Source organism: Hyperolius riggenbachi, chromosome 4 (assembly GCF_040937935.1).
Source record: "Hyperolius riggenbachi isolate aHypRig1 chromosome 4, aHypRig1.pri, whole genome shotgun sequence".
Lineage (NCBI taxonomy): Eukaryota > Metazoa > Chordata > Amphibia > Anura > Hyperoliidae > Hyperolius > Hyperolius riggenbachi.
In genome coordinates this window covers 94,574,109-94,718,287 of record NC_090649.1, presented here as the reverse complement: position 1 = coordinate 94,718,287, position 144,179 = coordinate 94,574,109, and the positions used below count along the sequence as shown (strand labels likewise).

At 44.7% G+C, this 144,179-nt stretch overlaps 3 protein-coding genes across 6 annotated transcripts in view; 2 read left to right on the top strand and 1 right to left on the bottom strand.

Moving 5' to 3' along the window:
• ASAP2 (ArfGAP with SH3 domain, ankyrin repeat and PH domain 2) overlaps nucleotides 1–42,637 on the top strand; it is a 297,947-nt gene extending 255,310 nt beyond the window's left edge. The window contains exons 15-28 of one of the 4 annotated variants that reach the window (XM_068280325.1): nucleotides 1,724–1,857; nucleotides 3,463–3,557; nucleotides 11,945–12,134; nucleotides 14,036–14,121; nucleotides 16,789–16,904; nucleotides 19,235–19,302; nucleotides 21,259–21,372; nucleotides 22,694–22,934; nucleotides 28,795–28,962; nucleotides 32,010–32,166; nucleotides 34,857–34,915; nucleotides 35,063–35,163; nucleotides 38,160–38,282; nucleotides 42,022–42,637. In XM_068280325.1, coding sequence (XP_068136426.1) covers nucleotides 1,724–1,857; nucleotides 3,463–3,557; nucleotides 11,945–12,134; nucleotides 14,036–14,121; nucleotides 16,789–16,904; nucleotides 19,235–19,302; nucleotides 21,259–21,372; nucleotides 22,694–22,934; nucleotides 28,795–28,962; nucleotides 32,010–32,166; nucleotides 34,857–34,915; nucleotides 35,063–35,163; nucleotides 38,160–38,282; nucleotides 42,022–42,096 — 1,727 coding nt within the window. In that variant the 3' untranslated portion in view covers nucleotides 42,097–42,637. Of the gene's footprint in view, nucleotides 1–1,723; nucleotides 1,858–3,462; nucleotides 3,558–11,944; nucleotides 12,135–14,035; nucleotides 14,122–16,788; nucleotides 16,905–19,234; nucleotides 19,303–21,258; nucleotides 21,373–22,690; nucleotides 22,935–28,794; nucleotides 28,963–32,009; nucleotides 32,167–34,856; nucleotides 34,916–35,062; nucleotides 35,164–38,159; nucleotides 38,283–42,021 lie in introns of all 4 variants that reach the window. The other 3 variants (XM_068280324.1, XM_068280327.1, XM_068280326.1) reach the window with 3 other exon arrangements.
• A 22,473-nt stretch (nucleotides 42,638–65,110) lies between these two features.
• Nucleotides 65,111–107,196, bottom strand: ITGB1BP1 (integrin subunit beta 1 binding protein 1). Its single transcript, XM_068280323.1, has 7 exons — nucleotides 107,092–107,196; nucleotides 101,886–101,985; nucleotides 98,722–98,800; nucleotides 80,557–80,693; nucleotides 78,262–78,354; nucleotides 74,234–74,383; nucleotides 65,111–68,670 (listed from the first exon to the last, which is right to left on the bottom strand). The coding sequence occupies exons 2-7, from the start codon at nucleotides 101,955–101,957 to the stop codon at nucleotides 68,587–68,589; spliced, it is 615 nt and encodes a 204-aa protein (XP_068136424.1). The 5' UTR covers nucleotides 101,958–101,985; nucleotides 107,092–107,196; the 3' UTR covers nucleotides 65,111–68,586.
• A 6-nt stretch (nucleotides 107,197–107,202) lies between these two features.
• CPSF3 (cleavage and polyadenylation specific factor 3) lies at nucleotides 107,203–143,277 on the top strand. The gene is made up of 18 exons (XM_068280322.1): nucleotides 107,203–107,321; nucleotides 109,714–109,777; nucleotides 109,979–110,076; nucleotides 112,097–112,225; nucleotides 113,289–113,466; nucleotides 116,888–116,977; nucleotides 118,611–118,761; nucleotides 120,930–121,105; nucleotides 123,052–123,210; nucleotides 124,602–124,748; nucleotides 124,905–125,057; nucleotides 129,019–129,127; nucleotides 131,445–131,543; nucleotides 132,312–132,406; nucleotides 132,501–132,588; nucleotides 134,805–134,871; nucleotides 136,722–136,815; nucleotides 142,026–143,277. The coding sequence occupies exons 1-18, from the start codon at nucleotides 107,251–107,253 to the stop codon at nucleotides 142,134–142,136; spliced, it is 2,079 nt and encodes a 692-aa protein (XP_068136423.1). The 5' UTR covers nucleotides 107,203–107,250; the 3' UTR covers nucleotides 142,137–143,277.
• The last annotated feature ends 902 nt before the right edge of the window (nucleotides 143,278–144,179 follow it).

Below are 144,179 nucleotides of genomic sequence, written 5' to 3'. Positions count from 1 at the left end.
CACTGTTAGACCCACTCCAATTTGCATACAGGGCCAACAGGTCCACAGAGGACGCCATAAACATCAGCCTGGCATACATCATGGAGCACCTTGACAAGCCTGACTCCTACGTCAGAATCCTGTTCCTGGATTTCAGCTCGGCCTTTAACACGATCTGCCCGGACACTCTGGTCGACAACCTGACACAGCTTGGTATCGACCCCATACTTTGTGCATGGGTCAAGAGCTTCCTCTCAGAAAGGACACAACGGGTCAAGCTAGGTAACTGCTCCTCCAGCGAGAGAACTACAAATACAGGGGCGCCTCAAGGGTGTGTACTGTCCCCGCTTCTGTTCTCCATGTACACCAATAACTGCACTTCCTCCTCAGAGTCCGTCAAGGTCATCAAGTTTGCTGACGATACAACTATCATCGGCCTCATCGGCAGCAACGGAGAGCAAGACTACCGCAGTGAGATAGAGAGAATCTGCAATTGGTGCAAGAACAACAACCTTGTCCTTAACGCAACAAAGACTGTAGAGCTGATTGTTGATTTCAGGAAAAACCCTCCCACTCCCCCACCAGTCCACATAGGTGGGACCGAGGTCTCCAGAGTACCATCAGTCAGGTTCCTTGGCACAACCTTATCCGCTGACCTAAGATGGGGGCAAAACACCATCAAAATTCAAAAGAAGGCACAGCAGAGGCTATTCTTCCTGCGTCAACTTAAAAAATTTGGCATGCCTCGGGAGCTGCTGACCAGCTTCTACACTGCTACCACGGAGTCCATACTTTGCTCATCAGTCATTGTCTGGTATGCCGGTGCAACGACCAGCGACAGACACAAACTGCAAAGAATCATTAGTGAGGCAGAAAAGATCATCGGTTCGCCCCTGCCACCTCTTGATCTCCTTCACACGGCTAGGATGAGGAAGAGGGCAACCAAGATCTCTAGTGACCCCTCCCACCCTGGCAGCCTCTTCTTTGAGCTCCTCCGATCTGGTCGGCGTTTCCGGACTATCCCTTCCAAGACCACCAGGTGCAGGAACTCCTTCTTCCCGCAGGCAGTTCTACTACTCAACAACACCGACCCCTGACTCTTTCCTCCTAGTCTGCTATCAGCACGGGTGCCATAGGAGCTGCTCCTCTGCCCTCCCTTCCGAATCTCGAACACACACCATTAGTTAGATGTAGATGTATCGTACCGTTAATGTTGTGTATGTGTAATCGTTGTAAATGCTCTGTTAATGTTGTCAACATATGTAATCTGGCTGTATATGTAGCATGTTTAACTGTTGTATTTTGTGTACTTTGCCTAATGCCATGTGTACCACAAGCAATTCTGAGTACGGCACCACCGTACTTGGCGAATAAATCCATCTTGTATCTCTATGTAGAGTCCTGATTAGATCTCCCTTCAGCCAGGGGCACCTCTAGCTACTTAATACTGAGGTTTCCACTAGCTACCTAATACTAGGGGGGTACCTCTAACTACTTAATACTGAGGGTACTTCTTGCTACCTAATACTATGGGGTACCTGTAGCTACCTATAATGGGCAAGGGAAGTAAGGGAGAGCTGGGACAGCCAGCACACTTGCAGTGGAGTTTGGTGGGGGATTGTAGGCTCATGGAGGGTGAAGTCTGTAGTGCCAGGACATCTGGGCCTATAAGGTCCTGTGAGGTAAATCAGGGCTTGGTGTAGCCTGAACTAACATAACCTATTCTATTTTTTTTTCTTCCTAGAACCTACCTGGCTTTCTACTAATCTTGGTATATTAACATGTATTGAGTGCTCAGGGATTCACAGAGAACTCGGTGTACATTACTCCAGAATACAGTCACTCACACTGGACGTGCTGGGAACTTCAGAGCTACTGGTATGTCAGCTGGCCATGTCAGTGTGGATTTCAGATAAGTGGAATACTTACTTTTAATGTGTGCACTGCATTTGGGTTTGAATGCATCTCATTTGTATTTACATACCATTTGGTTTCATCCACTCCCTGAATTTACAAAAGTCCAGGAAGACTTCAAATGCAGGGCAATAAGACATGCTGTGCTTATAAAATCAGAATGAAAAGCAAATGCAGCAAAAAGGAATTCAGGAGCAGGTGTTCTCTGCTCAAATAGATCTTATTCCATATTCATAGTCAACGTATTTCAGAAATGAAGATCCATTTAAAGGGAAGGTGCGAGCAAAAATTATATATACTTACCCGGGACTTCCTCCAGCCCCCGGCAGCCATCCTGTCCCCTCAATGCAGCTCCGCTTTAAACTGGTGGCCCAGGGTCCCTTCCGGTGCAGATGCCGACCACGCCAGGTCGGCATCTACTGCGCCTGCGCGAAAGCCGCTCTCGTTCACGTGGTCTGGAGTATACTGCGCAGTAGTTCTGTGCCTGCACAGAACACTCCAGACCACGTGAGCACAACTAAGAGCGGCTCTGGCGCAGGTGCAGTAGATGCCGACCTATGAAGGTCGGCATCTGTACCGGAGGGGACGCCGGGCCACCAGCTGAAAGTGGAGCTGTGGCGAGGGCACAGGACGGCTGCCAGGGGCTGGAGGAAGCCCCCAGGTAAGTACATTTTTTTTTTAAGCTTGTATCTTTCCTTTAAGACAACAGATATCTTCTTAGCTCAATTACACTTTTTTTATGGCCAGGGCTGTGGAGTTGGAGCAAATTTTAGACACCTAGAGCAATTTTTGGGTACCTGTGGAGTCCAAGTCGTAAAAAAAACGCACCGACTCCTAATAAATGTAACCTGTAATTAAAAGGAAAAAACCGACAATGTTCTTTTAATCAGATAAAAGTCATCACAAATTAATTGTATATGCAGTAATAGCAGTGCTCTTTCACATCTAAAACACATGCAGGAGCCGTTCTCCTGCACGCGTTATAGGCCTTGTGTCGTGTCATTGGGATGTAGCGGTGAGACACAATCAGCGGCGGTAGTAATTAATAACCCGACTGGAAAACACTGGTTTCCCACCATTAAAAGCTCCTGGATGCGTCGAACCGCAACTCAACGAAACGCAGCGTCGGGTGTGAGAGGTAAAATGAAAGTCTATGGACTTTCATTTTAACTTAGTTAACACAAAGTTTCGACTTTGCATTAAACCGCAGAAAACGGGCTCTGGTGTGGAAGAGCCTTAAAGGACAACTGACGTGAAAGGAAATAAAAATGTCAAGGAGGCTGACATTTTTATTTCCTTTTCAAAACTGCACATTGCCTGGCTATCCTTCTGATACTCTGCCTCCAATACTTTTAGCCATATACTCTGATCAAGCATGCAGATCCGATGTTTTGGACAAAAAGACCAGGACAAAAAGTGTTGGAAAAATGAATTGCAATCACTGATACAACTTGGGCGATATTTTAATGCTTCACAGAGTTCTTTCAAATTATTGATTATCATTTCCCTTTAATAGAAACATTAATCAGATGACCAAAATCTCATAAATCTGTTGACATGTCTTTTCAGCTTGCCAAAAACATTGGAAATACGTCATTTAATGAGATCATGGAGGCCTGTCTGCCTGCTGACGATACTGTGAAACCTGCACCCAGCAGTGATATGTAAGTTGCACTTACATCACCCTTACATCATTTCCCAGAATGCTAGTGCTTCTCAAGCCTGTGTGCCAAACACCTAGCTGTTATTTGTAGCCAACTATTACCTAACAATTACAGTACAGGAGGGCAGGCATACCCTAACCCCTGCCCAGGAATGTTACTGTGAAACTACGGCTTCACATTTGTAACTGATATTTTGGAAAGTTTTTTTGAGGGGTTTTTTAAACGCACATTTCAGTTACGGTTGTTAGTGGCACTTTGAGTTCTATAAAACAGTCACATCTATGCAAAATCGCCCTGAGAAGTTAATAATCAATTGGCTACAATCATTTACTAACACATTCAGTCGTTTTATTAAATGGAAACACTGGAAACATTTTTACTTTTTGTAGCACGCGTTTCCAGTATGTTTAAACGTATGGTAAAAATGTGGTGGGTGTTTTTAATAGAGTAATGTACTTTTTTTTACCAATAGAAAGGAAGTCGGAGTGGTTATGCTGTACCAAGCAATTTTTTACCCATATGGCCTTGTTTCAAGTACCCCTTTATTTTTAATGTACCTTTTAATGTTAATGTACCATTTTACATGTTAATGTGCCGAATGTTAATGTGAGACTGCTGGTATGCAAGTGGTTAATGTGCCACTAAAATGCCGCTTTGTTGGTATGTTTGAAGCCCTGCTCGAGCCCTGCTTTTAACAGGAAGTCTGCAAAAATGATGCTGAGGGGAGGAGCAGGAAGTTTAGACAATCTGCTTTGGCATACGATTGTGTGCAAAGTTCTGTGTGTGAACAGAAGGTCCGTTTTTGTATTGGCATTCATTGCCTCCGTGGTGATCCGCTCTCTGTAAAAAAGTGCCAAGTTCAGACTCTCTGCTCAGTTTTCACGAATGTATCCAATAGATCCATTTTTATTTGCAAGTCAAGATGGCCAATATCTTAAATTTAACATTACGATTCATTCCTCCTGTTTTCTCTGCTTCAAAAAGCATACGGAACAGGTACGTTTTTATTGCAAGAGTGAACCGGCCCTTATTTGAATTGAACAGATCATTTGAAAGCATTCTAGCAAGCATTTCTATAATCTTGTGGTTGCTTTATACTTAAGATTCCATTACAATCCATACATGTGTGGTCAACATGACAATCGGGAAGAGCCATTGCTTTCGTTATTACGTTTTGATGACCTTTGTCTGACAAATAAGAAGTACATTTTTTCCAGAGAAAAATGAGCCATAAATAACTTTTCTCCTATGTTACTGTCACTTACAGTAGGTAGTAGAAATCTTACAGAAGCGACAGGTTTTGGACTAGCCCATCTCTTCATGGGGGATTCCCAGGGATTTATTTATTTTCAAAAGTATTTAGTAAATGGCAGTTGCTTTGTCCAACTGCCAAAAAACTGTGTAGCGAGCAGGGAAGCTGACCAGCATCATTGTTTAAATCCTTCTTAGGGAATATCTTTATAAAGAATAAAAGCCTTGCTGAGAATCCCCTATGAAGAGATGGACTAGTCCAAAACCTGTCACTTCTGTCAAACTTCTACTACCTACTGTAAGTGACAGCAACATAGGAGAATAGTAATTAACCACTTTACCCCCACTGGTGCGGATATCTCCATCCCTTTTTCCATCCTTTCACCCCCAGGGACAGGGATATCTGCACTACCGCCGTTGTCCGCGCTCCCGCTCGCTCGTGCGCGTGCTCCCGCCGTTCGTGCACGCTGCCGCCCGCTCGCACGGAGATCAATGAACGGGAAAAAAACGTTCCCGTTCGTTGATCAAAGCCCCCGCTATGATCGGCTGCTTCTATGAGAAGCAGCGCGATCATTGTGATTTTCCTAGCCTCATGCTTCCTGTAAGCGTACTTCCGGACGCTTTTACAGGTCGCATGAACAAAAAAATCACTGTGGCCATCTTGTGGCCAAAAAGTAAAACTACACCCTAAAGCATTTTTCATATACACATGCATTAGTTTTACACAATAAATTAACTCCTTACCTCCCACACTCCCCAATTTATTTATTTTTTGTAATTAAATTACAATAAAAAAAATTACAATAAAAAAAAACCTGTTACCTTAGGGACTGAACTTTTTAAATATTTATGTCAAGAGGGTATAACACTGGTACTTTATAAACAATGGGCTTGTAATTAGGGATGGATGCAAAACTGAAAAAAATGCACCTTTATTTCCAAATAAAATATTGGCGCCAAACATTGTGATAGGGACATAATTTAAACGGTTTTATAACTGGGACAAATGGGCAAATTTCTTGGGTTTTAATTACAGTAGCATGCATTATTTAAAAACTATAATGGCCGAAAACTGAAAAGTAATAATTTTGTTCCCACATTTTTTCCTATTTTCCCATTAACCACCCTGGCGTTCTGATTAAATCGCCAGGGTGGCTGCGGGAGGGTTTTTTTTAAATAAAAAAAAAACTATTTCATGCAGCCAACTGAAAGTTGGCTGCATGAAAGCCCACTAGAGGGCGCTCCGGAGGCGATCTTCCGATCGCCTCCGGTGCCCAGAATAAACAAGGAAGGCCGCAATGAGCGGCCTTCCTTGTTTTGCTTATATCGTCGCCATAGCGACGAGCGGAGTGACGTCATCGACGTCAGCCGACGTCCTGACGTCAGCCGCCTCCGATCCAGCCCTTAGCGCTGGCCGGAACTTTTTGTTCCGGCTACGCTGGGCTAAGGCGGCTGGGGGGACCCTCTTTCGCCGCTGCTCGCGGCGGATCGCCGCAGAGCGGCGGCGATCAGGCAGCACACGCGGCTGGCAAAGTGCCGGCTGCGTGTGCTGCTTTTTATTTGATGTAAATCGGCCCAGCAGGGCCTGAGCGGCAGCCTCCGGCGGTGTTGGACGAGCTGAGCTCGTCCAGACCGCTCAGGTGGTTAAAACACATTTAGAATAAAATAATTCTTGGCATAATGTCCCACCTAAAGAAAGCCTAATTGGTGGCGAAAAAAACAAGATATAGTTCATTGCATTGCGATAAGTAATAACATTATAGACGAATAATTGGAAGGAGCGCTGAAAGGTGAAAATTGCTCTGGTGTTTCAGGGGTAAAACCCCTCAGTGGTGAAGTGGTTAAAGTGAACCAGAGACGAAGCACCCTCATGTATTTTACCTTATATATCAGTGAGAACTTTAGAGAGAACCCCTACCCTGATCTCTGTTTCATTATTCACTGTTCAGCTTGGTTGTTATCAGCCCTGATAAAATCCCTGACTGAGCATTCAGTCTGGCTTTGGTCAGGAATCATTATAGCTGAGTCTGTCTTCTCTGATGATTAGGATAAGGACCAGAGGCGCCAAAAAGAGTAAAACAATACTAAGTTTAAAAACTTGGGGGGAGACGTACTCACCACCCGTCCAACAGACCAAAAGCCAATAGAAACCACAATATTTGGTCAAAAAATTCAGCAATTTATTAGTACTCCCAGGTGCTACGCGTTTCACGGGATTATCCCGCTTCCTCAGGCAATCAGACAGGCGTACAAGCAATTGGGGGTCTGGAATGAGCTAAAGCGCCTCAGGCGGTTGGACGGGTGGTGAGTACGTCTCCCCCCAAGTTTTTAAACTTAGTATTGTTTTACTCTTTTTGGCGCCTCTGGTCCTTATCCTAATCATAATACAGTCCATCTGTGGTGGCAAGGATTTTTCCTAATTTCTTCTACAGAGAGCGACATCTTACACCTGAGTGGGGTCAGGTTCTAATTCTCCCCACCTGCATATGGAGTGGTTGCCTAGGGGCAACCCATGTTTGTGAGTATAAATCTTTTTTGATTAATTGTGTCTCTATTGCTCTGAAATACCACACCATTTGGGCTCTCGGTCTTTTGTTTTTTGTCTCTGAAGTGCTGTCTTCTCTGATGTCTTTTCAAGCCCAAGTCTGCCCCCTTCTGGCTCTGCTACAATGACTCAACTATAATGATTCCTGAGCAAATCCAGACTGAATGCTCATTTGGGGATTTTATCAGAGCTAATAAAAAGCAGGCTGAGCAGTGAAGAATGAAACAGAGGGCAGGGCAGGTGTTTTCTCTAATGTTCCCACTGATAGTTATGGTAAAATACATGAGGGTGCTTCGTCTCTGGTTCACTTTAATGGCTCATTTTACTCTGGAAAAAAACATACTTATTTGTCGTATGTTTGCACATATTTTAAATTTACAATTTTTTGCTATAGTGCCCCTTTAAGCTAAGTACACACTGGAATATGGATTGTGTGAAAAGGCCGATTATTGGTCTTTACACAATTCATCTTGCAAGATAACCATGTGATGCAAAAAACATGTTGCGTTTTTAAAAGACCAATGGCCGATACAGACCGTAGGCTGCACAGACAGGTTGTTTAATAATCGTTCATAACTCTACCTACACATTGCTGACTGTGAGCAATAATCTGCCGATGGGATCCATCATGACGGTCACTCAAAACGCCCGAAAATCATCGCAAATTATTTGAAAGCCATCCTTTACTACATTTTTCATGAAAGATATCTGAAGCATTTTGTGCATTTTTTTTCCATTCTGTGTGTATGGATCTTAGTAAAACAAAAAGCAGGTAAAATATCTTCAGTAGAGAGTAAAAACAAAAAAAGTTACTAGAAGGTAAAATGATTGTATCTCCTCTTAAACATTTCATTTTTAGGAGGCAAAGTACTATGCAAATACATACTGTATATATTAATACATCACCTTTATTATGGGTTATTTAGAAAGAATGTACAGTAATAACTATCTTTAATAAGGGAGTGCCTGTCTACATATAGTACATTTAGCATGTCATTATCTGGCTTTACAATCGCATAACTACAGTATGTACATAACCAGTTTATCGGTACTAAACAGCTATAAGACAAACACTGTCTGACACATTTTGCAATACATAGGACTGCTTTATAGAATGCCGTAGTTATTATTAGTTAGTATTTATATAGTGTCTACATCTTCCACAGCACCGGACAGAGTATATATAGTGTTGTCACTTAACAGTCCCTCAGACCTCAGAGGAGCTCACAATCTAATCCCTACCGTAGTCTAGGGCCAATTTAAGTGTTCATGTAATTAACCTCTTGAGGACCACAGGCTTACACCCCCTAGTGACCAGGCCATTTTTTACAAGTCAGGCCACTGCAGCTTTAACAGCTCGCTGCAGGGCCATACAACTTAGCACACAAATGAATCTTGCCACCCACAGAACATTCTGTTGGTGGCATCTAATTGCTGCTGCAATGTTTGTTTGTTTTATTAATTTATAAAATGTTTTCTTTTAATAAAAACCTCCTTTTTTAAGATCCAATCCCACTGATCACCTCTCATAGGCATCAGCCTATGAGAGGGATCAGCTTGCGAGCCTCTCCTGGGGACAGCTCAGTGACAGAGCAGTCCCCCGTACAGCGCTGCAATAGATCACAGCGCTGTACAAGACATTTCTGCCAAGTTTTTTTTCTATAACATCCTGCCGGGCTGCGATTGCGGCTGGCAGGTTGTTTACGGTCCCCGCTCCGTAACTGAGCAGAGATGTGCGCAATCCCCGCTAATCTCCGCCCCCAGGACTTGACGCTGATCGGCGGTCCTGGGGGATCCACCTTCCTGACGCCTATCGGCGTTAGGCGGTCCGGAAGGAGTTAATGTGCTAGGAAATTTGGGCGTAGGGTAAACCTGAAAAACTGCTCACCCTGCTTCTGCAAAAGTCCCAGTGGCGTAAATCTCTATTCCCCTCCAGGCCACCATTGACTCGGGGGCCAAATTACACCGTTTTTATTATAATTTGGGCTCCATCTTTTGACGGCATCCAAATTACTGTCTGAGCGCCGCTATAGCCGTAATTCATATCACAGCCCCTGGTGCGCCTAAATTTCCAGAGACATTTTTGCCTGACTCAAGCCAATGAAATTGAGCTCCAAGGATGTGTGCTTGGAGCTCTATACACTGCTGATGCCAATTGTGGATATGCACAACGCAAGGGAAATACAGAGTAAAGAAGACTGATGTGACACTGATATAATTGTGTTTTTTAAAGAAAGCTAAGTAGCCCTCCTTGTATTATTACCATTCATGCAATGCATAGTGCAGCTCCGTGTTCCATATTACAGTACTTGTATTGCATCTGTGTCCATTACTCTATAATAGACACTGCTTTTACCCTTCATGCAAGACTATCCTAATAATTGGCTTGGGGTCATTGAGTGTAGGTCTCATTTAGTCCTTATAAAGTATCCTTTTCTCCTAGACGGCAATTACAACCTAACAGTGGTTCTGAATCTCCTCTAGTACATTCAAAACTAAAGGAAAGTATACAATGCGTGAATATGAGGAGATACAGGGGATACAATCATGTACACATTCTTAATAGGAAAAGCCTTTTTAGTAATGATAAAATGTAACCTTTATTAAGTGTACATTAAAAGAGGCTGTTGCCTCAGATCATATTGGGAATAACAGTGAAAACACACACAGTGGAATAGTATGACCAGGTTAGGGAGAGGTTTTATATCCCATTACCTGGCTGATCGCAGATGGATTTACAGAGAGGGTGTGCCAATATTGAAGCACTGTACCATCCATGATCAGTCAAGAGTCCATCTCTAAAGTCCTCCGGCATCTTCCATTTGTTTAACCCGGATGGGACCCTTCTACTTATCCATATGGACAGTAACGAGGGGAATGTGACAATGTGCTCAAAAGAAAACCTATAAACCTAATGCTGGGCATACACGGATGGATTGTTTTTATCAATCGAGCCGCTGATGGCTCGATTGATAATTTCCGACAGGTCCGATACCCCGCCGGATCGATTCTGCGCTCGATCCGGGCGGACAATGGGAAGAAAATGAGCGGAAGATGAGGAGCGCCCGCGGGGACGAACGGGAATCGATCCGGGGACGCGTGGAGACGCGGCAGGAGTTGATCCGGCGGCTAATCGAGCCAGCGATGTCGACTCGTGTATTCTCAGCATAACATGTTTTGCCCATAATGGGCTTCATCAGATCGGCAAAAATGGGCAGGTGATGAAAATAAATAGAGCAACCCCCACCCAAGTCAAGAGTTCTGACCAGTTATGTGTATCTGCACAGCTTGTACTATTTTTTTTTTTTCTTTTAGCCTTGTAGACATAATGAGATATTTACCTTCCTGGCTCCTGCGCAGGCGCTCTGACGGCTGTCGGCTCCGAAGTAGGCGGAAATACCCGATCGCCGTCGGGTCTGCTCTACTGCGCAGGCGCAAGTTTCCGGCGCCTGCGCAGTAGAGTGGACCCGACTGAGATCGGGTATTTCCGTGTAGTTCAGAGCCGAGAGCAGCCACAGCGCCCCCGCTGGAGCCAGCAAAGGTAAATATTGAACTGACAGTCGGGTCTGTCGCCGGTTGTTCGGAGGGCTGCAGCGAGACCCCCGTGGGACAGAGGACGGCGTGGGAAGCCTCATTAGGATCCGGAGGCTTCCCCCCACCCGAGGTGAGTACCCCCCAGGGGATCTTTTTGATGTTACAGAGTCTCTTTAAGACAAAAGCAAAGGAAATTGGAGCCAACGTTTAGCAGTTGATCACAGCAACTGGGTTTCGTATGTGAATTGAAACAAGGATTTTAATTGGCTGCGGTGGACATCTGCTTCAGTTTTCTTTCCACCTGTTTTGGTAACTTGTCGCAGAGTGTATTCTTTAGTGGGGCTCAGTGGTCACTATCACTTCTATTCCCATAGACAGCCTCAAAGCACTTTATGTGGCCCTTGCCTGGATATGCTGAAATCTGTAAGGCAGGGAACACACTTGTCTTTCAGTTTTCTGCGCGCGTTTTTCTGCGTACGTTTTCTGCACACCAAGTGTGTTTCTATGCAGAAAACTGCACGTGTTTTTTCACAGCAGCTGATGTAATTGATAGTGAAAACTGACAAATGTGCAGAGTCACCACAGCAGAATGTCAGTTTTTTTCCTGCGTGCGAAAAAAAACCAGTAAGTGAACTAGCCCATTGATTAACATGAGTTCTCAGTTTTCCTGTGCAGAAAACGCGTACGAATACAGTAAAGTGTGTTCCCTGCCTAAACAATGTAAAATGCAAAGAATGTTCTTGTACCTGAAGAATGTTCTTTTTTGAAAGGCTGCATTTGTAATCCCAGTAATGACTAGAGTCCTGCAGGCTACAATGTGTAGGATGTTGTATATTATGGGAGCAGCTGAGTCGTTCAGGGTAGTCCACCACCCCTGCAACATACACCAATGAGAACAAGGGCTTCCTGCCCGAAACGTCATGCTGGCGCTCACTATACACTCCACTGAATAAAAGAAAGTTATCCTGCTTTTGTTGGTCGAGTGATTGTTCTTACTTGTTGGTACATTTGTTATCTCTACTTGATGCTAACTCTTCTTTTTATACATCTATTTAAGGAATGCCAGGAAAGATTACATTACCGCAAAATACATTGAAAAACGGTATGCAAGAAAGAAATACACTGACAACGCATTGAAACTGCACAACTTGTGTGATGCTGTCAAGACCAGAGACATATTTGCACTGGTGCAACTGCACGCCGATGTTGTGGACTTCACTGAAACCATTCCACTAGCCAATGGGCATGTGAGTACCATTACACTAGCCAATGGGCATGTGAGTACCATTACACTAGCCAATGGGCATGTGAGTACCATTACACTAGCCAATGGGCATGTGAGTACCATTACACTAGCCAATGGGCATGTGAGTACCATTCCACTAGCCAATGGGCATGTAAGTACCATTCCACTAGCCAATGGGCATGTAAGTACCATTCCACTAGCCAATGGGCATGTAAGTACCATTCCACTAGCCAATGGGCATGTAAGTACCATTCCACTAGCCAATGGGCATGTAAGTACCATTCCACTAGCCAATGGGCATGTAAGTACCATTCCACTAGCCAATGGGCATGTAAGTACCATTCCACTAGCCAATGGGCATGTGATACCATTATGTTATCCAATGGGCAAGGGAGTATCATTCCACTAGCCAAAGGGCATTTGAGTACCATTCCACTAGCCAAAGGGCATTTGAGTACCATTCCACTAGCCAAAGGGCATTTGAGTACCATTCCACTAGCCAAAGGGCATGTTAGTACCATTCCACTAGCCAAAGGGCATGTTAGTACCATTCCACTAGCCAAAGGGCATGTGAGCACCATTCCACTAGCCAAAGGGCATGTGAGCACCATTCCACTAGCCAAAGGGCATGTGAGCACCATTCCACTAGCCAAAGGGCATGTGAGTACCATTCCACTAGCCAACGTGCATGCGAGTGCCATTCTACTAGCCAACGGGCATGCGAGTACCATTCCACTAGCCAAAAGTCATGTGAGTACCATTCCACTAGCCAATGGTCATTTGAGTACCATTCCACTAGCCAATGGTCATGTGAGTACCATTCCACTAGCCAATGGTCATGTGAGTACCATTCCACTAGCCAATGGTCATGTGAGTACCATTCCACTAGCCAATGGTCATGTGAGTACCATTCCACTAGCCAATGGTCATGTGAGTACCATTCCACTAGCCAATGGTCATGTGAGTACCATTCCACTAGCCAATGGTCATGTGAGTACCATTCCACTAGCCAATGGTCATGTGAGTACCATTCCACTAGCCAATGGTCATGTGAGTACCATTCCACTAGCCAATGGTCATGTGAGTACCATTCCACTAGCCAATGGTCATGTGAGTACCATTCCACTAGCCAATGGTCATGTGAGTACCATTCCACTAGCCAATGGTCATGTGAGTACCATTCCACTAGCCAAAGGACATGTGACTGCTTACACATCTGATTAGCTTACTTGCTTTACATCATCAGTTCCTGCCCTAGCCTGCTCACAGCCCAACTTCCTTTCTACATGTAAGCACACATTTGTGTATTTACTATTCTCGTATGTAATGATGCATGCATTTTCCTGTTGAAAGTGCGTACAATAATACGCACAAAAATCACGTACTCATGTGCAAGGCATTTTTGCATATACTATGTTATCCTCCAATCTTCCAGCTCTGTACAGTGCCTAGACTAGCCAGAGTTTAGGCACCAAACTCCACACAACACTCTTTTCCTAATCATTTGACCATACAGGAAGTATGACCATTGTGTCACTATGCCACGCCATCCTTCCAATCTAGGAAGTTGTACAAATGCATCATCCTCCCAGCATGCACCAGCTAGAGATGTGGGTAGACAACTAGGGCCATAGCTGGTGCTCTACATTTTCTTTTTTGTAATAAAACTCTGTCCCTATAGTTCTTTATCCATATCTGCTGAGCTTTTATCACTTCTGAAATACCTGAGGGCACAGAGAGACTCCTAGCAATCTACTTAGAAGTGGGTTTTCCCCCCCCCTGCATACAGTGTCAGAAGTGCCGGTCCTGCATATCCTTTTGGCTGTGGCGTGTAACCTCATTTTCTTTGTGCAGCATTGTTGGCAAAAGATATCTGACGAATATTGCATTGTCTGCTTCCAGGAACAAGGAGAGACGGCCCTGCATTTGGCTGTCAGATCTGTGGATCGCACGTCACTGCACATAGTAGATTTTTTGGTGCAAAACTGGTAAGTGTAATGCTAATTATTGCTTTACAATATATTGCAGTGACACCTTTGCTGAATAGCATGAGCCTAATTACAATTATGGCATTTAAAGTAGGATTATACTCTCCAAAATTACATTAACTCTGTTACATCAAAGAACATTTAAAAGCATTTGTTGTGTGTAAAATTGTTTATTTTTACTGTAGAGATGCTGTCTTATGTCTGATCATCGGCAAATGTAATCATTGCTGGCTGGAGCGCTCTGCCTGCGTCTTCTTTTTGCCCCCCTCCCTCTGCTGAATAGACACATCGCCCTGACAACACCTGAGTCACTTCAGAAAGAAGGAGGGAGGGGGGCATAGTGAAGACACAGGCAGAGAGCTACACTCGGATAATAACCTTTATTGACATTGGATTTTGGAGGGCCACCAGTGTGTTTTGTGAATTACAGTTATGCGTAGTATTCCTATATCTGAGATGTGCAGCTGACATACATCGGGGTACATTTAACAGAGCTACTGCTTGTGTGCGGGCATACGGTACTGCTACTACTATCTTACAGAAGGGAGGAAAGAGGCGTCCAGATTATTATAAAACTTTGTTAAAAACGGTAAAATGAGAAAAACATGAGGTGGCTTACCCCAATTGAGACTAATTCATATAATCAATGAATTGTATTTTGCACTGGCAACGCATTTTGTGGATCGAGCCCCCTTCCTAAGTCCAAATCAAGTGCCAGAAAAATGCAATGAGCCGACTTAATGTGGCCTAGTCCACACTAGGTCCGGAAACGTATCTGTGGCTCTGTTTTTCAGCCCTGATGAAAAACTGAGTCCCGGATACTAATGTTAAAAATAGCAGCCGTCCTCAACCAAGAAAAAACGGATCCGTCTGCGTTTGTAGGGACCCGTTTTCAAAACCTGAACGGAAGGTCCGGAATTGCTGCATTTTTACGGACCACGGATACACGGATGGGTAGTGAAAAGCAATGGGAAAACGCAACTCCATCTCCACAGGCAAAATAGCACCCAAAACGGATGAAAAAACGGATAGCCTGAACTTCCTTCTCCTCCCAAAAATTCCTCCCACTACCTTCCTAATGGGCAATTTCCACTAGAGACGTTTTCTGTCCATTTTTTGGGGTAAAAAACGGAACGGAAACTGATGCACTTTTTTTTAAAACTGATCAGTTTGCGGTCTGGTGGTACTTCCCCTGATCCCGGACTGCAGCGTCCATCCTGCAACCGTGCCTAGTGTGGACCTAGCCTTAACCTCCTTGCCAGTCTAATTCTCCCGGCAAGGAGGCAGCGCATCACTTTTTTTTTTTTTTTTTTTCTTCTAATCATGTAGCGAGCCCAGGGCTCGCTACATGATAGCCGCTGAGCGGCGGCAGCTCTGCAGCCACTCCGATCGCTTCCGGTGATCGGAGTAAGCAGGAAATCCTGTTCAGAACGGGATTTCCTGCTGGGCTTCCCCGGTCGCCATGGCGACGGGGCGGGATGACGTCATCGACGTCGGGACGTCATAGGGAATCCCGATCCACCCCTCAGCGCTGCCTGGCCCTGATTGGCCAGGCTGCGCAGGGGTCTGGGGGGAAGGGGGAGGCGGCGCGGCGGGTAGCGGCGGCGATCGCGGACTACACGCAGCTAGCAAAGTGCTAGATGCGTGTAGGAAAAAAAATTATGCAAAACGGCCCAGCAGGGCCTGAGAAATCCTCCTCCGCAGGTTACTCCGAGCTGAGCTCGGGATAACCGGCAAGGAGGTTAATGCGCCAATACGTTTTTAACAAAGTTTTATCAAAATCTGGGTACCTCTTCCCTCCCTTGCACATTCACACCCTCCTTTGGAGGGGTGTTCTAGTCAGCCCCGTGTGGCATCGCCACCTACTGGACCATCCAGTCTCTTTTTACTAGAGTGCAACTTTCATCCAGTCCGCTGGGTACCTGAGTGAAGTCGGATTTGTTGGTCTCCATCTGCCTACAGTGGTTGGTTGCCAGTAGCAACCTTTCTTCATGAGTACCCTATACCACCACTCACATCTATTTCTCACTATTTTGTGACATACTGCTCCATCGGGGCTCCCTTTGTCTCTGTGTTTTTGTCTCCTCAGGGTGCTCTTCGAACACCCTCCACCCCCATACTTTCTGACAGTCATCAGTGCACAAATGGAGCCAGAAACAGGCAGAGCAATACGGAGCTCCTGAGCGACTGTGAGGAGGCGGAGATATGAACCGGGCGGTGCTGTGATGTAAATTACTATACAATATATCGCAGCTGAAACTGACTTACCAGTTGACTTCTCACAAGAAAAATAATTTGCCAATGAGCTGTAATCGCGCAGTGCAGAGTGGGGAACGAGCCTAAAACATTGTGTGAAACTACACCATCTGTGTGTGCATTTGGACTGTGACATATGATTCAGCTTTAGATATTACCCTGTGGCTGTGGTGAAGAATTCAGCAGCAAATTCCTGTTCTTCTTAAAATTACCAGGAGCAAGAGATGTTTAATGTGGATCGTGTATGAACTTGTACAACAGATTCAACAATCAACAAAATATAACATTATGCTTGTTTTTTTTATACCGGTTTATCATAGAAATGAAAAGTTCATGTATTGTTTTTTTTCTGTTTTTATATGTATTTGAATAAAGTAACCGTCTGTGTGTGTGACTGTGATCTCTCTACAGTGGTAATTTGGATAAACAGACTGTGAAAGGCAGCACTGCACTTCATTACTGCTGCTTAACGGACAATGCCGAATGCCTTAAACTACTGCTCAGGGGCAAAGCTTCAGTAGAGATCGGTAAGTGCCACTCGCCAACCGGAGATCCTTCCTACAATGGCACTTTCAAAATGTGATCAGGCTGTATGATCTAGAGCCTAAGTTCTCAACATGTGGTACGCGTACCCCAGGGGGTACTTCTGATGGGTCCAGGGGGTACTCGGGCTTGATATACTTAACCAAGAATAACAAATTTAGAGATTTAGAAAATTATAATTCTTATTTAAACAACACCAAATTAGTATTTTAGCTAATAAAAAGCAATAATAAATGATTGCACATTGTTTAGCACCAATTATCATGTACTACGATTAAATATATATTTGTCAAGGGGTACTTGTGATAATGTTTACTATGCTAGGGGGTACTCGATGAGTACAGGGTTTTAAAAGGGGTACACACTAATAAAATGTTGAGAAACACTGATCTAGAGCACATGCCCCAAAACATTACCAAAAATGCCCCAAAGCTTAAACTGCGTAACATGTCAATAAAGACAGAATGCGATTATTTCCAAATCATGGTAACTACAGTATATATTTCATTGGAAATAGTACAGAGACAGCTTAACAGATGTTGAAACTGGAAAATATATCTATATATACAGTATATATACACACATACATCCTTTTCTTTTTCTAAAATATTTGCTTATTTTGAATTTGATGCTGGCAATGGTTTCCATAAGATTGTACAGGGGCATGTTTACCACCTTATTGCATCACCTCTCTTAACTGCTGTCGGCACTGATCGCGTCACTCTCTCCCCACTGAAGCTCACTCGCTCTGCTGTTGCTATGGCAGCAGAGCTCCGTGAGTCGGTCAGCAATCGATTTCATTGGCTCTTGACCTTGTCTTCACTGTGAGACAATCTCATTGGCTAACATTAATCACAGGGTCAGGCGCCAATGAAATTGGCTCCTGACCGTCTCACAGAGCTCTGCCGTCGTAGAGATGGAGAATGGGTGGGCAGAGGCAACAGGTGCGTGGGGTGAACGACGGTAGCAGCTAATCACAGTGGGGTGTTATTGGTATGCACCGGTTTTTGGTACCAGCGGTCTCTGGTTTTTAACCACTCTGCGACCGCCTAACGCAGGATGGCTGCTGCATAGTGCCTCTCTCGTTCCTTGAATGCGTGATCTAGCGAGGATCGAGATTAGATGGGCGCTCACACGAGCAGGCTGCGTTCATTATTTATAGAAGGAGATTTATTTCTATAGCGCTACCATCTAACCCAGCTCTCCACAGAGGATAGCCTTCCAAGGGCTGGAGGAAGCCCCAGGTAAGTAGATCTGTTTTGTTTTGTTTTTTACCTCGGACCATCCTTTTAAAGAGAAACTCCGACCAAAAATTTAACTTTATCCCAATCAGTAGCTGGTACCCCCTTTTACATGAGAAATCTATTCTTTTTTACAAACAGACCATCAGGGGGCGCTGTATGACTGGTATTGTGGTGAAACCCCTCCCACAACAAACTCTGAGGACCGTGGTACTCCTGGCAGTTTCCTGTCTGTGAACATTGTTGCATCATGGGAAATAGCTGTTTACAGCTGTTTCCAACTGCCAAAAAAGCATGCAGCAGCTACATCACCTGCCCACAGTAAAAATGTCACCATGTGATAAATATCAGAATGTAAATCAGGGATTTAAAAGATTTTACAATGGGCAAACACTGACTAAATCATTTATACATAATTATTGTAAAAATTAAGCACTTTTTTTTATTACATTATTTTCACTGGAGTTCTTCTTTAAGGGGCCAGAGACCGATGGTACTGAAGGTGTTAAAGGATACCTGAAGTGAGAGGGATATGGAGGCTGACTTATTTATTTCCTGTCCTGATGATTATTTTCTTTGTAATATGTTTATCCAGAGCGCCTGAACAAGCATGCAGATCAGATGCTCTAAGTGAAGTCTGACTGGATTAGCCACATGCTTATTTCAGATGTACAATTCAGATACAGGTTTTCTCAAAGACACTGAATGTAACTAAAGGAACAAAGACTTAGCCTTATCGCCTGCAATTAGTGTTAAAATGTCTGCAGTGTGCCACTTGTACTTTTCAGTGACTTTTCATGAAAGAAAATGTTTGTCACTGAAGGTTATCATGATGTCAGTTGTATTTTAGAGCAGAGGAGAAATTTTGATGATGGTTCCACTTGAAGAGTTTGTGCTGTATCAGTGCTGCGCTCTGCCTTGCCCTCATGACCCACATCATGTCCACAATGCTACTCCTAAACTGATATTTTGTAGAAAAAGCTAAAGGAGTTGCTGTCAGGCATTCTGATGAATAGTTAATTGCTGTGCTGAAGGAGTTCTGGACTTTATGGTTTTTGTTTTCTGGATTGCAGCAAATGAAGCAGGAGAGACTCCAATGGATATCGCTAAGCGGCTAAGGCACACGCAGTGTGAGGAGTTGGTAAGTCTTTTTATTACCTACAGGGGCAGACCTACCATGAAGCCACCTGAGTCACATGACTCAGGCGGCAAAACCTAGGGAGCGGCGTTGAGACAAACAGTTTAGGCCACCTCCTCTCCGCTCTCCCGCCCGCCTTTCTGGCACACACACTAAGCACCTCATGCGTACATCCCTGAATCCCTGTCCTCATCCGGCCGGGTGGCGTCTGCCGCCCTTCCCTATGACATCATAAAAAAAGTGAGCTGTCGATATATGCCGCTTATTGAGGAATGCTACGGTAAAACCCCATCACCGACAAGAGATCACCATGGCCAGGCCAGGGGAAGCTTTGGCACGGGACCTATCAGGTGGGGGTGCTGGCACTAGACTAGCCAAACAATGAAACAATCTAGTATGTGTATGAGGCTTTTGTTGAGGAACCACAGTTCTAAAGGCTCGTACACACGCCGTACCAGAAGCAACGACTGGTCCGCCGGACCCTCCAACTGGGCGGTGTTTAGCCGACAGTATGTGCCCGTGTACGCGCTGTCGGCGGACTGATAAGGCTGTTTCTGAACGATCCGCCCGGCAGATGGTTCAGAAACAGCCTTATCAGTCCGCCAGTAGCGCGTAGACACGCACATACTATCAGCTAAACACCGCCGAGCGGGAGGGTCCAGCGGACCCGTCGTTGCTTCTGGTACGGCATGTGAACAAGCCTTTATGGTTAATTCTCTTGGTTCCGCAGTAGCTATTGTTTGATATGGATTACAATGGACAGGTTTAATTTGAAGAATCAATGCACCCAGTACTAGTGGTTTACTTGACCTGCTGATGGCATATTGGGAATATTTGCTGTAAAATGGCTTTATTGAAGATCAGAGATATTCCAGTCCTCAACAATATTACAACTACTAACAGGTGAAGGGAATGAAATGGATTACATTCTTGTTACTGTGGCATCTGTCAAGAAATAAGATATATGAAGCAGTAAACGAACGTTCATTTCTTGAAAGTGAGGCTGGAAGTAGGTAAAATGAGCAAGCATAAGGGGTCAGGTGTGCATCTTGTGGGAAGCACGCCGGAACATGCAGTGATACGTGTATGCATCCGAATTCCAGTGGCTGTACTATGTATGAAAAGCTATAGGGATTTGAGTGTATGCTGCAGTAAATTCCAACATGCCATCCAGATCGCCCCAGCATGGGATTCGAAGGCAAGCCTATTGACAGAATGGGCTGTGATTCCGGTTTTGGTGCTGGGTGCCATAAGCTGCTTTCAGAGTCGGTACCTTACTGAGCCAGGGCTGTTGTGGTGGCACAAGAGGGACATACATCAGATTAGGCAGTTCACTGATTTGGCTGATTAGTGCATATGATACCAGTGAACAGATCAGCTGGCATCTGTGCAAAGCTGAAATATCAATTTTAGCTAGCGCTGTTGCTTCTGAGCGTTTTTAAAAATGCCAGCGCTTTGAAAAGCGCTTGGCTAATGTATTTTAATGGGATGGATCACACCAGAGAGATGTGATTTTTCTCCCAAACGCGGATCCTGCAGCATTTCTGCTGATTTCTGAGGCGATTCAACCTCCAATGTTAAGCATAGGAAAGGGGAAAATCGTTCTAAAAAATGCTAGATCAGAGCAATTTTCCAAGCGTTTGTTACATAAGCTGTTCAGTGACGGCTCTACTGTAACAAAATATAAAAAACGCTACACCAAAATGATCGCTAGGCATGATTAGAAAATCGCTAGGCACATGCCTAAAATCGCCTAGAAAAAGCACTTCAAAAAGCGCTGAGCATTTGTGATTACGCTAGCGCTTTTTGTTGTGCACTGGCCCTCAAACTGATCCTTGACAACATAGTTAACATTTTGTGAAAATAAACCTTGAAGCCTTCATCATATATACAGTTGCATATCTGTATCATCGCTTTTCTTGGGCGCTCTAATCTTGATATTTCCCCCCTTTTTTCCAGCTGATGCAAGCTTTGACTGGAAGGTTTAATTCTCATGTCCATGTGGAATATGAATGGAGACTGCATCATGTGGACCTGGATGAAAGTGATGATGATGTGGATGAGAAGATACAGGTTGGTTTCTTTTTGTGTACTGTACACATCCTGTTAGCAGTGTGTTGGGCGGCTCCAGCACCCTGAATCCGGTATTGATGGGTGTGTAGAAATCACCTCCTTCCAAGGCTTCAGAGCAAACCTGGAACATTAAGAAAGAAAAAAAAACCTAGATACTTGCTAAAGTTGAGAGAAGCCTTTGGATGGGCACCAGTTTATAAATAGGCCCCTTAAAGGACACCCGAGGTGAAAATAAACGAATGAAATAAACAATTGCACCTATTGTCCTTCTCCTAAAAATGACTTTTGAAGATATTCCACAGGTCCAATCTGATGTCCGATGGATTTAGTATAGAAGTGGTAAGAAAATCGATCTGAAAAAATGATTGGACATCAGATGGGACCTGTCGCAAATAATCCATCTTTCTGACAAGAAATTGCATGGTGTGTACCAGACATTAGTGTTTCCAGAGGCTGATCATGTGAGTCTCCTCAGAGCCAACGTTGTGGGAAAGTTTGACTCTCAACACAGTTGACTATCGAGTTTTTGTGAATTAAATGCTGTACATTCTTTTTACAGACTTGACTGTTTCATGAATTTAATGAATACACCCCATGTTCATCCAATTTTTTAAAAGACCACTATCGCGAAAATCATACAATTTAAAATACATGTAAACACATACAAATAAGAAGTACATTTCTTCCAGAGTAAAATGAACCATAAATTACTTTTCTCCTATGTTGCCGTCACATGGAGTAGGTAGTAGAAATCTGACAGAACCGACTAGCCCATCTCCTCATGGGGGGGTTCTCAGGGCTTTAGTTTAAAAAGCACTTGGGAATGGCAGTTGCTCTGTACAACTGCCAAAAAAGTGTGCAGAGAACAGGTATGTTGGCCAGCATCTTTTATAGATCCTTTTTAGGGAATGTCTTTATAAAGAATAAAAGCCTTGCTGAGAATCCTCCCAGAAGAGATGCACTAGTTCAAAACCTGTCGGTTTTGTCAGATTCTTTCGGTTCTTACCTACTGTAAGTGACAGTAACAGAGGAGAAAAGTAATTTGTGGCTCATTTTACTCAGGAGGAAAGGCACTCCTTATTTGTATGTGTTTGCATGTATTTTAAATTTTACAATTTTTTGCAATAGTGGTCCCTTAAAGGAATGGGCTGTGACAAATTTGTATGTGGATTTCTCCATCCCTCTCTCCCCTCAATAATGTCTTCTTACCTTAAATACCTTTTGTTTGCCAGTCTTTGACTATCTACAGCTGTAAAGAAGAAAACCCGTTTCTGCTTTTCTTTGTATTGTAAATAAATTGTGTGCCGTTATTGTGCAGCAGCCGAGTCCCAATCGTCGAGAGGACAGACCGGTCAGCTTTTACCAGATTGGACCGAATCCAATGCAGCCTAGCGTGGCAGCATTAGCCAGAGATGCCGCCAATATCGCCAAAGACAAGCAGAGGAACTTCCTGCCCAACATCATCCAGAATGAGACCTACGGAACGGTGCTCAATAACAACACCACCCCCCCAAACTCTGCTGGGCCGGCACCCCCACTACCACCCAGGAACGTGGGCAAAGGTATGAGAGCAAGAAGTGTTACACTTTCTGTCCTGCATGTATGGACCAGGATTATGATACAAACTACTATGGATTGCACTAACATGTAGTGTTAGATAGTTAAATTGAATAGCTATTAACAAAGTCTGCTTTGCTTTCATGTACCCTGCTTTAACTTCTCTGGTGGTATGATCATTTCCGCATTTTAGGGTCTAAAAGCGGTGCAATTTTTCCACAAGCTTTCAGACCCTAAATGGAGGAAAAAATCATACCGCAGTGAATTTAAAGCAGTCCTGCAATAATGTGCCAGGGAACCAGCGATGCAGTTCTCCCTCCATCCTCCGGGTGGCGCTCTACCCCTATAGTGAGATTGCCATCTTTCATCATGACACACAGCGATCTCATCCCGGGGGAGGTGAGTTAGAAACACTTGCACACTGCACTGTGTCTGCAAACCGTGCAGCCGCTACACCAAGTCAGGCTCAGGATCACCGCTCCTAGCTTCTTTTTTCCAACCCGAGCCTGACTCAAGGTTACCGCCAAGGAGGTTAAAAAAAAAAAAAAGATGCACAATAAAATTGTAGACTTTTAGGAAGACAAATTAATGTTGTGCATTTATATGCTGCCAAAACCAATTTCACAGCACAGAGTACAAACAATTTAACAATTACATACAATTTAACTTTTACTAACTGCCCACCATAGGGTTGGTATCTCTTTGGATGGGAGACAATTAAGATAACTGCACAGTTATCAGAAGGCTGGGTTGCCACTTGCGTAGCACCACGAAAGGCCAGCGGGAGTGGACAGGTTAGTAGTGTCCGCTCCAGGGGTCATTTGTGGTTGGAGCCTGAGGCAGATGCGTTCCAACCATAGTCTATACGGGAAATGCATCAGCTCTGCTGGAAAAATTGCAGACAGCACAGAAGTACGGACCGCTTATTGAGGCTGCCCACTTCTTTCTCAGCAGTAAAACCCTGCAGCCAGGGGGAGCAATGGTGCTGGGTGTAAACCAACTAAATCCCAGCTCCCGGGGGGATCTGGATAACTTTACTTTGTAAGTAAAGTGAGCCTGTCAAGGTACCACTATGTTTTAGTATATGGGAGGAGATTCAATTGGTGACCAACATACAGGATTTGAACGTAATGCCCTGGTACACATGACACAATTTCACTTCAAATCGATAATTTCCTTCATGTCCGTTGTGCTCCCAGTCAAGAACCGGATCGATTTGCAGATCAGTACTTGACACAATTGATCTCGGGAGCCGATTGGACATGCCAGAAATGATCGATTTGACCCACCGATTTGATGGGAAATTGCACATCAGCCTTAAAGAGAACCCGAGGTGAGTTCTAAGAATCTTAATAGCACACAGAGGTTGGGTCTGCATATAATGTTCAGCCTCCGTTGCTATACAGCGTCCCCCCAGGCCCCCCCTGCACTCTGCTGTCCCCATAAATCAAACGCCATGCTAGCGAGATCGCTAGCTGGCTGTTTACCTTATGATGTGTCAGTCTCGCCGCTCCCCCCGCCTCCTCTATGTTGCCGCTCAGTGCCTGCGTCCTTTTCCTCCCCGCTGATTGGAGGGAAGGGACGCAGGTGGGGAGCTGAGATATGGAGGAGGCGGGGGAGCGGCGAGACTGACACATCAAGAGGTAAGCAGCCGGCTATTGACACGCTGTGTGTCGCTAGCACGACGTTTGATTTATGGGGCAAGCAGAGCGCTGGGGGGGGGGGGGGGGGGTACTGTATAGCAACAGAGGCTGGACATTATATGCAGACCCGGCCTCTGTGTGCTATTAGGATTCTTAGAACCCACCTCGGGTTCTCTTTAAAGCTTGAGTGCTGCTAGCTACATAGGGGTGTATGCAGTAAACTGTAGTAAGCAGAATAATGCAATACATTATGCTCTACTTATTGTGCAGTAAGTAACGCACATTATTCTGCTTTGCAGTTTACTAACTGTAACCGTTTATTGCATATAGCAATGACCATACTGCCTTTCAAAACCTGCAGCAGATTTACAAAGCATGTCTTGACTGGAACTTCTCATCTACTGAAAACTGAATCAGCTCAGCAGGGACATAATAGACAGTGTTCCATGAGCTTACTAGCTGGTGTGTCAGCTGAGGGGCGACTGTCCCCCTTCCTGCAGCTCTCCTGTGTAACTAATTATACACTGATTGAAAACAGCCCAGAGGCCATCAGACTTCAGATTCCAGTCATATTTCCAGCAGAAATCTTAGCAGAGTCTATCAGTCCCGCTGCTGTCTGGTGTTCTACAGTGTGGGAAAAACAGCTCCTCCCCTCACCCCATCTGTCCAGAGAGAAACATACTCCACCTCACCCGAACACTGTTCCTTATCAGTCATCCAATTCTGATGACGCAGATGTTTACCTCAAAATGAGTCAGCCTCCTGCCAATCCTATCAGGCATTTAGTTCCTGTGAAGTCAGGCATAGTGATGTTCGCTACGAGTACGTAGCCATTCATAATCGAAATCTAAATTGGATATCGCTGCTCGTGGCAGTTGGGGGGTTGTTAACTTTTACATATGCCACTGCCTATAGCTTATATAGCATTCCCTGACCTTCTAGTGGAACCTCGCCCGTGTTCCAACAGGCCTCCTATTGAGGCACCACAACTCCCAGCAAGCCCCCATAGAAGAAACACAGGGAGCATGCATTGTTGTGCGTGCCCTCACTGCAAACCCCATCCCCCCAATCCCCAGCAGAGTAGCACAGTGGAAGGAACTGCTCATCTCCATTCGCTCTCCCAAGTCTGGAGACATCCTCTGTGGCTGGCATTTCTCCCCTTAGCAACAGAGAATTAGATGCTAGGAGCTTTAGTGTCTGATTAATTCTCAGACACTGGGGGGAGAAACCCAGAAGAGAAGATGTCTGCAGAATCTGGAGACCAAGCGGCCGGAGATGAGTACTGCCGCCCACTACCTGGGAGACATCTGGGGCACCCCAGAATAGATCCAGGGCACGTGCCACTGATCTTTGGGGCTAGCAACTCCCCTGCCACTCACAGTCCATGTAACGCCAACACATCCTCCTTCCAGGTTTGATGGAGGAATTAGTGGAGTTATGTGGACCGCAAGTGGAATGCATCAGCTATAGGCAGCGGCATAGATAAGTTAACCCCCCAACTGCCGCACGCAGCGCTATCTAATTTAAATTACAAGTAGATATGTACTCTACGGCTCTTTCATAATACAGGCAGCAGTAAAAGGCTAAAACGCTGCGTTTTGGCTGCTGGCGTTTTTAAGGCGTTTTCAAGGCGTTGTAACGCCAATACATTAGTATCAATTGTAATGAGAAACGCTGCGGTCAGCCCTAAAAATGCTCCTGGGAGCTTCAAAACGCAACGCTCCAAAACGCAGCGTTAAGTGTGAAAGGTAAAATGAAAGTCTATGGACTTTCATTTTACCTAGGAAAACGCCTAAAACGCAGAAAAAGCCCTCTGGTGTGAAAGGGCCCTTAGCGAACATTACTAGTCAGTTGACATGTTGGCTGATTTGACAATAACCTTTAATTCTAAATAAAGTCTGTTAAAAATGAACTCCCTCTTGCCTTGGATGGACAGATAACAATGCTACTTTACAGTAGATATGGTCAACAATAATTAGGGATGATCAACAAGATATAATTTCTCCTTGAATTCAGATTTCATGTAATTAATAGGCAGTATGAAATTGGACCAATCGGACCAATGAAAATTGACAGGAAGTTATTCTGATCTGTCCTGTTTCAGGGCCCGTTTCCACTATCGCGAATCTGCATGCGTTTCCTGCATGCAGATTCGCACAGCCAATACAAGTGGATGGGCCTGTTTCCACTTGTCAGTTTTCCTGAGCGTTTTTCTGCGCAGGATTTTTCTGCACGTCACAGCCCTCACAATTCGCCTGCGTGTGGAATGCATGCGAATCGCCGCTAATGTATTTAACCTCCTGAGCGGTATGGACGAGCTCAGCTCGTCCATCACCGCCGGAGGCTGCCGCTCAGGCCCTGCTGGGCCGATTTTCTTCAAATAAAGTGCAGCACACGCAGCCGGCACTTTGCCAGCCGCGTGTGCTGCCTGATCGCCGCCGCTCTGCGGCGATTCGCCGCGAGCAGCGGCGAAAGAGGGTCCCCCCAGCCGCCTGAGCCCTGCGCAGCCGGAACAAAAAGTTCCGGCCAGCGCTAAGGGCTGGATCGGAGGCGGCTGACGTCAGGACGTCGGCTGACGTCCATGACGTCACTCCGCTCGTCGCTATGGCGACGATCTAAGCAAAACAAGGAAGGCCGCTCATTGCGGCCTTCCTTGTTTATTCTGGGCGCCGGAGGCGATCGGAAGAACGCCTCCGGAGCGCCCTCTAGTGGGCTTTCATGCAGCCAACTTTCAGTTGGCTGCATGAAATAGTTTTTTTTTAATTAAAAAAAAACCCTCCCGCAGCCTCCCTGGCGATCTCAATAGAACGCCGGGGAGGTTAATAGGGAAATCGCCTGTGGCTTTGGTATGAGAATTTTCATGCGAATTCGCATGGAAATCAATGGAAAAGCACAACGGCACTGCCATGATTAAATTCGCATACAGTGTCATCCATGCGAATTTTCATGCGAATTCGCACGCATACAACCGCACGCGAAATTCGCATCCGCATGCGAATTTGTACCGCGCCGATTCGCACCGCACAAGTGGAAACGGGCCCTCAAACTGCACAACATTTACATGAAATTTGAATGCAAGCAGAAATGATTTGCATCTCACTGATCATCCCTACTAATAATTCCAGCTAGCACAGAAGTTAAATACAGAATGTATGCAGCCTGGAACTGGGCCACTCATAATCAGCAAGCGGTGCATCTGATTGGCTCAATTCCAAACACAATTTGCATTATACTTGCAAGCAGGCTGAAATTATTAGCAAGTCTTGAAGTTGGCATTCTCATAGGAATGATGCATTTTCTGCAAAAGTCATTTTATGTTGTTTCTGTTTAATTAAAAAATTTTAATTTTTTCTTAGTATACACATTCACGTAAAGATGAGCACATTTTTCTAAATGTTTTTGACAAATATTGACATCTGTGTGAAAATGTATTAATATTGTGGTGAAACCCCTCCCACAGTGTGATGTCATGAGCATGGTCCTGACAGTTTCCTGTCTGTGAACCTCGTTGCATTGTGGGAAATAACATCTGTTTCCAATCGCCCAGCAACCAGTATCACCCTTTGTGCATAGAAACGCTCAGTAAACGAACATTCTGCACAGATCACCTGACAGGAATAAAGCCTTTGCCACCATTGAATGTAAATTAGGGTGAGGAAAGATCATACAATGGGCAAAAACTGATTTTTGTATTTATAAATTAATACTGTAAAATATAAGCAATTTTATTACGTTATTTTCAGAACAGTTCCTCTTTAATGTATTTGGTGAATATCAGTTGTCTGATACCCATAAGTTTTTTTCAGATATACTCATCTGTTTGATAATGTGTAACTTTTACAAATATCATAGCGAATAGAAAATCTCCATATTCGCTCATCACTAGTGTGAAGGCACATGAGGAATGCCTTGGACAGGGTTACCACATATGCCCTTCTCCAGGTTGCTGGGGTGATCCTGTTACTCCTGGGTTGATCCTGGTGATATTGGGCCGGTTACTGGCCATGTGATTCTGTGCTGATTACTGCTGAATGCTGCTGTATTCAGTCTTCATACAAAGCTCCTCATGCAACTTGATGCATGTCATGTACTTTTCAGAATACTGTGATGATGTTGCCATAGCATTCAATATATGAGCCTTTTTTTCAGATTATTGAATGATTGTATGTTTGTTTGTGACCAATGGAAATATTTCCTCCATCTTGATTTTTGTCCTCTCCAGTTCAATCGACCATATTTGGCAGTAGTATACACCACACCCATTCAAATCCCCCGTTGTGGAAACCCCACCCACTAGGACATGAGAGTGGCAGCAGACAGAGGTCCTCATCTGACCCTCCAGCTATCCACCCTCCTGTGCCACCAATGCGTATCACCTCTACTGCCACAAGTACGTGTCCTCCACCCATCAGCACCATGCCAATGCACTGTGTGTAACAGCCACCACTTCCACCTGATCCCTCACTGCATCCTCCTGTCCTGTCCTTGCTCCTGTCTCTCACCCTTTCCTCTCCATGCTGACAGTGGCCATTCTCTCTGGCTTTAGTGAAACCGAGCCTGTGAGGGTAAAAATATAAGTAGCTCCAGAGCTTAAATGTTGTTTGCTAGCTACCCAGCCATCATGCCTATGTTTGTGCCGGGTATTGCACTTTAAAGGACTTACGAGGCCAAAAGCACTAAAACAGCAAAGTACCTGCATGATGTTTAAATGCACAGAGCGTGCCATCCGCGCCCTCCGTGCAGTCCCGCCGGATCCCCTTAGTGAAATCGCCCCCCGTGCCGCTTGTGACCCCACAGGCCCGGTCGGGCTCTCCTGCCACTCCTAATATGGCCGCCGGAGCTGGCCACGGCTGCGCAGCTCTAGGGCCAACCCCCCCCCCCCCCCCCCCCCGAACCACGCACTGTAGCGTGGTTCAGGGGGGAGGCCCTACGGTGCGTGGTTCGGGGGGGGGGTGGCCCTAGAGCTGCTCAGCCGCACTCGTGGCTATGCGGACTGTGCAGCCGCGGCCAGCTCCGCATATAAACATCATGCAGGTACTTTACTTTTTTTAGTGCTTTTGGCCTCGTAAGTCCTTTAAAGGACCACTATCGCGAAGATCTTAAAATGTAAATGTAAAATACGTGCAAACACATACATATAAAAAGTAGGTCTCTTTCAGAGTAAAATGAGCCATAAATTACTTTTCTCCTATATTGCGGTCACTTAAATTAGGTAGTAGAAATCTGACATCACCAACAGATTTTGGGTTAGCCCATCTCTCTATAGGGGATTCTCAGCATGGCCTTTATTGTTTATAAAGACATTCCTAAAAAAAGATGCAGGCCAGCCTCCATGCTCGCTGCACACTTTTTTGGCAGATGGACGGAGCAACTGCCATTCACTAAGTGCTTTTGAAAATAAAGAAAACTCTGAGAATCCCTCATGAGGAGATGGGCTAGTCCAAAGGCTCTCTGCCAAATTTCTACTATGTACTGTAAGTGATAGCAACTAAGGAGATAAGTAATTTGTCTCATTTTACTCTGAAAGAACTGTACTTTTTAATCTGTATATGTTTACAAATATTTTAAATTTGAAGATTTTCGAGACAGTGGTTCTTTAATAACCTTTATTTGTGCCACACCAGTAGTCTGTCAGCTCTTGTGGCTAAGTGAGAAGATTTAATTCCAAATAAAGATGAGGCGCTTTCCCTGTATGTCGTATCAGCAAAACTGTTTTGTTTTTTTTTTAGTTTTTTTTTAGCCCTACATGATTTAAATGGGGTGTAAGGCTCCATTTACACTAGCATGGTAAACCTGCGTTGCGTTACCTTGTTTTGCTGCAATGGGCCGCAAAAACAATGAAAGTTTTAAAGAGACTTTCACACCCATGGGCATCCCTTGTGCACGATGCTTGGGGTAATGGAAGTCTATGGGCAACACACGCAGTGTAAATGATGGGGTGCGTCATAGAGTGCATGCACAGACCAATGGGAATCGGTGACCTACTTCCTGCCCAGTAGGGAGTGCGTCACTGAGTTGGGGCGGGGCTATGTATATGACCCTGTTGGCACACTCTGACGCAGAGTCATATGATTGTCATTTTTTGCATTGCGGTTGGATGCGGCGGGAGCATCACATCCCAACCGCAACACAAAAAATATGTATAAAACCGGCTTCAAAGAAGAGGTAAAGTAGGGCTTTAGGCGAACCTGAAGGTAAAATAAACCAATGTTATAATAATGTTATAATATAAACATTTATACCGACTTCTAAGTAGGACCTTCTTGCCGAGCTATATTGTGGCTTATTTTGTTTTTAAAGATTACACTTCAAGACGGGTGTAAGAATAGCCCCTGCAAGGGATACAGATGCAGGGGGGCCCATGGGGGGTAAAGCCTGGTAGGGGACCCACCCAGGGGCCGTTTTAAGGGTCAGGATGGGGGCACATTGCAGGAATGGCGGGCAGAGGGCACACAGCACCTGGGGGGGGGGGGGGAGCGGCTCCCCCCCCCCCCCCCCCGAATGTTTTTGCAGGGGGGCCCAGTGATTTCTAGTTACGCCACTGCTTCTAAATGTAATTATTTACTGTCTCAGTGGCATCTGTTGCTGCACTTTCTTTGTTCAGCTTTCATACAGAGTAATGATGACCTATTGAACTTGTGTATCTGCTCCCTGCTGTTAGAAGCAATGTACAAGTTTTGTGACCTCTAATTAGTTATCAGAGAGTGTCCCACTTGGCTTTAGAGAGACTGTGATTTACAGCCCTGGGTTATTAACCTTATAGGGTACTTGACGTGACATAAGATGAACATGTGATTGTACAGTCCCAAGCCAACTTAAAACTAGCCTGTGTTCCTTTTTTTCCTCCCTTACTGAAAGGGTTTAAAACTCTAACGTTTCTCTTCAGTCTGACTGCAGTGAACTGTAGGGCAACTCTGATAAGTAGATGCAGGTTGTAAATCTCCCTGAGGCTAAACTTGGATGGGGTGGCAGATAAAGACCATCTATCAGAGTGTAGTTATCTACAAGTACAAAAGCAAGCAGAGAATGCCTGTCTGTCCTGTTATTCCATAAACTATTATCAACAGAGGCTAACAATTTCTCATACTTTCGTAGTAGATCATGGCTGCTTATATAATGTCTCACAAGCACCATTATATTAACCTTTGTCATTTATTAATGCTGAGCTGTAAGCCAGACACCCCTCCCTTATCCCCCTGGATTTATGTTTGCAATAACCATTAGAGAATCTGGCTTTTACCTATCTCCATCATCGGCCATATCCTGAGCACTGACATTTCCCTCAATCCTGTTATTCGGTGCTTTCCTCTTGTCTCATGTATTGTGCATGTGAGTGTGGATTGGTCACAGATAGTCCATGCTGTATGTGTGGATGTTGTGTGCATAGCACTGTTACTTTCTACACATCAAGTATAATATGATCTTCTGTCGTTTCAGATCCTCCTCCACCACCTGTAGCAAAAACAGCCAGTGTTATAGAAGCCCTGAACCAGCACTCCAGACAGAGCCAGCCACCTCCTGTGCCACAAAACAAACCAGCTCCTCCTCCAGTCCCACCACAGCCACCAAACAGGCTTGCACAGAAGAGACCAGGGTAAGTATAGAAAAGGGGAGTTTTATTTCTTTAATGCTTAGTGTGATTTGCCTTCTTAAAACAGGAGGTACTTGCCATAATTCAGCATTAAGTGAACATCTGTGGTTACCCACAATGCACCGCTACTAAATATGCAAATTATCTTTTTATGCCCCCTGTAGCCAGGCTTGCATCCAGAACCGCTGGTGTATAGCAGGCCTATAGCTTTAAACAGACACTTAAGCGGGGGAAAAAATATGATTTGTATGTGTAGTACAGTTAAGAAATGAAACATTAGGAGCAGAGACATAAGTCTAATATTGTTTCCCATACAGGATGAGTTAAGAAACTCCAGTTGTTATCTATGCAAAAGAGCCATTGAGCTCTATGACTTTAAAGTCACAGAGAGCTCTGTCTTCTGAAGCTTATCTCAAAGTCTGGCACTGTATTGTTTTTTTTATTCTGCAGAGAACAGTTCAAAAGTTCACTAGCCTGCTCTGTAAAATAATTTAAAATGATGAGTAGTGTTTAAACTGCAAATATTAGAGAATGATGCAATGTTATAAAAAAAACTATATAACTGAAAATAAAAATATGAGAAAATTTGCTTTGCTACTAATGTTCTATCAACTATCTGTACTACACGTACAATTTATTATATCATAATTTTTTTTCCCGCTTCAGTGTCTCTTTAAATTTTACAGAGCCACATCAACCAAACTGAAGATTCACTAAAAACAAAGGGCCAGATTTATCAAAGCATTACTGACAGTTTGTTCTTCTAAAACTGTTCTAACCAGCAGAAGAACGGTTCTGCACGGATTTCTAAAAACCTACTCATATTTTGGCTCAGACGCTCTTGATAAATCTGGCCCACAGAGTTTAATTTACCTGGGGCTTCTGCCAGCCCCTTGCAACCGTCCTGTCCCACACCGTTTCCAAACTATCCTCTGTTCTCCCGCCATGGTGCAGTTTCGTTACCGCCAACTTGTAAGTTGACAGCAGCTGCGCCTGTGCAGCTATGCACGCGTGTATCCGTCTTTGCGTTCCCGTCCACAATAGCGTCCTGCAGGACGGGAACGCGAAAGAGGACACGCATGGCCAGGGCTGTGCAGGCTCAGTTGCCGTCGACTTACAAGTTGGCGGTAACGAAACTGCACCGGGATGGAAGAACAGAGGATCATTGAGTACCGGCGCGGGACAAGGGGACTGCATTGGGCTGCCAGAAGCCCCAGGTAAGTGAGAATATTTGTTTTTAGTTCATCTTCAATTCCGCTTTAAAGCTATAGGCTTGCTATACACCAGCGGCTCTGGATGTAAGCCTGGCTTCAGGGGCACTAAGATAATTTGCATATTCAGTAGCATTGCATTGTGGGTAACCTCAGATGTTCACTAAAAACTGAATTATCGAAAGTACCTTCTGTTTTAAGAAGGCAAATCACACTAAGCATTTAAGGGCTTTTCGGTCTCTTTTAGTTCCCTATACTGTGCTAGGGGGGGGGGGGGGGGGGAGGGGGGTTGGGTTACCCCGAGCTGCTTGGTTACTCTATTTCCTTTACCTCCCTAGCGTTCTGGACGAGCTGTGCTAGAGGACACCGCTCAGGCCCCGCTGGGCCGATTTGAATAATTTTTTTTTTCCTACCCGATCGCCGCTGCTCGCCACCGATCCGCCGCTACCCGACGCGAAAGAGGCACAGCAGACCCCGTGCGCAGCCTGGCCAATCGCCGCCAGGCTGTACTTTGGGGTGGATCGGGAGTCCCTTTGACGTCACGACGTCGATGATGTCACAACGTTCGTCGCCATGGCGATGGGGGAAGCCCTCAAGGAAATCCCGTTCAGAACGGGATTTCCTTATGGGCGTGATCGCTGGCGGCGATCAGAAGGGTGGGAGGGAAAGAGCTGAACGGGGTGAATCATGTAGTTAGCGCTAGGCTAGCTACATGATATTTAAAAAAAAATCGGGCGCAAAAACCCTCCCATGGATGCGGGAATCAGAACGCCCAGCAGGTTAATTAAATCATGCTGTAATGCAGCGCTGTGCGGAAGGACTGGCACAATTGTACAATTTGTGTTCCCTGCATACATACTTAAAGTGGACCCAAATTAAAAATACAAGATTTCAGAAATAAAATCTATTTTCTAAATTTATAATAATAAATAGCATCCTTTTTTCAGCTGCATGATGACATATATAAAATATTTTACATTTATCAGAGGAACCCCTCCCTCCCTTCCTTTCATATTGCCGGGACAGAATCCGGCAAACTGGTTAGTAGATGGTGTCTAGCAATGGAGGAATTGCTAATGGCTGCCACCTGTATAACCCTAGTTATGGAAAGAGAAGGGTGAAAAGCATGCACTGAAATGCTCATAGGCTTGAAGGAGTGTTTACTTATCTTTGTATGTGTCAGAGTGGTGCAACTAAATATTTTTAATTAAAAAAATGTTTGGTTTGGGTCCGCTTTAAGATTCCTCAGTGTCCTCTTGGCTCTTACTATTCAGTAAGCCAGCACCTATTCAGTAAGGAGTCCTTGGGCACGACCCTCTTACACTGGTACAGCCTACTGAGCATGTGGCTGCAGCTCTCAAGCGCTTTGCGTGCTACAGGAGAAAAGTTCTATACCAATGTTGGAATTATTATTATTTCCTTAGTTATGAGAGAAGTTATTGTTTGCGGCATTTTAATGGTAATATGTTTTAATTGTTACAGGATAGAGAAGCCGCCTCCAATGATCAAGCCGCTAACGCCACCAACCTCACAGCCTCCTGGTGAGTTGCCACATTCCCCCCTAACCAGCACAGCGCCACCTCCTGGTCGTCAGAGGTGTTCCTGTCAGTCTCTTCCTCCTATTATTGCTTATAGGATCGTGTTAAGTTTCTTTGTATTTCTTTGATGTTGTGAATATTTTCCTGCAGGGGGAGACTCTTCTTGTGACACCCCTACCCTGCCAGTGCCTAAACCAGGTTCTAATTTACCTGTGCAGCCTCCTGCTCCAATGCCCAGGAAATCTCAAATGGTAAGTGTCTATTACAGGGCGTGTATCAGAGCAACTGTAAAAGACCCTGGTGACTAGCAGGGGCCCCACTGCTACATTTTTATCTCCCCACCCCTTAGATTGTAAGCCTATTTGGCAGATTGTAACCCTCTTCCCCATGTGCTCTTCTCTGCCTCCATATGGACTCAGTGACTTGACTGCTTTATTTATCCCTACATTGCAATCTGTGCACCATTGTTTGTTTGTTTGCAGATTTATAGCATGTAATAATACCTGAACAATGGTACAGCGCAGTGGTATTGTTCTGGTCCTCACTCCGCCCTCCTGTTGTGCACTGCACATCCCTCTTTTCCCCTCCTTAGTGACAGAATGTGTCTGTACAGCAGAGGTCTCAAACTCGCGGCCCGCGGGCCATTTGCGGCCCTCGATACAATATTTTGTGGCCCTCGCCGGCAAAAGCTTCCTTATAGTTCGCTTCAGTGCTCCCAAGTAATCCGCCGCATCCCCGCTGCTAAACGAGGGCTGCAGAGCCCCCAAATCGCCCGGAGGGCAATCCGCCGGCATTTCCTGGAAGGGGCAGAGCTTTCAGCACAGATCGCTGCCTCTCCCCGCCCCTCTCTGTAAAGGAAGAGTGAGAGGGGCGGGCAGAGGAAATTCCTTATGCGGCCCAGCCTCATCCTGACTTTGCATCCTGCGGCCCCCCAGGTAAATTGAGTTTGAGACCCCTGCTGTACAGCATCAACAGCAAATATCCCTATCCCTTTCTGTTCAGGTTTACTTTAAAGCATACATGTCAAACTCCGACCTGTGGGCCAAATCTGGCCCCTCATAGCCATTAAATTTGGCTTCCAAGTGGTTTCCCCACTTTGCATTATGTTTGGCCCACTCTCTAGACTACCAGGGAAGCTAAATTGGAGGTGAAGCCCTAGAACACCAGGGAAGCCATATGGGGCAGTAGGGCAAAGCAGTAAACACTAGGGAACTGTATAGGGGAGGGTGGGGACCACTAGACACCAAGGAACTGTATAGGAGAGGTAGGAGGACCACTAGACACGTGTGAACTGTATAAGGGTTGGAGGGAAGCCATTAGACACCAGGGAACTTTATAAGGAAGGAAGGTGGCCAGTAGACATTGAAGTTGGCCTGCGACTTGGTCCCCAGTGTTCAATTTCGGCCCACTTTGTATTTCAGTTTGACACTCATGCTTTAAAGAGAACTTGAAGTGAGAGGTATATGGAGGCTGGCAGATTTATTTCCTTTAAACAATACCAGTTACCTGGTATTCCTGCTGATCCTCTGACTTTTAAGGTGGCCATACATCAATTTTGCGGCTTATTGACCATTCGTTTGATAATGGGTCAAATGTATCGATCAAACAAGCTGGGAAATCTCAGGCTGGCGTGGTCTATCGGGTGAGATCGGGTCTCTCGCCTGTCTGGCTGCCGCAAGTCCAGCTGCTCCTTCTTCTGCATATTCAGGTCCTACATGGCTGCTGCACTGGTGAGTGTGACGTCATGTGCCAATGCCCAGCAGCCATGTGTGATGTAAATGAGGGCGGAGAAGCTGGACTCACAGCGGCCAAACAGGTGAGAGTTGCAGAGACTCCACCGGGGGTGGGGCAATAGGGTGTACATTAACATTTGGGGGGACATCGATGAAGGAGTCATCACAAGGACGATTCCTGAGAGATTTAATGCTGGAATCGATCAGCAATTGGCCAGTGGTGTATGGGCAGCCAACAGATCTCTATGTAATCGGTTTCGATCACAGAAAAATCTGTCTCTTGGTCGATCTACCCATACTAGCTGTATGAGCACCTTAATGCTTTTAACCATAGACCCTTAACAAACATGCAGAGCAAATGTTTCTGACAAATTCTGTGATTCAAACATTACTGCAGCTGAAGGGATCAGCAGCACTGCCAGGTAACTGGTATTGTTTGAAAGGAAACAAATGTAGCAATCTCCGTTTACCTCTCACTTTGGGTTCCTTTTAAGCCCTTTATACCTTCCTAGTGGTTCTGGGTTATCTTGAGCTGTCTGGGTACCTGTGACACCTTCTATCAGCACCACTTCTAGACTTTTTGGTGCCTGAGGCAAACTTGTGAAGATGCACGCAGGTAGCTAGTATAGTTGCCCCAGTACAGGTAGTATAGTTGCCCCCGCATAGGTAGTGTAATTTCTCCCGTATAGGTAGCTAGTATAGTTGCTTCAGTACAGGTTGTATAGTTGCCCCTGTATAGGTAGTATAATTGCTCCCAGTATATGTAGCCTTTCAGGGGTAGCAGCCAGGAAGGTAGAGCAGTGGGCACAGCGGTGGGGTCGGATCCCCCTCCCTCAGCTGGGTCCCCCCATCCGTGCCCCCCCTTCAGCTATTAGTGCTGTGTACAAGTGTCAGGCAGTGGGTGGGGAAGCAATGACTCACCTCCTTCCGTTCCAGGCGCTGCATTCCCCTACTCATCATTTCCTGCAATGCCGCCCACTGTACTTCCGCAAGTACAGTGGGCGGCATTGCAGGAAGTGACGAGCAGGGGAATGCAGCGCCTAGAACGGAAGGAGATGAATCATTGCTTCCCTGCCCGCTGTCTGACACTTGTACACAGCGGTAACGAGGACGGGGGGCACCACTGTGCCTGCTGCCCTGCCCCTCCCTCCCCCCTGCTGCTACCACCTCCAGCTCACCTCACGGCGGGCCCCTGCATGGCCAGACGGCCAGCTGTAAACTGGGTGGTGACAGGCCAGGCACATTTCCCGGTGCTGCCTGGTGCAACCCCCAGACCTCCGCCACCTGAGGCGTTATAGGTGGGACGGCCCTACCTTCCATATTCCTCTTACCTTCTTACTAATAGACTTTATTTTATTAAATTGAATGACCCTAGCCTCTTGTGGTTATTTTTTGTTGTACAGGGCAGTCCTCAGGCCTGTAATATTGAGGTATTTCTACCTTTCTTTGTTTCTAATTATTGCAGTGTTGCATAAAACTAGGCCAGTGTGTAAATATATCATGTTGACTTGCAGGCAAAGACCAAGCCAAAAAGAGGGAAAGCTGTATATAACTGTATGGCTGACAACCCGGATGAGCTGACCTTTCTGGAGGGAGAAGTTATTGTGGTGGATGGAGAGGAGGACCACGAGTGGTGGGTGAGTACACGTGTGACAAGTGCCTCTGTATGAGAAAGGATGTAGCCTTAACCATTTTAGGCCGCAAATATTTTTTACCTTAAAGGGAACCTAAGCTGAGAAGGATGTGGATTTTTCCTTTTAAAATAATACCATTTGCCTGACTCTCCTGCTGATCCTGTGTCTCTAATACTTTCAGCCACAGCCCCTGAACAAGCATGCAGATCAGATGCTCTGACTGAAGTCAGACTGGATTAGCTGCATGCTTGTTTCAGGTATGAGATCCAGATACTACTGCAGAAAAGAGATCAGCAGGACAGCCAGGCAACTGGTATTGTTTAAAAGGAAACATCCATATCCCTCTCAGTTAAGGTTCCCTTTAAGCATCAGAGCAATTTTCACCTCCCATTCATTCGCCAATAACTTTAAAACTAATTATCACAAATAATTGATCTATATCTTGTTTTTTCCACCACCAATTACGGTAGGCTTTCTTTGGATGGTACATTTTGCTAAGAATTATTTTATTCTAAATGCATTTTAACAGGAATATTAAGAAAAAAAATAATTATTTCTCAGTTTTCATCCATTTTCGCTTTAAAATAATACATGCTACCATAATTAAAACCTATGTATTTTATTTACCATTTATCCCGGTTATTACACCATTTAAATTATGTCCCTATCACAATGTATGGCGCCAATATTTTATTTGGAAATAAAGGTGCATTTTTTCAGTTTTGCATCCATCACTATTTACAATCTTATACTGTAATTTAAAAAATGCTTGTAATATACCCTCTTCACATGCATATTAAAAAGTTCAGACCCTTATGTAACTATTTGTTTAGTTTTTTTGTTTTTTTAAACGTAATTTTTTTTTTCATTAACATTTTTATTTGGGTAATTTTTGGTGTGGGAGGTAAACAGTTAATTTTAAATGTAATAATGTGTGTTTATGTTATAAAAAAATGCATGTAGTTGTAGTTTTACTATCTGGCCACAAGATGGCCACAGTTAATTTTTTTTTTTTCAGGCCTGGAAGTGAACGCTCTCTTTTTCTCAGAAAGACTGCGGCCTTTCTATCGGGGACTTAGACTTAGATCAATGAATGGGAACTATGTTTCCATTCATTGATCTCCGGGCTAACGGGGGGCGGTACGGGAGCACGCTGGCGCGTGCAAGCTCGCATGGGAGCACGCAGCAGCACAGCGGCAGCCTCCTGGACGTGACAATCACGTCCAGGTGGCATAAATGGTTTAAGGAGTGATGTAAAACTGTTTCCAAGCAAACTGTTGGCTGACCATAGACCGTTTGTGGCTCAGCAGTTACTTTTCTGTGTAAATATTTCCAATTATGAAATCCACCTTAAAGGATATCAGGGGGGTTATTAACTTTACCTACCTTGGGCTGCTTCCAGCTGCTAGCAATCTATCAGGTCCCGTGCTGTGATGGCACCGTCCCCTCTGAAAGCTCCCACCACACCTCACCACAGCTGTGGTGTTGTCAGCCTGGATCGTGCTCCTGTAGTTCACAAAGACTTTGCAAGTGCAGGACACTCCCGTGTGAGCTCAGTAGCCCGCGACCACAGCTGGGGTTGGGCATCTTTTGGAGGGGAGAGCGGCATCCTGGAGGCAACAGAACTACAGCGAGGGACCTGATGGACTTCTAGGGACTGGAAGAAGCCCCAATTAAGTAAATCTAACCTCCACTCTGGATATCCTTCAACCACACATCCTCACCACACCTGTACCGTGCACTGGTCAGACTGTATTGCATTAAGCTGGCCCAAACACTAGTCGATGTGGCTAACACATAGATCCCTTTTAGACCATTATTTGATCAGAGAGGGATCTTTCTGATCGATCCCTCCACACACTGCTTACAGATTTTAAATAGGTTTCAGCATGAAATTGATTGAAAAGCTGTTTGCACTGCCTGCTGTGTCTCCCCCCATCCTTCGGCCCTGTCGAGTGTGAGAGCAGCGAATATTCTCACCTGTCCACCCGGCAGGTCAAGAGCATGTCACTAGCAGCATTCGATTTAAGCCAAATTACATCAGAGCTACTCTCACCTGTCCACTGCAATATCCTCCTGTGTTTTCTCTCTACCGCCACTGCTTCATCCCGTCTCTTCACTCCCGGGAAGCTGTGGGGGGACATTTATCAAAAATGTCTGAGACAAAATATTGGGAGGTTATTAAGAATTCACTTATATTAAGAAATCACTTAATAGTGCAGTTTCCTTCTTAAAGCAGAACTGAAATAAAAAAAAAATTGTCTGTCTTAAGGTCCGTACACACGCCGGACTGGAGGCAACGACGGGTCCGTCGTTGCCTCCCGCTGGGTGGGCGTGCCAACGACAGTCCGGCGTGTGTACGCACTGTCGGCGGACTGATACGGCTGTTTCTGAGCAATCCGCCGGGCGGATCGCTCAGAAACAGCCGTATCAGTCCGCCGACAGTGCGTACACACGCCGGACTGTCGTTGGCACGCCCACCCAGCGGGAGGCAACGACGGACCTGTCGCTGCCTCCAGTCCGGCGTGTGTACGGACCTTTACATGGGGCTTCTGCCAGCCCCTTGCAGCCTTCCTGTCCTCCATGATCCTACATTCTCCCGCCGCCAGCTACTTTCGGTACTGTTGTACCATCGAATTGTAAGTCGACGGCAAGCCACGTGTCTCTTTCCCGCCCACAATAGTGTCCTGCGGTAGTAGCGCAAGACGCGATTGCAGAGAAAGATACGCGTGGCTCAGGGCCACCCATGTGCAGTTGCCGAGTCGACTGAACCGGAAGTAGCTGGTGGCAGGAGAACGGAGGATGGTGCAGGACCGTCACGGGACAGGAAAGCTGCAAGGGACTGGCAGAAGCCCCAGGTAAGTGAAACTCTGTTTTTTAATCTCAGTTCCACTTTAAAGTGTTAGGAATAGGAGGAGTTAGAAGGTTTCTCAGACAGTGCAGTATGTGAGGGAAATTGCTGTTAGGTAACCAATACATCTGCTGTATTGCGTCAATGCCCAGCACTGGAACGGTTAAGCACAGAACAGCTTCACAGGGTACCTGGAAGCAGAAGGGAGGAGCACTTCAGAAATCATGTCTAGCCTGCACTGCACAAGCTGTGTAGAAATGCTGACGTGCTTAATTTGCAACAGTTTAGGGCTGGATTTGCACTTTTCTTAACTGTAGTGCAGTTCTAAAAATTCATGCTAAACTACTGCTATTGAGGAGGATTTAGGAATGTTCTTATCATGCAGATTTGTTTAAGAAGAAAAAACTGTTGGTAATGCTTTCATAAATCTGACCCAGTGTTTCCAGAAACTAAACACTAGGGGCACTGTGGTACGTACCTTACATCACCACTAGAGGACTCTAGGATTTGGCCTCTGGTGTTTTTTACATGACCCATAGCTCCCCGAGAATTGAAGAGTCAGGAAGAAGCCCCTGCGGTGGAGAGAAGACTCAGAATGAAGCTCTGGTGGACAGTTGAGAGTATCTCCAGTGCTGCTTCACTTTGCCCGAAATCGAATGCCGCTAGTGACCTGCTCCCGACCTGACGCCAATTGAGCATTTTTTATTTTTTTATTCGGGGGGGGGGGGGGGGAAGAAGGGGGAGACAATTAACCTACGACTTCGTTTGGCGTTTGGGAGGAAACGTGCAGATAGTGATCTGGGTGGGATTCAAGCTTGTGGCACCAGTACTGCAAGGCATGCTAAACACTAAAACTAAATATATTATAATCGCTTTTTATGATTTTCACAGATTGGCCATATAGATGGTGAGCCTTCGCGACGAGGAGCATTCCCTGTGTCTTTTGTACACTTCTTTGTAGAATAAGCCATCCAGGACTATGAGGGCCTCGGTCTCCGGAGTCCACGAGCAGAAGACCTCCAGCACCACTAGAGAAGACTGAGGAGATCAAGCCACTCATGATTATAAGCTGAACTCTCTTCTCTCTTCATCACTCCCTCTGTAAGAGACAGAGGACCAGCTTCTGCCAAGACTCCTACTTCAGTGTATATTTATTGTTCCTTTTATGGAAGTTTATTGCCAATCGGATGTAGATACTTTTGTTGAACTCTAGAGATTTCTGCAGTCTTATATTCTGAGGATCTATGTTATGATCCTTCCTATCTCTGACCAATGGTTTACTAACGATGTCTCTATCCATAGATTCCACTCCTTGTTACAGAGGATCTGAAACACATTGCAGGGCAATGCACTATAGACTCATCTGCAGCTAATGGGTTAACGTCTCTTAGGAATAAATTGTTTTTTTTTTCTATATAATTAACTCTACTTTTTTATGGAACTGATTGTTTAGCTCTGTGTGATTTGCTAATAACCAGACCAATTGAATAAACCTTTATGCTGCCTACTTTTACTTTCGTGTGAATATTCAAACTTCTAAAGTGACAAAAAGCAGGGTTGTGGAGTCAGTCGGAGCAATTCTGGGTACCTGGAGTTGGTGGTTTCATAGATCTGCGGAGACAGTCAGATGATTTTTGTACCGACTCCACAGCCCTGGTAAATATTAGGCTAAGGAGTCAGAGTTAGAGCAATTTTGGGTACTATGCGTCAGTGGTTTATTAAAGGGGAACTTCAGCCTAAACAAACATACTGTCATTAAGTTACATTAGTTATGTTAATTAGAACAGATAGGTAATATAATCTCTTACCCACCCTGTTTTTTAAAAAAAAAAGGCAAATGTTTGTGATTTATGGGTGCTGCCATCTTTGTCATGGGGGCAGCCATCTTTTTGGTTGAAAGGAAGTGACAAGGAGCAGGAGACAGTTCCATCTGTCCTGTGTCCTGATTACCCCTCCCAGCTGCACACGCTAGGCTTCAAATGTAAATTCAAAATGTAAAAAAAAAAATTGCACCAAATCAGCAGAATGAGAACAACATCATCAGAAATCCCATCATGCTTTGCACAGCATCAGGGGAAAAAAGCCCGGGCAGTTTTCTTCTGTGCAGCTAAAAAGGAGGCTTGTATAAGAGAAACAAAGTTCTGATGCTGTGAAACTGTTAAAGAAACACCAAGTCTTTTCAGTGCTGCTGAGTTGATTTTTAGTCCGGAGGTTCACTTTAAGCTGAGGAGTCGGATGATTTTGTACTCACTCCACAGCCCTGACAAACAGTGTGCTGGGTGGATTGTACTAATATTTACACTCTGAATGACGGTCTTGAGGCAGATATATATACTAGCCACTGAACAGGACAAGACTTATTCTGGGATAGCGATTCAAACCACTTAGCATATTGTGGCTTTTTCCTTTGTCTGGATAATTTATAGAGGGTTTAAGGGTCAGTTCACACTGACCGAATCAAAAATGGATTTCTGTAAAAACGGATCTGTCAAGGTTGGGTCACTTAGGGCCCTTTTACATGGGCAGCTGAACTGCCCGCTCAGTGAACAGTTGCCAAGCAGTACCGAGCATTTACCAGGCACCACCAAGCAGTGTTGAGAGTTCAATAGTCTTTTCACTGCCTATCAACTGCTTGTGTAAAAGGGCTCTTAGTCTCACAATGTTCCTTGCAGCAATCTTTTACCTATACTGTCAGACTGTCATAGATAATCCAAAACTGTTCTAACAATTTGGCATCCTGTATGGGGGTTCATATACAAACTTGGACTTTGTATGGGTTTCATATACATGCCTGGACTTTGTATGGGGGTTCATATACATGCTTGGACTTTGTATGGGGGTTCATATACATGCTTGGACTTTGTATGGGGGTTCATATACATGCTTGGACTTTGTATGGGGGTTCATATACATGATTGGACTTTGTATGAGGTTTCATATACATGCTTGGACTTTGTATGGGGGTTCATATACATGCTCGGACTTTGTATTGGGGTTCATATACATGCTTGGACTTTGTATGAGGTTTCATATACATGCTTGGACTTTGTATGGGGGTTCATATACATGCTTGGACTTTGTATGGGGGTTCATATACATGCTTGGACTTTGTATGGGGGTTCATATACATGCTTGGACTTTGTATTGGGGTTCATATACATGATTGGACTTTGTATGAGGTTTCATATACATGCTTGGACTTTGTATGGGGGTTCATATACATGCTTGGACTGTATGAGGGTTCATATACATGCTTGGTCTTTGTATGGGGTTTCATATACATGCTCGGACTTTGTATTGGGGTTCATATACATGCTTGGACTTTGTATGAGGTTTCATATACATGCTTGGACTTTGTATGGGGGTTCATATACATGCTTGGACTTTGTATGGGGGTTCATATACATGCTTGGACTTTGTATTGGGGTTCATATACATGATTGGACTTTGTATGAGGTTTCATATACATGCTTGGACTTTGTATGGGGGTTCATATACATGCTTGGACTGTATGAGGGTTCATATACATGCTTGGACTTTGTATGGGGTTCATATACATGCTTGGACTTTGTATGGGAGTTCATATACATGCTTGGACTTTGTATTGGGGTTCATATACATGCTTGGACTGTATGAGGTTTCATATACATGCTTGGACTTTGTATGGGGGTTCATATACATGCTCGGACTTTGTATTGGGGTTCATATACATGCTTGGACTTTGTATGAGGTTTCATATACATGCTTGGACTTTGTATGGGGGTTCATATACATGCTTGGACTTTGTATGGGGGTTCATATACATGCTTGGACTTTGTATGGGGGTTCATATACATGCTTGGACTTTGTATTGGGGTTCATATACATGATTGGACTTTGTATGAGGTTTCATATACATGCTTGGACTTTGTATGGGGGTTCATATACATGCTTGGACTGTATGAGGGTTCATATACATGCTTGGTCTTTGTATGGGGTTTCATATACATGCTCGGACTTTGTATTGGGGTTCATATACATGCTTGGACTTTGTATGAGGTTTCATATACATGCTTGGACTTTGTATGGGGGTTCATATACATGCTTGGACTTTGTATGGGGGTTCATATACATGCTTGGACTTTGTATTGGGGTTCATATACATGATTGGACTTTGTATGAGGTTTCATATACATGCTTGGACTTTGTATGGGGGTTCATATACATGCTTGGACTGTATGAGGGTTCATATACATGCTTGGACTTTGTATGGGGTTCATATACATGCTTGGACTTTGTATGGGAGTTCATATACATGCTTGGACTTTGTATTGGGGTTCATATACATGCTTGGACTGTATGAGGTTTCATATACATGCTTGGACTTTGTATGGGGGTTCATATACATGCTTGGACTTTGTATGGGGGTTCATATACATGCTTGGACTTTGTATGGGGGTTCATATACATGCTTGGACTTTGTATGGGGGTTCATATACATGCTTGGACTTTGTATGGGGGTTCATATACATGCTTGGACTTTGTATGGGGGTTCATATACATGCTTGGACTTTGTATGGGGGTTCATATACATGCTTGGACTTTGTATTGGGGTTCATATACATGATTGGACTTTGTATGAGGTTTCATATACATGCTTGGACTTTGTATGGGGGTTCATATACATGCTCGGACTTTGTATTGGGGTTCATATACATGCTTGGACTTTGTATGAGGTTTCATATACATGCTTGGACTTTGTATGGGGGTTCATATACATGCTTGGACTTTGTATGGGGGTTCATATACATGCTTGGACTTTGTATGGGGGTTCATATACATGCTTGGACTTTGTATTGGGGTTCATATACATGATTGGACTTTGTATGAGGTTTCATATACATGCTTGGACTTTGTATGGGGGTTCATATACATGCTTGGACTGTATGAGGGTTCATATACATGCTTGGTCTTTGTATGGGGTTTCATATACATGCTCGGACTTTGTATTGGGGTTCATATACATGCTTGGACTTTGTATGAGGTTTCATATACATGCTTGGACTTTGTATGGGGGTTCATATACATGCTTGGACTTTGTATGGGGGTTCATATACATGCTTGGACTTTGTATTGGGGTTCATATACATGATTGGACTTTGTATGAGGTTTCATATACATGCTTGGACTTTGTATGGGGGTTCATATACATGCTTGGACTGTATGAGGGTTCATATACATGCTTGGACTTTGTATGGGGTTCATATACATGCTTGGACTTTGTATGGGAGTTCATATACATGCTTGGACTTTGTATTGGGGTTCATATACATGCTTGGACTTTGTATTGGGGTTCATATACATGCTTGGACTGTATGAGGTTTCATATACATGCTTGGACTTTGTATGGGGGTTCATATACATGCTTGGACTTTGTATGGGGGTTCATATACATGCTTGGACTTTGTATGGGGGTTCATATACATGCTTGGACTTTGTATGGGGGTTCATATACATGCTTGGACTTTGTATTGGGGTTCATATACATGCTTGGACTGTATGAGGTTTCATATACATGCTTGGACTTTGTATAGGGGTTCATATACATGCTTGGACTTTGTATGGGGGTTCATATACATGCTTGGACTTTGTATTGGGGTTCATATACATGCTTGGACTTTGTATGAGGTTTCATATACATGCTTGGGCTTTGTATGGGGGTTCATATACATGCTTGGACTTTGTATGGGGGTTCATATACATGCTTGGACTTTGTATGGGGGTTCATATACATGCTTGGACTTTGTATTGGGGTTCATATACATGCTTGGACTTTGTATTGGGGTTCATATACATGCTTGGACTTTGTATGGGGGTTCATATACATGCTTGGACTTTGTATGAGGTTTCATATACATGCTTGGACTTTGTATGGGGGTTCATATACATGCTTGGACTTTGTATGGGGGTTCATATACATGCTTGGACTTTGTATTGGGGTTCATATACATGCTTGGACTTTGTAGGAGGGTTTATATACATGCTTGGACTGTATGGGGGTTCATATACATGCTTGGACTTTGTATGGAGGTTAATATACATGCTTGGCCTTTGCATGGGGTTCATATACATGCTTGGACTTTGTATTTGGGTTCATATACATGCTTGGACTTTGTATGGGGGTTCATATACATGCTTGGACTTTGTATGGGGGTTCATATACATGCTTGGACTTTGTATGGGGGTTCATATACATGCTTGGACTTTGTATGGGGGTTCATATACAGGATCTTCTCAAAAAATTAGCATATTGTGATAAAGTTCATTATTTTCTGTAATGTACTGATAAACATTAGACTTTCATATATTTTAGATTCATTACACACAACTGAAGTAGTTCAAAGCCTTTTATTGTTATAATATTAATGATTTTGGCATACAGCTCATGAAAACCCAAAATTCCTATCTCAAAAAATTAGCATATCACGAAAAGGTTCTCTAAACGAGCTATTAACCTAATCATCTGAATCAACTAATTACTCTAAACACCTGCAAAAGATTCCTGAGGCTTTTAAAACTCCCAGCTTGATTCATTACTCAAAACCGCAATCATGGGTAAGACTGCCGACCTGACTGCTGTCCAGAAGGCCATCATTGACACCCTCAGGCAAGAGGGTAAGACACAGAAAGACATTTCTGAACGAATAGGCTGTTCCCAGAGTGCTGTATCAAGACACCTCAGTGGGAAGTCTGTGGGAAGGAAAAAGCGTGACAGAAAACGCTGCACAACGAGAAGAGGTGACCGGACCCTGAGGAAGATTGTGGAGAAGGACCGATTCCAGACCTTGAGGGACCTGCGGAAGCAGTGGACTGAGTCTGGAGTAGAAACATCCTGAGCCACCGTGTACAGGTGTGTGCAGGAAATGGGCTACAGGTGCCGCATTCCCCAGGTCAAGCCACTTTTGAACCAGAAACAGCGGCAGAAGCGCCTGACCTGGGCTACAGAGAAGCAGCACTGGACTGTTGCTTCTCTGTAGCCTGTGGTCCAAAGCACTTTTTTCGGATGAAAGCAACATTTGCACGTCATTCGGAAATCAAGGTGCCAGAGTCTGGAGGAAGACTGGGGAGAGGGAAATGCCAAAATGCCTGAAGTCCAGTGTCAAGTACAGGTCAGGCGCTTCTGCCGCTGTTTCTGGTTCAAAAGTGTCTTTACCTGGGGAATGCGGCACCTGTAGCCCATTTCCTGCACACGCCTGTACACGGTGGCTCTGGATGTTTCTACTCCAGACTCAGTCCACTGCTTCCACAGGTCCCCCAAGGTCTGGAATCGGTCCTTCTCCACAATCCTACTCAGGGTCCGGTCACCTCTTCTCGTTGTGCAGCGTTTTCTGCCACGCTTTTTCCTTCCCACAGACTTCCCACTGAGGTGCCTTGATACAGCACTCTGGGAACAGCCTATTCGTTCAGAAATGTCTTTCTGTGTCTTACCCTCTTGCCTGAGGGTGTCAATGATGGCCTTCTGGACAGCAGTCAGGTCGGCAGTCTTACCCATGATTGCGGTTTTGAGTAATGAACCAGGCTGGGAGTTTTTAAAAGCCTCAGGAATCTTTTGCAGGTGTTTAGAGTTAATTAGTTGATTCAGATGATTAGGTTAATAGCTCGTTTAGAGAACCTTTTCATGATATGCTAATTTTTTGAGATAGGAAATTTGGGTTTTCATGAGCTGTATGCCAAAATCATCAATATTCTAACAATAAAAGGCTTGAACTACTTCAGTTGTGTGTAATGAATCTAAAATATATGAAAGTCTAATGTTTATCAGTACATTACAGAAAATAATGAACTTCATCACAATATGCTAAATTTTTTAGAAGATCCTGTACATGCTTGGACTTTGTATGAGGTTTCATATACATGCTTGGACTTTGTATTGGGGTTCATATACATGCTTGGACTTTGTATGGGGGTTCATATACATGCTTGGACTTTGTATGATGTTTCATATACATGCTTGGACTGTATGATGTTTCATATACATGCTTGGACTGTATGATGTTTCATATACAGTGGGATGCGAAAGTTTGGGCAACCTTGTTAATCGGCATGTTTTTCCTATATAAATCGTTGGTTGTTGCAATAAAAAATGTTAGTTAAATATCATATAGGAGACACACACACAGTGATATTTAAGCAGTGAAATGACGTTTATTGTATTTAGAGAAAGTGCGCAATAATTGTTTAAACACTTCCCCTCCCCCGAGACGAGTAACTATGCCCCTGCAAAATGCCCCAATTCTGTGCAGGGGCGTAGGTACTATGTCCCTCTCGCCGCAGCCTCCCCCGCTCACCCCCCTGTGCTCTGTACCACCACTCATTACCGCCGATCGCCAGCTGCTAGATCAATGAATTGGTGAGAAAACAGATCCCATTCATTGATCTAATTCCCCGTGTGAATGGCTGCTGCCGTCTATTCCAGGCGGCTCTGCCATTGACAAATCCCAGCCACGTTGTCCTTCCGTTTCCGTACCAATAGTACGGAGACTGAATACGCCGCTGAGGACATCTTGTGGCCAAATTGTCAAAAAAAAATTCAGCAATTCGAACATAAACAGCTCCAACCTTGTGAGCAGCCTTGGCGTACTAATCGATGGGGATTTAAGTTTCAGAAACCAAATTTCATCTGTAGTTAAATCTTCCTACTTTCATCTGAAGAACATTGCAAAGATTAAACATCTGATTCCCCCAGAGGATCTTCCAACCCTAGTTCACGCCTTCATCACATCACGACTGGACTACTGCAATGCCCTTTATGCTGGCCTCCCCAAAAAGGACCTGCGTCGCCTGCAATTAGTGCAGAATGCTGCTGCCAAATTGCTAACAAACCAGCCTCACCACTGTCACATTACACCGATCCTTCGCTCACTGCACTGGCTACCAGTAGAGTGGAGAATACTCTTCAAGATTGGACTGCTGACATTCAAATCCCTGCACAATCTGGGCCCTGGATACATGAAGGACTTGCTGAAGCTGCACCACACCTCTCACAACCTCAGATCAGCTAGTTCTATAAACTTGGTCACTCCCAGAGTGCACCTCAAAAAATCTGGAGATAGAGCCTTCTGTCATGCTGCCCCTACTCTTTGGAACTCCCTGCCACACCCAGTAAAGACAGCACCATCCCTGGAGCTATTCAAATCCAGACTGAAAAGCCACCTGTTTAGCCTGGCATTTCCGGACTTATAAAATTCTTCCTCTGTACCACAATGGTCTGAGCCATGCTTATGCGCTTTGAGTCCTATGGGAGAAAAGCGCTCTACAAATGTTATTTGTTGTTGTTGTTGTTGTTGTTGTAGCAAATAATCCCTAGTTACCTTGTTTTTTCTATTTAAATTAATTCCTGACCTCCTACACTCCCCATAACTGGCAAACATTTAAAAAAAAAAAAAATAGAAAATTACATAAATAGTTACCTTAGGGACTGAACTTTGTTAATATGTATGTCAATTGGGTATATTACTATAACTTTTTAAATTATGGGCTTGTAATCGGGGATGGACGCAAAACTGAAAGAATGCACCTTTATTTCCAAATGAAATATTGGCGCCATACATTGTACTAGGGAAAAATGTTAAATGTTGCAATAACCGGGACAAATGGGCAAATAAAATGTCATTTTTATTTCCGTTAGAATATATTATTTTAAAACTATAATGGCCACAAACTGAGAAATAATGAATTTTTTCATTTTTTTCTTATTTTCCTGATAAAACATTTTTAGAATAAAATAATTCTTAGCAAAAAGTACCCCCTAAGAAAGCCTAATTGGTGGCGAAAAAAACAAGATATACCAGTAGATTGTTTCGTTATATGTTGCAATAAAGTTATAGGCGAATGAATGGAAGGAGCGCTGACAGGTTAAAATTGCTCTGGTTTTTTAAAGCCAATGGGAACCGCTACATAAAAAAAAAAAAAAAAATACTTGCTTAACCTCCCTAGCGGTATGGACAGAAATGTCAGTTCAAAAAAAACATGCTGTGAACAGTGTAAACATGCATACACATCAATACTCTCCTGCACTGTATACTAGACCATTGCTTGACACATTTTGGCAAGTTACAGAAAAAAAAAAGTTTTAAAAATACATTTTATCACTGTTTGCACAGAAATCCTGGGGAAATTGAACGCTGGGGAGGTTAAGGAGAGGGAAGGCTCTAGGTCCTAATGAACCTTCCCTTTACTCTCCTGGTGCCCACGGTGCTGCGCTGTCCCTAGGAGTAGTGTTTGACTAAATTTGTCAAATACTGCTCCTTCCACCGGTGAAAGTGACTTCGGAAAGTCTTCGGGAGCCCGAGTGCTCCCGAAGACTCTATCGCGCAATTGCGCATGCGCAGTATGGAGCTGCCTGTCTTTGGGAGGACTCTGCTCCCGAATACTTCGGAAGTCCCCCTCAGCAGGGGATTTGAACGGGGGAGCCAGCGCAGCACTGAGGTCACTGGCAGAGGAGAGGGAAGGCATGTTAAGAACTAGAGCATTCCCTCTCCTTAGGTTAGTGTCTGGTTTCTTTTATTATTAACCCCCTTGGCGGTATGAAAAATACCGCCAGGGGGCAGCGCAGCAGTTTTTTAAAAAAAAATGTTTTTTTTAAATCATGTAGCGAGCCCAGGGCTCGCTACATGATAGCCGCTGCTCAGCGGCATCCCCCCAGCCCCGCCGATCGCCTCCGGCGATAGGCGATCAGGAAATCCCGTTCAAGGAACGGGATTTCCTGGAGGGCTTCCCCCGTCGCCATGGCGACGGGGCGGGATGACGTCAGCGACGTCGGGACGTCATTGGGAGATCCGATCCACCCCTTGGCGCTGCCTGGCACTGATTGGCCAGGCAGCACAGGGGTCTGGGGGGGGGGGGCGCACGCCGCACCGGATAGCGGCGATCGGGCGCGCGGCGGCGGCGATCGGGGTGCTGGCGCAGCTAGCAAAGTGATAGCTGCGTCCAGCAAAAAAAAAATTATGTAAATCGGCCCAGCAGGGCCTGAGCGGCACCCTCCGGCGGCTTACCCCGTGTCACTCACGGGGTTACCGCTAAGGAGGTTAAAGAGGATCCGAGATGAAAAACTAACTATAACTTGTCTACTGTATATACTGTATCTTATCTAAAGCTTAGATAGTTTACAAAGCAAATCTAGCTGCAAACAGCTTTAATAGAAAATGATTATTTCTTCCTGTGATACAATGACAGCAGCTATGTTGTTTGTAAACATTACACAGAGGCAGGCTTATCTGTATCTTGTGCAAAAAAACTTAATCCCCCCCTCCTCCATCCTCCCCTCTGCCTCTAAAATCAATGGCTAGTAACACCTCCCCCTCCTCCTGCCCAGACTGAGCTCCCATGAGCCCTTGCTACTGCCAAGGCTCTCTGAAAACCTGTGGGCATGGTTTATTTAGTTTATAGGGAATTAGAGTATTAAAACTAAAAAAGTATTTGGCTTGAGGAATTCCCTATAAACAATAGGAAAGGAACACAATTATGCAATGCGTAAAAGTTCACCTCGGATCCACTTTAAGAGGTTCCCATTGGCTTTAAGGGGAAAAACCCTTTGAGGTGAAGTGGTTAAATAAAATTAAGCAGGTGCATAAATTTGGGCACTGTTGTCATTTTTTTAATTCCAAAACCTAATTGGAACTCAAATTGGCTTGGTAAGCTCAATTACCCCTGACCTACATACACAGGTGAATCCAATTATAAGGAAGCGTATTTAAGAGGGTCAATTTTAATTTTCTCTGAAGAGTAGTAACATGAAGGTCTCAAAACAACTCTCAAATGACCTGAAGACAAAGATTTTTCACCAGGGGAAGGATACAGAAAGCTGCCTCAGAGATTTCAACTGTCTGTTTCCACAGTTAGGAACATATTGAGGAAATGGAAGACCACAGGCTTAGTTCAAGTTAAGGCACGAAGTGGCAGACCAAGAAAAATCTCGGATAAACAGAAGCGACGAATGGTGAGAACAGTCAGTCAACCCACGGAACAGCACCAAAGACCTACAACATCATCTTGCTGCAGATGGAGTCACTGTGCATCGTTCAACCATTCGGCGCACTTTACAAGGAGATGCTGTATGCAAGAGTGATGCAAGGGAAGCCTTTTCTCCGCCCACAGCACAAACAGAGCTGATTGAGGTATGCTAAAGCACATTTGGACAAGCCAGCTTAATTTTGGAATAAGGTGCTGTGGACTGATGAAACGAAGATAGTTATTTGGGCATAACAAGGGGCGTTATGCATGCAGGAAAAAGAACACAGAATTCCAAGAAACACACCTGCTACCTACAGTAAAATATGGTGGTGGTTCCATCATGCTGTGGTGTTGTGTGGCCAGTGCAGGGACTGGGAATTTTGTCAAAGTTGATAGACACATGGACTCCACTCAGTATTAGCAGATTCTGGAGACCAATGTCCAGAAATCAGTGGCAAAGCTGAAGCTGTGCTGGGGCTGGAGCTTTCAACAAGACAACAACCCTAAACATTGCTCAAAATCCACTAAGGCATTCATGCATAGCGTTCTGGAATGGGCCATCTCAGTCCCCAGACCAGAGTATAAGTGAAAATCTGTGGTGTGAGTTAAATAGAGCTGTCCATGCTCAAAAGCCATCAAACCTGAATGAACTAGAGATGTTTTGTAAAGAGGAATGGTCCAAAATCCCTTCAGCCAGAATCCAGACTCTCATTGAAACCTACAGGAAGCGTTTAGAGGCTGTAATTTCTGCAAAAGGAGGATCTACTAAATATTGATGTACGGTAATTTATTTTATGTGGTGCCCAATTGTATGCACCTGCCTAATTTTGTTTAAACAATTATTGCACACTTTCTGTAAATCCAATAAACTTCATTTCACTTCTCAAATATATTTTTTTTATTGCAACAACCAACGATTTATACAGGAAAATCATGACGATTAACAAGGTTGCCCAAACTGTTGCATCCCACTGTATATGCTTGGACTTTGTATGAGGTTTCATATACATGCTTGAACTTTCTATGAGGGTTCATATATATATGCTTGGACTTTCTATGAGGGTTCATATATATGCTTGGACTTTGTTTGAGGGTTCATATACAGTACATGCTTGGACTGTATGAGGTTTCATATACATACCGGTACTTGGAAGAGTAGCTGTCTGAGTCTGACTGTGCCTTTTTGAGGTTATTTATGGTTCCACTGTTGCTGGTTAGCCGCACATTACTTTCCTCTGGCCTTGTATGATGACTGTAGATCACATGACCCATGCTGACCATCTCCATAAGATCACTAAATCATTGCGCTGAACTGATTCTTTCCATCGCGTCGCCAAGCTTTTCTTCCATAGGCTACCACTAATCCAAATGTAATTCTAATCTATCACTCCCTGTAGCGCTTAAAGGAGAACTGTAGTTAGAGGTATATGGAGGCTGCCATATTGATTTCCTTTTAAGAAATACCAGTTGCCTGGCAGCCCTGCTGAGCTATTTGTCTGCAGTAATGTGAATAACACCAGAAACATGCAGCTAATCTTGTCAGATCTGACAAAAATGTCAGAAACCCCTGATATGCTGCATGCTGGTTCAGGGTTTATGGCTAAAAGTATTAAAGGCAGAAGATCTGCAGGTTAGCCAGGCAACTGGTATTGCTTAAAAGGAAACAAATATGGCAGCCTCCATATACCTCTCACTACAGTTCTCCTTTAACCAAATGAAACCCTCTCTAACAGCTTGTTACCTGCAGTACAAATGTAATCTAGTCATATAAGCATGATTAACTGGTGCAAGGAAGGCAGCTGAGATCCAGCACAATGCCACATGCTACTGCAAACAGAACATCTTCTTCCTGTTGGTTACAGTGAGCACAGGTTGTTATAGCTTCCTGTATCATTTCCTCCCTTCCCCAATAGGAAGGGGGAGATGTCTACAGCACAGGCACATAGAAACTGCAGGCAGATCTAGTGATTCTTGAAGGACCACTCCAGCAAAAAATGTAAGTAGTTAAAATCTGAGAGAAGCAACAGGTTTTGGAGTTATCCATCTCCTCACGGGGGATTCTCAGGGTTTTGTTTTCAAAAGCATTTCCTGAACGGCGGTTAAGTGTACAAAGGTGGCCACACACCATGCAATCTGACTGTACAATTAATCACTAATTTTACCACTTTCATGTAGTATAAGAGACTAACTGAAAAATATATCCAAGTCACAGTGAATCTATTGGCGTTATACTACATGGATGTTGGTAAGATTGTATAAAAATAGTATGTGGCCTTAAAGGGAACCTGAGACGCCAGAAAAAAAAGATTTTATACATACCTAAGCTTCCTCCAGCCCCATACGCACGGATCGCTCCCACGCCGCCGTCCTCCGCTTCCTGTATCCGCCGGTTCCGGGTCCCGTAGTTTTGGCCAGTCGGAGTCAGCACGCAGCCAATTGTCCGCATCACAGGGGCTCCCAACATACCCTTACGCGTGCGGCTGCATACTGCGCAGCCGCACGCGTAAGGATATGGAGGGATCCCCTGATCATGTGGACAATTGGCCGCGTCCGCCGGATGTGACGGGAACCGGTACTGGCGGATCCAGGAAGCGGAGGATGGCGGCGTGGGAGCGATCCAGGCTTATGGGGCTGGAAGAAGCCCCAGGTATGTATGAAATCTTTTTTTCTTTTTCCAAGTCCGGAGTCTCTGGTTCCCTTTAAAGAGACTCTGAGGCTAAGAAAAAAAGTTTTTTTTACTTTAAAAACCTGTTTCAAATAATTGCCCTACCTAAATCGCCGTGGCTAAAAACTCAATAACACCTAACTCCCGGGGCAAAAATCCACGACTTTCCTGGTCGTGGATTGTGCTGCACGGGGAGGTAGAGTTTTGGACTGTAGCTCTGCCTTCATGTGCGTCAATCTGTCCGTATCTTGGCCTCTCCCCCACCCCTCTTAGTGAAAGAAGACAGAGGGGCGGGGAGATGCGGAGATACGCGCAGATGGACGTGTGTAGAGGCAGAGCTACAGCCCAAAGCTCTGCCTCTATGGGGAAGGAGCCCCGCGATGTGCCCCGGGGAGTTTGGGGTGATTTATGGAGTTTTCAGCCATGGGGATGCAGCGTTTTAGGTGGGGCAATTATGTTAAACAGGTTTTTAACCACTTTACCCCCACCCGTACGAATTTCTCCGTCCCTTTTTCCATCCTTTCACCCCCAGGGACGGAGACATCCGTACTTTCCGCGCTCCCGCCGCTGCCCGCGCTCCCGCTCCCTCTAGCGCGCACTCCCGCTCGTAAACACGCCGCCGGCCACTCACCCGGAGATCAATGAACGGGAAAATCCATTCCCGTTCATTGATCTAAGCCCCGCAATGATCCGCTGCTCCTGCGCTAAGCAGCGCGATCATTGTGAACAAAAAACACTTTCCCAGCCTCCTAGTACTTCCTCCAAGCGTCCGGAAGGACGCTTGGAGGTCGCATTAAACAAAAAGTTACTGTTGCCATCTTGTGGCCAAATAGTAAAACTACACCCTAAAGCATTTTTCACATACAAATTCATTACTTATCCCATTCGCGGTCCGTCGTTTTCACGTGAGAAATGTTCACCTCCCATTCATTAGCCTATAACTTTATCACTACTTATCACAATGAACTGATCTATATCTTGTTTTTTCCGCCACCAATTAGGCTTTCTTTGGGGGGTACATTTTGCTAAGAGCCACTTTACTGTAAATGCATTTTAACAGGAAGAATAAGAAAAAAATGGAAAAATTCATTATTTCTCAGTTTTCAGCCATTATAGTTTTAAATTAATACATGCCTCCATAATTAAAACTCACGTGTTGTATTTGACCATATGTCCCGGTTATTACACCGTTAAAATTATGTCCCTATCACAATGTATGGCGACGATATTTTATTTGGAAATAAAGGTGCGTTCTTTCCATTTTGCATCTATCACTATTTACAAGTTTAAAATAAAAAAATATAGAAATATTTCATCTTTACATTGATATTTAAAAAGTTTAGACCCTTAGGTAAATATTTACATGGTTTTTTTTTTTTTTTTTTATTGTAATGGTTTTTTTTTTACAGTAAACATTTTATTTGGGTAGTTTTGGGAGGGTGGGAGGTAAACAATTACTTTTTGGCCACAAGATGGCGGCCATGAGTTTGTTTACATGACGTCACTCTAAGCGTAACACACGCTTAGAGTGACGCATCAGGGAGAGAGCAGCCAGAAAAAGCACTTTTCAGCGGGGGAGAGGAATCGGTGATCGGGCACCATAGCCCAATACACTGATTGCCTGGCTACCGAATCCGCAGCCGGGAGTGCGCGCGATCGGCCACAGTAGCGCGCATGGTTCCTGGACGTAGTTTCTACGTCCAGGAACCAAAATAGGTTATACACAAAAAATTAACTCATTACCTCCCACACTCCCCATTTTTTCTTTTTTTGTAATTTAAAAAAAAAAATCAAAAAATGTACAATTAAAAAAATACATAAATAGTTACCTTAGGGACTGAACTTTTTAAATATTTATGTCAGGAGGGTACAACACTGTTACTTTATAAACTATGGGCTTGTAATTAGGGATGGACGCAAAACTGAAAAAATATTGGCGCCAAACATTGTGATAGGGACATAATTTAAACAGTTTTATAACCGGGACAAATGGGCAAATACATTTCATGGGTTTTTTTGGTTTTTTTTTCAAATTCTTTATTTATTCATAATGAAAAAAGGTTCATATACAAAAAATTTCCCATACATTCTAAAATGAGTAATATATCCATCAATCATCTCTTAGGCTCAGTCGATAAACATAGTCAATCTTCCTAATCATATTCATTCATTATACAGTATACATATCAACTCTCCTATCTAAGTTCCATTAGTATCTAAATTCCAGTAGAACAACGCGATTCCGTCCCATAGATATAGACTCTTTAAAAAAAGAGAGCAAACTACCATACCTACACCAATCATTCTCATCACACTTCCATCTCCATTCACATTTATTCCCTCACACTTCACGACCCGGGTCCAGTTCCCCTTTTCACAGCGTGCTGTTATGTTTCTACATTTGTATCCCTCCCTCTTGTCTGCGGTCACTGGGCCCCATTATCCATTTGTATTCATCCAGTTTAACAAATTCTTCCCATTTATCCCATATAGCCTTAAACTGTTGTTCTTTACCTCTCAGCACATAAGTCAACCCTTCCATGCGTTGTATATGGAGAATCTCTTGGAACCATTCAATTAAAGAGGGTGCTAGATGTGACTTCCAATTTCTCCCAATCAATATTCTTGCTGCGTTGATCATGTGGCAATTTAAAGTTTTCCTATATTTATTAACACTGTACTCATTATGGTGTATTAAAGTGGCTGGTTCGTCTACTATTGTTGTATCTGTTATCTTAATTATATACTCTTTAACAGCTTTCCAGAAGCCTCTTATCCTTGAACAGTCCCAAAAGATATGGAAAAAAGTACCCTCCTCCTCCCCACATCTCCAGCAAATCCTATCCACATCCCCATATATCTTATTTAATTTAGTTGGTGTCATGTACCATCTAGAGAGTACCTTATAACCAGATTCCTGTATCTTTGCTGAGATTGAAGTTCTGTATGATAACTCTATTATTTTCCTCCACTGCTCATCTGAAAAAGAGTAATTCAAGTCTGTTTGCCATTTTTGTCTCAATTGGATCGTCTGATCTTCTTTATTCAATAATTCTCTATAAATTTTTGTCATCACCTTTTTAACTCTCTGCGATGATCCACACATCTGTTTCATTTTTGTGAGATTTCTGGAGAACTCACCCTTCTTCCCCTTTGACACCACAAAATGTTGGAACTGCATCAATTTCCACCAATTTAAGTTAAGGAATGGGAATTCCTCCCCTACTTCTGTCAATGTTTTCCAGTCCTCTCCTTTCAATAATGCGCCCGCTCTAATTCCAGGTCTATCCCTACCTTCTATTCCCCCTGTCTTATCATATCCTAACTTAAAATCTGGGTTATCTATAATTGGCATAAGTGGGGAGGGGGTGGGGGCGAATAGATTTTTATCTCTAAACTTGTTGAATGTCTTTATTGTATGGTTCACCAATAGACTCGCCGGGTGTTGACTCTTATAGGGAGAGGTGCACCATAATATGTTATATAATGGGAATTCTACCATATTTTGTTCAATGTCTATCCATCTCCTCTCTTCAGGGTTCCCATGCAAATCTACTGCTCTTGCCAAGACCGCTGCATTATAATATAAATATGGATCTGGGACCGCCAGGCCTCCCTTGTTCTTAAGTTGAGTTATTCTAGAAAAATTTTGTCTTGGTGGTTTATCCATCCAAATAAATCTTGTAAATTCCCTTCTCATATCTGTGAAATGCTTCACAGGTATAGGGATGGGTAGTGTTTGAAACACATATAGGAGTCTTGGCATAACATTCATCTTTAGTACATTAATTCTTCCAAGCATTGATAGTTTAATCTTTCTCCATCTTAACAAATCTTTTCTTATATCGGTCAGCAAAGAGCAGTAGTTTAGCTGATATATTTGTTGAATCTCACCTGAAATTTTTACTCCCAAATATATAAATGCCTCCCCCACCCATCTAAATGGGAAATTTACTTTTATATTATCAATTTTTCTCGATGGTAAATTGATCCCCGTAGCCTGGCATTTTTCCCAATTTATTCTAAAGTTTGAGATTTCTCCATATGTCCCAAACTCTAACATTAGATTTGGAAGCGAGATGTGTGGACCCCGCAGATAAAATAGTAAGTCATCCACATAAGCCGCCACCTGATGTTCTTTTTCTCCCACCTTTACCCCCATTATATCCCTGTTGTTCCTAATTGAATTCAAAAATGGCTCCAAGACAATTGCAAAGATCATTGGTGACAGTGGGCATCCCTGGCGTGTCCCATTATGGATCGTTAGGGGTTCCGAGAGGACCCCATTAACCCTCACCCTAGCTGACAATCCCCCATACAGGGCAAGGATCCAGGTCCTCATGCTCTCCCCCAGGCCAATATACATCAATGTCGCTTTCAGAAACTCCCAGCTGACCCTGTCAAATGCCTTTTCTGCATCTGTTGACAACAACATGACAGGGTCAGCTGAGGTCCCAACCCACTGCGTTAGATCCAACGTTCTAATAGTATTATCACGCGCCTCTCTATTTGGCACAAACCCTACCTGGTCCGCATGTATAATTCTATGCAGCCAGGGAGACATTCTACTTGCCAGTATCTTAGCATATATCTTTAGATCCACATTCAGCAAAGATATTGGCCTGAAGCTAGAACACAAGGAGGGATCCTTACCCTGCTTGTGTATCACCGCTATATGCGATTCCAGAGAATCTCTACCCCACTTACTCTGTCTTCCTCCCTGCTCAACCAGTGAATTTAAAGCCCTTAACCAATGAGGCTCTAGTTCCTTACTAAACTGTTTATAGTATTCCAGGCAGAAACCATCTGGCCCAGGAGCTTTACCATTCGCCATATTCTGTATGGCCGTTCTTAATTCTCTAGCCGTAATAGGCGCCTCCATTTTATCTATCTCACTTTGATCTATTTTTTTCAAGCCTGAGTTTTCTAAATACCTCGTTAGTTCTTCTTCACTAGGTTTCTTTGTTTTTAAGTTGTATAATTTTTCATAGAATCGCCTAAATACTTCAGCCTGGGCTTCACTGCTGTGATGTTTTATTCCCTTAGAATCGCATATGTATGGGACATAATTTGCTGTCTGTTGATCTTTTAAAGGAAAGGTTCAGGGAGGGTGGGTAAAAAATAAAAATCAATTTCCACTTACCTGGGGCTTCCTCCAGCCCATGGCAGGCAGGAGGTGCCCTCGCCGCCGCTCCGCAGGCTCCCGGTGGTCTCCGGTGGCCGACCCGACCTGGCCAGGCCGGCTGCCAGGTCGGGCTCTTCTGCGCTCCAAGGCCCGGAACTTCTGCGTCCCAGGCCAGGTCGGGTCGGCCACCGGGAGCCTGCGGAGCGGCGGCGAGGGCACCTCCTGCCTGCCACGGGCTGGAGGAAGCCCCAGGTAAGTGGAAATTGATTTTTATTTTTTACCCACCCTCCCTGAACCTTCCCTTTAAGGCTCTAGCCAACATCTTACCCGCTTTATCTCCATGCTCATAAAAATATCTTCTACATCTCTGCTGCATATCGTGCCTTTACAAGCATTATTGATCTCAATTTCTCTCTTTCCGCCGTCAGATTGCCCAAAGTCTCAGGAGTCTGCATATTTTTATGCTCTCCCTCTAAAATAGTTATTTTATGTATACTTTCCAACATACCCCTCTCACGTTCCCTCTTTGCTCTACTACCCTCTTGAATTAATATCCCACGGATCACACACTTATGTGCTTCCCATATAACTGTAGGGGAGGAGTCTTCCACATTGTTGAAATCAAAATACTCCTCTATTTCTCTTGTTATTCTTTTAGCCGTTTCCTCCCTTCCCAGCAAGGATTCATTGAGTCTCCAGCTACAGCCTCTTTTTTTCCAACCTGTGTTTCCCATTTCAAGAAACACCGGGGCGTGGTCCGCAAAGGTAGTCACTCCTATTGCTGAGTCTATTCTCTCAGAGAGCAAATTATGTGAGATCAAAAAATAGTCCAATCGTGAGTAAGTACCATGTGGGTTCGAATAGAAGGTGTAGTCTCTTTCTTTTGGGTGCTGCACGCGCCATATATCTATCAGCTGAGATTTAATCAGTCTCTGTCTTCCCCTGCGTACAGCCGCCAAAGAGAGACTAGACCTTCCAGTGAACGTATCGACCCCAGGGTCAAGAGTAAAGTTAAGGTCCCCCGCTATAATCTTAGAGCCCTCTGCAAACCCATCCAATGCTTCCAGAGCTCTGTCCATGAATGAAATTTGAGCCATATTCGGGGCATAGATATTCCCTAACGTTAGTTTCTGGGAGTTAAAACTTCCCTTAATGTATAATATTCTGCCCTCCCTATCCGCATAGCTTTCAATGTTTTCAATTCTTACTGATTTAGCGATCAAAATTGCTACTCCCTTCGTCTTAGAGTCCTGGGAGTTGCTATAATAGATATATGGGTATCTTTTATCAGTCAATCTAGGATGCACCTGGCCCCTTAGATGTGTCTCCTGGATAAATGCGATATGTATGTGGGCCTTATGTAGATACTGCATCAACATCGTTCTCTTTTCGGGAACGTTTAGACCACAAATGGGCAAATACATTTCATGGGTTTTTAATTACAGTAGCATGCACTATTTAAAAACTATAATGGCCGAAAACTGAAAAATGAATTTTTCCCCACATTTTTCCTATTTTCCCATTAAAACATATTTAGAATAAAATAATTCTTGGCATAATGTCCCACCTAAAGAAAGCCTAATTGGTGGCGGAAAAAACAAGATATAGTTCATTTCATTGCGATAAGTAATAATTATGTTATAGACGAATGAATGGAAGGAGCGCTGAAAGGTGAAAATTGCTCTGGTGCTCAAGGGGTAAAACCCCTCAGTGGTAAAGTGGTTAAAGTAAAAACTTGTTTTTTTCTTGGCTTCAGACTCCCTTTAAGGCCTTTATGTATATTAACTTTCCATAGAAGTGCATTGTAAAAAAAAAAGCTTTCGGTTAAAACGCTGACACGAATGGGAGCGGAAGTGATACGAAGTGATGTGGTAGTCGCATCATATCCCTTCCGCCAGTGGCAAAGTGCTCTCACTAATAAGAGCAACTGATGTAGTGTAAAAGGACCTTAACTGCCAAAGTAGTGTCCACGTGAGTAGGGAGGCTAAAGCTGGCCACTAACGGTCCAATTTCTAGCGAAAAATCGTTCGAGCAATCAGAAATTCTGATCGGACGAAAAATCGTTCACTACACCATCAACTAACCAATCATTGCTTCCTATCTATCACGACCACCAAGAAAATCCAAATTTTCATTCGACATTTTTTTCACTCGTTCATAATCGATTGTGTCCATCAATGGAGATTATTTACAACCAATCCGATCAGAATTTCTAATCGCTCGAACGATTTTTCGCTAGAAATTGGACAGTTAGTGGCCTGCTTAACTCGTATTTTAACATATTGGCAGTTAAACTGCCTGAAGACTACTCACAGCTCCGGAATACAATGGCAGCCTTGACTAAGGCCTTGTTCACATCATTTAGGGCCTATTTCCACTACACGCAGATTTGATGCAGAAAAACTGACTCCAATGAATGCCTATGGGGAAATCTGCATCAGAAAAATCACGTTTAGTGGAAACAGGCCAATAGGCATTCATTGGAGTCAGTTTTTCTGCATCCAATCTGCGTGTAGTGGAAACAGGCCCTTAGAGCATATGGCCGTGCTATCGTAACGCATCATTGTACGATCGCACGCCGCTATGCACTGCGTGGCTGATCACATTCACTGCAGTGAATGAGTCAGGGCTGTGCTACCCAAAAAATGCATGCAGCAGTGCGATAGCGCATCGCACTGTTAAGCATCACACTAGATGGGAATGGCAGAAGTGCTGTTTATGCCCTTCTGCGTCATACAAATGCGTATGGCAGCGCGTATGATGTGAATGAGGCATTTTTTTTACACTTAATGTGTTGCGTTTTAATGCATCTAACAACCCCCCCCCCCCCCCAGCAGTGTACTGTGAAAAAGCTTGTTTTCCAGCGTTTTGTGTGAAAGAGGCCATAGGGAAACGTGGACCCTAGACTGCAATCAGCTGTCCTTTCCGTTACAATTGACAGCAACTGATATCGTGTAAAAGGACTAACTGAACAAGGAACCATTGGCACAGAAAGTTTTTCAATGTAAAGAAAAAAAATATGACCACATCTCTCATAAGCACTAAAATACTCTAATAGTAATGTTACAGTTGATAAACAGTAAATAGCAAGCAAAGTTGTGGCCTGAATACTGTGCCTCTTTCACACCGCAAATGTGTTCGCAGCTGCATTTACAGCTAGCTTCCCTCTAAATTCACATGGACAGTAGGAAAGACAGTAGATGCCCAAACACATTTCCCAGAATCCAGGAATTACAAGAGTTTCTCTTATCCTCTAGGACAGTGTTTTTCAACTAGTGTGCCCCGGAACGTTGCCTGGTGTGCCGTCCTCTTCTCCCCCCCTCCCGCACCTCCCCGCCGCTGTTATTACCTTAACAGCTGCCGCTCTCCCCTCTCCGGCGCATGTGTTTATTCTAGCAGTGTATCTCCGGCTGCTCTGTGTGATGCGGAAGGAGGCAGGGCTCGGTTACCATAGTAACGGCGATACATATCGCCGTTACAGGAAGCTGCTGCCCTGCCTCCTTCCGCATCACACAGAGCAGCCGGAGATACACTGCTAGAATAAACACATGCGCCGGAGAGGGGAGAGCGGCAGCTGTTAAGGTAATAACAGCGGCGGCCGCGGGGACGGGCGGGAGGGCACTATACTAGCTATACTGGGGCACTATTCTGGCTATACTGGGGAACTATACTGGGGGGCTATACTGGGGCACTATACTAGCTATACTGGGGCTTTATGCTGGCTATACTGGGGCACTATACTAGCTATACTGGGGCACTATACTAGCTATACTGAGGCAACTAAACTCCCTACACTGGGGCAACTATGCTAGCTATGCAGCCGCACCCCAGACCCCCCCCCCCCCCATAGCCTGCTGCGCACGGCACTGTCCACTAGGTCGCGCAAACAACCGGGGGTCGCGCAAACAACCGGGGGCCGCCTGGTCACCTCGGGTTCCCTTTAAAGCAGACTCAAACTCTTGCACAGCTCACAATGAAGAGTTTTAATTCCACTAATAAATGCTGTAGAAATCCATTAAACTGAGCTGAGTGTTTGTTTAGCTACATCAGAGTGCAATTAGCCTCATCAGTAGCTGTGAATGAGTGCACCATGGCTCTGTCTGTATAGTAAAATCTGAGGCTTAAAGTACAACCGAGGTGACATGATGAGATAGACATGTGCATGTACAGTGCCAATCACAGAAATAACCATTCTGTGTCCCTTTTTTTTCTTTCTCTGCTTGGAAGAGTTAAAAATCAGGTATGCAAGTGACAGTTTCTGACTGGGTTGGACTATAGCATAACCATCACTGATAAATAATTACAGCCATAAAATACTTTCCTGTCAGTAAATGGCTTGAGAGCAGGAAAGAGATAAAAAGGTTCAATAATTCATATATTTAAGCTCTAGCATACTTCAATGAAGGTGTCATTGAGCAGAGACAATGAAACAGTAAAAACTAGATATAAATCTAAAATAAAACTGTGGGATATCTAAAAAAAAAAGTAATTTTTAGGAGAAGGAGGATAGATACAATTGTTTTTCTCATCAGTTTATTTTCACCTCGGATGTCCTTTAAAGGAGTACTGTAAGCAGTACACTCAGGTTACGTCAGTGGTAGAGAGGACGCACGCAGTGCAGTAACGTGCGACATTAAAGTCGCATATTCTGGAAGTGAGCCAGCGGCGGGGACTGGAGGATCGTTTTGTGAAGTGAAACTTTTTTTTTTCAATACCCTTATGCTGGGAATACACAGTTCGTTTGAGGTGATTAGATGGTTCAATAGATAATTTCCGACATGTCGATCTCCCTTTCGATCCTTTCGCCGCTCGATTTCTGATAGAAGTGAATGGAAAAAGATAAGAAAAACAAGCGGAAGATAAGAGAATCGACTGCAGAATCGAGCGGCAAAACGATCGAAGGGAGAATCGAGCCCCAGAAACGAACAGTGTATTCCCAGCATTACAGTAGAACTCCTTTAACCCTTTCTGTGCTCCATATACAGTTGATTAAGTTAAAACTTCAGGGTTTTTTTTTTTTGTAGGATTTCCAGAAATTGTAATGAAAAAAAGGTTTGTTTGTTTTTCCGCAGAGGTCATCATGCTGTGCCTATCACAGCAGACAGGGAGTTCTGAGTTTAGCTCCACTTTAAGTACGGTCGGAGTTGTTCTGGTCCGTCTCAACCAAGCAGAGCAGATTGCTGTACACCAACAGTGTTCTGAGGTCTGCTATCAAACCGCTTCATTGAAATCATAAAAGAAACATTCAGAGGTCTGTCAAAGGCCCTTAAAGCCATCCTTTGTTTATGGAAAGCCTAGAAAATGCAGAGCAGGGCCCATATGCAACTGATATATTTCAGTTCAGACAAAATCTTGTCAAAACTGGAAGAAATCATTCTAAGAGAAAAATGGTGAGCTTCTGAGAGGAACTGACCGTGAGGTAAGTATGTAATATTCATTAGCTGGTACATCGTGTTTATTTCAAATAATTTTACTCAGTTCAGGTTCCTTTTAATAAAATATTATGGAGCCAGTCATTAACAGATGTTCAATTTTCCCATTGAGACTGCTGGAATACGTGTCCTTCCCACAATTTTCATCTATATATCCATTGCCAGTCCTACTACCAATGTTCGCTTTAAATACCTCCTAAAATTTTACATTCATGAGTTAATATGTTGCCACAAAAATATGAAGTTGTGTGAAAAAATACAACTTTAATAAAACACTCCTGTTAACATACAGGAATACATGTAGACTATATATACTGTTTATACTGTATATAAAGCAAGATGCTATTAATAGTTTAAATATGAATTGTACCTGTCCCAACATTAACACAATATGTACCAATGGCAATATAGGGAGCTCAAGTACCGGTGTGGTTTGCTTCGTACATGCGGTGAATGTACCAATGTCAATCAAATGACAAATGTCTACTAATCTCAGTAGAGATTATCCACTTCCAATAACGTGCCGTCAGGGCCCGTTTCCACTTGTGCGGTGGGAATCGCTGCGGTAAAAATTTGCATGCGGATGCGAATTTTCATGCAAATTTGCATACGATTTTGCATGGATGACTATGTATGTGAATTTAACCATGGCAGTACCTGTGTGCTTTTCCATTGTTTCCATGCGAAATCGTATGCGAATTTGCATGAAAATTTGCTTACCGATACCGCATGCAAATTCCCTATTAAATACATTGTATGCGATTCGCGTATGCGGTATGCAAATTCTGATGGCTCTGCTGTGCAGATTTTTTCTGCACAGAAAAACGCTCAGAAATCCTGACAAGTGGAAACGGTCCCATCCACTTGTATTGGCTATGCGAATTCGCATGCGGCAAGCGCATGCAAATTCGCGATAGTGGAAACGGGCCCTTAGTCCTTTAGTGTTTTGTACATCGTTAAGTTATAGCTAATACAAAAATAGAGTTAGCTGGCCATACACTAAAGGTAGCCATACATCTAGCGATTATGATTCAATCAACAAAGCAATCAACTTTATTAGGGAATCAACTTCAGTATAGTTGATTGAAAGTCTATCACCTAGTGACCCACACACTGCAAGCAATTCCTATGCCATTTACTTTCACTAATCGATCTGACCAATGTTGTCTCCATGCTCTGAATGCAAAAATTGATCGAATAATGAGAATAGTAGCCCTTTCCTTTGCGATCTACCGATATCTTGCATCCTGCTCGATTGAGTAAGCTGGTCAATTCGGCATATCAGCCACTTTTCATCGATTGCCAATTCTGGAACACACTCTATTCTCTCTCAATTCAATAAAATAATTGAATGGTTGATCGAACTGCAAAATCCCTAGTTGTATGGGCACCTTTACAGATTTCCACCCAATGTTCTAAAATCATTGATTCCTTTCTGAAAAGAATTGATTCAGAAGGAATCGATTCCTACCATACACTGCGCATCAATTTCCAATTTAAATCTAACAATGTGCAGATTCCACCAAAAGACAAATCTCTGTGATGGAATCTGATTAGAGAGGGATCTGTCAGCTGCCCATACACCACAGGCCGATTCCTGATCGATTTCAGCATGAAATCTCTCAGTGATCGGCCGCATGTGCCGCTGCCTCCCCATGTGTGCATTTATACACACCTGCCCTATGTTGCCTTGGGAATCCCGCTCCTCCATTCGCGCTATACACACCGCCGCCGAATAGCACAGGGCGTGCGTGTAACGCCGGCGACGTGTATAGCGCAAATGGAGGAGCGGGATTTTGAAGACTGATGGGCACCGTGCTGTGGGCAACATAGGGCAGGTAATGTATAAATGCACACACGGGAGGGGGGCACATTTATACACTAGGGGGAATAACACCCGTGGTTTCGTTGGTTTATCCGGATATCGCACGCTGTTACTGCCGCGCACCCAGTCGACCGTGACTGCCCGACATCTTGCAGCATGTCCAATTGATCCATGCGAACAATTTCAGCCTGGAATTGGTTGCATTGTCGATCTGGCATGCTCTTGGCGGAACCAATTTTCATCTGATTTGAAACCAATTATCAAATCGGATGGTTGGTCAGCCACCAAATCAAGAAGTGTATGGCCACATTTAGTGTATTTCCAGTTCCACCCCACCCTCTTCTCAGTGTGGACAGTGGCAGGGCACAGAGGCGAGCGGATAGAAGGCACAGATGGTGTCACCAGACAAGCAGCATCGCTATTCTGCCGGAACTCGAGTCTTCTCAGTAAGAACAGAGTCAAAGGCTGTAGACAGGACCTTGCAGATAGCTTGTGCATGTTCCTGTACAGGGGAAACAACACAAGGTGTGAATGCAAGAAACTGCCAGCTCTACAGTCATCTACCTATAGGATTATTTTTTAATAATAAAAACAACAAATATCACATTATACAAGTTCTAAAAGTACTAAGAGATAGGAGATGACAGTCACCTGCTCAGGCCTTATGTCTGCAGGTCCTCTAGGGTAGTGCAGGAGGCGGAGGAAGTAAATTAAGAGTTAAGAAATTGTACCCAAACATGACTATTTACACTAATGCGAAAACACTTCACCCGAAAACCTGGAGCACCCATATGTATAATATATAGTACACAGAACAACAAACCTGTATTCATATCTGCCACACAAACACTGAAAAATGTGTATGTAAAGGGACCCAAAATATGATGCCTGCCACAGGCAACCCCCCCCCCCAAGGAGGGGTCACAGGTGTATCTGGCTGATACACAAAGGGCTCCCAAATATCCATCTGGATTTTTATACTATACAATCTTAACACAAATAAGTTACATCGTTTACCTAGAAATGCCCACATTTTCTCGATTGCCTAATGATCAGGCATTGTGATGTGCAATGAAACTGCTGAAAGAATATGAGCTGGTGGACCAAGCCAGCAAATGTAACTGGAAAGCAATAGTACTGTGATAGATGATAACTGAACAGAGGCAATATAACATAAGAGCAGCTATTAGGGGGTACATTTACTAATATTGCCACAAGTGCAACCTCCTCTCCATGCCCAATTCTAGCCTCCCTGTCCATGCCCAATTCTAGCCTCCCTGTCTATGCCCAACACTAGCCTCCCTGTCTATGCCCAACACTAGCCTCCCTGTCTATGCCCAACACTAGCCTCCCTCTCCATGCCAAACATAAACCTCCCTATTCATGACCAACACTAGCTTTCCTCTACATTACTAAAACTAGCCTCCATCTCCACACCAAACACCAACCTCATTCTCCATGCCCAACACTAGCCTCCCTCTCCATGCCCAACACTAGCCTCCCTCTCCATGCCCAACACTAGTCTCCCTCTCCATGCCCAACACTAGTCTCCCTCTCCATGCCCAACACTAGCCTCCCTCTCCATGCCCAACACTAGCCTCCCTCTCCATGTCCAACACTAGCATCCCAGTCCATGCCCAACACTAGCCTCCCTCTCCATGTCCATGTCCAACACTAGCATCCCAGTCCATGCCCAACAATAGCCTCCATCTCCATGCCCAACACTAGCCTCCCTCACCATTCCCAGCACCAACCTCCCTCTGCATGCCCAACACTAGCCTCCATCTCCATGCCAAACACCAACTTCCCTCTCCATGCCGAACACCAACAGCAATCTCCCCATTCATAATCCTATATCTTAACACCAGACTCCTCTGCATGCTTAACACTAGCCTCCCTTTCCATGCCCAACACTAGCCTCTCTCTCCATGCCCAACACTAGCCTCTCTCTCCATGCCCAACACTAGCCTCTCTCTCCATGCCCAATACCAACCTCCCTCTCCATGTCCAACACTAGCCTCCCTCTCCATGCCCAATACCAACCTCCCTCTCCATGCCCAATACCAACCTCCCTCTCCACTCCAAACACCAACCTCTCTCTTCATGCCCAACACTTGCCTCCCTCTCCATGCCCAGAACTAACATCTCTTTCCATACCCAACACTAGCCTCTCTCTCCATGCCCAATACCAACCTCCCTCTCCACTCCAAGCACCAATCTATCTCTACATGCCCAACACCAACTTCCATCTCCATGCCCAACACCAACTTCCATCTCCATGCCCAATACCAACTTCCATCTCCATGCCCAACACTAGCTTCCCTTACCATGCCAAATACCAACCTCGCTCTCCATTGCATACACCAACCTATTTCTCCATACCAAACACTAGCCTCCCTCTCCATGCCAAACACCAACCTCCCTCTCCATGCCAAACACCAACTCTCCATGCCCAACACCAGCCTCACTCTCCATGCCCAACACTAGCCTCCCTCTCCATGCCCAACACTAGCCTCCCTCTCCATGCCCAACACTAGCCTCCCTCTCCATGCCCAACACTAGCCTCCCTCTCCATGTCCAACACTAGCATCCCAGTCCATGCCCAACACTAGCCTCCCTCTCCATGCCCAACACTAGCCTCCCTCTCTATGCCCAACACTAGCCTCCCTCTCCATGTCCAACACTAGCATCCCAGTCCATGCCCAACACTTGCCTCCCTCTCCATGCCCAGAACTAGCCTCCCTCTCCATGCCCAACACTAGCCTCCCTCTCCATGCCCAACACTAGCCTCCCTCTCCATGCCCAACACTAGCCTCCCTCTCCATGTCCAACACTAGCATCCCAGTCCATGCCCAACACTAGCCTCCCTCTCCATGTCCAACACTAGCATCCCAGTCCATGCTCAACAATAGCCTCACTCTCCATGCCCAACACCAGCCTCACTCTCCATGCCCAACACTAGCCTCCCTCTCCATGCCCAACACTAGCCTCCCTCTCCATGCCCAACACTAGCCTCCCTCTCCATGCCCAACACTAGCCTCCCTCTCCATGTCCAACACTAGCATCCCAGTCCATGCCCAACACTAGCCTCCCTCTCCATGTCCAACACTAGCATCCCAGTCCATGCTCAACAATAGCCTCCATCTCCATGCCCAACACTAGCCTCCCTCACCATTCCCAACACTAGCCTCCCTCACCATTCCCAACACCAACCTCCCTCTGCATGCCCAACACTAGCCTCCATCTCCATGCCAAACACCAACAGCAATCTCCCCATTCATAATCCTATATCTTAACACCAGACTCCTCTGCATGCCCAACACTAGCCTCTCTCTCCATGCCCAACACTAGCCTCTCTCTCCATGCCCAACACTAGCCTCTCTCTCCATGCCCAATACCAACCTCCCTCTCCATGCCCAACACTAGCCTCTCTCTCCATGCCCAATACCAACCTCCATCTCCATGCCCAACACTAGCCTCCCTCACCATTCCCAACACTAGCCTCCCTCACCATTCCCAACACCAACCTCCCTCTGCATGCCCAACACTAGCCTCCATCTCCATGCCAAACACCAACAGCAATCTCCCCATTCATAATCCTATATCTTAACACCAGACTCCTCTGCATGCCCAACACTAGCCTCTCTCTCCATGCCCAACACTAGCCTCTCTCTCCATGCCCAACACTAGCCTCTCTCTCCATGCCCAATACCAACCTCCCTCTCCATGCCCAACACTAGCCTCTCTCTCCATGCCCAATACCAACCTCCCTCTCCATGCCCAATACCAACCTCCCTCTCCACTCCAAACACCAACCTCTCTCTTCATGCCCAACACTTGCCTCCCTCTCCATGCCCAGAACTAACATCTCTCTCCATACCCAACACTAGCCTCTCTCTCCATGCCCAATACAACCTCCCTCTCCACTCCAAACACCAATCTATCTCTACATGCCCAACACCAACTTCCATCTCCATGCCCAACACCAACTTCCATCTCCATGCCCAACACCAACTTCCATCTCCATGCCCAACACCAACTTCCATCTCCATGCCCAACACCAATCTCCATGCCCAACACCAACTTCCATCTCCATGCCCAACACCAACTTCCATCTCCATGCCCAACACTAGCTTCCCTTACCATGCCAAATACCAACCTCGCTCTCCATTGCATACACCAACCTATTTCTCCATACCAAACACTAGCCTCCCTCTCCATGCCAAACACCAACCTCCCTTTCCATACCAAACACCAACTCTCCATGCCAAACACCAACTCTCCATGCCAAACACCAACTCTCCATGCCAAACACCAACTCTCCATGCCCAACACCAGCCTCACTCTCCATGCCCAACACTAGCCTCACTCTCCATGCCCAACACTAGCCTCACTCTCCATGCCCAACACTAGCCTCCCTCTCCATGCCCAACACTAGCCTCCCTCTCCATGCCCAACACTAGCCTCCCTCTCCATGCCCAACACTAGCATCCCAGTCCATGCCCAACACTAGCCTCCCTCTCCATGTCCAACACTAGCATCCCAGTCCATGCTCAACAATAGCCTCCATCTCCATGCCCAACACTAGCCTCCCTCACCATTCCCAACACTAGCCTCCCTCACCATTCCCAACACTAGCCTCCCTCACCATTCCCAACACCAACCTCCCTCTGCATGCCCAACACTAGCCTCCATCTCCATGCCAAACACCAACAGCAATCTCCCCATTCTTAATCCTATATCTTAACACCAGACTCCTCTGCATGCCCAACACTAGCCTCTCTCTCCATGCCCCACACTAGCCTCTCTCTCCATGCCCAACACTAGCCTCTCTCTCCATGCCCAACACTAGCCTCCCTCTCCATGCCCAATACCAACCTCCCTCTCCATGCCCAATACCAACCTCCCTCTCCATGCCCAATACCAACCTCCCTCTCCATGCCCAATACCAACCTCCCTCTCCACTCCAAACACCAACCTCTCTCTTCATGGCCAACACTTGCCTCCCTCTCCATGCCAAGAACTAACATCTCTCTCCATACCCAACACTAGCCTCTCTCTCTATGCCCAATACAACCTCCCTCTCCACTCCAAACACCAATCTATCTCTACATGCCCAACACCAACTTCCATCTCCATGCCCAACACCAACTTCCATCTCCATGCCCAACACCAACTTCCATCTCCATGCCCAACACTAGCTTTCCTTACCATGTCAAATACCAACCTCGCTCTCCATTGCATACACCAACCTATTTCTCCATGCCAAACACTAGCCTCCCTCTCCATGCCAAACACCAACCTCCCTTTCCATACCAAACACCAACCTCCCTCTCCATGCCAAACACCAGCCTCACTCTCCATGCCCAACACTAGTCTCCTCTCCACACCCAACACTAACCTCCCTCTCCATGCCAAACACCAACTTCCCTTGCAATGCCCAACATTAACCTCCCTCTCCATGCCAAAACCAGCCTCCTCTCCATGCCAAAACCAGCCTCCTCTCCATGCCAAAACCAGCCTCCTCTCCATGCCTAACACCAGTCTCCTCTCCATGCCTAACACCAGTCTCCTCTCCATGCCTAACACCAGTCTCCTCTCCGTGCCTAACACCAGTCTCCTCTCCATGCCTAACACCAGTCTCCTCTCCATGCCTAACACCAGTCTCCTCTCCATGCCTAACACCAGTCTCCTCTCCATGCCGAACACTAGCCTCTCTCTCCAAGCCCAATACCAACCTCCCTCTCCACTCCAAACACCAGCCTCACTCTCCATGCCCAACAGTAACCTTCCTCTCCATGACAAACACCAACTTCCCTTGTAATGCCCAACACTAGCCTCCCTCTCCATGCCCAACACTAGTCTCCCTCTCCATGCCCAACACTAGTCTCCCTCTCCATGCCCAACATTAGCCTCCCTCTCCATGCCCAACATTAGCCTCCCTCTCCAGTCTCCATGCCAAACACCAGCCTCACTCTCAAAGAAAATCCTTGTTGATATCACACAGCTGAAGATTATATGCCATCAGTGAGACACTGTAGTCCCACAGCTGCAGCTATACTCACCAAGGTGCTGCACTGATACACCCACATGTTATACTGCTCCTCGCTGGCATCTTTGGTCTTCAGAGCTAGCAAGCTCTTTCCTGCCACCAGTCCATCATCATAGCACACCATGGACACAATGAGATAGAGGGGATGTCTGTGTAATACATCCTGCAAAACAGTACAGAAAGATGTGAATCACCACCAGACTATATTACTGCCTAGAAAAGGACAACATAGAAAAAAGAAGTGTGGAAACCAGCCAAGCTGCACCAGAGACTTAGAGCGGGAACTTGATTGGTTGCTATAGATAAGATCTCCTCCATCCTTTCCTTTATAAGCACACAATCCCTTCCACAGAATCCAGATGGATTCAAAAAGTCCCAAATCTGCTGGACACATTCTAGACTCATGTATGTCTTTTAATGTGAAAATAGCATGAAACTTTTTTTAAGCTAGGAAAGCACAAACATATAAGACACAACAGTAATCAACACATTAAAGGGACACTTAAGCTAGGAATAAAAAAAAATCAGTTTTACTTGCCTGGGGCTTCCACCTGCCCCCTCCAGCCATCCCGTGCCCTCGCAGTCACTCATGGATCCTCCTGCCCCCTGCCGCCAGCTAGTGTAGATTTCACTGACAGGCCCTGACAGGGAGTCGGTGGGCTTTCTGCACTTGGACAGGCCTGGCCACGCGTACCCTTCTTCAATAGAGTTCTGTACAGGCGCAGGACGCTATTGTGGACGGGAATGTCAAGAACAATACGCATGGCCAGGCCTGTCCGGCCTGTCAGCGAAAATGAAACTAGCTGCCGGCGGGGGACCGGAGGCTCTGTGAGTGACTGAGGGCACGGGATGGCTGGAGGGGGCTGGTAGAAGGCCCAGGAAAGTAAAACTGATTTTTTTATTCCTGGCTTAAGTGTCCATTTAAAGGGGAACTGAAGAGAGAGGTATGTGGAGGTTGCCATGTTTTTTTTCCTTTTAAGCAATACCAGTTGCCTGGCAGCCCTGCTGATCCTCTGCTTCTAATACTATTAGCCATTGCCCCTGAACAAGCATGCAGCAGATCAGGTGTTTCAGACTTTAAAGTCAGATCTGACAAGACTAGCTGCATGCTTGTTTCTGGTGTTATTCAGATACTACTGCAGAGAAATAGACCAGCAGGGCTGCCAGGCAACTGGTATTGATTAAAAGGAAATAAATATGGCAGCCTCCGTATACCTCTTATGGTGGCCATACATGGTACAATTTTTTCATCCAATCTTACCATTTCTATGTAGTATAAGGTTAAATTAAGTGAATATATTGAAAGGATAATTTAGGCAGTTCCCTTATATTACATAGAAATGGTAAGAGTGGATGAAAAAATTGTACCATGTATGGCCACCATTCCTTCCGTTCGCCTTTAAACATAACAGTAAAAAGTGCTATACCCTGCAGCCACGTGGGATGTGAATGGGGCAGCAGCAGCTGGATCAGGTGAGATTTCAATGCATGGGCATGGGGAAGGGGGGGGGGGGGGAGGATACATTTGGGAGGACAGTGGCTGGGGGATCCGTCACATTCGTTGGTCAGACAGAGATTTCCCTTCATGCTCAATCAATACGTTCAACCGATTTTGGCTCAAAATCTGTCAAATTATCGATCGGGCATGCTTGTTACGGCACCAATATTCATCTGATTCGATAAAATTGTCGAATCGGATGGTTGACCAGCCTGCAAAATCAGCGTGTGGGTATGCATTTATAAGCATACCCACAAATACTTGGTAATACCCCCTCACACCCGTGTTGTAAAGTTTTCTCCCATCCCACCCCCCAGTCCGGCCAGTGACTCAAAGTCGCGCAGTGACCACGTGTACCTCTCGTGCACTGAGCGCAATGATGTGCTGCTCGTGCACAGATAGGCCGCGAGGCGGATGACAGAGGGCGGAGCATGCGCAGACCACATGACCCAACTTCCACTTCCGGGGTCACAGCATGACCTTGCTGAAAGTAGCCGGCCCCAATGTAATTTAACCGGCCGGGCCGGGGGGAGAAAGCTTTACAACACGGGTGGTATAACCAATTATTCGTGGGTATGCTGAAAGCGAACCTGAACTCAGAACGTCCTCTCTGCTGTAAAAGATACGCAACAGCATAATAACATTTACAGAAAAAAACATTTCTTTGTTACAGCTGATACAAATCCTACAATAAATCTGCAGTGTGTCTACTTCCTGCTTTCATGGAAGCAGACATATTGTTAACATCCTGTGTTTTCAAATGAGCTTATCTGCCGTCTCTGCTATGGCAGTCATGTGACACAGGGGATAGATCATATTCCAACTTGTAATTAGACACAAATGAGGGGGGAATTAAACAGGCTAAACTCTAAACAAATGTAGGGTGCATTTCTCTCTGTTTTCCTTCTGTCCTGTGCAATAGTTCAGGTTCACTTTAAATGCATACCCATGAAATTTGCTCAGAGTCCCTTTAATGAACTCATTCTTTCTCTGAGAGAGATCTTCCAATGTCCTTTAAAGCAAATCTGTAGCCATTTAAAAAAAACACACACACATATAGAACTGTTAAAGGAGAACTGTAGTGAGAGGTATATAGAGGCTGCCATATTGATTTCCTTTTAAGCAATACTAGTTCCCTGGCAGCCCTGCTTATCCTCTGCCTCTAATACTTTTAGCCATAGACCCTGAACAAGCATGCAGCAGATCAGGTGTTTCTGACATTGTCAGATCTGACAAGATTAGCTGCATGCTTGTTTCTGGTGTTATTCTGCAAGCAGATAGCTCAGCAGGGCAGCCAGGTAACTGGTATTGTTTAAAAGCAAATCAATATGACAGCCTCCATATACCTCTCACTACAGTTCTCCTTTAAGTGTGCCGAGTGCAGTCCATTGCTCTCATTACTGCCACCTCTCCCCTACCAATAAACCGGTCCTGAAGATCGGTGTTTTCTAATGCAAGATGGCAGCGATATTTGAAGAATTTCTAGGTCACAGCTATGCAGTCATGGTGCACATGCTGCAGCAACAAGTGTGCTCCCTGCTCCAAGGCGTAGTTGTGATCAGAGCTATGGGCGTGATTAGTGACGTGAGGGGGCGGAGATGGGCGTATGTGAGGCGGAGCTACAGAGAACAGCTCTGCCTCTTCCTGTAACATGTGTATTCAACCAAGCTGGTCGGGCATTTTAAGGGCGATTTTGGGGTCTGGGGACTTGAATATTGGTGAGATGACCACAGACTGGTATGTGTGACATCAAGGCACCACAATTTAATTAAAGAGACTAACATTAAAAAATGCCCTTGGGGGGTACTTCCCCCATCCTCCTGCGTCCCCCGGTGGTATCGCTGGGCCCCTTCCAAAACCACAGCTGACAATTTGTCAAGCTGTGGCGCGGGCGCAGTAGCACCTGCAATATTTACCTTCCCCGGCTCCAGCGCAGGCGCAGTAGCGGCTTCCCGATGGGCTAAGGCGGAAATAGCCGATCCCAAATAGCCCGAGCCGAGAGCCACAACTGCGACTGCACTGGAGCCGGAAAGGTAAATATTTATATGCCCGCCGTTCAGGGAACATCTAGCATGCCACCGTGGGACAGAGGAGAATTAGGGAAGTCTCTATAGGATCCAGAGGCCTCCCCCTCCCAAGGTACGTACCACCCAGGGGCACTTTTTCATGTTACAAGTTCTCTTTAAAGAAGTTGCTACAGATTTGCTTACCACAGGGCAAGATAAATTATCGGGCAGTGCTAAGTAACGCACGCTACGTCCCCACTAGCGCATGTAACGTGCAGGGAGATATCAGTAAGTCATGCTGATTTGTTAGAGCGAGTAACAGGTGTTTACTGGCGCTGTTTCCCTGCGTTACTGGTGATTAATCAACCCCAATGTTTCTTACTTTGTACAGCGCCACGGAATTTGTTGCCACTTACAAATCAATAACAAAACTTTGTTCTTTTAAATAAAGCAAAATATAAAAGAGAGAGAGAGAGTGTGTGAGAGTGGAAATGAGAGAGAAAATTATTACCAGAAGTAAAAGGTAAACGCACTTACATACTGGTCAGAGGTAGTTACTTTGATGCCATATTTTGACACAACCATGATGAAGTCTTCATCTGGCGGCACAAAGGGGAGTCTTCCATCTTGCTAGCAGAGGATAAAATATTCAAACACATTATGATTAGGAATGAATGTACTTTTTCGTTGCTATACTTGGGAAGTAACCAATTAAATACATTAAACTACAATATATTATACATACAAAATCCTCAGCCTACCCAAGGCAAAACCTGCAACAACAAAAAACAGATACCATACTTACTGACACTAGTCTGGTTGGGGCTGGTGGCCACTTTGTGCTCGTGGCAATATGGTCATGATAACTAATTTGCATGAAATAGGGGTCACAGCAGGGAACACTATCTACGCCACCAACTGTATTCGGTTTAGTAAAGTTGCATAAGTGGAGGCAGTAGCCGATGTAAGCACCGTGCACGGAGGCTGCGGGCGAGAGTCCTGGTGTTCAATTTTAGCATTAGTGTTTCTCCCTGGGTCACCATTTATTACAGATTAGTGAATGCGACTAATTTGCTGCGAGTAGGAAGTGGCCATTGGTCTACGAGGTTTCCCGTTGGGTCCCATCACTTAGACTAGCACCTGCTTACCTAGGAAGAGGGGAGCCTTTAGATCTTGCAGAGGCTTTCCACTTCCTCCTGGCCACCACCATGGCTGTGGTGAGCGAGTTGCAGCGAGTTAGTTTAGATTTGGAAAATAGAGAAAGTTTCCAGGAGCAACTCACTGTTTACTTAGCAAAAAATCCACATCTTTAATCTTCATAAAAAAACAGCACAGCACTATAGCATACAAAACATATACTTTACTTATCGGCACATGCAGTAAGTCAAGAGGTGCGGAGAGAGGTCGACAATCGCTTCGCCCTGCAATCTGGGCTTTATCAAGACCTTATAGTGAGTTAGTTTCAGGGGAGGACTGGCCAGGGGGGAAGGGGGGAGATTTCCCCCCAGGCTGCCTCTCATTTAATGATTTAGGGCTGGCACTGTGAATGGTGAATTCAGGTTTTTGTATAAGGCAATGTGAAACACTAGGCTGAATGAGGGAAATAAACGCCCAATTACAGAGCAATTGCAGGGCGGGCAAGCTAGTAAATATACACAGCATGATACAGAGCAGAGGCTTGCCTGCAGGGTCCATGGGGAAAAAACCTGTCTGGTCTCTCACCATTGTTAACTGCATGTGCACAGCTACATAAGATATTGTCTAGGCTGAAAAGTTTTCGACAGTCCCTGGACTCCAGAAGTGCTGCTTGCAGGACTTGTGTAAGACATAGAAACCCCAACCGTTGTAACTCAAAATGTATTATGTGCCCCCCGGTGCCAGTGCATTTATACTTTACCTGTCACGCTGTCCCTCGGGTGTCCTTGCTGTATTTTCCACGTGACTATCGGTATATAGCACGTGGGGCACATGTGTGATGTCATTTAGGCTGGGGCTGCCGTGAAAACGGGTCTCTAGTTTGTGTTTTCCCCCCAGGCCAAAAGGTCCCAGTCCTCCCCTGGTTAGTTTAGACCCTGCACATTCTGCCAAGCTCATGCAATATGCATGTGATGTGCCATTATAATTAGTCAATAGACAATTAGCAGCCAGTATATAAGTCAGGTTTTTCCTGGTCTGAGCACACACCTCTTTTCTCTCTTGTATGCAGTTCAGAATTACACCTAAGCAGCATGTTTGATGAGCTGAGGCAGAGACATGAACTGAAACAGTGGCAAACTACTCAGTTCTATTTTAGGCCTGTTTAGTTTATCCCCCCCCCCCCCTTCCTATAATGGTTGCATGTAGCCACTGGAATACAGCATGCTATATTGTGCTATTGCGAGGCCAAATCCATCTACAGTCACGTTTTTTACAGCAGCCACAAACCAAGAGGAACTCTACAGTGAGGGGTGTGTTTTAGCAGCATTGTTTCATACCTAACAAAGAAGATGAGCTCAACATCTTCTTTTCAAAACCACAATAAAGCCAGCATAACCAGCTAGCTAGTGTCTATGTTATCTGGCTGCTCCCTTTGCGGAGTGCAGGTTCTCTAGCATTGTATTTGCTTTTTACAGGGAAGCTATCATGACAGTTGGTATACAGGTCACAGCCAAGCCGCCCATACAGAGCTGAATGTTTTTTGCTGCCTGTTAGTACCGGGGCAGAGTACTAATGCTGTGACGGGTACAGGCAGCACTGGGCAGACATTGGCTGAGAATGTAGATATCACATCTTCATTCATTTACTCCGCATTCTATCATACTATCAAGTCTCACTTCCAGCAGAAACTCTTACCTGTGCAACGTCAATAAAATTGATAAGATCCAGAGGCCCGTGCAGAGGTTTGCTTTCTTCAGACTTCACTCTCTCGATGGATCCAACATACTTCACTTTGAACTCAGCGCATGGCTCAGAGCTGCCAGTGGCTTGTCCTGCGGGCGGCAGACAGAAGAGATGTAAAAGGCCGATAGACCTCACAGTGTACTGGCATCATGTAACACAATCATAACTCTCATGTACTTCTGCTATGTGCTGCCGTCTTGTCCTGCATGGCTCTTGTCGCTGTGCATTGTGGGAGACACAGTAACCTCAGCAGCGATGAGAGGAAGTACACTCACTTCCTGTGATGGTTACATTACATCACTGGGCTTTTGAAGGAGATGTACAAAAACCACAATTTCAATACAGTCTGGTATTTTTTTTTTAATTTCCATATTATAATGTGAATTTACAACCCAGTCAAAAGCTTGATATTTTAACCTCCCTGGCGGTTTATTTATTTTGCCAGGGAGGCTGCAATGTGGTTTTTTTTAAATTAAAAAAAAAATATTTCATGCAGCCAACTGAAAGTTGGCTGCATGAAAGTCCACTAGAGGGCGCTCCGGAAGCGTACTTTCGATCGCCTCCGGCAATCGAAAGTAACAAGATAGGCCGCAATGAGCGGCCTATCTTGTTTCGCTTTCCTCGTCGCCATGGCGACGAGCGGAGTGACGTCATGGATGTCAGTCGACGTCCTGACGTCAGAGCCGCCCGATCCAGCCCCTAGCGCCGGCCGGAACTGTTTGTTCCGGCTGCGCTGGGCTCGGGCGGCTGGGGGGACCCTCTTTCGCCGCTGCACGCGGCGGATCGCCGCGGAGCGGCGGCGATCGGGCAGCACACGCGGCTGGCAAAGTGCCGGCTGCGTGTGCTGCTTTTTTCAGAACGAAAATCGGCCCAGCAGGGCCTGAGCGGCGACCTCCGGCGGCATACCCCGAGCTCAGCTCGGGATTACCGCCAAGGAGGTTAAACAGATATTCACTTGCTGAAGTGGATTTGAGTTCCCAAAACACAATATGTAAGACGTCAATAAACCACCCTATGGCCTCGATTCATAAAAGGCTGTGCAATAAAAAAAAATCTGCACGTTAAAATATCGCATTTTGTATTTAGACTTTTGTCTGCTAATTCATAAAAATGTTCACGGGTGCAGTAGAAGTTCAGTAATTTATTGGCTTTAATAGACAAAAACCTGTTCTGTAACAGTAGAAGAGTTGTCTCTGTTGTTACAAGCTGTTAGGGGCAGTGAGGGCATTACAATAGTAAGAGGCATCCCCACATCCCTTTAGATGTACATGTTTGTTATTCTGCCTCAGCTCCCTCAGGCTCTGAATCTGTCTATTAGTCTTTCTTAACATTTTATTTACCGTATTTTTCGGACTATAAGACGCACTTTTTCTCCTCCAAAAGTGAGGGGGAAAAGTCAGTGCGTCTTATAGTCTGAATGCTACAAATTTGGACCTGCGCCTGTGTTCTCTATCCCAGTGTTTACTATGTATGCATGCCGCCCCCCCCTGTCAGCAATTCCCCTGTTGCAGCGTCTGCCAGTTCCTGCACTCTTGTGTCCCTGTGTCTGCATTTCCCCGGTGTTAATGTGTGCCCGGTATTTGCATGTCCCGTGTCTTTAACACATATAAGTAGCTGCCACATAGTCATCAGTCATCAGGCTGTCCCCTGTTATCCAAATACGTACCACTCTTGCAGCTTTTATTATCGCGCTGTCTGCCGGTACCGCCGTAGCTTGTATCAATCAGAAAGTCCCGGCCGACTTTGCAGGGAAATGCACCAATCAGGCGGGGGCGCTAGCCTCAACCGCCAATCACGCTGCGCAATGCTCATCCGATGGTGTTGAGGGCGGGACCACCTCTCCATCATTGGGGCCAATCACAGCGCCCCCGCCTGATTGGTGCATTTGCCTGCAAAGACGGCCGGGACTTCCTGATTGATACAAGCTACGGCGGTACCGGGGAAACAGTGTGATAATGAAAGCTGCAAGAGCGGTACGTATTTGGATAACAGGAGACAGCCTGATGACTGATGACTATGTGGCAGCTACTTATATGTGTTAAAGACACGGGACACGTGAAGCAAATACCGGGCACACATTAACACCGGGGAGTGCAGGCAGACACGGGGAAAATGCAGACACATGGAAATGCAGACATGGGGAAATGCAGACACGGGGACACAGAGTGCAGGCAGACGCTGCAACAGGGGAAATGCTGACACGGGGGGCATGCATACATAGGTGATCAAGCTGAAAGAGAGGCATGTATTTGAGACACTGCGGGGGGGGGGGGGGGGGGGGGTTGGGCAGCCTGATGATGAAGTGTATGTTTTTAAAGACACCAGACATGCAGACCAGGACAGGACATGCAGACAGACACCGGGAACATAGAGTACATGCAGATACAGGGACACGCAGACACTGGGGCACAGGGAAGCTTGCAGACACTGGGGACACAGGGATAGCAAACTTTAGGACAATGGGGATAGATAATACTGGACATGGAGGAAACAGTGGACAAGGGGACAGAGCACAAGGCATCGGACACCAGGACAGAGGACACAGGTGGACAGAGAGGACATTGAGACATTGGTGGACAGTGGACACAGAGGGACATAGGTGAATACAGGGGGCACAAGTACAAGAAGGACATAAAGGAAGGCATAATAATTAGACAAAAAGGTCCATAACACTCCCCTGTACCATGGACGCACCAGGTTTAGTATATTATTTTTTTTCCTGAATTTTGTCCTCTAAACCTAGGTGCGTCTTATAGTCCGGAGCGTCTTATAGTCCGAAAAATACGGTAATTGCCACAGCTTAGAAGAACTTCCAGGAGACATTACACATGCCATGCTTTGGTGATTTCCCCACTAGCTCCTTTGCAGCTTCAAACAGGAACCTAAGGGGTTAAATGGCCGAATGGCTGCAGGGGAAGCCTCTTTTGTTCGAATCTCTCTGCCCGCTGCCTGGGGGTTAGAAAAGCTGGAACCTCCCGAGAAGCCTGCGCATCCGATCAGCGGGACTTGCAGGAGACAGGGGCTGTTTCTATTGGCTCTGCTCCTGTCAGTCATAGATTATCCCTCTCTACTTGTGTGAGTCATGGCTGGCTTTACACAGTTTCACACAGTCTCCGCACTGATGACGCCACACCAGAGGTGCCGGTAACATTTCTGGTAGTCTTTATGAATTGGCATTTACTGACGTGTTGAGGTATTTACTGCACAAGTCAGTCATTTATCTCACTGCTCGGTAATTTCAGCATTTTATGCGGTAACAGCCTTTATGAATTGACATTTTCCTAAGTGCTCTGTAAAGTCAGCTGTTTTCTGCATTACCGTATGCGGTAATGCATTATGAAACAAGGCCATTGCCACATGCTTAAAGAGAACCAGAGATGAAGCACCTTCATGTATTTTACCATATACATCAATGGGAACATGACAGTAAACACCTACTCTGCTCTTTGTTTCATCTTTCACTGCTCAGTCTTCTTGTTATTAGTTCTGATAAAATCCCTGACTGAGCATTCAGTCTAGCTTTGACCCTGAATGATTATAGCTGAGTCAGTCTTCTGTGGTGTCTTTGCAAGCCCAAGCCCGCCCCCTCCTGGCTCTGCATTCCTGCTGCGAGGATACATAGCAGGAAATCAGATCCACAAGGGGGCAGACTTTAGCTTGAAACGACATCACAGAAGACTGACTCAGCTATAATCATTCAGGAGCAAAGCTAGACTGAATGCTCAGTCAGAGATTTTATCAGAGCTGTTGACAAGAAGACAGAGCATTGAAAGATGAAACAAAGAGCAGAGTAGGTGATTACTGTCAGGTTCCCATTGATATATATGGTAAAATACATGAGGGTGCTTCATCTCTGGTTCTCTTTAAATGAGTGAAGTTATCGACCCTCTACCTTTTTAAAACGTTTTCCCATTGTACACTACGCTTTGTTCACATACTACATAAAAGTCATTGGAAGTGAGCAATATACTACTGGTTGTCAAGTAACTGTTCATTAAAAAACAGCCCAATGCCAGGAAAAGGCAATGACGTAGCTCATATGAAAAAAAGGAGAAATTATAGATATTATGGGCAGCACAGTGGTGTAGTAGATAGCATGCTTGCTTGCAGCATTGGGTCCCGGGTTCAGATCCCAGCCAGGGCACTGTCTGCATGGAGTTAGTATGTTCTCCCCGTGTCTGTGTGGCTTTCCTCTGGCCTCTCCGGTTTCCTCCCACATACCAAAAACAAACAGATAAATTAATTGGCTAAATTGGCCCTAGGCTACAATCGATATTTAACTATGTTAGGGATTAGATCGTAAGCTCCTTTGAGGCACATTTAGACATAAGACTTTATATATTTCGTACAGCGCGGCAGAGAATGTCAGCGCTATATAAATGCTAAATAATGATAATAAAAATGTGAAAAAAGAAGTATAGCAAAAGAAAAAAACACTCTAATAAGCTGTCATGGATGAAATATATCAGTAAGCACTGAATACACAGACATCCATATAGGATTAAAGTAAAATCATAACATCAAGTAGGATACATAAGAGGTTATTAGCAACTTATCTCTCGAAGTAAAAAAAACAAAACACAAAACCACAGAAGAGTGGGGATCGGGATCACGGGGGTACATTGTAGCAACCAATCTCCAGCCTCTGGCCTGCAGAGCAAGTGGACTCTCTATCTTACATTTGGCTATCTGTCATTACTGCAGTCTGCCTTTGGTGATATATATTGTGCCGTCAGTAACTGACTTTTCATTATAATACAATTTTGGGGGGGGCGGCGCCTAACCTCCGTGCAGGGCAGACGCATGGCGGAGTAGCTCCGACAGACTTAGCCGCAATTAGCACGCCCGGACCCCGCTCCTTTCCCTCCTCCACTGGGATTCTCATCCCTCAGCCTCCTGGAGCTTACCGGCATGGGTCCGAAGAAAAACCAGGCGGTTACAGACCCGGGAATCCCTGAGTTGTTCTCCAACAAGCAGAAAGGGCCTCCCTCCCAAGATGGCGCCCGGACCTCCGGTGAGAGCAGCTCACAGGCTAGTAAGCACGCAGATCCCGACGAGCTACCAAAGCAGACTTGCAGTTTTTCTATTTAAACCTAGAAAGACTCATCAACGCTTCCAAGGCTGACACTGTTAAAGAGATCAGCGATGAGATATCAGCCCTCGGTGAGCGTGTCCACGAGATCGAGGAGGGTCTGGAGAGGGTTAGGGCCTACTGCAAACAGACGGACACAGACATCCAGGAAATGCGCTCCAATATAGCTACTCTGTTTAAAGCCCGAGAGGACCAGGAGGATAGGGACAGGAGAAGCAACTTAAGAATCCGGGGCGTCCCGGAGACTGTTTTAGACGTCCAGGACTTTCTGCTGGCGCTTTTCCGCCATCTTATCCCAGACCTCCCTGACTCAGAGCTGAGGATGGATCGAGCCCACAGGGCCCTGAAGCCTTTGCCTAAAGATGGGAGCCCCCCTTAGGACATTGTCACCAGACTCCACTACTTTAGCACCAAAGAGGCCATCATCGTGGCCTCCCGCAACCTTCCATATGTGGATTTCCTGGAGTGTAAGATCTCGATCTACCCGGGTCTCTCCCCTATCACGCTGAATAAACGCTGGGAGATGAAGCCTCTTACTACCATACTGATCAAGCAGGGGATAAAGTACAGATGGGGCTTCCCCTTCAAGCTTATTATACCACATAATGGCAGACAAATCTCCATCTCTGACCCTGGTCACATCCCCGAAGGCCTCACTCATGATAAAGGGTCCCGCGCCACCGGCGCAATAAGGAGACTCTCCCCACCGAAGTCTTCATGGGTTAAAGTTTCAGGGAGGCCCCCAAAGGACTTGGATCAACCGGATGTCCCTTTAAGCAGCCCGGCGAGCCCCGCTTCCCAGGGCTCTGATGCATAACTTTTCTTGAACTCTGGCTATAACTTTACACCGCCTGGATGCCTTACGCCGCCATTTTGAGCCTACATAGGGCAGCTTACGTTCGGAGCCTCTGCACCTCTGCCTCAGCACCTTTGTGGGTGCTACAGCCCCGAACTGATCTGCAGCTCCAGACTGCAGTTTCACGATGTACACTCGGGTCACTTGGACAAGTGTCCCTCTCTTTAGCTTTACGCTTCGTTTATAGTTGGAATAACTAATAGAGGTTCTCTTTTGTGCCAGCCTGTCACCACCTCAGTTAACTGTGCTGTATATGCTTTTATTTTTACCTTATTTTTTATTTTACTTTATTTTTGTCGGATCGCCGTAGTTTTTAAATATGTAGGACCGACTATGTATATTTTTGGGGGAATTGTGGGTAATACTTATTTGTGTTCTTTTGCTTTGAGCTTTTCGGGAGGTTCATGGCCACGCCACATGTAACGGATAACAGGCCCCCACCCACTGCTGCACAAGGGTCTCCTTACTCTTTTGCCCAGGAAATGACTGCCCCTCTGACAGCCACCACCCACAATGTTAAAGGCCTTAACGCCCCCCCAGAAGAGGCACCTAGCATGTCAGTACTACAAAAGCGCTAAAGCAGATATTGCCTTCTTACAAGAGACACACTATGTACATAATAAAGAACCTAAATACTGGCATAAACACTACCCCCAGGCCTATTATGCTTCTGCCCCTCAGAAGAGATGTGGTGTGGCCGTGATTCTTCACAAGAGACTTAATTTTACTGTACACAAGTGCATACGGGATCCTGATGGTCGTTATCTTATATTGGTGGGGGAATCAAATGGTTTGTTGCTTACCCTGGTATCGGTCTATGCTCCTTCTGAGGGCCTACGCCCCTTTCTTTCCACCTTATCTTCTAAAATTTTAACCAATAGGTCTGGTAAACTTATAATGGCTAGCGACTTCAATGCCTCCTTAGATGGTGGGAACGGTCGTTCTAGGGCACCCCCCAAATGCCTCCTCAAATTACTACTCGATACTGGCACCTGGGACGTCTGGAGAGCGCTTCATCCTGGGGAGAGAGGGCACACCTTCTATTCTAACCCACACAACACATATTCACGCATTGATTTTATATTTATGGATGCTACCCTCTTAGCTGAGGTGACTAAAGCCGATCACTCTGAGATCTCATGGTCAGACCATGCTTCCGTGGCAGAACAATTCTCTTCCTCAACCCCTAGGCCTAAAAGTACCTGGCGCATAAACAAATCTCTTCTAGTAGATCAGGAAATTAAACTAAAGGTCGCCTCTGAAATCACATCTTTTTTTACACTCAACCGTGAGGAGGATACCTCCCAGGGTATACGCTGGGCGGCCCACAAAGCCACCATCAGAGGTGAGCTGATTAAAATTTCCTCAACTAAACGTAAAATGGCTATGGCCAGGATCTCGGAACTGAAAGGAGAGATCAGGCGCATGGAACTTCTGCACGCTAAAAGTTCACGGCATATATCCCTTACACAGCTTAATGCACTAAGAGCAGAGCTCAAATCCCTTCTTTTCCAGAAGGCTGATAGGGCCATGCGCCTGACCTCTCAGAAATTCTATGAGAAAGGTGACAAACCAGACACAATGTTAGCTAGAAAATTGAGTAATAGACTGACTCTGAACAGACTCCACCCTATTAGAACCAGCTCGGGGACTTTGACCCATGACCCATCCTCTATAGTGCAGGAATTTCAGAAATATTATGCTAGTCTCTGTTATAATTTAAGTAGGCCTCAGTTACTTGGCCTGAGTTTTATGTAAAAGGCTTGTCCGCAGTGTATGCCTTTAAAATAGATAGAGGGTTGGTGATGCAGGCAAAGGCATCTCAGGGTCTGCGTGTAGCAGAAGATACACGCAGATACTGAGAACATGTTCCTAACAGAAGGCCATCGGCCACTCTGACCTCAACAGGAACAGAAAACATTGGCCATGTTTACTAAACATCCACGGTCCTGCATATAGGCCAAGTGCCTCATTGATTATTAATCGAGTAGGCGGGTATGATGACACCACGAGTGGGTCCACCAATAGACTGATATAGGGGGTGGCGAAGATGATGTCATATTTAACTCTTTCCTAGTTGGTATTAAATCTGGAGCGAGCGATGGGGAACTCACTTCTGCTTCTTCCTTCTGCACTAGCTCGCAAGGCCGACTTGGACCTCTAAGCATGTTATTCCTTTCTGTAATCTGATATAATGTATGCTGTACATAGGTAGTTTAGTGGAACGTAGGTTAGCAAGAAGTGCCTGAGTGACTTCAGTAGGGAGTCTAATCATGAGCTTGTAACGCAACATGAAGATTGGCATGGCTAGGATATGATGAATGTATCTATCTGTATTTCTGTAGTCCTGAATAAATAACGTAAACATTTAAGAAGCCTGAGAAAGTCTATCTACTGTTTGCTGTGTGGAGAGTCAAGTGATCTCACAGTCTGTGAGACGATGGTGTCGAAGCAAGGTGATAAGAACAGTTTATAACAGTGGTGCCTGAAATCCTTCCCTGCCTAGCAAAACAGGCAGACGGGGCCGGGGCCGAAGGAAAATGGTTTCAAGATATTCCACAGCAAAACAAGCGGAATAGACGGACACGGACTGTAAAGCTTATCAAGCTGAGACTGATAAGCTGGTGTGAGTAGTGTGTGGGAGCCGAGCACACACGGGCACGGGCTGCAATTCGGGGAAACCAGCGGCGACACTCGTGGATGTTAAACTTTGACTGACAGTGCACATCAGTCACAGCCTAAACCGGATCACAGGTGACTGGAAGGCTCCGAGGCCGGCTGGCAGCTGCCGCTGGAGATTGATCCGCTGAGCCAGTGTGGGTACACAGAGCTGACGCTCAGTAGTTCCAGAGATCCACTCAGTGTCGTGGAAAGTTGCCAAAAGCTGGTCGAATTCGCAGGCTTACAAAGTCTTCTGCTCAGGCAAGTATGTTTTACGTTGTTATATGGCGTTATCTGTGTTAATGTGTACATTCTGTGTTAATTGCAGAGTGGAGGCTGCGGGCTTCTCATCTCTCCTGTGCGTGAAGGGAGGGGTGAGGAGAGGTGCAGCTCCGATGTAAATACAGAACGTGTTTTCAGAGTTTATGCGCTTTGATTGTTTCTTAGGATTCGATGTTCCTGTGTGGCAGATGTTTTGTTTTCTCTCTCTCTGGGTTTTGTTTTGTTTTTCTCTCCCTGTCCAGAGACTGGGCAGGATGATAGATAAGGGGGGGGGGGGGGGTCCCCCGCGGCAGAGGGAAACCAACAGTGTTAGTGGTGGACAGGGGGGAGAGGTAGCAGAGTAGACAGGAGAGAACAGTTGTAAAACTTAGAAGTAAGTTTTTCTCGGGGAGCTGGGTGGACAGCCCTTGTCTCTGGGTAGCTGTGGAAGTTCGCAGAGGGACAGCTGAGATAATGGGTGAGGTTTTTGTTTGTCTTTCCTCCGCGCGTTTCCAGTCAGAGTTGCTAACATGCTTGTAAATATCTGCATCTGTTATGTTGTTCAGCCAGCTCGTCTGTTGTTCGTCTCAGTAATAGCGCTGTAATAGTTCTGAGTTATGGCTGAGATAAGCTGCAGATGAGTTGTGGAGAGGGGAGGAAAGCGAGTGTCTTTCTGTTTGTGAGATGTTCTGCACGTTTCTCGCATTTCCAGTCGGTGCTGCTGCTAACATGTTTTTTCAATGTCTGTATTGTGTTGAAGTTCGAGCTGGGATGTTAACAGTTAAAACAGTTACAGTGGTTTGGAGTCGTATAGCTCGCTCGGGCGGTTCTTAGTTATGTCTGTGATAGAGTGAGAAAGATTCCTACGTCTCTGGGGATCCGTATGTCTGATTGCAGTTCGGATTACAGCTGAGACGTGAAGGAATGCTGAGGCTGATTTTTGTGCACTGTGGATAGATGCTGTGTGTAACTATGCATAAAAAAAATGTATGTTCTATTTGATTTTGTTTTCTTTCCTAAGGTATAGGAACGAGAGGCTGTTATGGGAGCAGCCATCTTAGCTGGCAGTCCAGGATTCAAAATGGCGGCAGTGGAGAGAGCCCGCCCCCGTGAGTCATGGCCCCCACACGTCATGGCAGGGGGGAGGAGGGGCTGGGGGATCCACGTCACGTCAGGCTGTGCTCGCGGCTCCGGGCAGAGCAGCTGCAAGGGAGGGGGGTAGAAATACAGAGACAGTCTACTGTGTGTCTCGGTTCTCAAAGTATTTCCTCAGAGCTTTTCCCTGGGTCCATGGAAAGGAATGCCAGAATAGGAAGTGTTTCCCAGCTGGGTGCAGGGACACACGTAGCAGTACAGATCAGAAATGGGTCTGTACTGTGTTGCTTATGGGATTATTCCTGTAAGTGGGGCACCTTAATGGGTGGTGCAGCATGAGTTCCCAATAGAGTATAGGGGGGGACAGTGCATCAGGGGGGTGCCGGAGTTGGAAAAAAGGGAGTTGACCAATTCGGGTTTCCGTCGCCGCTTCTGCAGAGCGGTAACGTTTTTTCCGGTTTTTTCGTGGACAGGGCCAGAGCTGGACTGAGAGGTCTATGCTGGGCTGGAGCTGTTTTTGTGTGCGTTTTTTTTCGTCCACTGATGGGTCAAATATGTTTTTTCCAGCTCCTATCAATTGTAGCACAAAGAACAAGGACTGACAACAGTTCATGGGGCAATTATACAGATGATAAAATTGCCGATTACAGAGTGACAGTGTATCAGTACGCTGTTTGCCATGTGACTACCTTCCATGTGGGCATTCAGGGATCTGCATACAGGCATGTGACGCTGGTATGCTTAGCCCTGCACCCTGTGTAGTTTAAGTGTAAAGTGCTCCTTCCTACAGGGAGGCAGCCGTTTTTTTTGTGAAGTCTGGGGGTAGTGGCACGGCAAACATGGATCAGAGGGTACAACACACAGAACTTCTAGCAGAGCTGGTATCGCGATGAAGTTCTAGATAAGTAAATGCGATAATGAGTAAGAGCATTGCAGGCTCACCTGCAAAGCAGCATCAGGTGTGGCATCCGTAATCTGTGCATGCGACGGCCGCGCATGGACAGATAAGGGGGGATGTGGAGTGAGCTGCAATGGGGTGAGAGCTTCCAAAGGTGAAGCGAGCTTCCATAGGTGAAGTCCGCGGGAGCATATTGTAAACAGGTAAGTACTGAGGATAGTACTGAGGTAGGGGGGGTGAAGTTTAACTCCAATCTACCAATAAGAGTAAACAGAGTTCATGAGAACCATAAAGCAACGAGATCAATTACAATATATATTGATCAATTTAAAGTGTAAAGAGTACAAGCCGCAGGGCGAATCCCAAATCATTAATAAGAATTGATTTGTTTGTATTTCGATTTCAGGTGTTTGGCAATATGGAATTGAGACAGCTGCAGTGCTGGCAGCAAAGATGGAGATGTCAGTCGGATAAGCGAAAGGTTCCAGATGCCAATCTAAGCTTGGAGGAACACGAGATTCCTGAAATTGGAAAGAGACTAAAACACGAGATTCCTGAAATCGGAAAGAGACTAAAACACGAGATTTCGGAGATCGGAAAGAGACTAAAAAAACTGTCTGAGCAAAGCATAGTGCAAATTGCTAATGTTTTTCTTTCCCAAGGTGGTGCTTTTATAATGAGGAGTACCGTGCTGATGGTGATCCTAGGTTGCCATTTCGTCCTAGGAGAACGAAGAGAGGACATTCTCATGTATAATAAGGGGTTCATGAGAATGCAAGGCCCAAGCATGTTAATGTTTGGTGACAAAGGTACTAATCCTTTCACACCTCCCTCCGCTTGGCACAGACGGACCATGCAGGGACGGAGGAAAAAATCACTTGTGCCAGGAGAAAGCAAATTTCATGGCACAAGGTGGGTGAAAGGTCTGAAGGGTCAAGTGTGCGGGCAGTGGGAATTTAATGGCAGTGTAAATCTGCTATTGAATGCCACACTCCCAGAATCGATGCACCGATCCAAAGGTTTGTTAAAAGGTACATTGCAGTACAATGGGTACATGCAAAAGGTGGAGTGTGTGATTCAGGGGTACCTTGTCTTGGTTATGCAGAGTGAGATGGTTCCAGATTGGAGAGGAACGAGCAGGGGGCGTCAATTCTCTTACCAGAGAGACGCAAGGGACAACATCACACTCTGGAGCTACCAACAGAGAGTGCCTCTGAAACAACTATACACACGTAAAGGCTGGAAAGCCAAGGGTGGGTGGTTCTCGAAACAAGAAGTAAAAATCGAGATCAAGGCACATTTCCAGGTGACAAAGAGGGTGGGGAGAGCGGTCCCGGGGGAGGGAAAGCCCACACAGGGAACCCCATTCACACCACACGGGTCACAACCGGGGACGATATTACACAGTCCATATGCAGCAGCTTATCCTCATGAGAGTTGGGTAAGTGAAGAGGTACTCTTAATCGAAAGATTGCAGAGAGTACAGTCTTCCCGACCTCAGGTACATATTGTGCCTCAGGATGTAAGGGGGGAAGAGGTCCAATCAGGACAGCTGGGGACATATTTTGTCAGCGAGAGATTGGACAAGGGGAGGTATATTAATTTTTCTGGAGAAGGATCTTTTGCATGGCAGCTTCGAGATGTTTGGGTGAACAAATGGAAACGGTGCAACATTCCTTTAGGCACCGCTACTTCCTTAGTTCCCACCTCAACCCGTGTCTTACACCAGGACCTGAGAGGTCAACCTTTTTTGGTGCTAGACGGGGAGGTGAAGCAAGTAGAGTTGTCCTCATGCGGGCAATTCTTGCAGAAGTATCTGCGTTGGCCGGGGCAAGCCAAATTTAGTGAAGAAGCCTGCAGGCTCAATAACGCAGAATGCGAGGCTACCATTCAAAAGATCCACCCTGAAGCCCAACCGATAGTTCCGGTGGCTGAAGGAAAGGTTTGGTTTTTTAACATAAGGTCTAATGATACATTCAAGGTATATTCTCATAATTGTTCCGATAAGGGGGATTTTCCAAGGGGAACATATTGTGTGAGTGGAGATCCCATATGGATCCTGTTATCCAGGCTGGATGACGTTGTTTCTCAAATTGTTAAGAGAACTCTAAAGGTCAAAGTTTCACGGGTAGTTCCCGTCCTGAAAGAGAACATGACATGGGACAAAGGGGAACAGGTGTTGATCCAAGACGACCACATTTTGTTACAAAGGTTAAACAAACAGTACACTAAGTTAGAGGTAAGATTGCACCATGATACAGGTGATCTTAACGAGGTAGAACACAAAAATGAGCAGGTGAGTTCCAGTCTGCCCTGGTGGACAAAGGTTCCGGTGATGTTCCAGGGACACTCGGACGGGGCATCTGCAGTTCCAAAGTTCTTTCTACACCCACTGGTCGTCTGGATGGGGATGACAACTTTAGGCATCATTATCCAGGTGAGGTTGCGGGTTAAAATTACGTAAAATAAATTAACCGGTCCAGGGATTGGTGCCTCATAAACAATCTCCTGAACCAATAGTTTAAATTAAGGGATATACAGGGTTACGGGTATAGGTTTAGTAGTACCTATGATGGGGCTGATTGTATAAAGGCGCTCTTTTAGAAGGCACCTGGCACTGCTCCGTTTTGTAACAAACAAACGAGTTTCACTTTTCTGTGGTCATGCAAGTTTGTGAGTGATACGCAAGTGACGCAAATGCTGAGCATGTGGTATTGAGGGATTTAGAAGTAGGGCCTCCCCAGAGAGCCTGGTTACAGGAAGACCAAGAGGTCTTGCTCTCTCTCTTCCAGGGGTAATCGCCTAGAGCAGAGAAGTTGTGTGAGCACGAACATCGAAAAGTGAAACATACAAGAAAGAAACCAGGTACTGGGAGGTTCAGACGCTGGGATCTGCGGGTCAAGCCGTTTTAGGGGGGATTGTTATAATTTAAGTAGGCCTCAGTTACTTGGCCTGAGTTTTATGTAAAAGGCTTGTCCGCAGTGTATGCCTTTAAAATAGATAGAGGGTTGGTGATGCAGGCAGAGGCATCTCAGGGTCTGCGTGTAGCAGAAGATACACGCAGATACTGAGAACATGTTCCTAACAGAAGGCCATCGGCCACTCTGACCTCAACAGGAACAGAAAACATTGGCCATGTTTACTAAACATCCACGGTCCTGCATATAGGCCAAGTGCCTCATTGATTATTAATCGAGTAGGCGGGTATGATGACACCACGAGTGGGTCCACCAATAGACTGATATAGGGGGTGGCGAAGATGATGTCATATTTAACTCTTTCCTAGTCGGTATTAAATCTGGAGCGAGCGATGGGGAACTCACTTCTGCTTCTTCCTTCTGCACTAGCTCGCAAGGCCGACTTGGACCTCTAAGCATGTTATTCCTTTCTGTAATCTGATATAATGTATGCTGTACATAGGTAGTTTAGTGGAACGTAGGTTAGCAAGAAGTGCCTGAGTGACTTCAGTAGGGAGTCTAATCATGAGCTTGTAACGCAACATGAAGATTGGCATGGCTAGGATATGATGAATGTATCTATCTGTATTTCTGTAGTCCTGAATAAAAACCGTAAACATTTAAGAAGCCTGAGAAAGTCTATCTACTGTTTGCTGTGTGGAGAGTCAAGTGATCTCACAGTCTGTGAGACGATGGTGTCGAAGCAAGGTGATAAGAACAGTTTATAACAGTCTCTATGACTGCACTACTACAGACAAAATTAATACCCCGATAGCAAACATACAGGAGTACCTCAATAGTGTCCCTATCCCTAGAATAGCTCCTAATATGGGCACCCTCTTAAATGCCTCTATCACAGTTAAAGAGGTTACCTCGGTCATTAAAAAGCTTAAGTCCTCCAAAGCCCCTGGCCCGGACGGCTACACTGCTTCATACTACAAAGCATTTATAAAATTACTAGCTCCAGAGCTGACATCCTTTTACAATAAAATCTTAAAGGGTGAGGAGGAATTTCCCCCTGACATGTCTAGAGCATCCATAGTAGTCATCCCAAAACCGGGCAGAGACCTAGCTGAGGTCACTAACTACAGGCCAATCTCTCTTATTAACGTGGACGTTAAAATCCTTTCCAAGATTCTGGCGAATAGATTAAACCCCATATTACCAAGTATTATCCACCCGGACCAGACAGGCTTTGTTCTGGGTAGGCAGACAACAGATAACATACGTAGGATTATTGGTCTGGTGGACAGGATGAAGCTCTGTCGGGCGCCTTCTCTGCTCCTCTCACTGGATGCGGAGAAGGCGTTCGACAGGGTGGACTGGAGATACCTGAGGCTGGTTCTACAAAGGTTTGGTATGAGGGGTGAATTTTTAAACAGCGTCAGATGTCTTTACACTAATCCCACAGCCTACGTTTGCAACATGGGTATCACTTCCTCCCCATTCTCAATCAAGAATGGCACGAGGCAGGGGTGCCCTCTCTCCCCTTTGCTGTTTGCATTATGCATTGAGCCATTGGCTATCAGGGTCAGGAGCTCTCTGGACGTTTCTGGGGTGTCGGTGGGCAGGCTGGAATTCAAAACCGGTCCCTTCGCGGATGATACTATTTTCACCTTATCCAACCCCCTAACCTCAGTTCCATGCCTGTTCGCCGAAATTGACCGGTTTTGTACCCATTCAGGATTCAAAATAAATAGCACTAAATCGGAGGCAATTCCGTTTGGGCTCTTGCCCAGTGAACAGGCCTCTCTCTCGCATTGCTTTGGCTTTAAGTTCAGACCTAATGGCCTAAAATACCTCGGGGTCCTGATCTCTCACGACCTGGGTGACCTATATAAGCTTAATTATGTTCCTATGTTTAAGAAACTACACAGGTGGCTCGATGACTGGCAGCATTTCCGCATCTCTTTACAAGGTCGCATTTATGCAGTCAAAATGACATTACTACCCAAAATTCTGTACCTCTTCAGAGCTCTTCCTATTAGAATTAATAAAAGGGATGTGGATGCGCTGCAGTCAAGAATAACCAATTTTATATTAGAAGGACGTAGACCCTGCATCAAATATATGCACCTGGCCCACCACAGACTCCAGGGGGGCCTTGGTGCTCCCAATATTTTACATTATTATTTGGCTGCAAGACTGTCCCAGCTCTTCCAGTGGTCTTCTCCTAGAGGCTCAGTCAGATGGGTCGACCTGGAGCAAGAGCTTGTCTTCCCTTTCCCAGTTAAGTCCCTCATTTGGACCCCTAGACCCTGTCTTGGCACAAGTTTCACCTTCGCTCCAATTATTGATTCCCTACTAATCAAAAAGATGCTGAACAAGGTTTTAGCCCCAGGTGGCGCCCCATCGATTCTGGAATCTTTATTCTATAATGATGACTTTTCCCCTGGAGTCAGTGGCCTGGCCTGGGGGATATGGAGGTCTAGAGGGGCCCACACGATTAGCGACTTGGTATCTGATGGCGCCATGCTTTCACGGCCTCAAATTAAAGAAAAGTTTGCTCTGCCAGATTCAGAAGTATTTAGATTTCTACAGATCAGCCATTTCATCCGATACGCATCTGGCCTGAAATTATCACGCTCACCACTTGAGTCTATGTTCTTTTCTTCACATTTACCACAGGGCCTTATCTCCACCATATATTATGAAATTTGATATTCCAAACATACTTCCCCTTCAACGGCAATGGTGAAATGGCAAGAGAGACTAAATGCTTCTGAAGAGACAGATCATTGGGAGGTAATATTTAATGCGATGGCCAGCTCTTCTAAGCACACTATTACCAAGAAAGGAGCTACAAAATATTATATGATTGGTTCTGCACTCCGATTCAATTGGCCAAATGGGGCTTAACACCCTCTTCCCTTTGTTACAGAGGCTGCCAAGCAAATGCCGATCAAACCTACTGCTGGTGGGCCTGCCCTTTCGTTGCTGGATTCTGGGGTTCTTGTTTCCAAATTGCCTCAGAAGTCCTGGGCTTAGATATTCAACCCGATCCCTGGTCTGCCCTCTTCCACAAACCTCTTCCCCAGCTTAGTAAGGCTCAAAACAAGCTCCTTGGCCAAATCTGCAATGCTGCTAAAGCCCTTTTAGCTAAGACCTGGAAATCATTACCCCCTCTAGTCCGGAACTAATAAATAGAGTCCAGTCAACATACATCTTGGAAAAAATTACCTCCGCCATTAGAGAAACCACCCCACTTTTTGATAGAATATGGGACCCATGGAACATTTGGTTTTCCTCCCAACCCTAAAAACTGACTATGATTCTTTAGTCGCTTTTCCCACTCTCTCCCCCTACCCCCGTCTTTTCTTCCTTTTAAGTCACAGTTCTAGCATTAATATAGCTGCTGGCACAGTCTGAACCTCATAAAGAGACATACAGTTCCCCCTTCCCCCTACCTCCCATTTATGTTTGTCTATGTCTAGATTCCCCCCCCCCCTTCTGCAATGCTTTGTTCTTTGTCAGCAATGCCTGGATTGACCTCATAAGGTCTCTTCACTGTTGTATTCCTGATATATCGTTAGCGCTCCCTGTTATAATCCAGACAATATTGGTATTTGGTATTTGCTGTTGACTGCAATGTTTTCTGTCTTGCTTGTTAAAATTTCAATAAAAACAAAATTGAAAAAAAAATAATAAAATTTTGGGTCTGCTTGTTGATCCTGTGAATTGTTTGATATGTTTATTGAGGTACTTCTTCATATATTATTTGCTGATGACCTGATCCCCATGGTTCTGTGGTTTAAATTGTTTTTTACTCTGAGGGATAAGTCCCTAATAAACTCTTATGCATCCTACTTGGATTTATAAATTTACTTTATTGCTATATGGATGTCTGAGTATTTAGTAGTGTTGTGCACTACAAGTAGCTACAAGTATGTAGCTACTCATAATCAAACTGTAAAAATTAGCATTGCCCCATGGCTAAGGGGGTGTGGGGGGTGTACTTACCCATGCCGCTGCCATAGCCAATGCGCTCCATTCACGTTCCATATCACTCCTATGCTTTCCCCTTCAACCCGGAAAAAGGAAGCACGGGAGTGACATAGAAATCAAGTGGAACACATTGGCTAAGGCAGCGGCATGGGTAACCCCCCTCTGCCACAAGCAGCACTGTCTAATTTACATTTTGATTACGAGCAGCTATGTATTCGTAGTGCACACCACTGCTATTTAGTGCTCAATCCCAGAGAATGATCTGTCATGCTGAATTCGCTCAGGAGATTACTATCCAAGAGAAACTGTGTGTACAAATATCAGTAGATTGCCTTTCAGAGAAAATACTCACCAAAGCTTTTGGTAGAGTCGGTGTCCAGGCTAGCCACTGTGCTGGATCTGGAGAGGCCACCAAGACTGGAATCTACAGACTAGAAAACAATACATTATTACATTATGTTCTAACGTTCATTCATACAACCATTCCTGCTGCCAACAGGCTGAATGCAGGAAAAAAAAAGTCCAAGTAAATGGCGAGCCCACGATCTGAAACCAGAGTCCCACTGAAGTGTATTATTATTACGGGGTATCCTTTATTTCTAAAGCACCAACATATGATTCAGTGCTGTGTTGGAATTTAGTTAGAGGTGTAGACTAGAAAGGAATGCAAAATACAGACAGACAGTCAGTCCCCGTCTTACAACGATGTGTACACACCTTGCTCTATGTAATGTGCGTGTGACATGTACACATATAGCTCTTTGTAATGTGAGTGCGACGTGTACACACCTTGCTCTATGTAATGTGAGTGTGACGTGTACACACCTTGCTCTATGTAATGTGAGTGTGACATGTACACACCTTGCTCTATGTAATGTGAGTGTGACGTGTGCACACCTTGCTCTATATAATGTGCATGTGACATGTACACACCTTGCTCTATGTAATGTGCGTGTGACATGTACACACCTTGCTCTATGTAATGTGCGTGTGACATGTACACACCTCGCTCTATGTAATGTGCGTGTGACGTGTGCACACCTTGCTCTATATAATGTGCATGTGACATGTACACACCTTGCTCTATGTAATGTGCGTGTGACATGTACACACCTTGCTCTGTGTAATGTGCATGTGACATGTACACACCTTGCTCTATGTAATGTGCATGTGACGTGTACACACCTTGCTCTGTGTAATGTGCGAGTGACGTGTACACACCTTGCTCTGTGTAATGTGAGTGCGACGTGTACACACCTTGCTCTATGTAATGTGCGTGTGACGTGTACACACCTTGCTCTATGTAATGTGCGTGTGACATGTACACACCTTGCTCTATGTAATGTGCATGTGACGTGTACTGTACACGAGGTGTACTATGTAATGTGCATGTGACGTGTACACACCTTGCTCTATGTAATGTGAGTGTGACCTGTACACATCTTGCTCTATGTAATATGCATGTGACATGTACACACCTTGCTCTATGTAATGTGCGTGTGACATGTACACACCTCGCTCTATGTAATGTGCATGTGACGTGTACACACCTTGCTCTGTGTAATGTGTGTGTGACATGTACACACCTTGCTCTGTGTAATGTGTGTGTGACATGTACAAACCTTGCTCTATGTAATGTGAGTGTGACGTGTACACACCTTGCTCTATGCAATGTGCATGTGACATGTACACACATAGCTATATGTATTGTGCATGTGACGTGTACACACCTTGCTCTATGTATTGTGCATGTGACGTGTACACACCTTGCTCTGTGTAATGTGCATGTGACGTGTACACACCTTGCTCTATGTAATGTGCATGTGACATGTACACACCTCGCTCTATGCAATGTGCATGTGACATGTACACACCTCGCTCTATGTAATGTGCATATGACCTGTACACACATAGCTCTATGTAATGTGAGTGTGACATGTACACACCTCGCTCTATGTAATGTGCATGCGACGTGTACTGTACACAGAGCAGGGACAAGGTCCTCCAGCACTCAAGGCTGAGACACCAAAGTGCGCCCCTCCATCCCTCCCACCCCAGCTGTCACACACTGATTGCTATTAGACTAAGAGGGCCACAGGGTCCACAACCTCCCCAACACCTTAATATCTAGTTATCTGGCGTGCAGACACTGCTATGTATCCCCTTTTCTTATTTCTTTCTGCTTCGTACACAATTAGTAATGACAGCTGAATGAATTGTGCGCCCCCTCCTACACTGCGCCCTGAGGCTGGAGCCTCTCCAGCCTATGCCTCGGCCCGGCCCTGACTGTACACACCTCGCTCTATGTAATGTGCATGTGACATGTACACACCTTGCTCTATGTAATGTGTGTGTGACGTGTACACACCTCGCTCTATGTAATGTGTGTGTGACATGTACACACCTTGCTCTATGTAATGTGCATGTGGCGTGTACAACCCTTGCTCTATGTAATGTGCGTGTGACGCGTACACACCTTGCTCTGTGTAATGTGCGTGTGACGCGTACACACCTTGCTCTATGTAATGTGCGTGTGACATGTACACACCTTGCTCTGTGTAATGTGAATGTGACCTGTACACACCTTGCCCTGTGTAATGTGCGAGTGACGTGTACACACCTTGCTCTGTGTAATGTGCATGTGACGCGTACACACCTTGCTCTGTGTAATGTGCGTGTGACGCGTACACACCTTGCTCTATGTAATGTGTGTGTGACATGTACACACCTTGCTCTGTGTAATGTGAATGTGACCTGTACACACCTTGCTCTGTGTAATGTGCGAGTGACGTGTACACACCTTGCTCTGTGTATTGTGCATGTGACGTGTACACACCTTGCTTTGTGTAATGTGCGTGTGACGTGTACACACATAGCTATATGTAATGTGCATATAGCGGTACATACCTTGCTCTGTGTAATGTGCGTGTGACGTGTACACACCCTGCTCTATGTATTGTGCATGTGACCTGTACACACCTTGCTCTATGTATTGTGCATGTAACGTGTACACATCTTGCTCTATGTAATGTGCATGTGACCTGTACACACCTTGCTCTATGTATTGTGCATGTAACGTGTACACACCTTGCTCTATGTATTGTGCGTGTGACGTGTACACACCTTGCTCTGTGTAATGTGCGTGTGACGTGTACACACCTTGCTCTATGTATTGTGCGTGTGATGTGTACACACATAGCTATATGTAATGTGCATGTGACCTGTACACACCTTGCTCTATGTATTGTGCGTGTGACTTGTACACACCTTGCTCTATGTAATGTGCATGTGACGTGTACACAACTCGCTCTATGTAATGTGCATGTGACGTGTACACACCTTGCTCTATGTAATGTGCATGTGACGTGTACACACCTCGCTCTATGTAATGTGCGTGACATGTACACACCTTGCTCTGTGTATTGTGCATGTGACGTGTACACACCTTGCTCTGTGTAATGTGTGTGTCACATGTACACACATAGCTATATGTAATGTGCATATAGCGGTACATACCTTGCTCTTGGTGCTAATCTCACTGCTCTGGGAGCTGCTACTGCTGTGTCGCTTCTTCCCCTTACGGAACATTCTGCTATCGCAATTCCATCCGGACGACCTGGCAGGGAAATAACAGGGTGACTTGTGATGATGTTTTCCCAATTTAAAAAACAAACTCCTGTCACAGCAGCACCATCAGACTCACAATACTCCGTGATGGCTAAACAAATGAAAAAACTGCATGTTCTACTAATGATTATGGCTTTGTGAATATAGCAGACTAATCACATTACTATCTCAGTACTGCCTGTGATTGATGTTAGTTCCTCATGCTCAGAGTGTAAGCATGAAAATCATGATGTACCCCTTTCGAAGCCCTCAGGGCCTTTTTCCATCACTCTGCTTCTTGCAATCTGGTCCAAGCACAATCAGCATCCTGCCGCACTTTGGATGAGACTGAGCTCTACTATACTGAGTATAGTAGCTCAATCGCAATCGCTAGTGGAAATTGGTTTGAATTGTGATTGCGATCACGTTTAACTGTGGAAAAGAACCCTCAGAGCGAATTACACATGTACAAGGAATGGACACATACACCAATCAGGTCGAAAGAAAAATACCAGGGACACTTGTAGCTACTGCAATTACATCAGCAATCCTAGCTCAATTGACCAACATCTTTGCAGAGATGCGAGATAACGAGGACTGCGCATTGGTGGTAAATCCTCTCAGGATTGGTCCACGGAAGTTGGATTTGCACAGGCAAGAGCCGGGTGATCCAAATTGGCTAAAAACCTTGTGGCGATCAGTGGTACACATCTGAAGAGCGCTCATTCAGGCCCAGTGCACACCAAAAATGATCGCAAACGCTCATCGCTTTTTGAAGTGATTTTTCTAGGCTATTCTAGGCATGTGCCTAGTGATTTCCTAATCATGCCTAGCGATTTTTGGAGTGTTTTGGTGTAGTGTTTTTTATTTTTTGTTACAGTAGAGCTGGAACTGAACAACTTCTGTAACAAAAACTCGGAAAATCGCTCTGATCTAGCGCTTTTCCACTTTACTTAACGTTGAGGTTAAATCACCTCAGAAAAACGCAGAAATGCTACAGGATCCGGGTTTGCGCTTGGGAGAAAAATCACATCGCTCTGGTGTGATCCATTCCATTCAAATACATTAGCCAAGCGCTTTTAAAGAGAACCCGAGGTGGGATTTAATTATGTTACTGGGGCACAGAGGCTGGTTGTGCACACTAAGACCAGCCTTCGTTGCCCCATGGTGTGCCTCCATGTCCCCCCTGCGCGCCGCTATAACCCGGCAGTGCTGGCGACACGCAGCGTGTCGCCAGCACAATGTTTCCCTAAGCACTGTCTGTCAGCGCCGCTCCCCCGCCTCCTCCGTATCGGCGCTACCCGCCCATGTCCCTTCCCTCCCGCTGATAGGAGGGAAGTGACGCGTGCGGGCAGTGCCGATGCTGACTGACAGCGCATAGGTAAACATTGTGCTGGCGACGCGCTGCGTGTCGCCAGCACTGCGGGGGGTATAGCGGCGCGCAGGGGGGACATGGAGGCACACCATGGGGCAACGGAGGCTGGTCTTAGAGTGCACAACCAGCCTCTGTGCCCCAGTAACATAATTAAATCCCACCTCGGGTTCTCTTTAAAGCACTGGCGTTTTTAAAAGCGCTCAGAAGCGCTCTTGGAGCTTGATTCACTAAACCGTAATAACTCAAATATCACACCTTATCAAAGTTAACAGAGTAGCATAGTGAGCGCTACAAACCCGCAGGGGCTCAGGGCAGGACGAGTGCCATTGCCAGTTAGCAGGCATAAGTTCGTAGCGCTCACTATGCTACTCTGATAAGGCGTGTTACCTTTGATAAAGTGTGATATCTTTGATAAGGTGTGGTACTTTGATAAGGTGTGATATTTGAGTTATCACGACTTAGTGAATCAATCCCCAGGTGGGCACCAGTTCTGAATCATTGATTTTAACTGTGTTGGGTTTAAAGGACAACTGAAGCGGGATATTGTGGCTGCCATATTAATTTCCTTTTAACCAATACCAGTTGTTTAGATCAGCAGGACTGCCAGGCAACTGGTATTGTTTAAAAGAAAATAATTATGGCAGCCTCCATATTCTTCTCACAACTACACTACTTTAAATGTGGCTTTGCACAATACGAATCCTGAATGTCTTTTGTTATAATAAAATTCTATGCACATGAAGCAATACTGAGTTATTTTTTTATTGATTCATGTTCTCTGTAGAATTTTTTTCCAGCCGGGTGGCATGAAAAAGTAGCCGAGTGGGGCGAGATGAGAGAATGCAGGGCCGGCGCTTCTCTGCACAATTCTGCTCTGCTTATAGCAGAGAAGGAGGTGAGCCGATGACAGCCGGATGCTCACCAAAACTAGCCGGGTGGAGCACCTGGCTAAAAGAGCCTGGGGAGAACACTGCAGTATTTGCTCCTCCAAACTGGAGTAGTGTATTTTGCATGAAAAGCAGGCGCTCACACAAAGGATTTTTTCCATACAATAAATGCAACCTTGTGCGGAGAAAACTATTCAGCCTACCAATTGCCTGTTATCCGCCTAAACTAAAGGTGGCCATACACATATAGATTTTTGCCCAGTGGTCCTAAACAATCAAATTCTCTCTAACTGAAATTAATTCAGAGAGGAACTGATTCCATGTAAACACTGCTGAATGATTTTCAATAGATTCCAACAGGAAATCAATAGGAAAGAATCATCGCAAAAATCAAGCACTTCGTCTTCATCCCCCCAGAAGATCTACCAACCTTAGTTTATGCCTTCATTACCTCCCAACTGGACTACTGCAATGCTCTCTACACTGGCCTTCCAAAAAAAGGACTTGTACCGCCTACAGCTGATACAGAATACTGCTGCCAGACTGCTAACCAACCAACCCCGTCACTGCCACATAATGCCAGTCCTGCACTCCCTTTACTGGCTACCTATAGAATGGAGGGTTCTATTCAAGATCGGCCTACTGACATTTAAATCACTACATAATCTGGGCCCTGGATACATGAAAGAAATGTTGCAGCTGCGTAGCAATCCCCGCATTCTCAGATCCACAGGTTCTAATAATCTAGTCATACCCAGAGTCCACTTGGAAACTGTTGGTTCCAGAGCCTTCTGTCATGGTGCCCCTGCGTTTTGGAACTCCTTACCTAAACAGATCAGGACAGCTCCATCCCTGGACGTGTTTAAATCCAGACTGAAAACCCACCTGTTCAGTTTAGCATTTGCAGAAATATAACTTTAGTTGTGTGAATACTTCATCCTACTACCAATTACTGAATCTGAGAGAGCCTAAGTGCTTTGAGTCCTATGGGAGAAAAGCGCTATAGAAATGTTATTGTATTGTATTGTATCGTATCGTATAATAGAACCGCAGCATTGTACTGTTTGTTGCAGTGCAACACTTCGGGCTGCCAATCGAACACTGCTCTCGTCTTACCACAAAAATGTGTGTTTTGGGGTGTGTTTTGAAGCATGAGGTTTTTTTTTTTTTTTTTACACTATCCATTGATTGCAATCAGAAAACCCATGTGGAAAAGTACCGCAGGTTGTGCCTTTTTTAAACGCTATGCAGAATCGCACATGCCACCTGAAAACGCAGAAGCACCACAGACAATTATTACATGTGTTTTCGCATACATTTTTTTATCTGTGGTAAAAATGCTGCAGATTTTCCCAAGTGTGACCTCGTTCACACTATGAGCATTTGCAGGTGTTTTTAAGTGCTGGCGATTTTAGAAAAGCGCTTGTGCAATGATTCCCTATAATAGTGTTCACATGTGCGCGTTTCGATTTTACTAAAATCACAAACGGGCTACATGCACCATTTTCTGAGTGCTTTGGCTCAATGGAAGGTATAGGGAAATTGCAAAGCGCTTGAAAAAGCGCTTTGTATAGCAATTTCCTGAGCACTTCTATGAATAAATATGTATTAATTTACGGGTGAAAGAGTTCACTTCCTGACTAACGTCAACAAGTAAAAAAAACAACATCGCTGAGCAAAAGCGCTTAGAAAAGTGCTTTTCTAAGTGCAAAGCGCACGGAAAAGCTCTTTAAAAAAAACTCAATAAATCTCTCAGCGCTTCGATAGTGCTGGCAATTTAAAATGTGAACAAGGCTTCAGGGCTTGTTCACACTACAGACGTTTTTGGCTTTTTTTCGCCTGCGTGCGCTTTTCAAAAACGCCCTCCGACAATGAATGTCTATGAGAAGGTTCATATCAGCGCAAGTCATGTGCTGTGCGACTAGTAAAGCGGTGCGTGGACCATTTTCGGGGCGATTCCGCCTCAATGGAAAGTATAGGAAAAACGCAAAACACTCACAAAATCGCTTTGTGCAGCGATTGTGTTTGCGTTTTTAAGAATAAATACATTGTATTTATTCTTTTCCGGGTCAAGTTCACTTCCTGACTTGAGTCAGGGTGTAAATTAAAACACTGCTCAGGAAAAAAGCTAAGAAAACCGCTTAGCCCAAAAACAAATCGCCCACCTAAGTGCCGGTAATCTGAAAAAAAAATATGCGTCAAAAACATCCCAATGCTAACGGCCACGCGAACGCAACGCAATGTGAACAAGGCCTAAGGGCCCATTCACACTAGAGAGTTTTGCCGCGATTTTGGCAAAACGCTCAAACGCTAGCGCTTTTTAAAAACGCTAGTGTAATAAAGCCCTATGGGCCCGTTCTTACTTGGGCGATTTGCGCTAATCGCCGCAAATCTCCCAAAATTGCAAGCAAACGCAAGTGTGAATGGGCCCCACGAGTGTATGCAAGCAGCAATTAGGAGCACTCATGCGGAAATCTGAAGATAAACTCTCAGAATTTAATTAAAATGGAAAGAAGTTATAACACCACTGGATTCTAGCCTGGCCAGTACAGTTCTATATACAGAACTGGAGCCTTACTTTAAATAACAAGAGGGACAACTCAGGAAGGAAGAAGGCAAAAAGCAATTGAAACGCATGAATTGATTATTAGTTAACTATTACATTACATTTTAATTAACTGCTGTTAACAAATACAGCCTGCTGTGTACAGCTGAGGAATATATAGATTATAACTGCATGATGTAAACAAGCACACTGCAAGGTCTGTAAGAAAAAGCAACACTAGTGAATAGGCAGCCATGCTTGGACTTGTAGTTCCCAGCGGGAGAAGGAAGGAACCTGCCGTCATCATACCTGTCCTGCGCTCTGGCCGCCGATATGTGCCCCGACCAACACCCCCGGACAGGAAAAACATCGGAACCTTCCGTCTAGGGTCACTGCATACCGGAAGTAGGGGGAAGTTGCTGGGAACGGACTACCGGAAGTCAGTCTTGCTGTGTGAATGGAGGCGAGATGTCTGCGAAAAGGAAAGCGGACGGGGCTATCCCGGCGGAGGAGAGTGACCAGCTGCTCATCAGACCGCTGTACGTCCTCCATGTGATGCATTACCCTGTGCTGTATACAGTGTAGCCGGGAGACTCTCTGCCTGTGCTATATGGAGTGTAGCCGGGGGACCCTCTGCCTGTGCTGTATATGGAGTGTAGCCGGGGGACCCTCTGCCTGTGCTGTATGGAGTGTAGCCGGGGGACCCTCTGCCTGTGCTGTATATGGAGTGTAGCCGGGGGACCCTCTGCCTGTGCTGTATATGGAGTGTAGCCGGGGGATCCTCTGCCTGTGCTGTATGGAGTGTAGCTGAGAGACTCTCTGCCTGTGCTATATGGAGTGTAGCCGGGGGACCCTCTGCCTGTGCTGTATATGGAGTGTAGCTGAGGGACCCTCTGCCTGTGCTGTATACAGTGTAGCCGGGAGACTCTCTGCCTGTGCTGTATACAGTGTAGCCGGGAGACTCTCTGCCTGTGCTGTATGGAGTGTAGCCGGGGCATCCTCTATCTGTGCTGTATATGGAGTGTAGCCGGGGGATCCTCTGCCTGTGCTATATGGAGTGTAGCCGGGGGACCCTCTGCCTGTGCTGTATATGGAGTGTAGCCGGGGGACCCTCTGCCTGTGCTGTATATGGAGTGTAGCCGGGGGATCCTCTGCCTGTGCTGTATACAGTGTAGCCGGGAGACTCTCTGCCTGTGCTGTATGGAGTGTAGCTGGGGGTCCTCTGCCTGTGCTGTATGGAGTGTAGCTGGGGGTCCTCTGCCTGTGCTGTATGGAGTGTAGCCGGGGGACCCTCTGCCTGTGCTGTATGGAGTGTAGCCGGGGGACCCTCTGCCTGTGCTGTATGGAGTGTAGCCGGGGGTCCCTCTGCCTGTGCTGTATGGAGTGTAGCCGGGGGACCCTCTGCCTGTGCTGTATGGAGTGTAGCCGGGGGACCCTCTGCCTGTGCTGTATGGAGTGTAGCCGGGGGTCCCTCTGCCTGTGCTGTATGGAGTGTAGCCGGGGGACCCTCTGCCTGTGCTGTATGGAGTGTAGCCGGGGGACCCTCTGCCTGTGCTGTATGGAGTGTAGCCGGGGGACCCTCTGCCTGTGCTGTATGGAGTGTAGCCGGGGGTCCCTCTGCCTGTGCTGTATGGAGTGTAGCCGGTGGACCCTCTGCCTGTGCTGTATGGAGTGTAGCCGGTGGACCCTCTGCCTGTGCTGTATGGAGTGTAGCCGGTGGACCCTCTGCCTGTGCTGTATGGAGTGTAGCCGGTGGACCCTCTGCCTGTGCTGTATGGAGTGTAGCCGGTGGACCCTCTGCCTGTGCTGTATGGAGTGTAGCCGGTGGACCCTCTGCCTGTGCTGTATGGAGTGTAGCCGGTGGACCCTCTGCCTGTGCTGTATGGAGTGTAGCCGGTGGACCCTCTGCCTGTGCTGTATGGAGTGTAGCCGGTGGACCCTCTGCCTGTGCTGTATGGAGTGTAGCCGGTGGACCCTCTGCCTGTGCTGTATGGAGTGTAGCCGGTGGACCCTCTGCCTGTGCTGTATGGAGTGTAGCCGGTGGACCCTCTGCCTGTGCTGTATGGAGTGTAGCCGGTGGACCCTCTGCCTGTGCTGTATGGAGTGTAGCCGGGGGACCCTCTGCCTGTGCTGTATGGAGTGTAGCCGGGGGACCCTCTGCCTGTGCTGTATGGAGTGTAGCCGGGGGACCCTCTGCCTGTGCTGTATGGAGTGTAGCCGGGGGACCCTCTGCCTGTGCTGTATGGAGTGTAGCCGGGGGACCCTCTGCCTGTGCTGTATGGAGTGTAGCCGGGGGACCCTCTGCCTGTGCTGTATGGAGTGTAGCCGGGGGACCCTCTGCCTGTGCTGTATGGAGTGTAGCCGGGGGACCCTCTGCCTGTGCTGTATGGAGTGTAGCCGGGGGACCCTCTGCCTGTGCTGTATGGAGTGTAGCCGGGGGACCCTCTGCCTGTGCTGTATGGAGTGTAGCCGGGGGACCCTCTGCCTGTGCTGTATATGAAGTGTAGCCGGGGGTCCCTCTGCCTGTGCTGTATATGGAGTGTAGCTGAGGGACCCTCTGCCTGTGCTGTATACAGTGTAGCCGGGGGACCCTCTGCCTGTGCTGTATACAGTGTAGCCGGGGGTCCCTCTGCCTGTGCTGTATGGAGTGTAGCCGGGGGACCCTCTGCCTGTGCTGTATGGAGTGTAGCCGGGGGACCCTCTGCCTGTGCTGTATGGAGTGTAGCCGGGGGACCCTCTGCCTGTGCTGTATATGAAGTGTAGCCGGGGGACCCTCTGCCTGTGCTGTATATGAAGTGTAGCCGGGGGTCCCTCTGTCTGTGCTGTATGGAGTGTAGCCGGGAAACTCTCTGCCTGTGCTGTATGGAGTGTAGCCGGGACACACACACACACACATCTCCAGGTACTTTATTGTTGTTTTATTTTGTACAGGGGAGCTGGACAGGAAGTTGGACGATCATGTATTATTTTAGAGTTCAAAGGCAGAAAGATCATGGTAAGTTAAAAAAAAAAGGGGGGGGGAGGGGGTTGTACGATTTGTCATTAGAAGAGCCACATTTTTTTCCTTTAGGCCTTTCAAATATTAACCATAGTATTTCACCAAATGCCATGTACATCTGATTAGATATAACATGTATGAAGCATATTTGGCTGTTTCATTGTTATCTGCTGGTAATATTTCTCTCTCTACTTCTAGCTGGACTGTGGGATACATCCTGGCCTAGAAGGAATGGATGCTCTCCCGTATATTGATTTGATTGATCCTGCTGAGATTGATCTGCTTCTAATTAGCCAGTAAGTTGTAACGAAAACAAAACTGAGGTGGTAAATAACTAAAAGTATACCTATAGGGAAAAACTGCCTCATTTAGATACTTACGTCAGTGGCAGCCAAAAATGTTTTGTGTTGTGAAGCTTTGGGACAGAGATTTCATTAAAGGGGAACTTCAGCCTAAACAAACATACTGTCATCAAGTTACATTAGTTATGTTAATTAGAATAGATAGGTAATATAACCTCGTACCCACCCTGTTTTAAAAGAACAGGCAAATGTTTGTGATTCATGGGGGCTGCCATCTTTTTGGTTGAAAGGAGGTGACAAGGAGCAGGAGACACAGTTCCAACTGTCCTGTGTCCTGATTACCCCTCCCATCTGCACACCCTAGGCTTCAAATGTCAAATTCAAAATGTAAAAAAAAATAATTGCACCAAAACAGCAGAACGAGAACAACAACATCAGAAATCCCATCATGCTTTGCACAGCATCAGGGGGAAAAAAGCCCGGGCAGTTTTCTTTTTTATACAAGCCTAAAAATGCGGCTTGTATAAAAGAAACAAAGTTCTGATGCTGTAAAACTGTTAAAGAAACACCAAGTCTTTTCAGTGCTGCTGAGTCGATTTTTAGTCCGAAGGTTCACTTTAAAGTGAACCTGATCTCTTGCACAAGACAGAAGGAAAACCTAGAGAAACTCGCCCTGTATGTATATAGAGAGTTTAGCCTGTCTAATTCTCCCTCATTTGTGGCTAATCACAAGTTGTAATTTGATCTCTGCCCTGTGTCACATGACTGCCATGGCAGATAAGCTCATTTGAAAGTACAGGATTATAACAATATGTCTGCTTTCATGAATCAGAAAGTAGAAACAGTGCAGGTTTATTTTAGGATTTGTATCAGCTGTAACAAAGAATTTTTTTTGTTTAAAGGGTATTAGGCTGTTGTGTATCTTTTAGAACAAAGGGGATGTTCTGAGTTCAGTTCTGCTTTAAAGGACAACTGAAGTGAGAAGAATATGGAGGCTGCCATATTTATTTCCTTTTAATCCAGTTGCCTGGCAGTGGCAGCCCTGCAGATCTATTACGCTGCAGTAGTGTTTGAATAACACCAAAAACAATCATGCAGCTAACCTTGTCAGATCTGACAATAAAGTCAGAAACACCTGATCTGCTGCATGCTTGTTCAGGGTCTATGGCTAATAGTATTAAGCCCCATCTACATGATACTATTCTTTGTACGATTCTGTTTACGATTCTATTAAATCCGACATGTCCGATCCTGATTCGATTGTATTCAATTCGATTTGCCATTGCAAAACAATGACAAATCGAATCCCGATCGGACATGTCGGATGTAATCGGATTGTAAATAGAATCGTAATCGAATCGTATCGTGTAGATGGGGCTTAATGCTGGATACACACGTTGAGATTTCCCGCTCGATTCGCGGGATCGGATGGATTGATTCGATTATTTCAAACATGCTCGACTGGATTTCGATCGGTTTTTTTATGTTAAGTATGCAAAATCGACGGCAGGAACGATCGAAATCCGATCGAGCATGTTTGAAATAATCGAATCGAACCGCGAATCGAGCAGGAAATCTTAACGTGTGTACCCAGCATAGGTGGCAGAGGATCAGCAGGACAGCCAGGCAACCGGTATTGCTTACAAGGAAATAAATATGCCAGCCTCTCGCTTTAGTTGTGCTTGAAAGAAAACGGTCTGCTTGGACGGCAGAGAGGGTGGGGAAATAACTGCTCATTCAGGCATACGTGTTAGCACTGCTGTTCAGTCACTGATTGGTGCCCATTGCCTTGAATGGCCATACAGCAGCATTTTGGGGAATTATATTTGTAAACTGTTCAGCTGGTTATTTGAACATATTCCATTCTGTTACTCTCCATATATACAGTATCTTGTAGCTTGAGTTTTGTTCTCTTTTAGTTGCATGACTGTAGTTCAGTTTCCATTTAATGCCAGGTTATATACTGACATGTCGTTAGGTATCGTCTTACGATTTGTCCTCTATTCTCTGCTAGTTTTCACTTGGACCACTGTGGAGCTCTTCCTTGGTTTCTTCAGAAGACCAGCTTCAAAGGCAGGACGTTTATGACACATGCCACCAAGGCCATTTATCGATGGCTGCTGTCTGATTACATCAAAGTCAGGTAATGAACTAGAGAGCTGCTCCTCTTGCTGTTCTTTCATCAGGGCCCGTTTCCACTAGAGCGAATCGGCATGCGTTTTTTGCATGCAGATTCGCATAGCCAATATTAGTCAATGGGCCTGTTTCCATGAGCTTAAAAATCTGCACTCTGGGCTGTGCTGAAAAAAATCTGCACAGTAGAGCCATCAGAATTTGCACACCGCAAGGCTAGTGTGTGATTCGTTTGTAATGGGATTACTAGGAAACTCACTTGCATTTTTGCGTTACAAACGCATACGAAGTCGCATCCTCATCCTTTACGTGTTTTCCACAACTGAATCTCACTGCACTAGTAGCGTAAACATAGCCTCAAGGATTTCTAGCAATTTGCAGTAGATGAGATCTAGAACTTATAACAGTCATTTGCTATTGGATCTTGAAGATACTAGGACTTCATTAACCCCACAATGGCCTTTTCCTGCATAGGTCCAATATCCGACTTTGGATGAATGACTGCCACTAGGTGGTGGTGTTGCTTTATAAGATTGAGCGCAGGGTCTGCCTCTTCAATGACGGACTAACTCTGACGCTTTGATCGCCGCCCATCCTTTACCCCAGCTGTGTACATAATATAAATATTACATGAGCGTATTTGGACTGTCGGTAGGAGCTATGACCGGATCTAGTCTGGCATCATGTTTACCTTTGTGGATCATGTGGACCCTATGTGGATTTTGCCCAACAACTTGGTTGCCTCATGAACCGTGCAGCACTGCAAAACAACAAAAGGGGGAGCCATAATTCCCCTAGATGCTGGATCAAGGTAGAGGTCTACCGGATGCCTGCAGCTCAGCTCACCCAGCCCCCCTACCTACACTGCTACCCAGCACACCAAGGGGGGGGGGGTGATTGCAAAGATGGATTGGAAAGCGTTAGAAACTTCCCCGAAACTAATGAATACAGTTGAAGGACAGGGAACAGACCCCGAAGACCATGAGCAGCATTGTCTGTCTGCTTGATTCTGGGGTACTTTAACATTTAATCAGAGAGTTCACCATTTAAAGATTTCCTGTTCTATCTTTCAGTAACATCTCTGCAGACGACATGCTGTATACAGAGACGGACTTGGAGGAAAGCATGGACAAAATAGAGACTATAAACTTCCATGAAGTAAAAGAAATAGCTGGGATAAAGTTCTGGTGTTACCACGCTGGTCATGTATTGGGAGCCGCCATGTTCATGATAGAAATTGCAGGTGTCAAAGTATGTATTGAATTCCTTATACTATTAAATCTCTCTCTCTAGTATGTTGGCTTGCTATTAGTCGGGAATTTGCTCTCCGAGTCTGTGTTTTGTAACTCTGGATCCTCTTGCTGCTGCAGACACTGTTATAGTTTACTCATTAAAGGACATACGAGGTGAAAATAAATTGATAAGCAATTGCATCTATCATCCTCCTCCTAAAAATTACTTTTTTAGATATCCCACGGTTTTATTTTAGGCTAAATCCTGTTATTTCTGCCCTTTACCTTTTTTCTTTCTCCTCCAATCGCTGAGCAGGGGATCATGTTTCATATAAGCAGCTATGTAGGGAAAGAAATGGAAGAGGATGAATATATTATAGATAAAAAGAATCCCCAGCATGCAACTGTTTGGCGCTTACTACTAAAACCCAGTGCTCCTTAAAGAGGCTCCGTAACAAAAATTGCATCCTGTTTTTTATCATCCTACAAGTTCCAAAATCTATTCTAATGTGCTCTGGCTTACTGCAGCACGTTCTACTATCACCATCTCTGTAATAAATCAACTTATCTCTCTCTTGTCAGACTTGTCAGCCTGTGTCTGGAAGGCTGCCAAGTTCTTCAGTGTTGTGGTTCTGTGATGCATCTCCCCCCTCCAGGCCCCTCTCTGCACACTGCCTGTGTGTTATTTAGATTAGTGCAGCTTCTCTCTGCTCTATTATCTTTTACAAGCTGGATAAATCCTCCTCTGAGCTGGCTGGGCTTTCACATTCTGAGGAATTACATACAGGCAGAGCTGTCTGCATTCTGCAGGAAGAAACAGCCTGACACTTCAGTGGATGATAGCAGAGGGAAAGAAACACACAAATGATCTCTTGAGATTCAAAAGGAAGGGTGTATACAGCCTGCTTGTGTATGAATGTATTTTCTATGTGTGGACATACTGTACATCAACCTACTTCCTGTTTTAGTGGCCATTTTGTTTGTTTCTAAACAAACTTTTTAAAACTGTTTTTAACCACTTTTAATGCGGCGAGGAGCGGCGAAATTGTGACAGAGGGTAATAGGAGATGTCCCCTAACTGTGCGATTTGAACAATACAGATTCTCTTTAACCTCCTGAGCGGTATGGACGAGCTCAGCTCGTCCATCACCGCCGGAGGCTGCCGCTCAGGCCCTGCTGGGCCGATTTTCTTCAAATAAAGTGCAGCACACGCAGCCGGCACTTTGCCAGCCGCGTGTGCTGCCTGATCGCCGCCGCTCTGCGGCGATTCACCGCGAGCAGCGGCGAAAGAGGGCCCCCCTAGCCGCCTGAGCCCTGCGCAGCCGGAACAAAAAGTTCCGGCCAGCGCTAAGGGCTGGATCGGAGGCGGCTGACGTCAGGACGTCGGCTGACGTCCATGACGTCACTCCGCTCGTCGCTATGGCGACGATCTAAGCAAAACAAGGAAGGCCGCTCATTGCGGCCTTCCTTGTTTATTCTGGGCGCCGGAGGCGATCGGAAGAACGCCTCCGGAGCGCCCTCTAGTGGGCTTTCATGCAGCCAACTTTCAGTTGGCTGCATGAAATAGTTTTTTTTAATTAAAAAAAAACCCTCCCGCAGCCTCCCTGGCGATCTCAATAGAACGCCGAGGAGGTTAAGTATGTGATAACTCCAAATCATAACAGCAGAAAAAGTTTTGAATGCAGGATTAGCATCTTTATCACTTAATACACTCAGACCAGTTGCTGATGAAAATTGATTTTTATGGTGACACTCGCGCTTTAAAGTGGCTCTTGCCTGGTCCTGCTGATATTTTTTAGCTCCAGTAGTGTCTGAATTACATGGTCATATTGTAATCTGATGATCTGATCTGCATCCTGGTTCTGGCTTAACGTTCTGGAGGTGCAGAGTCAGCAGGACAACCAGACAGTATGCAATGCTTAAAGTACACTGAAGTGAAAAAAAAAACATGATTTAATGAATTGTGTGTAGTACGGATAATTAATAGAACTTTAGTAACAAAGAAGAGTCTCATGTTTTTATTTTCGGGTATATAGCTTGTTTTTATAGCATTGCATTATTCTATCATATTTGTAATTTACAAACCGCACTGTATTTTAAACTATGAAACAGAGTAGGGCTAATGACCCTTTAATCTTCCCTGCAGTAAAAATCTGATCTGAAGCTGCCTGTCACTGTTTCTTTGAAGTCAGTGCCTCAGAAAACAGCCCTGTAGCCGACTAAACTGGTTGGAGAGCTCAGAGAAGCTCTTTTGCATAGATAACTAGTGAAGTTTCTTAACCTTTCCTGGAAACAATATCATACTGGTTTCTGTGCTACTAATGTTCTATTCCTTAGCTGTACTACACATACAAATCTCATAAGTTTATTTTCACTTCAGATATATTGGTAGGTGAACAGAGGCGCCAGAAGGATAAAAGTACATAAAATTTTAAAAAAATTGCTGGGAGGAAGTGGTGGACTCGCCTCCGTTAAAGCAGACACCAAGGACTGTAAATATATAGATATACACATTTATTGAATATACCCCAAAGATGCAACGCGTTTCGCGGGCACAGCCCACTTCTTCAGGCAATAAGCAGGGGATAAACAACAGCAATTCAGTTATAGCAAGCAGAGCACCTCTGACACAGAGGTGCTCTGCTTGCTATAACTGAATTGCTGTTGTTTATCCCCTGCTTTTTGCCTGAAGAAGTGGGCTGTGCCCGCGAAACGCGTTGCATCTTTGGGGTGTATTCAATAAATTTGTATCTCTATATATTTACAGTCCTTGGTGTCTGCTTTAACGGAGGCGAGTCCACCACTTCCTCCCAGCAATTTTTAAAAAAATTTTTATGTACTTTTATCCTTCTGGCGCCTCTGTTCACCTACCAATATATTTGAGTCCACCCCAGGTGGAGGGGTGATCTACCCCCTTTCTTCCTATCTACAGAGAGCGACTTCTTAATCCTGAGTGAGGACAGGTCTAATCTCCTCACCTGCCTAATGAGTGGTTACCTAGGTGGTAACCCGTGTTTGTGAGTATTACCATCTCACTGTTTCATTTATCCAATCAATTTTGACATACTACACCATATTGGGCTCTCGATTTCTCTTCAACTTTATTTTCACTTCAGATTCCCTTTAAATGGAAATAAGTGTGGCATCCTAAATATACCTCTCATAAATGGCATTTTAATAAAAATTATTTCTGATTAAAGAGGTCCAATGAGATGCAAATACAGTAATTCTGGCTGGAGTGTAAATGTAATGATGATTGTATATGACTTGGAACCGAATCAATCAAACACACTTTCTGCTGATTTTGATTGGCTTATTCCAAGTTCGAAATAGATTGCTTGCAAGACAGAATTATTTGCATATCCTTTACTGCCTCCAGTTATTGTGAATCTTGCAGTAAATGAGTGTGATGTGTAACTGACCATACTTCCTGTTTTCAGTTGCTGTACACAGGAGATTTCTCCAGACAAGAGGACAGACATCTGATGGCAGCTGAAATCCCTAATATCAAACCAGATATCCTCATTATTGTACGTAATACTTTAATAGGCTTGTTATCGGTTTGCTTGAAGTTTGTCATATATCAATAAATATATTGGAAATGAAATCTGGAGAATCCAACCAGAGTCTTTAGTGAAACAAGAATGTGGTCATTCTGATCTGATTGGTTGTTTTTTACTATTGCATTTTGTTTATCACTTTTGTTCTTTGTTCACTTCATAAAAGTACACCTGCCAGTAGTTTAACCCCTTGTATTCCTCGTAGCCTGTAAGGGCTCGTTTCCACTATCGCGAATCCGCATGCGTCCAACGCATGTTGATTCGCACATGTAATGCAAGTTTCCACTGTAGCGTTGTTGAGGTGCGTTTTTTTTCAGCGGTGAAAAAACGCACAAAAGAGCCGCAGAATTCGCCTGCGAGTGGAATGTATGCGAATCGCATGCAATGTATTTAATAGGGAAATCGCATGCGATTTCCCCATGCGTTTTTTGCCGGGAATTCGCATGCAAATTCGCATAGGTGCCAATGTAAATTCACACAGGCAGTGACATGGTTAAAATCGAATATACCCTGACCTATGCGAATTCGCAGCAAAAAACGCATGGGGAATTGCATCCGCATGCGATTTCATCAGCGGTGGAATCCAGGCGATTCCGCACCGCAATAGTGGAAACGAGCCCTAAATGGGTTTTGTTAAGTGTTGTCCCTGTGACACTTGGCATAGACTTTAGGCTCACAATGCACCATGTACAGGCTAAACTGAGTCAGTTAATGCAGATCCATATGATGGCACCTTTGTCACTGTAAAGACCCTGTCACAGGTTGAACTCTTGCCAGATGGAATTTAATAAAATCCTATATCTTTCTTGTAAAATGTTTGTGCTTCTTTAACCCCCTCAACTCCTTTCACATAAGGGGAAAAAGCCACTCTGCCTGACAGCTAGTCCCAAACTGAATGTAAGGTGGGGATGAAGTGAGCAGGCAGTTGGAGGTTGGTGGGAAATAATTAAGGAGCTATGCATTGGTGCAGCAGATATTTTTAGTTTATTTTGTACACAACTTTTTTGTATGCAAAATACATACAAAACTGTTAACTGCATGTAAAATATAAGTCTGATTTTAGGCTCTAAGTTTTTAAAGGCATACCTGAAGTGGCAAAAAATATATTTACATTTACCTCAGTAGAGGACAGCCCCTGGATAGGCTTCCCCAATAGTCCTGTGGCCCACTGTTCCAGTGCTAGGCTCCTATAAGCCTATTCGACAAGGGCTTGCTGAATATGCTTTTATGGCTGCACACCCGTTCATGTATGAGCACAACTGTGCTGCGCATGTACAAGTATAACCTGCACCTGCCTAGCAGGAAGACGCTCTAGCAGGAGTGGCTTTGAACTACTGGGCATGCACCAACCTTTGAAAGTGCAATGTCAGGTGGAGGTTTCTGCTGTGCTGCACACTTACATCTCAAGCTGTAGTGGCCTGCACTGAAATCTGCAAAAGTGTTTTGTTATGAAACGTAGCTCATGTTCATCCTGTATGTTGTTACATTTGTGTATCTGTTCTTCCACTGAGTGTTTGAATAAAGTTTGTTTTTGTTTTTTTTCAACATAAAAACGTGCATGATGAGAAATGGGATTGTTGATTGTCACATTGTTTTCTTGCAGGAATCTACCTATGGCACTCACATTCATGAAAAGCGAGAGGAGAGGGAAGCCCGCTTCTGTAACACTGTGCATGATATTGTAAACAGGGGAGGAAGAGCCCTCATTCCTGTGTTTGCATTGGGCAGAGCACAAGAGCTTCTCTTGATATTAGGTGACTTTTCATTTTCCTTCAGAAAGTTATGTGTTCAGTCAGTGTTTATGTTACAATAATGCATGTATATTATGCACTGTGCAGTATGTCAGTGCTATATAAACACACAATAATCTGTGATGGAGAATATCACTTGTGCCTCCAGGACATTTATCTTAGATATTAGTTCAAGATGCAGGAACAGGATCTGAGCACTCTCACAGCCGTTTGCTGACATGAGCATTATGGTCAGCTCGGCCATTGTCAAGGTGGGTTCACACATCCCATCTTGATTAGCCAATTTTACCTCTTTTATACAGTATGAGGGTCAACACATTTTGCATAGTTTGAACAGATTGTTTAGGTAACTGTCATAAGACAAGAATCATCCTTTTTCCTTTTGATTAATGATGAAAGCATTTTATTTATTTTATATTAGACCCACTATATCTTTTGATTATTTCTCCATCATTATTCCTCCTTCATCTAAGCATTTATCATATCTTTTTTACAAAGTTTTTTTTTGATCCCTTTGTTATAGTAGCATCACACTCTGCACATATGACTTGGAGGGATGGGGAGTTTCATGTTATAACTGCTGAACAAGCAGTTACTGGCAATCTGCAGTTACATGACAAGCGGTGCAGGGAGTGAACAGGTTAAACGGGCAGATGCAAGTTAAGATGCACAGAAAGAATACCTTGTATGGCAGAGAAACGCAAACAAGGCATTACTTTCTGGATGTCTCTTGTAGACGGAAGTGATCAAATCGGCCAAACAGGATTGGATGCTTGTACTTGGCTTTAGCTGCAGGTGTGTAAGTGGTCATTGTGTAAGTATAAAGTCAGAAAGCTGAAGAGCACGTCGGTAAACCTACAGTTGCTCTGTAGTGTGTGGCATTTACATTCACTTCTATGTGTGTTTTTTTAAAAAATTGATTTAGAAAAGATTTGAACATTGTATTTACATTTACCGTCGTTTATTTCACCATAGTGCCCCTTTAAGTTTTTTTTGACCCGAGCTTGTAATAGATTTACTATAAACATCCATCTTTCTAACAAAGGCAAGTAAGCACAATGAGTACAAGTAACTTGAAACTACGCCTTGATTGAGAGACTTTTGTTGATCCTGAAACACTGAAACTAAAGCTGCACCAATAAACTATTGTTACTGCAAAGAGGAGAGCTGGTTCTCTTACAGTACCGTATTGAGTAGGGTGGCAGCAGCCACTGATGGCCAGAACACCTTTGTATACTTCTCTGGCCTTTACATTACGCGTGCATCACTCTGTGAGATTGAATAGGCTAGTACAGATGTAAGATTATGCCCTATCTCATAGCAAACAATTATGTAATGTCTGATCGTAGCTTTCTACTTCCATGAGCCTTTCATATTCTTCCAGCATCTCCATGCTTGGCAATTTTTGGCTGGATAGTGTAATGGTTAAGGCTTCTGACATAGGAGACCTGGGTTCAAATCTCGGCTCTTCATATTCAGTAAGGAGTTTTGAGCAAGTCTCCCTAAAGGTGGCCACACACCATACAATTTTTTAAATATCTGTTCAATTTAAGAATTGCAATCAAACTTACTGATTGTAACATTTCAAAAATATGACCAATGTACCACACACCTATGTTCAATTTTTTCCTCAATTATGATAAAAATTATTGGAAACTCAGAAAGTTGCTAGGGTGTGTATATTAATAAATTAACAATCCAACACACACCATATAATCTTTAGTAGAAATATCTGGCATTCCGGATCGAAAAAAAATGTAAAATCGGATCGGATTTTTCAGTCGAATGAAAAAAAAAGCTTTCGTTTTTTTTCGAGAGATACGATAGTTTTTATCGAATTACTGTAAAATCGGATCATTTTATTGTATCGTGTGTGGCCTCCTTAACACTGCTACTGCCTACTGAGTGCGCTCTAGCAGCTGCCTCGCAAGCGTTTTGAGTCTGATGGGAGAAAAGCGTTATACAAATACTGCAATTATTATTATTATCATCATCATTACTATTACCAGACATAGCTGTTGTTTAGTGCTTGGTGATAGGTATGGTTCGTACATCTGAAATATATTTACTGCCTCAGTGTATAGATAGCATTGTGGACTTTATGCAATGCATGAATTGTCACATGAAAATCCTCAGACTCTGATTGGTGTTTGTGTATCACCTTCTTGCAGATGAGTATTGGCAGAACCACCCCGAGCTGCATGACATCCCCATATACTACGCTTCCTCCCTGGCAAAGAAATGTATGGCCGTCTATCAGACCTACGTCAATGCCATGAACGACAAGATCCGCAAGCAGATCAACATCAACAACCCCTTTGTCTTTAAACACATCAGCAATCTTAAGGTTTGTTTTATCTAGAAGCTCAACATCATAATGTCCTGCTTTGCCAAAGAGTAGTTGAAACTGGTATCTTCATACTGGCATTGTGCTGCCCACAGAAGCAGCGCTTACTGTTCTTATTCTGTGCCTTGTCTGGTGTTTGATTATAGACACCGGAGTGAAGAGGTGGAGTGCTCAGCAATCTGTTACATTCCATGAATCATTTTCCAAGTGTAGGTTACAAAGCAACAGCTTGAAAGGCATCTGACTCAGAAAAAAAAAATCTGTTTTAATACACACCCACTTTATGTAGAGCACAGGTGCCGAACTCTGGGCCTGGAGGGCCATATCATGCCAGCGTTTAGGATGGACTGAGAAAAACAAAGTTTGCTTTCCTAAAACAGAAAGAATTTGCGATAATTCAGGTTGGAGTGAGCTTGAGATGTCTCCCAGTGCAACACTGCTGAATATATGCAAATTAACCATTCTACCCTTAGAAGCTAAACACACCTCCAGAACTGCTGGAATTCCATGATGTCAGCTTGTTAATTTGTACAGAGCCATAATAATCCAACATGCATCCAGGCTGTTTCGGATTGTTTGATCCTCATCAGTGCATGGCATGGATTAATTTGGCTCTTTGGAGTAGGGTTTGTAACACCGACTGGTACAGACTGAGAAAGAGAAGAATGTGTTCTACCTGATGAGCCACGCCTTTCCTGATTCAGACCCATCAATTCATTTGAGATGTGTCAGAAATGTGTGAGGAACTCGGCCCTGGAAGGACTGGTTTGACATGCCTGATGTAGAGGGAGGGCTCTGGATACCATAGAGAAGTGAGAGGGATATGAAGGCAGCCATATTTATTTACTTTTAAGCCATACCAGTTGCCTGGCTATGTTGCTTATCCTCTGCCTCTAATACTTACAGCTATCGACCCTGAACAAGCATGCAGCATATCCGGTGTTTTTAATATCATTGCTAGGTCTGACAAGATTAGTGGCATGCTTGTTTCTGGTGTTGTTCAGACACTACTGCAGCCAAATAGATCAGCAGGACTGCCAGGCAACTGGTATTATTTAAAAGGAAATAAATATGGCAGCCTCCATATACCTCTCACTTCAGTTGTCCTTTAATTTTACCTGGATAAGTGTAAAGTTGCACTTTGAGTCTGACGGGAGAAAAGTGCTATACAAATGTTAGAATTATTATCTTTCATTAGGTCGTTTTGTATCTGAAGGAAAAGGAGGTAACAATGTCTCACCACCAGTGGAGATAATCATTGTGATTTGTTTATAGAAATTACCTTCATTTTTATTCTTTGGATATATATCACTGTACCCCACCCACCTGCTTTATTGCCATGACATTTAGGCTGGGTCCACACTAGACCCGGTTGCAGGACGGACACTGCAGTCCGGATCAGGAGAAGTACCCACCGTACTGCAAACTGATGAAAGTGCATCAGTTTTGTATCAGTTTCCGTTCAGGTTTTTCCCTGACAGAAAACGTCTCTATCATTAGGAAGGAGTGGGAGGATTTTTTGGGCCAATCATAAAGCTCAGGCTATCCGTTTTCACATCCGTTTTTTGCCTGTGGAGCTGGAGATGCGTTTTCTCATTGCTTTCACTACCCCTGCGTGTATCCGTGGTCCTGATCCGTTGCGTGAAAATGCAGCAGGTCCGGACCTTCCATTCAGGTTTTGAAAACGGATCCCCGCAAACGCAGACGGATCCGTTTTTTACTTGGGTGAGGCTGGCTGCTATTTTAAACATTAGTATCCGGGACTCCGTTTTTCATCAGGTTTGAAAAACGCAGCCACGGATACGTTTCCGGACCTAGTGTGGACCAGCTCTTACTGTACAGATCTTTTAATACACAGTGAATATGAATGTGTTCATCTTTATACTCAAAGCCTGTTTGACATGTCATGCGGTTTGTATATTAGTGTTTTTGATGTCTTTCTGTAGAGCATGGATCATTTTGATGACATTGGCCCCAGTGTGGTCATGGCCTCCCCTGGTATGATGCAGAGTGGTTTGTCCCGGGAGTTGTTTGAGAGCTGGTGCACAGACAAGAGGAATGGAGTCATCATTGCTGGATACTGTGTGGAGGGCACACTGGCAAAAGTAAGTACACTAACGGGTGTTCCCAGCTCTGCTTTCTAGGCTGCCAGAAACATAAAGGAAGTGAAGGGCATAAAGTGTAACACCACTGTTATGGAAAACCAAAAACAGTGTCTTCCTCCTGCTAAATTATTACAAAGATTTTGTCAGACACTGACAACATTGCCTATTTTTTCTTTTGCATTGTCTCACCTTCCACATCCCTAGTGAAACTGTATTGGGTGTGTCTGAGTGTGGCTTGTTTAGCAAACATACAGCAAGGTACATTATCTCCAGTACTCTGACCTGCCGGAAATTAAGAATTGACTGCAGCAGAAAGTAAGGATGTAGAAAGGAAAATTATACACACAAACAGCGGGCTGTCACTCTGGCTGCAAGAAAACCTAAATAGGCACATCTGAAAGTTGTAGCTGTCAGTAGTAGTAGCTGGATAGGTAATTTAATTAAACTTCAAAATGGTTTGAGTATTAATACAACAGTGTTCTCTCCAGAAATTTTTCCAGCCAGGTGGCATGAAAAATTAGCCGGGTGGGGCGTGATGAGAGAATGCCAGTTCCCTGCTTACAGCATAGGAGGAGATGAGCTGATGACAGCCGGGTGCTCAACAAAACTAGCTGGGTGGAGCACCCAGCTGGGGAGAACACAGTACAATATGCCAAGTAAAGCTGTTAGACGGATGGGCAGTAGAAGGTGATCTCAGACATGTTCTGGTACTTCCCTCGTACCATGATCTGACCTTTGCCTAGTTCAACTTTAACCCCTTCCTTACCAGTAGGGTCTGCCCCCCTTAATAACCAGAGACTTTTTTTGGTAGAAAACAAAAACAAAACGGGGCTCGCTAGGGTCACACCGCACGGACCTGTCCCTCTACCATCTCTGCAGCCCACTCCCGCTCCCAGAGTTGGCTAGGAGCCGATTTTTATTGGCTCCTGATCCTGTGATCACTGTAAGCCAATCACATTGACTCCTGACCAGTGCATGGAGCACTGCTGTCATACTGACAGCAGAGCAAGTGGTCTGCAGCGGCGGGAGCATGTGGCGCGGCATTTGAAATCTACGCCCTGGCAGGGATAACTGGTCACAAACATGGCATGGATTTCAATGACTAAGGTCCAGAAGTGGATAAGTTCGATATCCGATTAGGAGAAACTTTTCTTTCCAGAAATTGCTTTGTAAATGTGGACATAAATGTAGACTATAGATCGCTACTATTTATTTGTATAGTGTGAGTATTTTGGAGTTTATTTATAAATACAGGTACAGTGAAAATGTTAAAGTGGATCAGATTATTTGAGCAAACAGTGTAATAGTGATTGGTTGCTCTGGACCTCTGTTTCATCCGATCCGATGCCCCATAATGTAAGTCTGCTAAATGTTATGTCATCTTTTACCAGCATATTATGTCTGAGCCAGAGGAAGTCACCACCATGTCTGGTCAGAAGCTGCCTCTGAAGATGTCTGTAGACTACATCTCCTTCTCTGCACATACAGATTACCAGCAGACCAGCGAGTTTATCCGGGCCCTCAAGCCTCCACATGTGGTGAGTTTAATATTGCAGAGTGTAGTCATATCTGATTTCTTCTTTCTAACATAACACGTCTTCCAAGCATCAGTTTAGGATTGTGAGCCACAAAGTTTTGTACTGGGATTGTACAGCACATGGCACTGACTCAGTCACTGGTGGTTGTATTTGCAGATATTGGTACATGGGGAGCAGAATGAAATGGCACGTCTTAAAGCTGCTTTGATCCGGGAATACGAGGACAATGAAGAGGTTGACATTGAGGTTCACAACCCCAGAAATACAGAAGCAGTTTCTCTAAACTTCAGGGGAGAGAAGCTGGCTAAGGTAAGCAGTGATCCTTGGTGGACAGAAAAATGAAACACGCTAGTAAATAGGGTTTCCTGCAGTACTTGAGGTCCAACAGCTCTGGGTCTGCCTGCTGGCAGGATCGGTCTTAAAGGGATACTGTAGGGGTCGGGGGAAAATGAGTTGAACTTACCTGGGGCTTCTAATGGTCCCCCACAGACATCCTGTGCCTACGCAGCCACTCCCCAATGCTCCGGCCCCGCCTCCCGTTCACTTCTGGAATTTCAGACTTTAAAGTCTGAAAACCACTGCGCCTGCGTTGCCGTGTCCTTGATCCCGCTGATGTCACCAGGAGCGTACTACGCAGGCCTAGTATGGTCTGTGCCTGCGTAGTACGCTCCTGGTGACATTAGCGGGAGTGAGGACACAGCAATGCAGGCACAGTGGTTTTCAGACTTTAAAGTCTGAAATTCTAGAAGTGAACCGGAGGCGGGGCCGGAGCATCAGTGAGTGGCTAAATGGGCACAGGATATCTGCGGGGGACCGTTAGAAGCCATGGGTAAGTTCAACTCATTTTCCCCCGACCCCCCCCCCCCCCTACAGTATCCCTTTAAAGAGAACCCGAGTACAATTAAAAAATAAGATGCTTAAGGAGAGGGAAGCCTCTGGATCCTGCAGAGGCTTCCCATGTTCTCCTCCGGACCACTGACACTGCCTGGGACACTGCAAGGTCGCATCCGCACTTCTCTTCTTGCACAAGCTCTCCTCTGGCTTACTGCGCAGGCGTGGCCGTACTTGCACGGGCACAATACGGAACATAAGGAGGAACGTGACCATGTCAACCTGTCTGACGAGCTGTTTTTGGATATGGCAACAGTGTGGGCCAGTGAGGATGTGGGAAGCATCTTTTTTTTTTGTTTTTTTGTTTGTTACTTGTGCATCTCTGATACACTTTAGGAGTACGTTGTCTGCCCCTATTCATTATATATATGTTGGCCTAAAGGCTGTGCAACCCTCTGACTGTAAACTGCTGTGGGGGTGAAGTGGGCACATGGATTACGTCTTTCCGTTGGTTGAGAGGTCACTTAAAGTGTACCTAAGATTGAAAAAAAAAAAAAAAAAACTATTCATGCATACCTGGGGTTTCCTCCAGCTGCCTTCAGGCCGTTCACTCCCTTGCCATCCTCCTGGCCCTCCTCGACCCTCCGCTTTCTGTCCCGGATCTGTATCCCTGCTATTGCAGTGGGGGACGGGGTTTCCTCTAGGGTTAAAGTGGATCCAAGATGAAAAACTAATATAGCAAGGAACTTGTCTTTATATCTTATCTAAAGTTTAGATGGTTTACAAAACATATCTAGTTCCAAACAGCTTCAGCAGTATATGATCATTTCTTCCTGTGATAAAATCAGAGCAGCAATGTTCTTCTTGTCATCATTACACACAGGCAAGCTTCTCTGCATCTTCACCCCTCAGCCTGTGAAAACTCCACTTCCCTCTCCGCCCCCTTGCCTCTGAAATCTGTGCATGCTTCAGCAAAAGCCTCCTCCTCCCCAGGCTGAGCTCCCAAGAACATTTGCAGCATGAGACTCAGAATTAAGGTTTGATATTAAGCGCTACACAATCCTGCTTCTGAAGGAGGAAAACCTCCTTCAGAAGCAGGATTGTGTAGCGCTTAATATCAAACCTTAATTTGAACTGCCTACAAAAATATTGGCGCACTACCTGATTTATTTGTATACATTTGCGCATCTCAATTGTTGTGTGTGAGACTCAGAATGCCTAGGCGCTGGGGGCGTGGATACATTCATTTACATGCAATTAGCTAATAAATAAAATAAAATAAAAAAACATTGGGTGGGGAAGAATGCCCAATAAACTATGTGTAAGGGGCAGGAAAATAAAGGCAGCAAAAGTTTGTCTCGAATCCACTTTAAAGAGAACCAGAGGTGTGTTTAAAGAATGTTATCTGCATACAGAGGCTGGATCTGCCTATACAGCCCAGCCTCTGTTGCTATCCCAAACCCCACTAAGGTCCCCCTGCACTCTGCAATCCCTCATAAATCACAGCCTTGCTGTGAGGCTGTGTTTACATCTGTAGTGTCAGTCTCAGCTGCTCCCCCGCCTCCTGCATAGCTCCGGTCCCTGCCCCGTCCCTTCCCTCCAATCAGCAGGGAGGGAAGGGATGCATGCAGGGACTGGAGTTCTGCCGGAGGCGGGGAGAGCAGCAGACTGACACTATAGAGATAAACACAGCCAGCTCTGACAAGCTGTTTGTCAGCAGCGTGGCTGTGATTTATGAGGGATTGCAGAGTGCAGGGGGACCTTAGGGGGGTTTGGGATAGAAACAGAGGCTGGGCTGTATAGGCAGATCCAGCCTCTGTATGCAGATAATATTCTTCAAACCCACCTCGGGTTCTCTTTAAATATGAGGACCAAATGGGGCTTACCAGATGTGGTGAACATGTTTTTTTCCTTAAAGAGAACCAGAGCTGAAGCACCCTCTTGTATACTATTTTACCTTATAAATCAGTGGGAACATGACAGTAAACACCTAATCTGCTCTTTGTTTCATTGTTCTCTGTTTAATCTGACTGTTATCACCTCTGATAAGAATCCCCGACTGAGCACTCAGTCTAGCTTTGCTACTGAAAGATTATAGCTGAGTCTGTCTTCTCTGGTGTCTTTTCAAGCCCAAGCCTGCCCCCTTGTGGCTCTGCTATAGTGACTCCGCTATAATTATTCCCTGCAAAGCCAGACTGAATGCTCAGTCCGGGATTCTTATCACAGCTGATAACAGACACTTTTAGCAGTGAGGATGAAACAGAGAGCATGGTATGTGTTTTCTCTAATGTTCTTACTGATATATATGGTAAAATACACAAGGGTGCTTCGTCTCTGGTTCCCTTTAAGTTGGCAATACATCTGTAGACTTGGTGGCCGATCGACCATCAGATTCAATAATGATCAAATCTGATGAAAATTGGTGCACTATTCGACCAATTGCAGGCTGAAATTGTTCGCATGTTGACATGCCCAATCAGGTGCGTGGCAGTAACGTTGTGCAATAATCACGAAAAACTAATGCGATGGACCCCTCAAATCCACTGTCCTCACTAATGTTTTATGTATTCAGAGGGGGAGGGGGGGCAGAAGTGGAACATGTCATAATAGCAGTGCACCGGATATGTCTGAACAGGTGTGCTGTTCTGTGTTCCATTCCACTGAATCCAGCCTAATTTTAAAGCAGCCTTAGACTCAGAATTTCCTCTCTGCTCTAAAAAATATTCAACAGCATAGTAACCTTTAAATAAAAACATTTTTGTTACAGCTGATACAATTCCTGCAATAAATCTGCAGTGTCTACTTCCTGCTTTCATGGACGCAGACATAGGGTTAACATCCTGTGTTTACAAAGTAATAAATCTGCAATGTGTCTACTTCCTGCTTTCATGGAAGCAGACATAGGGTTAACATCCTGTGTTTACAAATTGGCTGCTCTGTCAAGGCAGTCAGCTGACACAGCTGCCAGATTAAATTTGTTAATAATCACTGATCAGGGGGAATTAGACAGGCTAATGCAGGGTGCATTTCTCTATGCTCTCCTTTTGTCCTGTGCAAGAGTTCAGGTCCATTTTAACTATCCTCACATTAACCATACTGTCACTATAACGTGCTAACTTATTAGGCTGACGAGATATTATTTTTCTGTTAAGTATCAGTATCAAGTGAACTTTCATAGTCTAATCAGACTTAAAAAAAAAATCAGTGTAACAATGATACCGCCAAAAGAGTTCCTATTTACTACAGTATATACTGTATGAGAATGTCCATACTTTACAGTGCTATATACAACTGACTCAAATTACAGATCAAAATGCTTTCATGCCTGTGATTAGTAATTGCAGGAACATCATATTTACTGTGGGTCATGTTGTACTGAACATAATGGGGAGTTGTGCTCTATGGACTGCAGATTTATTAGACAATTGTCTCCCAACAGGTGATGGGTTCTCTTGCAGATAAGAAGCCAGACCAAGGTCAGAGGGTTTCTGGAATCCTGGTAAAGAGAAACTTTAATTATCACATCCTGTCTCCAAGTGACCTTGCCAGTAAGTACCCTAAATGTGTAGCAAGCCTTGCTCTCTCCTGCAGGTATTCTGACTTGTAACTGCTGCAGGAGCGGAGATCAATCACTGTAAGCTCAGTGTAGTTTGCCTTCTTAAAATAGAAGGTATTTGTGACAATTCAGCTTTAAGTGAGCAGCTGTGGTCTCCCACAATGCACCACTACAGAATATGCAAATTATCGATGTATACCCCTGAAGCCAGGCTTGCATCCACAACTGAAAGCTGTGATATAGACTATAAAATAAGAAAACTGTAGTTTAACTTTAACAATGAAATATTTGTAAAGTGCTTTTCTCCCGTAAGACCCAAAACGCATAAGCTTGTCTCAGATCAGTACATAGTGATGTGTACAGGGGAAAACGTTATGTGATCACAAATGCCAGACTAAACAGATGGATTTTTAGTTTTGGTTTAAACGTGTCCAGGGTTGGAGCTGTCTTGATTGTTTGTCAAGGCATTCCACAGGTGAAGGGCAGCATGACAGAAAGCTCTGGCTCCAAAGGTTTTTAGTTGGACAGTCAGGTTATTGGATCCTTTTGATCTGAGGTTGTGGGTGGTGTGATGCAGTTGCAACAAATCCTTCAGGTATCCGGGCCTAGGTCGTGTAGGGATTTGAATGTTAGCATGCCAATTTTGAAAATAATTTTATGGGTAGCCAGTGTAGTGAACAAAGGATTGGTGTTATGTGGCAATAGTTTGCTAACAGCCTTGTTTGTTTTTGGTTATTGGTTGTATCCTGTGTTTTTAATATGAACATAAACTTTCCAGCTTGCATGCCAGATAGTCTGGTCTCTCACAACAGACTTTTATAAAAAAAAAAACAATTTCTGTAGTTTACAACTACCTTATGAGTGCATTACACTCTCAGCAGCTGTAAAGTTGTATAGCACAGGTCCAGGGGAGCCAGAGCCAATCTTATGTACTGCACCTCATTCAAAGTACCCCTAACCTGAGAGGGATAGACTGACATTTATTTCCTTTTAAAAAAAATGCCACTTGCCTTCCAGTCCCATTAATCTCTTTGGCTGCAATAGTGTCTGAATCACACACCTGAAACAAGCATGTGGATAATCCAGTCAGACTTTTTTTATTTTATTTTTTACCAGTCAGACTTTATTTTTTACCAAACAAGACTTTATTGAGCTTGCAAGGGTTTAGCGCAAAAAAAGAAATAAGTGGAACAAAAGTTAAAGTTCTCACATAGAACCAGTTGTACATTGGAACCAAGTACATTACAAAAAGCAATGCTACATAGTAAGATCTTAACAGACCACATGGGGGCATTGTGGATTCAGCATTACAGGGATAAAAGTGACATCTCAAAAAAAAGAGGCAACTTATGATGATTTATTTCATATATGTCAAATTCCGAGCCATCAAATTTGGCCCACAAATGTTTTTTTGGCCCACTGTAGACCAGCAGCAAAGCTATATTGGTGGTGAAGCCCTAGATCACCAGGGAAGACATTTGGGGGAGGTAGGAGGGGCCCTTTGGTATTCTGTATCCGGCTATAGGGGTAAGTGCCATGGGTGGGCTGGCAGCCACTTGTAGCCTACACTCTATCTGCACACTACTCTGGGCCTGCGTATATTACCTCAAAAGCACAAGCCAGTATAAGCTGCTGCCTGATCGCTAAGGGAATTGCCCGTAATCTTTTGCTTGCTTGTGCATGGCTGCAACTCTACAGTATCATCCAGGCTGCACAGAAGTGTGGACAGAGGAGCACACTATCAGTACTGTACCTGCATTAACTGGAAAGACCTATGCTTCCTGTGTAAGCTGCTGCCTGATCGCTAAGGGAATTGCCCGTAATCTTTTTCTTTCTTGTGCATGGCTGCAATGCTACAGTATCATCCAGGCTGCACAGAAATGTGGACAGAGGAGCACACCATCAGTACTGTACCTGCAATAACTGATGAGACCTATGCTTCCCATGCAAGCTGTTGCCCAAATATTGCGTGTAAATCGCTGCGTATTGAGCACTGTGCATTTTGATCTAACACCATCTGTGCCCACTTGCTGAAACATTGAAAAGAAAAAGATGACTCCTTATTATTAACTTGATTAAAATACAGTGCTGTGGTATACTTTGTGCTTGAGTTTGAAAATGTTTTTTTCCCGGTCCCTTGGAGTTTACTATAAAGGGATTCTCCTGTAACAAGTGTTTCAGCCTGTGTTGGCTTCTTGCTGCATTGAATAGTACAGTTATGCAAGTGGGCAAGAAAACCAAATGCTTTGTATGTGTTCTTCTGGCTTTTTCTATTCTTTGGCATTAAATCGCCCCACTTCTTTGTGCAGGTTACACGGATCTGGCGATGAGCACGGTAACTCAGACGCAAGCCATTCCATACACTGGTCCTTTCAACCTGCTATCCTACCAGCTGCAGCAGCTCACAGGTGAGTTCCACCCACAGGCTGCACATTTATGTCTGCTGAGTATGCTGGAGACTTGAGCTATGCCATATTCTCCTGTGGATCCATAATGCACAGGTTATGCAGACAGGAAGGTCCAACCATGAATGACTAATTGTTTGGGCTGATGTCTCTGTATTTTGAACTTTCTAGTCTAGTTGGCCATACAGTGGTTGATCTGATCAGAGAGGGATGTATCTGATTGAATGATCAGCATGAAATCTGTTGTTTGAACTTCCTGCCAGGTCTCCCCATCTATGTGTTTAACTGCAGACTGTCCATTTTAATTTGAGGGTATTTACATCCAAATCAGGTGAACGGTGCAGGAATTACAACAGTTTGCATATGCGCCTCCCTCTTGTTAAGAGAGCAAAAGTAATGGGACATTTGGCTTCTCAGCTGTTCCATGGCCAAATGTGTGTTATTCCCTCATTATCACAATTACAATGTGCAAATAAAAGGTCCAGAGTTCATTTCAAGTGTGCTATTTGCATTTGGAATCTGTTGCTGTCAACTCTCAAGATGAGATCTAAAGAGCAGGCGCCATCAGTGAAGCAAGCTATAGTTAGGCTGAAAAACTAAACAAACCCATGATCAGAGAGATAGCAAGTACATTAGGCGTGGCCAACACAACTGTTTGGAACATTCTTAAAAATAATGTGGATTTTCATTTACAGCCTCATCCAGACAAATGTTAGTAAAGGCTCTGCTAATGTACACCACTGTATGTTCCTTGTTGTTCGTCCCTTCTAGGGGAAGTTGAAGAGATAGAGGTGAATGAGATTGATTGCATACGAGTCTTCAGGGCAATCACTGTAATAAAGGAACCGAGCATGGTGTTACTGGAGGTAAGGGAAAATCTCAGCCGGCTCTAGCTAAATCTACTTTGATTATCACAGTAAGACAACTGTTAAAACTGATTGAAATATCTCTTTCCATTAGTGGGTGGCCAATCCTTCTAATGACATGTATGCTGACACTGTTGCCACGGTTATCCTGGAACTGCAGTCAAACCCCGTTTCACAGAAAGGTACCGGCCTTGAATTTCCCTGGTATTTGTATATGTGGTACAAATAATTAGATCCTATACTACTTTTACATGAATAATAAAATACCAAACTGATTTTGTTGCTTCGGAGAACAGTTGTAAGAACATACATATAGATTTTACAGATTATGTTTGTTTTCATTTATAGCTAGTGTCTGGTCACCAGTGGGAAATGTTTGGGGCTCCATGACCAAGTCTAATCATACTGCTGTAATTGTTAAGGGGCCCATACACTGGTCGATTTCGGCCATCGATTGCTCGATAGATTCTATAGAATCGATCGATCAGAAATCGATTCTTTCAAATCTGTCGATTGATCGATTTGTGGTCGATTTCGATCAGTTTTGATGGATTTGATCTATCTGTCAGGATGGAAGATCTAGGTGGATCTGCTGCTTTCAGCAGATCCATGGTCCATAGCGTTGCATTGGCTCTAATGGTCAAATAATGCATTTAGATAGCTTTCCAATAGATTTCATTCTGAAATCTATTGGAAATCTGTTCCTAGTGTGTGGCACTGATCTGAAATCTATCTGATGTTAGAATCTGCTGCAAACCTATAAGTGTATGGCCACTTTAACTTGCCTAGAAGACAAGATCTGCATAATCAGTATCTAACAATTCCGCTTACATGGCCAGGACTTGGTGACTTTAATCAGAACATAGATTTTTTGCGCATAAAAGTCACAGTAGTGACAAATGTAGTGAATTATTCGGGATACCCTTAGAGGTCTGCAGCGCTTTAGGGGCAAACAAATATGCCTCCCGCCTCTGTCTGTATTGTACTCCTGGACTCCCTCTGTGTGCCTCATTCTCACGAACCAATCACCACAAATAGAAACTATACCACTCTCCATAGCGTAAAACCATAATTAACTTTATTTTAAATTGAAGGTAGATACTCATGTTTTTAAACTTTGAAATGAGTTTTATCGGGTTCTTCCCTGCTCATGGGCCACAGGGCTGGCTCTTGTATGCACCGCTGTAAGGAGTGCCTGTCCACGCTGCACCACTCTCTCGCTATCTCCTCGTTTCTTTGTTGAGACCTCCCCCCCCCCCCCCCCACAGGGCATTCTGGGACACCAGGCATTATTTTAACTGGCTTTGAATCACTTGAGTATACAAACATTCCGTAGGAATGCACCTGATAGGTCTAAAGGTGTGGCCATCTGTGATAAATTTCTGAATGTAATTCGGGGCGAGGAAAGATTTTACAATATGCAAACACTGACTAAAAAAAAATTATAAATGAATGTTGTAAAAAAAAATTAAGCAGTTATTATTCAGAACCTGTGCTGCTCAAATCCGGATCTGGGAGATACCCGGATAGTTGCTCTCCGTATATCTCCCAGTAAACCTGGGCGGGGGAGGTCAAGCTTACCTGTCTGACGTCTTCTTCATCCGTCCCTCGGCGCCTCCCATGATGCGCTCCACGCGTGTCATGTGATTATAAACACTTCCTCCTTCAACCCGGAAGGAGGAAGTATTTGTAATCATGTGACCGCCGCTTGGACCGCATCGTGGGAGGCGCAGAGGGACGGACTGAAGAAGACGTCAGACAGGTAAGATTGGCCCACCCCGCACAGGTAGCTGGGAAATATCCGGATAGAACTATCCGGATGTCTGCCGGATCCGGATTTGAGCAGCACTGTTCAGAACGATTTTTTACACTACAGTTTCTCTTTATATATGAGTTGTTTGGGGAACCGGGCAATATAATAGCTTGAGCTTTTTCTTTTTAGGCTTGTGGAAAGGACTAGGGGCCATGATCTGCACATGGAGGAAAAAGTTTTTTATCCATTTTCTTTAGGAAAGGATTCTTTACAGTGAAAGTGATTACATGTGGAATGTATTACCATAGGAAGTTGTTATGGCAGATTCTATATCTGCTTAGATGCTTTCCTTGCTTTGAAAGACATCCATGGCTATAATTACTAAGTAATTTCCGGTGGTGTTGATCCAGGGATTTTATCTGATTGCCATCTGGAGTCGGGAAGGAATCTTTGGGGCTAAGTGGACCATGCCTTGTAAGGGTATTTCACCTTTCTCTGGTTCAACAGGGATATGTGAGGGAGCAGGCTGGTGTTATACTTCATTTTCTGGTTGGACTTGATGGACATATGTCTTTTATTTTTAATCCAAATAACTATCTAACTATGAGCATCTGTTTCTATAGATAACTGTTGTTTCTGTTCCAGCTGCAAGTCACAGAACCTGCAAAGTAGACAAGGAAGCCTATATTAAGAGACTGGAGATCATGCTGCAGTGAGTAAAAATCTGGCCTTGCCTTGTCTTCAAAAAATATGGATCAGCATGCAACTTCAGATATAAGCAACTGAACTGCCATACAGGAAGTTGGGATGGACCATCCAGTAGTTTTGTAGTTCCCTAGGGCTGTAGGATCATGCTAGTGTATTAGGTAGTCCCCAGGTCACTCCAGCCTTTGAGCACTGGTGACCAAGCTATAAATGTGCAGATTCAGTTTACTTGATTGCTATGGGGAAGGGAGAAAATAGGAAGTGATGGCTAATGCCTTTCTACATCAGGAAAAGCAATTATGATCTGCAAAATAGATTTCCTCTCTGCTCCAAAATATTAGCCACAGCATGATGATGACCTTTAGGGGATATAAATTCTTCATTACAATTTATGGAAATCCTAAAAAAAAAACTTTAGTTTTAACTGGGTTAGCATTGTAGGGAGCACAGAAAAGGTTAAAGCGGATTCGAGATGAAAAACTATAACAAGTAACTTGTCTATATATCTTATCTAAAGTTTAGATAGTTTACACAGCAAATCTAGCTGCAAACAGCTTTAATAGAATAAGAATATTTCTTCCTGTGATACGACAGCTGCCATGTTGTCTGTAAACATTACACAGAGGCAGGCTTATCTGTATCTGGAGCAAAAAAACCTAACTACCCCCCCCCCCCCCCCTCCTCCTCCTCTCTCCTCCCCTCTGCCTCTGAAATCTCTGGCTAGTAATACCTCCTCCTCCTGCCCAGACTGAGCTCCCATGAGCCCTTGCTACTGTCTGAAAGTGCCAAGGCTCTCTGAAAACCTGTGGGCGTGGCTTATTTAGTTTATAGGGAATTAGAGCATTAAAACAAAAACAAAAAAGTATTTGACTTGAGGAATGCCCTATAAACAATAGGAAAGGAACACAATTAGGCAATGAGTAAAAGTTCGGATCCACTTTAAGTCTCAATCTCTTCCAGTACAGGCAGAGCCATAGCGCTCTCATTCACAGCTACTGAAGAAGCTAATGGCACTCTGATGCAGCTAAACAAGCACACAGCTCAGTGCAGTAGATTTCTACAGCACTTATACTGTATGTGGAATGAAAACTTTTCATTGTGCTAGAGTTCAGGTCTGCTTTAAATGCACCCAATCACTTTTTTTGTTTTCAAAGTTTTTATTGAAATTTTTAACAGCTCGGGCTGTACATAAAAGGTATAAACAACATAAAGAGAACAGTGAAAATAGCTTATACAGATATCTTCAACATTTAACTGAACTTTGTGGGGAGGGAACAGGCATGATAACCAGTAGCATAATCTAGCAGGCATTAGAGCAACTTAAAATAAGATTACTACCGTCAGAAAAAGCTTCTATGAGCCCACAGAGGACTAGGTCCAGCTATCTTGGGCTTGTTAATGGAGAATTGAGGGGGAGGGGGGGGGCTAAGCTTTATAGATACTTTCCTGAACGCCTGTCGTCCAGCGATAGACAGGCGGAGCTGGGAGGATGATAACCATTGGCGTCATCAGGAAGTAGTTGAAGAAAAGAGCCGAGAAGGAAAGAGAGAGAAGGAAGAAAAAAAAGGGGGAGCAGTGATCACATGACTGCTGTTTAATTGTGGACTTCAAGGAGTTCGGCTTATTATGAACTTGAGTAAAGTAGGTAGCATTGGCTGGATGAAGGGAACTTCAGGATTCAGTTCTGCTGAGCCAATGTTCGGCATTAATGCCTAATAACCAAGTTTTGTGCTTGTTGTTTTATTATCACATACCCAGTGCTATCTCAAGTCTCCATTTTTAAGATGCATAGTTTTGTTACGTGTTGTTGTTCATCCTGTTTATGTAATGTGTGTCTTCTTGGCCCTTGTTATTCAGGGACATGTTTGGTGAAGAGTGTGTGAGCACCAGCGACTCCACCATGACTGTCACCGTAGATGGAAAGACAGCCGTCTTGTCTCTGGATAACAGGGTAGGTGAAACTCAAACACTGATGGATCTTTTGCTGGAAGGACTTGTTCACACCCAGAGCATTTTCAGGTTCTTTTCAAGAGCTGGCGATTTTGAATATCGCCCTAAAAGCGCTTGTGCAATGATTCCCTATGAGAGTGTTTACATATGAGCGGTTCGATTCCGATCCGCTCCAAAAAGCGCTGCCTCTACTGTTTACCGGGCGATTTGCCTCAATGGAAGGTATAGGGAAATTTAAAGCACTTTGTATAGCGATTTTTCCCAGCGCTTTCATGAATAAATACATTGTATTTATTCATTTCCGGGTGAAAGAGTTCACTTCCTGACTGATGTCTGATGTCAGGAAGTGAAAAAAAGTGCTTAGAAAAGCGCTTATAAAGCGCAGGGAAAGAAATTGCTCAGCACTTGAAAAAGTGCTGACTATTTATGTGAACATAGCTGAACTGTAGATTCCAAGACTTGATGTGTTTCTTTTATATACAGGTAGTCCCCGATTTACAAACGCCCGACTTACAAACTTTTAAACTTGTATAAGCAGGTACAGAGGGTAGAGGTGACACAGAGGGGGACACTGGAGGCACAGGGGGGGGGGCACAGAGGAGGTACAGGGGACAGAGATGGCACAGTGTTCCGACTTAAGAACAGATTCAGGTTAAGAACGAACCTGCAGTCCCTATCTCATTCGTTAACCGGGGGCTACCTGTACTATAACAATGATTACAAGCCTTTATTTACAATGCAACAGTAATATATCCTCATGACATACATATTAAAAAAAATCACTAAGGTAACTATTTATGTAGTTTTTGTTTTGTATTTTATTAAAAGATGTATTTTTTGTTTTGTACAAGGGTTTTGTTTTGGTAACTGAGGTAGGACTGGAAGGGGTAAAAAATAATAAAAAAAATGTATTTAATTTTTCTATGTAAAAGTGTATTTGGGTACATTTTACTTTTTGGCCATAAGATGGCACTACACTTGGTTCCTGTCTGCTGTGAACAGTAGACCATAACTAGTGTGTGTGTAACAGTTTGCTTTCGGTTTTGTGAATGAGAGGCTGCATCTCACTGCTGCAGGCTCTTATTCGTCACAGACACTGTGATCGGGTTTGGGAACAGCTGTTTTCCATTTACCGATCACAGAAGGAAGGGGTTGGGAAGAAGGCGAACAGAAACGGCGCAGGGATCGCGATTGGTGGCGGTAAGTAAACAATGCATATGTGTATATATATATATATATATATATATATATATATATATATATATATATATATATATATATATATATATATATATATATATATATATATATATAATATTATTATTATTTAGTATTTATATAGCGCCGACATATTACGCAGCGCTGTACAGTGTATATATATATCTTGTCACTAACTGTCCCTCAAAGGAGCTCACAATCTGATCCCTACTATTGCCATATGTCTATATTATGTAGTGTAAGTACTGTAGTCTAGGGCCAATTTTAGGGGAAGCCAATCAACTTATCCGTATGTTTTTGGATTGTGGGAGGAAACCGGAGTGCCCGGAGGAAACCCACGCAGACACGGAGAGAACATACAAACTCTTTGCAGATAGTGCCCTGGCTGGGAAATATATATATATATATATATATATATATATATATATATATGCCCCGATACGCAAGTGAAGCATACAGGGGCGTATGTATACGTACCAAGGATCGGAAACTGGTTAAAGCACACCTGACCTATTCACCTCGTCAAATAGCTTAAAGAGAAACTCCGACCAAGAATTTAACTTTATCCCAATCAGTAGCTGATACCCCCTTTTACATGACAAATCTATTGCATTTCACAAACAGACCATCAGGGGGCGCTGTATGACTGATATTGTGGTGAAACCCCTCCCACAAGAAGCTCTGAGTACCGTGGTACTCTGGGCAAACTGCCACAATGTAACAATGTTCACAGACAGGAAATGGCTGTTTACAGCTGTCTGCAACAGCCAGAACAGCTATAAACAGCTACATAACCTGCCCACAGTAACAATGTCACCATGTAATACATGTCAGAATGTGAATCTGGGAGAGGAAAGATTTTACAATGAGCAAACACTGACTAAATTATTTATACATAATTATTGTAAAAATGAAGCACTTTTTTTTTACATTATTTTCACTGGAGTTCCTCTTTAAATGCTGCTTTTAAGGGCCAGTTCTGTTTAACGCCAGCCACGGCTCTCGTCCAACGCTGGAGTTAGCGTGATCAGTGTGCCCATTTTTCCCATTGTTTCTGCAGACTCTGGAAGCAACATGCTGCTCTCAGGGTCGCTTATCGCCACATCTCCGTGTCTCCCTGTGGGCTTGAAATCCGCCGAAAGCCACTGGAAGATGCTTCTCTGCACGCTTGCAGAAACGTTAGACCAACGCATCAGCAGAAGCCCATGTGAGTTGGCCCTAAATCCTAGTGTAGCATTCAAGTAGCAAGGAGGTACAAGCTCTTCCCAATAGATGCCACATAAGCGAGATACTGCAGCCAATATAATCTATTCCACCAATAGATAGCTCAAGTCATTCCAGAAATCTCAGTGCAAGTCACATAAAACTAGCCTTCTTTATAATGTAAAGGAATAGAAAAACCCATTTTTGCAAAGGTATAAACCAATTTATTAATAATCTTAAAAAAGACACGCAGTGTTAGAGCTGGTCCACACTAGGTCCGGAAACGTATCCGTGGCTGCGTTTTTCAAACCTGATGAAAAACGGAGTCCCGGATACTAATGTTTAAAATAGCAGCCAGCCTCACCCAAGTAAAAAACGGATCCGTCTGCGTTTGCGGGGATCCGTTTTCAAAACCTGAATGGAAGGTCCGGACCTGCTGCATTTTCACGCAACGGATCAGGACCACGGATACACGCAGGGGTAGTGAAAGCAATGAGAAAACGCATCTCCAGCTCCACAGGCAAAAAACGGATGTGAAAACGGATAGCCTGAGCTTTATGATTGGCCCAAAAAATCCTCCCACTCCTTCCTAATGATAGAGACGTTTTCTGTCAGGGAAAAACCTGAACGGAAACTGATACAAAACTGATGCAAAACTGATGCACTTTCATCAGTTTGCAGTACGGTGGGTACTTCCCCTGATCCGGACTGCAGTGTCCGTCCTGCAACCGGGTCTAGTGTGGACACAGCTTTAGTCCCTAAAGTGCAAATCCCCATAAGTTAAAAAGACCCAGGAAACATGTCCTAATCACCAACTGCATGTAATAACCCTGGCAGAGGAGAGAGACCACTCCAGGTAATGCTCCCTGCCTTAACCCTAAGTGCACTTTGTAAAGCAGGCCTGCAAATAAAGTTCCTGTTGCTATGAATAACACTGGTGCTGTGAACAATAAGCAGGATAAGTTCAACATCCAGCAAATCTACTGCGTTCACACTATAAATGGCAAGCACAAAGTGCATCCAGTCCAATATGCAAATCCAAGCTGCTCCAGTAGGAATCTTGTATATAGTATTATCCTACACAAGCAAAGCTGCAAAGCATAGGCGGCAAATGGCAGTTCACAATGCAAATATATGCTTCAGGATGATGAATGCATCCAACCTAATATGCAAGTCCAAGCTACTCCAGCAGCAAGCTTGTGTATAATATTATGCAGCATAAACAGGGATGGAAAGCATATGCGGCAGGTAGCAGTTCACAGTGCAAATATATGCAGCTACAGGAACACTTTTAAATTCAAATCAGAATTGAGACCTTTGGGCACTAGACTATCACATCTGTAAATCCACATACATTCCTTCTGATATAAAATCTTATCGAAGTCGCCCCGTCTCCCACTAATCTGTAATCTATAAATTCCTCTATATTTCATACCATCTGGATTGCCCTGATGAAATTCTTCAAAATGTACTGCTAAGGGACTAGATTGCTCTTTCTTTTTAATTACTGCATGCACCCAGGAGGGTGCTGGTAAGCTAAATCACAACTCTGTTGATTGATTATTATAACCCTGAAGCATATATTTGCATTTTGAACTGCTACCTGCTGCATATGCTCTGCATCCCTGTTTGTGCTGCATAATACTATACACAAGCTTGCTGTTGGAGTAGCTTGGACTTGCATATTAAGTTGTATGCATCCATCATCCTGAAGCATATATTTGCACTGTGAACTGCTACCTGCCGCATATGCTTTCCATCCCTGTTTATGCTGCATAATATTATACACAAGCTTGCTGCTGGAGTAGCTTGGACTTGCATATTAGGTTGGATGCATTCATCATCCTGAAGCATATATTTGCATTGTGAACTGCCATTTGCCGCCTATGCTTTGCAGCTTTGCTTGTGTAGGATAATACTATATACAAGATTCCTACTGGAGCAGCTTGGATTTGCATATTGGACTGGATGCACTTTGTGCTTGCCATTTATAGTGTGAACGCAGTTGATTTGCTGGATGTTGAACTTATCCTGCTTATTGTTCACAGCACCAGTGTTATTCATAGCAACAGGAACTTTATTTGCAGGCCTGCTTTACAAAGTGCACTTAGGGTTAAGGCAGGGAGCGCTACCTGGAGTGGTCTCTCTCCTCTGCCAGGGTTATTACATGCAGTTGGTGATTAGGACATGCTTCCTGGGTCTTTTTAACTTATGGGGATTTGCACTTTACGGACTAACACTGCGTGTCTTTTTTAAGATTATTAATAAATTGGTTTATACATTTGCAAAAATGGGTTTTTCTATTCCTTTTCATTTGTTTACTGGTGTGCTGTGCACACATTGTGCTCTATTTTTGATACTTCTTTATAATGTATTCATTCCAGCTATACAATACTATGCAGCCTAAGGGGGCTTCTGCATATGAAATAGGAGTTGCTACCTATAAAAGAAAGAGGAGGCTGCAAATGGGGACTAACACATGAAAAAGGGAAGCTGATACCCAAAGGAGCTGTGCATGAAATAAATGGGCTACACTACACAGATGTTACACATGGAAGAGGGGGCTGCATATGGAATGGGAGGGGCACTGCTACACATGGATGTGGAGCCCCAACATGCTTGGCATAGGTGCAAAAAAAGTGTAAATCCAGCCTTGTATATAATAGCTGTATATCCCTGCAATCTTAACAGGAGATGCAATCAACTGATCCATGTTGTACAACCCTCTCTTCATAAATCACTGCTGATCATCCCTTAGTCCATAAGGAATTCATGTATTTCTCTCTTTAGACTGTGGAGAATGAGGAGGGAGTGGATGAAGATGAGATGAGTTCCTTGCGGGAGATGGTACAGTTGTCAGCGCAGAGGCTTTACGATGCTCTCGGCCCAGCAAACCTTTAACATGTCACATCATTAATTTGTTGTCTCTCCTGGTGAAAAGGTGTATTTGTTTTTATTTACCAGTCTGAAACGTTGTACTTGCGGCACTACTCCTGATCCTATGATTGTGCAGCCTGCATTCAGCTAAACATTTGCTAAGCCTACAGGTTTCCTTTTAAGCATTCAGACCCATTTATGCAAAAGTAGTAAATCCAAAAGCAGCAAGGGTCAAATCTAGTGAGAGCACTGTGGTAAATGTTATTTAGAGATGACTTGCACCACTGCCAAGAGATGCAGGCAAATAAAGTGCAGCGTTGAGGGGGGGTTGAATCTTTTTTTTTTTTTTTTTTTTAGAGCACTTGGTCTAATAATAATATTTAAGTCACAGGGTTGGTCAGTGAGATGCAAATAATTTTGAGTTGATGCAAGATTATGCAAATTGTGTATGCAAATGTTTGCAGCTTGAAAATGGACCAATCAAATTTTACCTCAGCAGGATATGATTGGTTCATTTTCAAGCTCTATAAATTTGCATAATGCTGCATTAACTCGAAATTATTTGCATATCAATGACCATCACTACTAATTTCCAACAGAGACAACATGAAATTGTCTTGTAGTAAAAGGTTGCAGCTGTCGCATGATTCATTCTGGGGAGGGTTGTAAATGAGAAGCTGGTAATCTAACAGATGTGAGATTGCAGTCTCATGCAGGTACCCACACTGAAAACTTTAAAACAGAACATAATTCTATGGATGCTGCATGCAACTGCAATCACACAACCACTCATTCACAAATCATGTCACCAACCCCTACTATGATCTGATATGCCCCATGCTGCCAAATCTTAACCCTCTTAAAAGCAGACAAATTCTCATGCAGTGCAGAGTTGCAGTATCAGTTGTGATAATGCCATAGGAGATGCTTGGAGATCTGTAGAGAGGGCCAGGGGGTTCCCAGTTTGGTACATACACCTCATTCCCTCTCTCTTTGTATTTGGAAGTTTCAACACCTGCAGTGTTAGGAATGACCCCGTTCTTCCAGACTCCAAATACTGCAGAGTACTGGTAACGTTTGTTTCATGTTGTAAATAATTCTTGTATAATGCTGACTAATTTGTGAAAAATAAACAGCGAAACAGTAAAGATTTTTATACACAAAACAGCTGATCATTTTGTGATGTTTTTGTTCCTGGTTGTGGTAATTACAAAAAATTAACAATCTTGTAAGAATATGTACCTAGAAATGATGATTGGTGTTGAATCTAAGAGCGCTTTTAGGCCTCTTGCACACTGCAAGTAATTCCGATTCAGATTCCGCTTTTTAATTAGTTTTTACATCCGATTCAGATTCCGATTTGCAGTGTGCAGGGAGCAAACTGCACATCGGAATCTAAATCGGATGTAAAAACTGATTAAAAAGCGGAATCTGAATCGGAATCACTTGCAGTGTGCAAGAGGCCTCATGCTGAAGGCCAGGTTCACAGTGGGATGTTGTGTTGCCTTCCCTGTATAACAGGAACACAAGGGAACAAAAAGGAGTATGGCACATTACGGCCGTGTTGCATCGCATACAGTCAATGTAAAGTATTCTGCACTTTACCAGCTAACACATGCGTTCATCTGTATTGCATTGCATGCTGTGTATTACCATACCGCGACCCACTACACTGCTACGCTACCGATGCACTGTGAACATTGCATAGGTGGTGCATTGCAGTGCAGTAAGCCATGTTACAAGGCGACCATTACACAGCACCACTGTGAACGAGGCCAAAAGTGAACCAATAGTGGAATAAGTGGAGGATAAGCCTGTGTTCTGTCCTACAACAGATGCGTGGGATGCAAGCTTAGTTATTGTATGTCTTCCCGCTGATACAGCTCTATACAGAACCACAAGAAACTCAACCTTTTATTCAGGGATACCTACTAATATAATCCCCCAAATTTTGCACATTTACAATCAAGGTAGATCAGGCGGTTCAACGTTAAAACATTGCTTGCCTCCCTTGAGGGATTCCCTCTGCCCCACAAAATCTTTGCCAGGATTATGGAGTAAGCCATA

What these genes read in the sequence shown, in the direction of transcription:
- CPSF3 (XM_068280322.1), top strand. Translation starts at nt 107,251, where the DNA reads ATGTCTGCGAAAAGGAAAGCGGACGGGGCTATCCCGGCGGAGGAGAGT. An exon ending in TAGAAATTGCAGGTGTCAAA is followed by an intron (nt 113,467 to 116,887) that starts GTATGTATTGAA and finishes TCCTGTTTTCAG; the next exon opens with TTGCTGTACACAGGAGATTT. An exon ending in GTCTCCAAGTGACCTTGCCA is followed by an intron (nt 129,128 to 131,444) that starts GTAAGTACCCTA and finishes TTCTTTGTGCAG; the next exon opens with GTTACACGGATCTGGCGATG.
- ITGB1BP1 (XM_068280323.1), bottom strand. Translation starts at nt 101,957, where the DNA reads ATGTTCCGTAAGGGGAAGAAGCGACACAGCAGTAGCAGCTCCCAGAGC. An exon ending in CGACTCTACCAAAAGCTTTG is followed by an intron (nt 80,694 to 98,721) that starts GTGAGTATTTTC and finishes TGCCGCCCGCAG; the next exon opens with GACAAGCCACTGGCAGCTCT. An exon ending in TAACTACCTCTGACCAGTAT is followed by an intron (nt 74,384 to 78,261) that starts GTAAGTGCGTTT and finishes ACTGTTTTGCAG; the next exon opens with GATGTATTACACAGACATCC.